Source organism: Cavia porcellus, unplaced genomic scaffold, assembly GCF_034190915.1.
Source record: "Cavia porcellus strain 051 isolate PalLab524CR breed Dunkin Hartley unplaced genomic scaffold, mCavPor4.1 scaffold_15, whole genome shotgun sequence".
Classification (NCBI taxonomy): Eukaryota; Metazoa; Chordata; class Mammalia; order Rodentia; family Caviidae; genus Cavia; species Cavia porcellus.
Window position 1 is genome coordinate 34,596,308 of NW_026947498.1, and position 144,179 is coordinate 34,740,486.

The window sequence follows — 144,179 nt, forward strand, 5'->3', positions numbered from 1 at the left end:
GTCAAGATGTGTCCCTAGTTACACCCATGAGTAAAAGAGGCAGCCAGGCCCCGGATCTGAGCTGCACAAAGACCTCAGTGAAACAGTGGGCCACATTTACCAGTGCCACACTCGGATCCTGTGCAACGCAGGTCAAGCCTGGCCTCTGGCCAGAGGAGCGGGGTGTGTGTTCTTAGCCCCAGCCCCACAGGTGTCTCCAGCCTGCTCTCTGACAACTGTGACTGTGGTCACCCTTCACTCAGTTAGTTTGGGAGCCTTGGGGTAGTGCCAAGTGGCTGCTCTTGGTCTGTGGCTCAAACTTTCAACCCTTCCCCAGAACAGCCTCCCAGCAAGCACTCTCTCCCTGGGAATGGTGCGTGCTGATATTGGGGTCACTCACTAGCTGTTGCCTGAAGGACACACTGAGGGCAGAGCTGTGTTCTCCTTGCAGATCACAGCTGATCTCCATGGGGAGAGCCTTAACTTTCATTTTGTTGCACCAGCCATAGCAAGCCCTTTGCATCCACATAGTCTACAGAGCAAGTTCACATGGTCCCTTCTTTTCTCCATGTGTTCTCATTCTTCTCTGTGTTTTTCTTTTTTCTTTTTTGTCAGATTCTTCTTGGCTAACAGAAAACGACTTATCTCCTTGTTTCTTCAAGTTGTTAGTGTGTGTGTGTGTGTGTGTGTGTGTTTCAAGTCATTTTCCAGAGTCTGGATACCGACCAAATTGGAGAGATTGAGTTGTTATAACTCACCACCCCACCATTATTGCCCTCCTGTTCTATTTTTTAAGTGGAAAAAAAATACTGTAATTTTAATTTAGCAGTTACTGTAGACTTGTTTATTCTTTTAGACATTTGCGTAGCTCATAACACGGATGTGTCATATTTTTTAACTATTGCCCAATTACTGGACATTTTAAGTATTTCAAGAACTTACTATTATATTAATATATAAAATATAATACATGTGTCATTACAAGTTGGACATTTTATTTTTGTAAGTATATTCACCAAACTATTTGGTAGGCTAAAACAAATACTACATTATTATTACATGAACATGGTACAGAGAAAAAAATGAGAGGAAAAAGGGATATAAAAGCAAAGGCTTCCAATACACATTATTTCTTCCATGGCTAAAAAGAAGTTTGGAGCACCTATTATCTATCTGTCTTGGTTCACAAGCTTCATTCTTTCCACAATTCTGGTTGCAAATTGAACTGCCCAAGAACCAAACCAAATTCATTGGTTAGGTTCAGTTTTGGCCTTATGGGGAAATTTGATTTGGTTCTCATTCAGTTTGGACAGGAGATAAATCTTTAATGTGTGATTAGGTATACAAGTGACTATCTTGACATTGAATATTCACTTATATTTTTACTTACTATGAGCAAGTCATTAAAGTGAAAAGCTATTAGCATATAAACTGGCAAATCCAGTCACTTAATAGATGTTAGTATTCTTGCACATGTAACTACTCATTTTCAGAAGACATACTTTTAAAAAAAGTTGGCAAATTTCAACTTTTTATTGCTTTTAGTATATAAACTCTGGAAATCTAGAGCTATTTGGCTAGTGTGTCCATTAATCTTGTCAGCTTGATTGGATTGACAGTTAAGAGGTGACTGGGTCATAGGAGTCACAGCCTCATCAGTAAGATTAACCCACTTACGTTAAAAATTCTACATGCTGCTAAGAGGTGGAGCCCAGTTAAGTGGGTCACTGGCAGGGTGACTTTGGAAACCTTGGGTCTTCCTGGAACTCGCCCAGTGCTCTATTCCCTGGCTGCCATGACGTGAGCAGCTTTGCTCCACTACCTTGCACAGCATTGCTTCTGCCTTAGATTCAGTCTGTCATAGACTGAAACTCCTTGAAACCATTAGCCAAATAAACCTCTTCTTTAAATGGCAAGTATCAGATATTTTGTCCCAGCAACTGGAAGGCTGAACTATACAGCTCATAAATATTCTCATGAGGAATGTTTTACAGTTGTCATCTAGAATATACAAAGGTACATATTACCTCAAAGATTTTTGTGTTCAGGTTTCACTAGAGTGTATGTTGAGGGCAGGGAACTTTCTCTGTGTCCCAGTGGCTACTGTAGTGTTATACATGGATGGCATTTCACAAATACTAGTTGATTACCTATTTAACTGAGAACTTGACATTTTACATTCTAATTCCAAACATTCAGCTAAGAAACATTTACTCTAAATAGCACGCATACAAAACAAATTCAAGTTAACATACTGGAGAAGTAATAAGGTGCAAATCACGCCACACATCACACATATTGCACATCATCTCCTTTCTAGTTTTAGCTTTTTAGCTCCAGTGCTGTTAGCCAGTCTGATCTTTTCATCTTTGTGTGACATGTGCAAGTACATAAGTCAACTTACACATAGGAAAATAAAAGCTTTTATTTTTAAGAGACCCAGACACATACAGTCCATTGATTTACATATAATAAAATTGTGGTTATTTTTCAGGAAAAGTAGACATCTCACGTTTGCTAATACTAAACTGGTAATAGTATTGACTAATTTAGTCTTTTCTGCTTGATTCCAGGAATAACTGATGCATTTATTTTTTTTACCAAATAGAAGTGAGTACTGACAATTAGCCCCACCCCCAAATTATGTAAATTATTAAAAGCAATTTTTTATTTCTGTACATTTTTGGTTCCAAATAGTGAGAATACAGGTTTTTTAAAAACCAAATAAAACTAAGCTCTTTTCCATTATATTTCCTGTAAGTGGACAAGCAAAATGTCTCCAACTCAAAGCACAAATTAAGCTCAATATTACCTGTATTATTTGGGGGAAACAAGTGGCATCTGTAGCTATGATGTAAAACTAGCTTGACAGAATATATGCTTATACTTTGGGCATACGGATATGCTACAAAAAAAGAGCTATAAATGGTAGAACATTAAATCAATTAGTAAAATTCTGATTTTTTGAGGTAGGTCATTAGCAAACAAAATAAAATGTACTTTAAAAACTTCAGAAAAATTTTTTGAAATTTATTTCTGAGATTAAAAACCTTAAAAGCAACACATTTATACTAATGTTACATGCATGAGCAAAAAAATAAAACACAGGAATACAAAAATTAACATAGTAAATTTTTAATTAATACAGTTTTGGATACAAGTAGGATACAACTAGATAACAGCTTTATTTACCTCAGAAATCTATGATAGTGTGGGGTGAGATAAACCAAGATTTATGATAGACATTTCACTATTCACATTTTAATCAGTGCTGACCAGAAGCTAACGCAATTATCTTAGGCAAAGATTTTCAAAAAAATTATAGAAATAATCTTCCAGGTAAATGAATGAAAAATGGATGTCTTCATTTAATGTCAGGTGAGATAAGTCAAATGTAAAGAGGTCTTACAAAGACTAAGCATCAAATGACAAATTGTGGCTTTTGTTTTGGGCCACCTTAAATTAATCTGCTTATGTGTGTTTCTATTAACACTAACATACAAATTCTTTTAGGCAACATAGAGCTTTCAGCTTGGCGATCTCGCCAAGTACACTTACAGTAGTGTTTAACAAATTAATACTTCAGAAAAATTACAAGCTAATACTTAATTGGGCCAACAATAAAATGTAGAACTTTAAATTTTTCTGGTCCCTGAAAATTTGGTAGGGCCAAATACATTAACTGAAAGTAATATTTGTTTAAAAACAAAATTACCAGTCCACATCCCTCAAAAAAAAAAAAAAAAAAAAAAAAACCCATAACCTGATAATGGACCAAAAAAAAAAACCTATGTAAGTTCTCATACAAAATCTACAATTTCACCCTGTAAAAAATGATTACAACATCCTTCAGGCTTGCTATATGCACCCATATAATCAAAAAGAAACCAACAGGAAAGTCAACATTTCAACAAGCTAGGAACTATTAACTGTAAGCATATAGTGAAATTCTGGAAGACACACTACTATACTTTGAGAAACACTACTAACAGGTAAGCATGTGTTGAAAGCAGTTTATAAATGAAACATTACAAATCTTGTTTATGCATACAACTTATAAAGTAGAAAAAAAGCTATTTTTTCAATGATATAGCATCACACTAACACTATATATTTTAAGATTTAAAGTTTCTATACATGTGTCCACTCTACCTCCAAAGCAGTATATGCCTCTTAGGTATTTCCATTGGTTATCTAACATATGCCAATCATGGTTTCAGGGACTTATACCAGTTTGAGCAGGCTAAAACAATCATTGTCTCATTTATGAGACAAAGTTAACCAGTTTCAGGAAACCAATGTTTCATAATCAGTAAAGAAATAGTATTAACCCAACAGGATGGAAAACTCTCCTAAGGACATGATAGAATCCTAACAGAATGGATTATAATACTAGATAATGTAAATATGGAAATAAGAGCCTGGAAAAACGCATCTAAATACATGTAAGACCTAAAGGATCATTAAATCATTAGTAACTACCAGAAATACAAATGTTTGTTTTTACTGGTCTACTAAAAGCTCTCATCACATGTTTACTGGTAGAACACATTACTATCCAAAAATAGGGAGCAGTCTGAATCAAGAATTTCAAACTAGATTGTATACCTAACTTTATTTTTGTATTCTGAAAACCCAGTTATTTTCCTAGCTTCTTTGATCTTCTATCATCTTAGGTAATCAAATCTAAACATGGTTGCCTGCAAATTCTTTCCTAGAGAAAAGCAAAACAGTTTGGTTGTCTTCCTGGTCTCCTGTGTGCTTTACCAATGAGTGTTACTCTGGACATTTACTGTGCTACTATAACATAACCATATATGAAAAATTGGAAGTTCAAATCTTGATGATTTTTTTTTTTTTTGGTAGCAGGCTTTTAAATGTTAAGAAAATCTAAAACCAGGTGATCCCTCTGACTTGAATAGGAACTTAAGTCTATAAGACACTTAAGGAAAGTTGTATGAATTGCATTTTCTTTCTTTTACTTTGGTTTTTAAATAAAGATTTGTGTTAAAATGACCTAAAAATTAACTCTGAGTCACATAGGGTATCATTTATCACCCTCTGTAACAGAAATATAACTATTTTTCTACTCAAATGCTCTCATGTAATTTTTTTTTTTAAATTAAAGATCTTATCCAAGTTTTAGCTGTTAAATTTCTTAAATATAACCTAGGTTTCTTATGGAGAGGACCTAGCTGGGCAAACTACCTTGATAACCTTATGGGACACTGGGTTCAGATAATTTTCTGAACATGGTTGACCTAAACAGAACTTGCTGTTTTCTTAGCCAAATAACTTTAGCCAAATAACTATGCAACACACTGCCAGACCTCCACCATAGGCCTTGCTAGAAACAAAACAGACAAAAGTGAAAGAAGTTTCTATTTATCTATTCTTACAAAATCTTATTAAAAAATTAATGTATAGAAATTTCCTATTTGATCTGTTAGCCAAACAGTAACTAACTCTCTATAAAAAGAGAAAACTCAACCATAAAATGTCTGTTTAATGTGTCAGTCTGGAAGTAACACAAAGACACTTAAAAATTGCATATTCAAGAAAATGTTTAAAATGAAAGCCATATTTCAAAACTTTGTATACATAGTAAGAAACTCAAATCTTGTCACCGCAAAATTCCCTGTGGCTATTGGCACTAACATTAAAAGATTTAGTTGGTCACTTGAAGCTGCTATTAAATAAAACAGAAAAACTTTAAAGAAGAGGAAAAAACAGTGAAGAATTGAAGGATAGGCTAGGTAACTATTTCAAATAAAACATACTTTGAAATAAAGTCATTTCCGCTAGGGATCTCCAGATGTAATAAGTTTCTCACCACCTCTTCCATTTTGAAAAGGATCCTCTAATCAGAATAATTCCTTTAAATTATTCTGAGTGGTGTTGCCTGGCAGCAGCTACAATTTTCTAGACTGGTCTTCAATCCAGATAATTAAGTAATCTCACAAGGAATAATCATACATGGCAACAGGGCTAAAAAAAAGCATGGAATTATTTTCCATGCACGAACATCCCAGGAGAAAACCTATCAATTTTAAATATAACCATCAGGTTTCAAGTATCCTAGCACACTCTATATCTAAAGTTTTACTTAAACCACTGGTGACTAAAATTAACAAGTTCTGCAGTGAAGATTTTTTTTTGCTGCAACTATATACACAATGCAAAACTACTCTGCATTACATGATTTTAAATGAAATAAATATAAAAATGAACCACACAATCAACACATAACTTTAATACTCCACATTATTTATCTTGATCACAACGGTGGTAACCTCCTTGTCAACAATCCTGTGAGTTGAGGAGCTGATTCTCATTCTCATAGCCATCAGGCAGATAAGCTCTCCGCAGTTGGTCTGACTTAGGTATGGAGCCTCCATTCTTCACATGGCGAGTCAGGAAAGCACGTACTGCTGGGTGGTCAGCCTTCTCGAGAGGGATGTTGGCTTCCAGGCACATTTTCACAAAGTCCTGGATAACACTGACTTTTTCTGTTTGCGCAGTACTGTTGCACTGAAGAGATGCAGTTAGGGGCCTCTGCTTCTTTCTCACATTCTGCTCTTCAAATTCTGCCTTTCTTTTGGTATGAGTCTTTGACTTGAGGTGGTCACTAATAGCAGACTTGCGAACGTGATTCAGAACCACATTGCAAGAAGTACAGAAGAGTTTTCCTCCATCTTCATGAAGCTCACCTCCAAACTCAGTGACTCGATCCAGGGGAGTCACATACAAAGCAGTCTTAGAACGGTTTCGAGCAGGCGGTGCTGTTACTACAAATCGTTCCATTCTGATTTTGAGTAAGGTTCTTCCAACACAAGAGAAACAAAAGTAAGTATTATAACAACAATTCATTCTTGAAGCAGTGAACAAAAAGCACAATATAAACATGTTAAGATTAAAGACTTCTAAAACATTTAAATTAGATGATTGTATAATCATTAAATTTAACTTATCTGCTAAGTGTGGAAGAGCATGCTTGTAATCCTAACACTATGGGAGGCTGAGGCAGAGGGTACTAAAGATGAAACCCAGCCTGAACAATTTCCTGTGAAACCTGTGTCAAAAATTAAAAATGGAGGCAGTACTAGTGGTGGTGGTATGATCAAAGCATGTTATATGCATGTATGAACCTGCCTGCTAAAACGAAACCTTAGTCTGTGTAACATAAAAAAGATTAAAAAAGAAATTCAACACTTGAGTACTAATTATATAACTTATCCAATTTAGATACATATTCACATTTTAAAGAGCTTTTTTTAGGGGGCAAGTGAAAGAGCTTCAGTTTTAGGGAAATTGACATCAGGCGCTCAACTATGTAGTTTGTGTTAACATATGGGCCACTAATCTGGCATTAGTTCTATGAACATAAATATAATTTCCAACATTATTCTGAGAAAGACAAGTAAAAGCCAAAAATACAATATGATCAACAGCAACAATGACATTAAAATTTAAAGTTTAATGTACATAGCTCAAAGTAAGTTATTTTTGAATGTATGTATACCCAAATTTTCCACAACACAATAATCAAGATATAATATGAGCCCTTTCTGTAATAGTTTCTTTTTCCCATTACAGATGAATAATTACATTTACTAATATGTTTCACTTATTAATCAGTAAACTAGGAAAAAAATCAAGAATGTAATATAGTGTGCACTACCAGGTGATCAATCAAAACCTGTTGATATGAAAAGTAAATGAAGGGGTAGGTATACAACTCAGAGGTGGAGTACTTGCTGAGTACATAGAAGGCCCTGAGTTCAGTCCCCAGGACCACAAAAAATAAATAAATGAAGCAAACAAATTACAAAGCATCTTTACTATTTGCCCAAATATTTAATTTACAAATTTAGTAAGTTTTTGATTTACCCTATAACAAACTTATAGTTAACAGAGTAAATGTCAAAAATCATTAACACTATACTCACCAAAAATCTGAGATATTAAATATACTTTATATGGTGACAAACGACAAGTAAAACAAGTTTTTCCTAGGGGTCTGTTTTTGAATTAAATTCTTACAATTACTAAGATTTTAAAATGTTAAAATGAATTTGATAGGATTCCAAAGGAATTTCGTTTCTTTACATGTATTTTAAAGGATTCCTAAGTATTGTGAAGAATTACGCTTATGCTTTACAAGTACAATTAGAAACAATGGAGTATTCCATTGCACTAATCAACAGTAAAGAATCAGTAGCTGGGTAACATGAAATTTCTCTCAAAAGAATTTTATAAATTGTGGATGTAGGGTATCTGCAGATCCAAATCAGAGGGCCTAACATTTCACAGAAATTCTTCAAAAGTATCATAAAGTCCAGGTTTTATATCCTGTTGTTTTTTAAAAAAGTGCACAGCTTGCATTTTGTCAGATATATTAATCTATAGGTTTGCAATGGCCTAGAAGTCAGATATTTTTGGCTGGCACTTAGTGAACTATTATTACACGTCTTTCAGTAACGGTATTTTATACTCCTTAAACAAATCAGTCTCCATTATGATTACCAGCTCTATGATAATCATGAAATTGTGCTCAGTAGTGCTTACATTTTACTTACTCTTTTAAATATCTAGATTTCAAACTTTGAAACATAATTCTTTGTGGCATAAAAGGTTCAATCACGTGCTAATGTGAAAAACCAATGCTTTTGAATGTCCTGTAACTTTCAAAAAGTCTCTTAGTGTCACAGTACAGAGGATGTGCCAGATGACATACTCAGAGAACAAAAGTGCTTTCAATAAATGAAGGTATTTTAAACAAGGAAGTTAAAAAGAGTAGTAACTAGCAAACAAGAGAAACAGCATTGATGCACTAGGTAAAAAAAGAAAATAAAACATAATAACTTTTTAAGTCTTAATGATTACCAGATTAGTTTCCAGTTTTTTTCTTGATAATTAGTAGTGAAGGGTCCCCAGAGCAAGGCCAGAGACGCATCAAATCCCCGCACTTTCCGTTGTTCAAACCCGGAAGGCTTTCAAATCAGATTTTCAACAAGTGGTGGTGGGGAAATAGCTTCTGGGCTTGCACCCTATTTTCCCTGCAATGCCGGGAAATCATGCCTCCACTGTAAAATACGAAAAACAAATGAAAAGATGGGGGAGGGGGAAAAACGAAAAGTGGATGAGTAAGAACTTCAACAGCTACCACGCAGGTGTCTCTAAAATCGCTCCATTGGTAATTCCACATCCCAAAACTGACTCCGACGCACACCCGCGCACTTCCCACCCGAGCTCCCGCAGGCCACAGGTTTGGGCGGGGACGGGCGCGGCGGGGCGGATCTCCCGGGCCCGACCCCTCGGCGCCGAGCCCAGCAAGCCGCGCCCCGCCGCCGCGCCGACCCCGCTAGCGGGCTGGGCGGCGTCCCAGCTGCCGGCAGCGGGCCCGGGAGTTGGCAGCGGTCTCGGGGGAGGAGGTGTCGGGCGCCTAGAGGCAGCCGCTGTCAGGCTTCCCGTCTCTTCCTTCTTCCTCTAGCCGACCACTGCGCCCAGCCCCGCCCACGGCTCCCGCTCAGGCCCGGGGCCCACAGCTCGCACAAACGGCCTGGCCCACCCTCGGCCTCCCGAGCTCCTCAGTACCGTAAGACTGTGACCGCTGAGAGGGGAAGTGGACGAGACCCGGCCGGAAAGAGAAAGAGGAGGAAGGAGAGAAGGAGGAAGGTGTTGAAGAAGGAGGAGGACCGGTCGCTGCCGTCGCCGCCGTTGACCGATCGGGAGCCTCAGCGGCCGCCGTGTCCCCCGCCGCGCCCCGTCCTCCTGCGCTGCCTATGGCAGAACCCATGGGCGGTCCCGATCAACCGCCGTGCAGTTTTGACCAACAGATGGCGAGTCTATCAAACAGACAGCCCGTTTAGCCAACAGCAGTGGGAGGGCGGACATAGAAATGACTGGCAGTTAGCTATAGCCAATGCCAACTGGGGGCGTGGGTAGGAGGAGCCGGAAATAGGGCCCAGCCGAGCGGCCCGCCCCCCGTCCAGCCTGGGCGGAGGGAAGGGGGAGGGAACTAGAGGAGGGGGAGGTTAGCCGAGGCAGCTACGGCGGCGGCGGCGCAGGGGCTGGTACGCGCTGGGCTGCAAGAGCCTCATGGCGGAGGAAGAGAGCGACCAAGAGGCCGAGCGCCTCGGGGAAGAGCTCGTGGCCATTGTGGAGTCCCCACCCGGCCCTGTAGGGATCGGAGCTTCGGGCGACAGCGGAGGTGGCGCTGGCGGTGGCAGCAGCGGCGGAGGCGGCGGCGACGGAGTCGGGATCAGTAGTCGGGATTACTGCCGGCGCTTCTGTCAGGTGAGGCACCCATTGGCCACCCGACTTGTCACCCGGGACCTGGGCCCCTGCGTCTGTTGGCCTTCTGGCCCACGGAGCTGGGCTGTGTCCTCGGCTCGCTTCTCCAGCCCAGTGCAGAGGGTGAGGGTGAGCCCCATCCCCCCGCCTGCACCTATCCGGCCTGGGTGGGGGACGGGAGCCGGACCGGTTGACCTGACGGCGTAGGCTTGCTGAGAAAGTGAGAGAGTGTCGCGGTGGAAGGCTGGCGAGAAGGAGGGGCGGGTAACCGGGAACCCTAGTCTTGACATGCCACCCCTGCCCCAGACAGACCCCTTCCTGCCCGAGGGTCCCGCCTTTCTTAGGTTTCCTACCCTGTTCCTCGTCACGTCATTTGGAACCTCTTAGTAAAAAACATTTTCTTCCTTCCGTCTCTGTCCCTTGCACCGCGCGTTCTTGTTTTTTTTGGAGATGGGAGGCATGCCACCTCTCCACCGCCTCCTCTCCTGTCATCTCACCCTTCCCCCTCTGCTGGGGTCTCCCTGTCATCCGCTCTCCAGATCCCGCTGAGCCAGTTTTGTACTAGGCTTTGGCACTGACCCAGGGTGGTTTAGTTACTTTTTCTTTCAGGGGTGGGGCGTTGAGTGTGATGGTCAACTTTCCTTTTTTTTTTTTTTTTTTTAAATCCCTTCTTGACATACGCACTCTTTCCTAATTAACTGCTCCTGGAGACTGTCCTTTTGCTTTAAACTATCGCTCAGGTTACATCATCACTTTTCTCATTCTTTAAATTACAATGCATTTTGCTTAGCCAGTAAATTGCAGTGTCCAAACAGTAACAGTACATTATTTCCCATTAGGATTGGATACAGACTAGACTTTGACTGAAATCAATTATCATACTAAACAACCTACTTGTTTAGGGGTGAAGTTTTGTAATCCGTAATGTCATTATTTATAATTTAAATGTTTGATCTCATTCACAACACTCTTGTTTTGCAAACCACTTTGAAAAAAAATCACCACTTCTGTTTTCATCTTCCTCCCTTTAATTGATTGCCTTGGATGCTGTGTATTAAAGTTCAAATCCTGGCTTCACTACTTCTTAGTTGCTCACCTTAGTAGTTAAATGAGTAAATATGTAGTGCATTTGGATCAGTTAACTATCAGTTTCATTCTGGTAACAAATATGAAATAGTAATAAAGGAAAAAGAGGTTGACAATTTTAATGTTTACATTTAAATTTTGATTTCATTTTTTTCCATGGTGTTGGTTTGAAGGCTGATATCATTTTGGTATTAAAGGGTGGTGCATCAATTACTTTGACATTCCGCTTAGTGATTTTCTTAAAGATGTATTTTTATTTTGATAATTACATTCACTTGATTTAGAAATTCAGTGTTTGTTTTTAAAGCATTTGTTTTCTAATTATACATTTTACACTTAGAAGCCGTGCTATTAGTAACTACAGAAATTTTAAACTTCTGAAAATTTGGATACAATTCATGTTTTTATTGTATGAATGTCTCTGTACTTCCAGCCTGGTTTTGGGTACATTAATTTTATTGCTTGTCAAATAACCTTTAATTGTTGAAGAATTTGAAATTTTATTTGCGTGCCAGAACAGTTTTGGAGAACTTTTAAAGACTTACATTTTGTTTCTTGAAATCAGACCAAATAAATAAATTTAGCTTGTGAAAAAATGTCTAATCATTGACAGTAAAACACTAAAATTTGACAGTAAGATTTAAGAACAGTGAAAATGACTATTTTAAAAAAATTCCACTAGCTCCTGAATATCCAGGGAAATAAAACTAAATGGGAAGAACTGAATGGATCTGTACTGCATATTGTTAAATTCTGAGTGTTATACTGACATACTTTCATGTTATCAACTTTACCTAAAACTTCATTAGTTACTTTCTAATACTGTAGACTATCAATAGATCCTTTCATTGGTTCCTATTTGGGTCCATGTTTCAGGTGAAGTTGTGAAGTTATGTTTTGTATTTAAACTTTTAAATGGCATAAAAGAGTCATCTGTACTAAGTGGGATTTTATCTACTGAGTAATAAAATGCTACTATAACAAGTTCTGTTTCATTTGCCAGTAAGGGAAACAGTGGATTATAAAACCTAATTCTCAAAAGTGATTTCTTTTTAAAGGATTTGATTTCCAGTGTTTATTGAGGATAGTGTTAAATAGCTTGCATTCATTAATGGATGACTTAATCATGAATAATCCTTAAAATGGATAATAGGAACTTGGGTAGGTGACAGTTAACTAAATGTATGAATTATATACACAATGTAGTGGTGTCAAGAAGAAAGGCTCCAGTTTATCTTCCTCCTTTAAGAGGAAAATATGAATCAAAATTCCTTGGCAGAATCTGGTGCCTGATAAAGATGTGCCATGTACAGGATCCTAATAACCAATCAGTGTAAACATTATATGCTATAACATAAGCTAAGACAAGTAATATCAACATGTACATAAAAAGTGATAGGGGAACTGGAAAGAGGGTTGGTTAGGGGGAAAAAAAAGCTGTAATATATACACATAAGCATTCCCAAGATGATTGTAAGCTCCGTGAATTGCAAACATGTACTAATAAAACAAATTTCTTGGCAGGTTTGTGGGCGAAGGAAGAGAGAAAGGAATACTTTTGAAGAGAGGCTCTTGGTCCTTTATTGTAATGAAAAGTAAAAGAGAAGACAGAGTTTGGTGTTGAACTATCTCTATTACATACTCTTTTTGGCACTTTTTGATAGGCTCTCTACAACCCTTAAATAGAATTGGCCCTTAACTAACACTTTATTTGCTTTAATGATGAAAGGGAGTAACTTTTATTGAGAGCCTATTAATTTTTACCTTCACAAAGCAAGTTAACATTGCTGAAGTTGATGACTGAACAATTTTACAGAAATTCTTAGGTTTCAGTTAAGTGGACAAGTTAAGATTTTTTTTTTTGTCTGTGTTGGGGAATTTAACCTAGAGTCTTCACACTGATCTACATCCTCAGTGTTTTTTTTTTATTTTTTATTTTTGAGAGGTCTTCCTAACTTACTGAGTTGCAGACTTTGAACTTCAGATCCTCCTGCCTCATCCTCCCAAAGTTTGACTATAATTTGGAATTTGAACCAGCCTTTAATATCTAATATTTAATATCTAATGAAAGGCTGACATTACAAATACATCTTCAAATAATTTTAAAATGAATTTTCTTTTTTGGGAAGTTGATGCAAAGAAATAAAAAAAAAACTCTTAATTACTGAAGAAATCATGGCTAAAAAGTTAAAAAGTACTCTGCCATAGTGATAAAAAAATATTTCAGGACTCTTTGTTGTTTCTGACTTTTTAGTTGTTATGAAAACTTCCCTAATTTCTGAAAGTCATTAAAATTAAATTTGTTATCAGATATATTGAAAAACAATTATCATAAATTATAAATTAAAGAAGTTGGGATACAACCTTCTTAACCTTGGTGCGACTTTGAATGCAGTGAAGAATAAGTGTTTTGGAAACACTTTGATATGTTCATTAAAGTAGACTTCAAAAATTATTTTTATTAGACTATCTTAATAACCATTCCATGAAGACCTCATAACTTTAAAATGAGAGTGAACATACAGTGCTCAGTACTGTATCTAGTGCAGACAGGATTAAATTCAGAGGCTATTAATATTTCTGTTAGTGAAATCCTCTGAAAGATTAAGAGGGACATTAGTGATAATCCAATTTGTAGGTAGTTTATAGTTTGTATCCTGCCATAAAGATTACAATTTAATGGGAGCTGGGAATTTAGCTCAGCAGCATAAGCACCTGCCTTGCCAGCAGGCGGTCGTGAGTTCGATCCCCGGTACCGATAATAAAGAAAAAGACCAAAAAAAAAAAAAGATTATAATTTAAAATGTTAAAACTTTTAAAATTCTGTTTATAACATTCTGTTTATTACCAAGTGCTCCAGGTGAAGCACAATGATTTACAAAACGACTTACTTTCTCTGGTAGAGTTCTCAGAGATTTTTTTTGCTGAGGCACATTCTGAAATTTCTAAATACTTTGATTGTCATAATTGGCAGTTAGTGAGTAGAGGCCAGAGATACTGCTGCATACTTTTCAATGTACACGATAGCCTCAGTGACAAAGAATTATGTGGTCTAAAATATTAATAGGGCCCTGTTGAGAAACCCTGCTACCCCTTTGCTTTGGGTCTTTAATACTCTTATGTATCAAAAAGTATTTAATGCTTCTTAATTTTTAAGCAACTAGAGCTAGAGACAGTCTTAACAGAAAAATAGAATTTACCTCATTTTTTTTTTATGAAGTACATGCAAACATCTCTAGAGAAATTCAAATTTAATTTTTTTAAAAGATTTTTTATGTATTGGTTCTGGTAGATAATTTGCATGGTATTTCTAGCCCAATGAAGAATTTCATAGAATATATAGTACATTTTTAATGTTTTTTTGCTATTAATTAGAAATATCTTTTAATTTTATCAGTCTGCATAGTTTGAGAAGCTATATACAGCCTAAATATCAGGAATTGCATTTTGCTGCTAAGGCAGAGCTTATTTAAGTGTCTTAAACAAGGTCTGCATTTATTTCTCATGCAAAAAGTTTGACTAGACAGTGCAAGGATGGTATGATATCCTTGTCTTTATAGTATAGTTATTTGTTCTTTCTTATTAGTCATCCTTATTTTCTGTCCAGTTCGTTTCATGATTTCATGTAGTTGATGAAGTTCCAGCCATCACACTTGATTTTCTTGTGACAGGAACAGGGTGTCTCTGTGGGATAATGTAGAGTCAGCTTGCCCTAAATCCTGTGCATGGCTTTTTCAGCTTCTGTCCCAGCTGATCAGAATGTTAGTAATTATTTTTCAAGTTTTTGCATTTTCTTGATCAGTTCATGGTTATGATTCTGTCAATAATGAAGGAACAAAACAAAAATACAAATTACAGGAGAAATTTTGGCACTTTTTCTAAAAAGTAGCAGCATTGGATCCCTTTGCCTCTCTATACTTGCTCCTCAGGGGCAATCACTTGTCACTCTTAAATCTTGTGATATTTACCTCCATGTTTATAGGTAGTTTTTTCCTTTAACTTGTAGTTATGATCAAGTGTTTCAGTTGAGCTAGAAGGTAAGGACTGCCTTACCATCTTGCTCTTTAGCAAATGGACTTTGATTGTAGTCCATTTTCTTCATATTCCTTTTTCTTCAGATTTTCCACTCCTACTGTTTCTGAATCTTTTTCTTATTTTTTGTCCTCTAGAGTATTAGGAACTAGTTTATATTGTTGCCTTAAGAGAAGGGACCTATGAGAGATTTCATTTCAAGTTGACTGACTGCTTTCATTTCAATTTTCAAGTTCCTGAGATTTGGCCAGTGATATCAGTGGCACAGCACCCACTTGGCAAAGGCCAGGTCCTGAGTTCAATTTCTGGTACCAAGAAAAAAAAAAGAAAAAATTCCTGAAGTTTTCCTGGGGTTCTGTGGTCCTTGAAGCACGTATCAGTTTGTTCCTACCCTCCTGGTCTGCTGACTTGAATTCAAGTTTTCGCATGTCTGTTAAGTCATTGGCCATTCATCAGTTTATAATTTCCAGCTGTTCAAATATAACCATATATCCATTCTTTCTGTCCTTGTGGGTTTAGGTTTTTTAAAACAAAATTTTTTACTGTTATTTTAGTGAAGTTTGCAGGTGGAAATATAGTAAATGTGTGTGCAATCTGCCATAACTAATTAGAAGTCTCAAATTTTACTCCATTTTCTAACTTAGTAAAATGTACTCTATGTGGAAGATGAGGAAAAGTCCACTCTGTAGTGAATTTTCAGCACCAGAATTTTCACTGCATTGATTTACGTTGGCAAAACTAAATTTTTATTTCTAAATTGCAAATTAAACGTATCAGCTTTTTTCAAAAATATATTTTTAAAAATATTTTTAAAAGCTTAAGCACATTTGCGGAGATGTTTTTACTTTATAAAAGGTGAATTTCATGGGAAAAATTATTACAACTAGGAAAATACAGAAAACTAAACCTTCATCCATCATGGCTATATTTGGGAAATTATTCAGTCTTTTTTTAAGGTTGATTTTCAGAGTTGAGGTCTACTGATTGTTCATGATGCCATTATTTATAAATCACTGAAAACAACTTCAGAGATAGTAACAGAGCCTTTTCATGGAATCCTGTTTCCCTTAGCAATCATATTTGTGAAGAATACAGTAGTATTTGGTTGAAAAACTTTATTCCTTCCATGATTCTCGTTGCAAACAAATTGAATGAAAAACAAAACAAATTCAATAGTTAGGTCTCATCTAGCTCAGTTTGTGACTAAAATTGTGGAGAGCATTGAGTTCATGAACTGTGGTACCACCTTATTTATTTATATGGAGAAGTGTTTATAGAATTGACTATCTTTTAATGCTTGGGACCAAAAATAAGTGTTATAGATTTTGGAAATTTTTTTTCAGATTTTGGATTATTTGCATATATATAATTAGATTCTTTTGGATTGAACTTAAGTCTAAACATGAAATTAATTTATATTTAATATGTACTTCATATGCATAGGCAGAAGATAATTTTATTTATTAAATATGCTTGTAGTGCATGTCACATTTTGACTTTTTGTTTGTTTCGGTTTGGTTTCATTCTCTTGAGGCAGGGTCTTACTTTGTAGGTCAGGCTGGTGTAGAACTCACAGCAGTCCGTCTGACTCAGTCTCCACAGTGGAGTGCTGGGGTTACAGGCATGCATCAGCATACCCAGACTTGCATTTTGATTCTGACTCACCACCTGAGGTTAGGTGTGGGGTTTTTCACTTGTGGTGTCACATGAATTTTTAGTTTTAGAGCATTGGATTTTGGATTTTTGTGTTGTGTTATGTCAAGCTATACAATAAAAACTATGTAAAAGACAGGATATAGGTGATTTCGCTTTTGTAAATAAAAACACACTTATTTCTAGCAATGTATGACTTCTTAGTGGTATGGCTGACTTACGTTTTTTTCTTTACATCATTTATTTATTTAGATTTTTTTGATTAAACCTATTGTTAATATTCAAAAGAAAAAGTACTAAAAATGTTTTTGCTTCTGCTTCACAGAACAATTAAATGCAAAAATATTTTGAATATGTTGAAATTGTAAATTTTTTTTCTGTGAAACTACTTTTATTTTTTAAAGATACATAATTGATTAGGATAACCTAGTAAAGGTCGTTATAGTTTGACCGAGGAAATCCTAAACTTAAACAACTAATTTATACAGTCTTTTATTACATATATTTCTATTATTCTCTAAATAATTACTCATTACTTACTATTTATTAGCTTATTACTGTACTTAAAAGCTATTAGGCTAAAAGTATAGCTCAGTGATATAATGCTTGCCTAGTGTATGTGAAACCCTGGGTTCAATCTCCAATTTTAATTTTTGTATTTAGAAAGGTAGAAGAAAAATTTTAAGAGTAGTTTATTGCCTTTATAGTTTTTAATGATAGGTATCTGCCAAAAAGAATTGGAGCACCAGTTGTAAATCTTATTGTTAGTACCAAAATTTTTTCCTGCCAAAATGTGCTGAATTATAATTTTTACAAGCAACCAAGAAAAAGAATGTTAAACTATGGTAAACTATGTTTCTGGTTAAGCATTTAAAAAAGTACACAATCTAGTCCATCAAGTGACATTAAAATATTAATATTTAATAGCAAAGATTTCAGGAAATGATACCATTAGCAACCTAAATGTGAAAGGAGACTGATTTACATAGTATGTTATATAAGATTATGTAAGATTCTAAAGCCTATTGCAGCCTGGTGAGATGACACACTTCTGTAATCCCTGCACTCAGTAAACTGAAGCAGGAGGATTTCTGTGAGTTCAGGCTAACCAGAACTGCATAGTGAAACCCTGTCTCAAAAGGACCAAAAAAAAAAAAGCCCAGTGTGTTAATAATTGGTAGTATTAACTCTCCAGCAAATATGAAAATAACTGAAGATTAAGCAGTAGAAAAACCATTGGTGTAAATGTTGAAGCTTGTCACTGATACAAGGCTGTGGGGATGGCAAACAAGTATCCCTATTTTTGTATATACTTATAATAAATGTTGTGAAGAATAGGATTTTTGCAGGCTGTGGCTGTAGCTTAGTGGTTGTGTGCTTGCCTGACTTGCAAGGCCCTGTGTTCGATCCGGTAAAGATAGCTAGATTCCTGGAAATCCCAATTTAGAAGGGAGATCTGGTTGTTGAACCTGTGTGGATGATATGTGAAGCCAGATATGTGAATGAACTCACATAGAGAGACAGTACAGAGTAGGCAAAAAAAGAAAAAAAAGGACCTGAAGCTGGGGGTTGAAGAATTCTGAAGTTAAATGGCCTAGTAGGAAAAGGTGAATCTTCACATAAAGTCTGAGAAGGATTAAAGAAATAGGGGAAACAAAGAAAGGGTGCTGTTAGAGAATGTTTTAGGATCAGGTGAGTGAAAACTGACATTAAAAGCTGCTAAGATCCAATCATTGAATTAAAAGAGTCTTTGTTGACTCAAAGTGCAGTTATTTGACAGCATAGAGTTCACCATAGTGTTGAGGGTGGAAGGTAAAGAAATAAAGGTATACAGTATGTATAGCTAACCCATAAAGGCAAAGGGAAGATGGGAATGCTAACTGGAGGGATTATGGATTGAGAGTGAAAACTTAAAAGTGAATAACTGGAGAGAATTGAGTTTGTTTAGTATCTTTTGGACATAATCCATTTGAAAGGAAGAGGTACATCTTCAAAAGAAACCAGATTCTACAGTATAAAATTCCTGAAGGATAGGAACAAGATTCAAAGCACGAGTGGAGGAACTGCTTTACGTAGCAGCTTCAGCATAGAGGAAAAAGTTCATCTGTTGGGAATGCATGGATTTAATGATTATGAATGTAGTGAACACTAGTTTGTACCATTGGTTATCTGTATTTACCTGCTAGATAAACATGATTCATTCACTCGAGATTGGGTGATAGCTTCATGTATTGATCAGTTGATTAACTTTGAGAAAGGACAGGCTCGTTTTCTGATTCTTTTGTGGTAAAATAGCATAAAGATATGAAAAGAGAAAGGACAAAAGGAAGAAAAGTGGCTGTCTTAGTAGACAATGTCATTCTCATTTTACAGATGAGAAATCTAAGACTGAGAGATTAAAGTGCTTGACTAAGAGCCAGCCTGTGGACTTAGTCACTGTAGTATACATACATATGTGGCAGTGTGCCCTTGCTCTATATTATTGCATCTGTGTATATATTTGATTTATACTTGAGCACCTTAAAACAGCGTTAAGTAGGAGTAGTGGAATGGACATTGATTTAAAAGAAAAAGACCAAAGGCAACAAAAACAAAAGATGTTCATGAATCTGAGAGAGAAAAAAAATAAATATAAGCTGTCAGAAGCTACTTATAAGAAGTGATTCTCAATGTTTTTATTTTTCCTTCTAACCCACTCAAATAGACTCTGCTTATCTCAGAAGCAGCAGCCCACTGTGGCAGTTATTCCTAAAATACAAAAACTATGATTACAAACCTATTGAAGCTATTTATCTTTATTAAAGGATGTTATGGGATATATTTTAAATGTTTATAAATGATTTAAATTTAAAGTTTCAGTCTCTCTATGTTATTTAGATTTAACCTTGAGAAATCTTACCAGATAAAAATAAATTAATATATTTTTGGACCTTATTATCTGTCCTATTACCATCCTTTGAAAATTCTTGCCAAAGATATCCCAGATTATTGTTAATAAAGCCTAATTGTATTGTGACCACGAGCTTATGGTAAATGTATCTTATTTTCAGGTGAGGGAGTAAAAACTTAAAATTTATCAAGAAACTGGAAAAATAATTTCTATATTTTGACTTAGTCATTTTTCTCATAGCATTATTTCTTCAGAATTATAAATTTGGGCAGCTTGACCATAGACCAGTCCATTCCACTCCCATTGTACTCAAGTCTAGTATTTAGAAAGACAAAGTGCTTTTACAAAAAATTCAGTGAGGTATTTCAATAGAAATATGATTTCTTGATAATAATTCATGAGAGCAACTTGTGAACTTCAGGAATTATTTGAACCTTGCACTTTATTGTGAGCAGGTACAGATATTTTCATTTATTTATTTTAGAGATAGGGTCTCATTATATTACCCAGCTGGCCTCAGCCTCCCAAGTAGCACACCAAGTGAAGTGCACCACTGTATCCAGCTCAGATTCTCTTTAGGAATTTCAAAACTTGCCTTATAAACAAACAACCCAAAAAAAATCCAAATGCACTAAAATGTTGTGAGACTTAGATGTAAGTCATTGTGGCAAAAGCAGCATGACTAATATTGCAAGTACTTTACTCGTGTTTGCCCATTCATTTCTGTGTTTTCTCTGTTTACATAGTTTAGTACAGTTGAGTAGTTTCAGTGGAGAATGTATGGCCTGTAAGTTACTTTCTGGCCCTTTAAGAAAAAAAAATGTCAGTCCCTGTCCTAGATTCTCATTTATTCTTTGCAGCGACTTTATAAGCACTATTTTTATCTTCATTTTACAAATAATATGGCTGCAACTCAGAGAGGTTTAAGTACCTACTTGTAGGACACATAGCTAGAAAAGGGAACTGTATCAAGATGTGGTTATAAGTGGGCAATGCGGTAATGGTTGATTTTTTTTTTTTTCTCAAGTGGTATGGTGATTTACTATAATGAGTATATGTGATTTGAAACTGAGAAGAAAAATGTCTAATTAAAACAGAATTGTGAGAATATTACAACTCATTCATCTTTTATTATTTTGATTTCCTATGTGTCATCCTACGTTTATAGATCGATATACATGTTTTGCTCCCATCCTGGTATCTGATCTGAAATATGAGGACTAGGATCTAGTATTCTATTTTTTTCACAAGCCTTCAAGACTCTGGTGCTAATTCTTATGCATACTAAAGTTTGATAACCACTGACTTAGAACATGGATGAAGAAAAATGAATTGGTCCAAGTCTTGGTTTGGTGGTTTCAATTTTAGAACAATATTTAAGTTTTAGGGCACAGTCGTGTCATTTTAAATCTTAAAATACTGTTTTAAGATAGACTAGAGGAAATAAAGAATGAAAGCCTACACAGAAAAGGAAGCTCTCAGAATATTTAAAAAAACAGATGAATGGGTAGAGGCAGTGAAAAAGGAGTGGGAGAAACTGTTTCAAGAAATAAAGTAGTTAGCATCTTGTTGGATACAAGACACAAGATAATTCTGAGAAATTTCATTGTGTTTGTGAGTATCTGGGAATATGATGTTAGTGTCAACAACAGAGATAGAAAGAACAGTTAAAATATCAAAATGAATGGCAGAATTTTGGTTTTACTGGATTTGAAGAGCTAGTGTCTTATTAAAAAAAACTACTATCAATCATTAGCCACAGTGTATATTTATTTTAATCTTGTATACTCATCATCACGTAAAAACAATTAAGTTTAATGATAAAGTTTATTGACAGAAACTATTACTTTTTTCCTTTCAGCAACATCTCAATACGTAAAGAATATAAAGCCATTAAGATAGCTGCTTATGTGTTTTAGTTAACTCCTTGTAGTTTGTTTGCAGGTTTGTTTTGTGGTACTGGGAGTCAAACCTAGGTCCTCTTGCATGCTATAAGCATGCTCTGTCTCTGAGCTACACTGCTGCTCCTTAAGATAGTTTATAAGTTTAAAATTTCCTTCCAGGTTTCATTTTGGGAATGTAAGCCTTTTTGGTAAAAGGGCCAGATGTCTCATATTTAATCAACTGAATAATAGTGTATTGAATTTTATCAATTGAATTGTCTCCCATTTTTAAATTTACAGAGAAATTAAAGTCCAAGAGTCCAAAGACACTCAGATTTCTTGCTTAGAATATTACTTCTTCAGAGTCAAAGAGTTTTTTTGGTGTGACTCCATGGTTTAGAGCTAGGAATTTTTTTGAGCTGCAGCTTGGATTATCTTCTTCTGATTGAAAATCGCTTCTTTTGCCCCTCTATTGAGTAATTATTTAACCCCCAATCTTTTTGTGTCTTACATTTTTAAGAGTTAAGAAAATTAATAGGTGAAACATAAATTACTGAACCCTGTTCAGTATTGTTTAAATTTAAAAACACTAACATTTTCCTGTACTACTTTTACTATCAAGTTCAGATCTACCGGTCGACATATATCTACTTACCTGTTTAATATTACATGGAACATTACTTTTGCCAATAAGATTTAGTGCATTAGAAAATAGGGCACATAGTCAATTTTATTTTCAGCTTTCTTAATCAGTTGAACAAACTTAAAGAATCCATTACTTGTACTTAAATTGTATGGGTCAAACTGATTTGTATGCTACTATATGTTTATCTTACTTTTAGGAGTGTGAGAATTCTTGTTGTTCAAAATTTCTTCTTCCTGAGAGAAGAATCTGAACTTTTCTTTGCAGAGTTTACAAATTGCTGTGGATGCTAGCCTGAGGTACTGGATCTTAATTGATGTTTCTTACTTTAAATTTCCTTCATATTACAGGCTTTTAATTTCTGTGTCTGCTGTGTTGTTCTGGTTTGCCTGTTTGGAAATGTGTGGAATCAGCTTTTACTCATTCTGTCAAGGATGTGTAATTTTATTGTCGTGTGTACGTGTTCATCAGAGCCACTGTCTGGAGTCTCCCTGTGCTCTGTCCTTGTCTCTATTTTTCTATCCTCACACTTGAGCCAAGACATTTTTAGTCCTCTGCTACATGTGCTGTTGCCTCTGAAATTTTAAGGTCTATTAAACTAAATCATAAAACTGCTTTTGTTATGCCCCCATCTGTGTTCTTTATGTGATAGCTTACACCAGTGGCTACCTGAAATAAAGTTGTTTTTAATATATTTATGAAGTTTGTGTTCAGGGCCCAGTGAACATAGCATACTCTGTTATTTTAGACCTTTTTTTAAAGTGCTTTATTTGTTCTGGGTCTTGTATGTTGTTCAACTTTATTGACAGTATAAAAGCTCCTTTTTGTTTCATTTTTTTGGCATGTCATTTTAGATAAATATAGCTGGTTTTAATTTTTGTTTATAGTTTATGCTGTTCTTAGGCTGGCTTTCTCTGTCTTTCCCTTTCTCTATTGTCCTTTAGTTATCTGTTGTAGTATCTTTCATACTGTCAGAGATAAAAGTTCAGGAATTCTGAATTCATCAAAAAAGCATTCATTAATATACAGATTTTGTTTTGCCCACTCTCATCTTCCTGAATAACAGAAATTAATCCAGGACTAAGCTCTTACTTGTTGGGCTTCAGCACTGCTTTTCCAGTTCACTCTCTTCAGGTGGACTTTGAAGCACCATCCCTTACTACATGTCACCATCCCTAATAACTATTCACTTGAAATGCCTGAGGTCATTTAAAATAATTTTTTACTTCTCAAATTGGTATAGATTTTGTGTTACCATTTATTTATTTATTGTCTTTTTGAAACAAGATCTCACCATGCGGTCAGGCTGGCCTTGAGCTTACTTTGTAGCCCAGGCTGCTCTCAAACTTGAAATGATCCTCCTGCCTCAGCCTCCCAAGTGCTGAGATGACAGGCGAGCACCATTATGTTACCTTTTATACTCAGTTTTCAAGGTGGAGATTTTCACTGACTCTTATTATCAGTTTTCCATTTATCTTTAAAAAACCACTTCCTATAGCTAGATCTTCATCTGGTTTACTCTTGAGACTGTATCCTGCAGTTACCTTTTGTTTTTCAATTAGGTACCTTTAAAGCCAGTCATCTTTCTTTTTTTTATCTCTTTTTATTTTTTTAACACCAAGTACGTTTATTAGAAAAAGAAAGTTGGGGCTGGGGATTTAGCTCAGCGGCATAAGCGCCTGCCTTGCAAGCAGACAGTTGTGAGTTTGATCCCTGGTACCAGTAAAAACAAAAAAGACAAAAAAAAAAAAAAAAAAAAAAAAAAGAAAACGAAAGTTATGGAATATCCTCATACTTTAGAAATTAAAAATAGAAGACAGAATAAATCCAAAAACAAATAGAAGAAAAAAATAAAGATCAGAAAACACAATCCCTTATCAAAATAGCAACATCATTTTTCATTAAAAATTAACATTTTGATTCTTACTGTAACTTTTTTTTTTTTTAACCAGGGACCCAACTCACATGCTTGCCAGGCAGGTGCTTAGGCCACTGAGCTAAATCCCCAGTCCAACATTTTGATTCTTACATTTCTGTAAAAATACAAAAGACACAGAATAGTCTAAACAACTTTGATAAAGGGACAAAATTAGAGCTCCAGCCCTCCCCAGTCCCATGACTTATCGCAAAGTTATACCAATCATGACAAAATGGCATTGATATCAAGATACACAAACCACCAAAGTACCAACATGAAGTTCCAAAATAGATACCCACGTAACAGACAATTGATTTCTGGCAAAGATGCAAAAGCAATTAAATGGAGAAAGGACTGTACCTTCAGTAAATATACTGGAACAACTGGATATCCACATGCAAAAAAGCCAAACCTTAGAGCACATCAAAAATTTCTTAAGACATCCAAAAGTCAACTTAGAATGGCTCACCAGTAGGTTAAAGTAAAGGAAGGTGTGGCTTGATTTGTTGTTTTGGCTGAAGTAATTCTCTCTGGGACAGAATACATGTTTTTTCTTTCAACTTATACTAATGAAACTGTACGATATTTATACATGGTAACATTTATTTCACTAATAAATATGTTCTCAAAGTGTATTCTATAAAATGTTCAGTTTATCATTATTATGGTTCAGTAGTATTCCTTTATAAGCAACAAGGAATACCACATCTTTTATATCCATTCCTTAGTTGATGAGCATTTAAGTTTTTTCCAAGATCTGACTATTATAAACTGTGCTGCTATAAAGATGAGTATAAACATATTGCTGTGGTATGATGTTTTTAATTCTTTTGAGCATCTTTTCTTTCTAAGAAAGCCATAGTATAATGTTTCTTTTTTTAAAAAACTCCAGCTTTAAGAACAGTTCTGGTAGATACATTTTTCTCTTTTGCTATCTAGTGTGGCTTTTAAGAGTAAAATCTTATTCTTGTTCAAGTTCTTACAGTGTTTCTTAACTACTTACCAGTTCAATTAATTAAGTATAGTATGACCAAACATTGTATTTTTTTGTTAAATTTTGTGAGATAACAAATACAAAACAGTTTCATCGGCTGGCAGTGGTGGTACACTCCTGTAACTCCAGCACTTAGGAGGAGGCTGAGGCACAAAGATGGTTGCAAGTTCAAGACCAGCCTGGGCTACAAAGTGAGCCCAAGGTTAGCCTGAACTGCATGGCAAGACCCTGTATCAAAAAGACAAAAACAAAACAAACAAAAACAAACCAGTTTTATCAAATTTTTTTAGTAATTTTTCTGTGTGTATATCTTAAAACATTAAAACACAATGCAATAAGCTAGACAATAGTATCTATTCCTTTTTCAAATTCTTTTTGCGTTATTGTCTTTCTTTGAATAACGCACTTCACACTATTTGGTTGGCCTTTCCTTTTGTCCTATGTGGTAAAATTTCAATAAAATGTCAGCCCACTAAATATAATGGTGAAGATGTTGATGGTGGATGTCCTGGTTGCATTTTGCTGTCCTATATTTTTCAATTATTTGGTCTATGGGACCTACCCTAAATTGTAAATGACTTTTTGAACCCTTTGTTCTGAATCAATAACAAAAGAGTTGCATATTGTTTGGTTCAGAAGGTTTGTATTTTATAATATATATTTTCCTCACTTTTTAATTACAGGATAGATGGTTAGATGAACTCTTGTCAATATCACCCATATAATTCTTATAATTACTGACCACTTACTGAAATTTGTTTTAGTTTCATTTCTTCTTTCAAGTTCTACCATTTCTGTATTAATAGCTGACAACAAGAAGATGCCTTTTTTGTCTTTCCATTTTATAACAGATTTTTACTCTCCAATATGCTAACATTTCCCCTTTTCCCAATTTATTCTTATGCAAATCTGTTGTCACTTCCTTCCTGTTCAGTCTCAGTGTCCCAAATATATCTATTTTGTGTTGTAAAAGAGTATCACTTAGTTCTTTAAAGTGTAGAAATGATATGTAATATATTTATGATAAATGTTTTTATAGAGTGCAAAATTACAGGTTTTCACAAAACAAACATCAGTTAGTAAAATAACTTGACCTTATTAGATTTCACTAGAAACAGACATCAAAGATGAATACAAGGTTTTAAAAAAAAAAGTATGCAAAAAATAGTTACTGTAAATGTATCTCATGCAAATAAGAATCAAGTGGTTGAAATGACACCTGTCCAAGTAATGATCAAGATACTAGGTAAACAAATGTGCTGCCCTGGGTTAAGTGATTGGTTAATCAGCACTCCTCCCTTTTACTGTCTCACAGTTACATTAATGTGGCTATACCCACTCTCCCTCCCTTCCTTCTCTCTTCTTTTTCTTCCTTTGTCTTTCTTAAGTAAATTTAGTTCATGTTGAGACTGAGCAAACCTGGTACACAGAGAGTTTGTTCACCTGTCCTTTTACTCTGACCTTCATATATTTTTCCTTTGGGGGTATATTTTGACTTCTCCGTACACCAGTTTTAATGTTTATGAAAGAAGCATTTAATGTGCAGTATTACTCTCCCTTCTGATTTTGGAAACAAGTGAAAATTGACAGAACTGACAGGGAGCAAAATGATTTACTGTTATTTAACAGTCACAAAGTCAGATCTTTAAGAAGGTACCTGGGATGCCTCACATGCAGTGAATGCAGAACATTTGCAAAGAGACCAAACCTGTGTGTTAGCCTTGGAGTGAAGCTGGTAAGTCCTCACTAGTGAAGGGTCAGCTGTTCACTTGGGTTGCAAGAAAAGAAACTTCCCAGGTGGTCAGCCTGTTTATGCTGAGCTGCAAGAAAAGAAACTTCCCAGAAAGAAAGTGTTCCAACTGAAAAAGTCAACCCTGCCCAGGAGGATACCCAATGATGTGACATCATATCACACTCTGCTGCTAGTGCCTGGCTCACCTGCAGAGCCAGCCCCCCACCAACAACCTTTAACCCTTTTCCCAAGCCAAACAGCTGGGGTGGGGGCGGGGCTATTGGTCTGCCCTGTTCAATAAAGCTTGTTTCTTGCGGTAGAGTGTCTGGTCTGGATTTGCTTAATTACCTGTCCAACATTGGTACCAAAACCCAGAAGGGATGCCTAGGTCAACTGACCAGTCCCTCCAGACCTGGGGGCTATCCCTTGGTCCACAGCTGACTGACCCTGCGAGCCTCGGACTGTTGCCTTGCTGATGCCAGCATCCAGACACTTCAAATTTGTGAGTGAGTTCCACTTATGCCTTTCTTCTTTTCCTCCTTGTCAACTCCAGTTCTTCTTTATGCCTTTTCGTCTTCCTCCTCTTCATCAACTATGCCTTTCCCTCCTCCTCCTCATCAATTCCAATCCCTCTTTATGCCTTTCCCTCATCCTCCTCCTCAACTCCAATCCCTCTTTGTGTCTTTTGCTTATATTTCCTCCCAGACTCTCCAGGACTCCCCCTCCACTTTGCCTTGTTTCAACTCCTTTTCTGGAGTGGGTTACTACAGAGCTCTTCAGGGCGCTTTCCAAGACTTCACACCTGACGAACTTCCCCTTTGCGCTTTCGTTTTCTTTCTCTTTTTCTTCCTATGAAGGCAGTAATCTCTACCAAAAGGCTTGTCTGCGCTCCAGGCTACTGCCCCTCACTCGAAAATCGTGTCTACACACTGAGGCGCTTTCCCTGCTATACTTGACTCCTGTCTGACTGGGCGTGTCTACATGGAGAGCCTGTGGTCCTACATCCCTTTTGGGACTTTCTATGGGTGATTCTTGCCTTTGGCCTCCTCTCCATCTCAGTGTCTCGTCTCTGCCTCATACCTACGTCCCTTTTGGAATCTTCTACAGACATTGATTCGTGCCCTCAGTCTTCTCTCAGTCTTGACAGCTCTCCTCTGTCCCGCTTTCCCCTGGACCCACCCTTCTCTCCTCACTTGCCTCAAGTTTGTTTCTCCATTCCCTTGACCTCACAGACTCAAACCCAAATATCTCACCTCCCTCTACCAGTTAGTTTAACTTTTCTATAAGCTAAACAGTAGCTCAATTTGGCTTCTAGAGAAGATTCTTGATTTCAGTATCCTCTAGGACGTAAGACAGTTACTTTGGCTGCAAGGAAATGGTCTGAGGTGCCCTGTGCCCAAGCTTTCCTTGCTTTTTGCAACAGATGCCCTTCTCTCTATGCTGTCCCTCTCAGATCCATCTGGCCCTCTTATGAGGGCCTGCTCCTGTATCTTACTAATGGGCTCTTGGCTCTCACAACCACTCCTGGGCCCCTTGGCAAGCATCTGCATCAATGCTCATGTTCATGCCATATCTCATCTCACCACTTCCCCAACATAGCCTCCCCACTTCACTCCAAGCCAACCTGAAGCAACCAGAGAGACCTCATTGCCCCCATTTCCTAAAAACAAAAGGCTGGGATGAAGGGTCAGCCTATCCCAGCAGCCAGTTCACTTGGTAAGAAAAGAAACTTCTGTGTGTTCCCTAAGGTTCTTGGGATTAAAGACAGTGAGAGGATGAGAAAAATAAAGAAAAGACAAGGCTGGGGTCAAGTGGAGTCCTTATCTCCCTGATGGGAGGAAAGTTACTGGCTCCTCACTGTAGCGGCCTTATTTATACCTTTTAACAACTTAATGTCACATGACACCCTATTGTCCTAGCAACCCACTGTTCAGATTGTCTTGGAGATAGGTGTTCTCTGAGTTGAAGCAGCTTCCTCAGGTGGCTTGCTCTGGGCACTCTGTTCTTGGAACAGTCATGCTCTAGCTTTGCATTTGTGTTCGATTTCCTGCTTGTACAGTTCCCAACATACCCATCTCGTTTTGTTATTGCACAGGATGGGTGGTCTGTTGAAGCTGAAGGAACTGTTAGGAGAACTCTGTAGATCTTTTTCTTTGTTCTTCTGTCAGTGTCAGTTATTCAGATGAGTCATGACCAATGCTTGACCAAGTTGCTTTCTGTGAAAGGTTGGGAGATTTTTGCTCCTGGTGACTCTCCTTAAGCACACTATACACCGATGATTATTTTCCTAGGTGGTCTCACAGTCTTCTTGATCAGAAGACCAGGGATTCACCAAGTATAGGATGATGCAGCAGAGGTTCTCTTCTGTCTTCGGTTCTCATTGACCTTGGAAGGTGATTGGCTAGCTTTTACACCATCTGTCTCTCTAATTCTTGGTCTCTAAATCTCTGTTGTTGAACATCCAGAAGAAAAGATTGATAACAGCACAGTGTAGAGGCAGTAACTTTAACATTACTATTTTCTCTGAATATCAAGCATCTTAGAACATTAAATGGAACCATTGTTTCCTATTAACTAATGGATGTTTTAACATTTGAATACCTGTAGAATATTAACAGTTATATATTTTACATAGAAAATTAGAAATCAAAACCATACCTAATATAGCATGACAATCTGACATTTTGTAACATACTTGAATTTGTATTTTAATGTCAAATATATCTGTTTAGTCAATTATCTCTATCTAATACATAAAAGCCTTTACCTAACTTGTTGACCTTTAGTGGGATGCACATCTCATAAACATTTGTTGATGGCAGAGGTCTGAATCAGAAACAAAATTCTGTCAACATAAATACTCTTTGTTTTACATTTTTGAAGACCTGTACACCTGAAAGCATGAATACACCATGAGGTTAACAATGATCTGTCATAGCCATATGAAACCTTTGAAGCAGGGCATCTTTAAATCAAAAACCTTATTGTATTATTTTTATGATGACCAATGTGAACATATTACAATAATATATTTTATGACTTTAGTTGGAGTATCTCCCATAAGGCTATGGAGATCATGGGGGCTTCTGATCAGTGAGCAAGAACGGGTTAAAGATGTTACCAGGCAGCTGCTTTCTTATTTATCAATTGGAGTCCTGTCCAATAATCCTAACCCCAAGGGATTTTTGTTTAATTATCTTAATATAATTTTTGATGACTTAAGAAAAATCCAATAACACTTAACCCATTAATTTTTAAACAATGAGAGACTCTCAAGTCAGTAAAAAATATATATATATTACATTTGCATAGCCAATTTTTGATCATTTGGACCAGCTGGTAACCCAGGTGCATTTGGACCAGGTGGAAGCATGTTTTGTAATTCTGTAACCCAAATACACCTTGATTAAATGACTCAAAAATGCAAAAAAGAAAAACTGTTGAGCGCAAAATAAAAAGAACAGCTATTCATAAAACAGACAAATGGACAAACATGGACATGATCTGTACAGATTGGGACAGCCATAGAAACAGGCACACAGCTTGTTGGTGTCCATAATAACTTCCTAAGTTCCCAGTGGGCTATTTAAGTACTTGTATCATGCCCCTTTGCTGAACTAGCTCACTTCTTATTCTCTGTGTTCCTGGGTTGGAACACTTGTTCTCCTCCTGCACCTCAGGGTATTTCTCAGGTGCTGCATGCCCACTCAGGTGGGCACTCCTGTAGGAGCACTTGTGCTATTGGCTCCACATGTATGAGTAATCACTAGCTCATTTGACTCCTAGCACATGCTTACAAACAGATTGGGCAAACAGATAACAAATACACAGATAAACAAACATCTTACAAAGTTAGAGTGCACTCAAATATATTTTCAGCCAAATTGAATTACAATAATTTTTTCTACAAATTTAGAATTTATAACTATAATTTGACTAGTCAGAATTGTTGTAGGTCAATTAACAGAGATCTCTTGTAAAAGGAATTTGTAAGGATAAAATCTCCCCAAAAATCAACATGTATTTTATCTTAAGAATACTGGTAAATTTTCGTGTTCCTTTCTTTCATTAAACTTTCAGCTTGATTACCTCTATATACTCTGATTGCCTATTTAGACCTTTGGTTCTTGTTTTTCATTACCATCTCCTGTGTATCCTGCATCAGTTCCATCAGTTGGCCATAGGTCTGGTCTAACTCCATCTTTATCTATCAGTTGTGGCATGGTCTCTGAGGCATCACTGTCATAGGACTCAGTGTCAGCTTCTTGAGAAGTGGAATCAACTCCTCTGGGTTTGGGTCTATGATATAGTCAGACAGCACACAGGTATCCAGATAGGCCATTAAAATACAAGCATATCCTTGACCCTAGATTAGCACTGGACTAGTTGCTTTTATTGACCAGTATAAAGCTCTTTGCCCATTTTAGTCTTTGTTTGGTTGCATTACCTTTCTGTTACAGTATTTCCATCTTTGTTAGAATTTTTAAAACATTTTTAAATAGTATAAACTGCCAAGTGAAATCTATTATGAGGCGAATTCCCCCTTTTGGTTTTTGAAATTTAAATTGTGAGAGCATTTAATCATTTTTAGACCAGAGGATTATAGGGAATTTTTGTAGTAAGATACAGCGAAGATAAAAAACAAAATGAAACAAAATTACACTTTGTGTTTAGGCGCTTTGGCCTCTGCTTTGCCATTTGTAGTTTCCACCTCAGGCTGTGGCTCTTGTCTCCCTGCCTGGAGGTGGTGTGCATGGTTGGTTGGTGTGCAGGCAGGTTGTGGGAAAATCTCAGCGCTGTAGGGGTTCGCACATATAGCCACTTTCATGGCAAGTTATCCCCAGACACTGGACATGCAGGCTCCATTCCTACTCTGGCCCAAGACCCCATTGTCGTTGTTGGGAGTTAGAACGCATGCAGTTCCAGTGCCAGTGCCTGATAAACTTTTGATGCATAAAGTGCACATGCAGGCGATGGGAAAAGATGGAGGTAGCCTGGGCATGGAGAGCCCTGTCCCTCCTTTCTGGCCCTGACTGAGTCCTGCATTGTCACCGGGGAGCTGGCCATTGAAAAGCCTGTTAGGCTTTGGTGGAGTCTGTCTCCTAGCATGTTGTGGGAAAGTTCCCAGGCCAAACCAAACCAAACTAAACTGAACAGAGGACTCTTTGCCCTGAGTGGACATAAGAAGGCAGCATTTATTTATTTTTATTTTTTAAAAATTTTATTTTGAAGGTAGTAAAATACAACAGAACAAGAAAGAACAGAGCCACACAAGACAATGCAGTGAAACTGGTGCAGAACTTCACAGCAGGATACCAGGATAACAATTATAGGTACCAGAGTATATCTTGTTATCTTCACAACAGTTGTCGGTTCAATTAGTTCAGTGAAATCAAACCAAAAACAGAACATTATAAAATAAATTGAAAGAGAATATTGAATAGAGCAAAACAATCTGAACAATGCAAAACAGTGAAAACACCATTTGCCAAGAAGGCATCATTTAATCTTTACACCAGCAGATTGTTGGATCTGGGTGTGAACACCCGTGGACTGTTGCAGGGATCATTCCTCAAAAGTAACAGCACTGAATTTAGGAAAAGTTTAACTGATACCCAGTTGAGAAGTGGGAAGTATAAAGCAAGTGACAAAACATTACATAATGGGTTACATACATGGACTCATATATTTATAAGCAGACTGGTCTTGAAACAATAGAAACATTCCAGGAACAAGGGGAGGAGGCCATTACAGAGTGAACACAGTTAAGGGTATTAGGTATTACATAACAGAGGAACGTTGTGGGGGGGGGGCCCTCCAGTTAACCCAAGGTGCCTTAAGGTATAGGCAGCCTGACTCAATGCTCATCAGAGATATGCAGCTGGGCTATAGACACCATCAAGTTTATCTGAATTTACTATTTTTTTTTGTACCCAGGATCAAACTCTTGACCTTGAGCTTACCAGACAGGCCCTTATGCCACTGAGCTAAATCCTCGGCTCCTAGGGTTAACTGAATTTAGCAGAAACAACAGAACAGTAACTTTGGTCAGATACCTAATTGATCATGAAATATCTTTTGTTTGTTATCTCGTAAGTGTGTTTCTACATTATAATTTGCCTCAGCAAGTGCACATTGGAGGCAGGGCTGCAAACCCCAGCTCCTGAGCTAGCTAGGTAGGACCAGGCTATCCCAGGAACTTTTCAGTGCCTTACACCATTGATTTGCATTTTTAAAGGTAAAATACTCAAATGGTTTATTTGGACCCTGCTGACTAGAAGTCAAATCAGTGGCTATTTTATTTGGTGAAGGAAGTTCCCTTCACACTCTTGTGCCTGTAATTCTAAATGAATTAGTTGTCTGCATATCAAACACAAGTTCACTGCCTGTAGCAACCTCTTCAATTAACAGATCTTTTGTAATGGCTAAATTTTGAACAGAATTGCCAGAGGCCTGATCTGTGCATAGTTCGAAAATATTTTTATCCACAGCAAATAATTTCCTCGACTTCTTAAGTTTTAGCTATTCCTTTCTAATCATTTGGGACCACAATCTGTCTCTTAGAAGTTTTGTAAAACTCAAGGCAAATGAGCTGGGGAGGAATTGAGGAAAACACCTCGGTTGTTCGGTGGAGCTGAGATAGGCCCCGTTAGAGGTTTTTCTGGAACAGGTAGGTTTTCCACATCAGTTTTGAATTTACGTCAGGTGGCCCAAAGATACCATCATCTACAGTTTGGACAGATAGTTGAAGGTTTTGTTGAAGAGACAGTTAGTGGCTGTGTTGCCCCCACCAGTGCATCAGCACAGCTTTTAGGAAAATGCCTCTCTTCCTGCAACAAAAACAAGTAGCTTTTCTTTTCCTCCTTCCTGTGGGCTGTGAACTGATGACCTAAGTGATTATAATTTGTCTCCGACTATTGGGGTTTGAAGTTTAGTAGTAGAGTAGATAGACTGAAAACCCTCTATAGACTTCCACCTATTTGGCTTTTTAGCATCAATTTCATGGGAGATGGAGAAAACAGTTCTACTCCCTGAGACATGGAAGTTTTAACCTGTGATGCAGCAAAATTTCTATGAGCTGCAAGTCGGAGATAACTTCTTGTGACTCAAAAATATTGGGTATATAAAACAAAATTCTCAGCATAGCCCTCCCCTTGTGGGGAAGAGTTATCTCCCTCTCTCCTTATGTAATTGAGCAAGATTACAAAGCTTATTAAACTTTGTCAGAGTTTTGGTTACTCTGCCATCTTTTCCCAGGTTGGGACTTGATTTTAAAATACTGCTCTGAGCCAATTTCCTTGTGGCCATCCACAAGCCCACAATGATCAAGACATTTCCTAATCACAATCCATGAGAGAAAACACTGGAATCAAACATACAATAAAATGTTCCATATATATTTCCAATTCTTTAAAAGTTGTTTGTTTCATAATTATACCATTAATGAAATCAATACATCTTTTTTTCCCCTGGGGAAGGAGTTTCTCTCAGGCCTGCTTATAACTGGCCTTAGAGAATAAGTTTCAAACCCACTCTTTACACCTGATGCAGCCAATATTAAAATACTCCAGTGATGACCATGCACTTTACCCCTAAGTTGTGTGCACATGAGAAGTGTTCCCTCTCCCTCAATCTCTGTGTTTTGGCACTGTATGCCATGACCCATGCAGCTCCTGAGGTTCTTGGGGTTAAGGACAGTGAGAGGATGAAAAAAATGAAGCAGAGACAAAGCTGGCATCAGGTGGAGTCCTTTTCCTCCTGATGGAAAGAAAGGTACTGGCTCTTCAATGTAGAGGCCTGTATTTATACCTGTTAGCAACTTAATGTTACATGACACCCTGTTATCTGAGCAGCTCACCATTCACAGTGTCTTGGGGGTAAGTGTTCTCTGGGCTGAAGTGGCTTCCTCAGGTGGCTTACCCTGGCACTCTGTTCTTGGAATGGTCATGCTGCAGCCTTGCACGTGTGGTCAATTTCCAGTTTCAAGGGTTCTCAACACTGTTAACTTTATCTCTGTAGAGTAAGGGAATTTTAAGGAAGGGTGAAATTTGTCCTTGTTTGCTTGTTTGGTTTTTGTTGTCGGAAGGGCACTGAACCTAGGACCTCACACATGGTAGGCAAATGATCTACCACACAGCCTTACTCTCACACTGCGTGGTCATATCTTTTGAGGGCTGACTTCCTATTTTATAAAGAATGAAGAGAAAAGAGAAAAATTTTACTCTAGACTCCCAGTGTCCAGGATTTAGGAAAAAGACAAATATAGAAGAATCAAAATAGAGAATTCTAAATGAGTTTTTGCTGTTTATCTGTTTCACTCACCAACACAGGCATCTTGCTTTCTAGTTCTTTATCATGGCTTATAGAAAATGTCAGTGCTTCAAAGAAGACGAAATTTTCACTTAATGCCATTTTTCCTCAGGAAATTTGTCAAGAATTCTAGTTGTTGAGAATTTGAGAAAGAACATGGCCTCTGGAATAAAGATTCTTTTTAAAATAAGAAAGAAGAAAGATAAATGAAGGGTATTGTGTACTATTCAACACAGAGTAGAAGAATTCACTTAAACAGAACATTTAAAAAACTGAAGAAACCACAAATTTTAAATAGTCTTTTTTAATAAAAAGTTATTTCCAATATTTTAAATGGCCATCATCTGTAAAAGCAACTTGATTTTTAATGTGGAGATAATTCTATATAGTCTTTATTATAACCTAACTATATTCATTCATGACTCACTATATGCCCTTTATTTTTGTATATATGTTCAATTTTAGGTAACCATTTTAACTATAAAGATAACTTCATAAGATGATTTGTATTTAATGTGATAATGCTCAATCTGGAATCCTTGTTTTAGCAAATATAATTTTCTGTTTCAAACTTTTAATTTTTTTTGCTACTGGGGCTTGAACTCACGAACTCTGTGCTTGCCAGGCAGACACTTGTGCCACTGAGCTAAACCATGGGCCCATCAAACTTTTATGTATATGTGATTGTTTATCTTAAACTAGTTTGGTAGGATTTTGATGTATTTTCTTTTCTCTTGGATCAAATGAATTCCTATAATATGACATTATTTAATTTCATTCTTCTATTAATAAATATAAAACAGGGTTGGTCCTCTGCTTCTATTAAATCAGTGATATAACACAAGATTTTTGGTGGGAAAACAACTATTTTATTTTATTTTTTTAGTGTGAATCATTTTCAATTTAGGAACAAAAGGTAGAGAATGAATGCCCAAAAAAGTAGGGGAAGTTGATAGAGGTTTTTAAATATGTTTAAGTTTCTCACATAAATGACATTGTAGTCCCCATAATGTGGGGACAAGGAACACTTTGTATGGAACCATAGTAATATTTGAAGAAACAGAACTGAAGAGGTGCTGTCAGTCTAGATCTGGGCAAATACCCTGTTTTGGTTGTTGTTTTTAAATGGATTATGTGAACCTAGATTACAAAAAGTAGTATAATGTTGAGTAAAATTGCTGAACAGTTTATTAAATAAATGGTTATCAATAGTTAGCAAAGTTAGTTATCACTATTGATTCATTAAATCAGATCAATGCAAATTTTTCTTTTTTTGTTTTAAAGAAATAGCATCACTGGTAGTAGATACAGAAGGTGATAGATTCAGGTTTGTAAGTGACAAGAGCTAGGAGTAAAAGCTCATATATTAGCAATAAATGAGGAACTGAAGGTTTGGGCTGATGCTGAGGAATGGGAAAACCTACGAGAAGTAGAAGAACTAGCTTAATAGCAATCTGTGTGAAAAAGATACATCATTGTTGCTGACTCAGAATCAGTAAGACCTAAAGTAACTATAGGCTGTACTGACTGTATTAAATATGATTGATTGCCCCATTGATTCTGACTGAAGTTGGCATGGAGTCTTAGGCCCCATTCTTGGAGCTGTATTCAAAAGGAACAGGGATAGCAATTTGAAGTGTGAACAGGCTATACTTATAATTGTGAAATTTTGGATTCTCTTGGAAGATAGTTAAAAGGGTTGAAAGAATGATAGACATTTAATTTACAGATGAGACTAAATAGAATATGTATGCAGCTGTCTTATTTAAAACAATTATTTTGTTTATATAACTTTAGAACTTCAAACTAGAATTGATAGATGTCACAGTATTTGCATCACTGAAAAACTTTTTAATAAATGAAAATCTAAAATTAGGCAAACTGTCTTTTGAAGAGATAAATTATGCATCACTACCAGTATTAATATTGTTCAATCCTCTGGTAGTGATAATATAGTAAGTATTCAAACTGGTTGGTAGGTCAGACTAGATAATGTTCAAGATTTTTTTTTTAAAACAGTGAGATGTATGAAATATTAAGATTTGGAGGAGTCTACTCAATTTTCCAGTTTGAAAATGGTTAGTTTTCTCACATTCATGGAAGTTGTTAAAGACACCTGATGGCACAGTGGTGCACATACATGTACTGTGGGAGACTGAGGCAAGAGAATAACAAATTTTGGCCCAGCTGGCAATAAAGTAAGTCCCTATCTCAGAGTAAAAAAGGTTAGATATATAAGTACTGGATTCAATGTCCAGTACTGCCAGAAAACCCCAAACAAAAACTTCGATGTAGAAATAGCAGCCACAGAGTAGTACATAGTGAGCTGCTATGTACAAAGAGCATGAAGAGCATGTTTTACTAAGCATTGAAAAGTACCAGCTTTTTTGTTTGTTTTGTTGTTTTTTTTTTTGAGATAGGGTCTCGCTCTGTAATTCAGGCTGGTCTTGAACTCACTGATTTCCCAGCTGACCTTGAATTCACACAATAGTGATCCTCTTGTCTCAGCCTTCCCTAGTGCTGGGATTACAGGTGTGTCACCATCAGGTTGAAGTACTTGCTTTTGAGCCCCTTGTTACTATAGCTTATATCTTTTGCAGATTCCAAACAACTTTTAAATTATGAGAATCTTATTTCTTATCCATTTAAAAATGATTTAAATTTTAATTTCCTTTCCTTAAAAAGAAAACACAACAAAAAACAGTAAGCTTAAACCAAGAAGTTTGTAACAGTATTAAAATTGCATAGCTAATAAGTGATTGACTGAGCTAGAATTCAAATTCGGATCTTTTCTATTCCAAAGTGCTACCTACTTACTTCATTTATATATACATTATAGATATACATACATTTTACATATACATGTGTATTTATATATATTTATGTGTGAGTAAATTTTGAGGTAAATTGGATACTGCAGTAGAAAAACTAAATGCACAATTATGTTTATAAGATACCTCTTAAAACAAATGAGAACATTGAAATTTGAGGAAAAAATTTGGAACATAATAGTATTAACTTTTAAAAATGACTTAATTTTTGAAGTTCTTCAGTTTTTCCTTGCCTTTCATGAACTTGACACTTTTAAGAGTACTGATTAGTTGTTTTGTAGAGTACCTATCAGTTTGTATTTGCCTGATAATGTCATGTTATTAGAATGAATTTTTAAATTTTGGACAAAAATACCACTAAAATGGTAATGTGTCTTAGTGTGTCACATTATGAATTACATATATAACTATTATATGTTTTATTACTTCCTGGTTGTATTTACATTGATGGCTTAAGTTTGAGTCACTGGGGTTTCTTCACCCTAAATTAACTCTCTTTGCATTTGTGGTTAAATTAACTCATTTGCATTTGTCTTGGAAAAGATACTTTGAGACTGCAAATCTTGCTTTTCAGGCTTCCTCTCACTAAAGCTCTGGCCCGTGGATCCTTTTTGCAGCATTTATTGTGGTGCTGTTGGCCTGTTGATGGTTCTCTAGTATTTTTCTTTCCTTCTACATTTATTAATTGTGATTCCACTGTGAAGAACAGTTTCATCAACACGTATTTATTTAGTCAATTTATTTGTAATAGAATGGACTTCTGGATATTTTAAAGTCTAATATTATTATTAATTTTGTCACTCAAATTGTGTCACTTTTTATCAACTAAGATACTCTTTCAAGTTGGCTGTTGTGTTCTTATATCTTTGGGCTTTTTGAAAGCATTTCTTTACTTTCTGGAACCACAAGATATTTTAAACTCACCTTGCATTTTCTTTGCGCCTATGGTAGAATCAAGCACTTCTCCCAATTCCTTTTATTACAGAATGGTGTTTAGAGAACAAGATTGGGGACTATAGGGAAAAGACTACCATAAAACCTATTTATTTAAGAAATTAGCAAGTTTCTGACTAAACAGATTATAATGATCTGCTTTCAACAGGTTAATACAGACAAGTATTACAAGCATTTGTTGAAGTTTTTAAAATGTAAGCTAATTGTGATATCTTCTGGTTTGTTAATCGGAGTTAATAAGCAGATGTTTTTACTGTAATCAAGGAATGAAATTATTATTGAACAGCTTGACTGATAACCTGTGAACTATAAAATAGTTAACATAATGAAATTAATGACAGTGGAAAACTTAAAGGATGGGAATGACAGCAATTTGAATAGACAACCAATAGAAATAAAGTTGTTAATGATCTAGTCTATTATTATCTGACTTTAAGTGTCAAGATCATTGTTTACTCACTGACAAACTAATATTTGGTCTTCTGCATTGTTATGTTAGAAAAAAAAAGAGAGCTCAGTTAAACATATAACCATATTTTAATTGAGCATTTTTGATGTTTTTCTAAACTGCTTCATTTGCATTATTTCTGTATTAGGGCAGGCAGGCTCTTTACTTAGGCTACCACACCAAAATGTTAAGGGTGGCTTAAACAATAGAAATTTATTTTCTAATAGTTCTTGAGCGGGAAATCTAAGATTAGGTACTAGTATAGTCAGGTCCTTGTGAGGAATGTCTTTCTTGCTTACAGATTGTCACCTTCTTGCCATGTGTTTACATAGTCTTAACTCATTTGTCTTTAATTATCTCCTAGAAGTTTTACATCCAAATATAGTCATGTGTAGGGTTTGTCATATGAATTTTAGAGCACTTAATGTAGTCCATAAAAGTTTGTATAAGGTTTCTGAACATTTAACTTAAATGTTTACATTAAATCAACATTTTTCGACAGTTCTGATAAAATGAGCCTTGGTTCATGCTCAACTTACTAGAGTGTAATGTTATATAGTACATGGTTGTCATTGAAAGATCTAAAAGATTAGCCATCACTGGACTGTCCATTTTTGCATAAGATGTGTCTCTGTTATGTATGAATGATTACAAGGTGTTTCAGGCTTATTGGGATATTCCTTAGTAGTAGCTTTTCTCTGTAGCAGCTTTGCTCTGTGGCTTGCTTCTTGCCTTTCTTTATCATTATTGATACAGTCTCTGTAATTGTGTTTATTATGCTTTTTAACATGAGAAGAAGCTTTCTACAAGTCCCTAAAGGATTCCTGACTTTGATCCTCTATTTCTGTGATAATTTTCTTTCAGAAATTAGAATGGTAGAAAGACTTAATTTTTTGAAAATCTAGGTAAATATTATTCCTGTTTGTAGCAACTTTAGTATTACTCTGTTCATCATTAAGACTTTATCTGTTAAAATAAGGAAAAGAAAGAAAATGAAAGATTCGTTGGAGTCTGAGCTATGACTTGGTAAAAAATATCCACATTATGATTTCATGGTGTCAGCTATCATTAAACTGAAACCTTATGATAGGAGTCACAGGATAGGAGAAAACTTTCCAAGTAATAGGGCACTGCCATATAATCGCTTTATATGTTAAGGAAATTTTTTCAAGGAGAAATGGTGGTATAATGCATTAGCAACGCCTGACTTGATATTATACAGTGTAAAATACTCATAAATTTCACTTTTTTTTTTTTTTTTTTTTTTTTTGTCATCCCTTCAAGGGTAATACAACCAATGTATTGCCCAGAAAGACTTCCATTATGTTAGGTTTGGACTCAGGTAGACGTGACAAAGTGGTAGCTGACTCCTGGTGAATGAGGGAAACTACTAACAAAACCTAGGGAAATAGAAAGCTTCTCTTCTGAGGAAATAAACCTAATCCGTGAATAAGAAATGAGTAAGATGATAAATAAACATGAATTAGTTGACTAACTATTTGGGACTGGAAATGAAAAATGAAAGGCTGTCAGACAGCTATTTTTTTGTGTGACAACCAGGTTGTGTGGTGCCCTGAAGGAGACAATAAAGCCAGTCACAGACTAGTGAAGGAAAAATTTTAGAACAGGGAACCACTATTAATCTAACTTTCTTATTTTTCTGTTCATGTGTGGTTTGAAAAGAGTTACGATACTTGAGGCCAGCATAGCTTGTATTTCTTTTTACTTTCTAGATACAATTGAAAGCTGGGTATAGGAAGTAAAAGACTTTTGTAACAAAATTTGGGGACAAAAAATGGTGATGCACATGTGTAATCTCAGCACTTGGGAAGCTGAGGCAGGAGGACTGTCAAGAGTTTGAGGCCAGCGTGGACTACGTAATGAGCTTAAGACTAGCCGGAACTACATAGTAAAATCCTATCTCAGAAAATAAAACAAAATTAGGTAAAGGTTCGGTAGGTGAACATTACAGTCATTCATGTACTGTACTTCTTTTCCACATTTTCAAAGATAATTGATTGTATTTTCAGAGATATCATGAAGTAAACAGTATGAGAATTTCCCATTCTTCAGATTCATCTGTTGTTTGTTGCTGAACTAATATTTTAATATAGTTTAATTTACATTTTTAAACTTGAAGAGTTACGAGCACTTTGAGTAATGTACTTTCTGGGTCGCTTCCTTGTCAGGTGGTTGAAGATTACGCTGGAAGATGGCAGGTCCCTTTGCCGCAGCTTCAGGTTCTGCAGACCGCACTTTGCTGCTTTACATCAGCCAGCGCGTCATTCCCCGATGAATGTGAGCACGTACAGTATGTTTTGAGTAGTCTTGCAGTGTAAGTACTCTTTATTTATAAACACTTTCTTTGTCTTGATGTATTTCAGCATTGGTTTTTGATTATTTCTTCTTACAAAGAAACCTTTTCTAAAGACTTCCCTCAAAAAGAAATTTTTACTTCTTCCTTTAAATATTTAAGTTTAATTTTGAATATTTAACCATAATTTTCTTTTTAGTCTTATAGTTAAATGGGATTGTGATACACAGATTCTTGTGTTCACTATGGTACTTGCTTTTAATTCTCCAGAGTGCATTGGAAAGCTCTAATACTAAGTCCCAGAATACAGCAGTTGAAGCTATGAAAATTAGCAGAGAAAAACCTTAAGGCAGACCAAAAAGAGGTTAGGAAATTCCTTTTTAAAATGCTCGTGGAGAAATGTGAAGATTATAAACTAGATATTTGTGTTGTTTGTTTTTGTCCTCCTAGGAGCCTTCTAAAATTATAGTAAAGAAGTAAAATAGAGAATTATACAGTGATAAGCTCATAGAGAAGGACAATGAGTTAATGAAAGAGACCTTTAGTTTTCTGAGCCTGAGGGAGCAGATCGGGGAGTGAAACATACTGCAAGTCCCAACTTCATTTGCTTACGTTCATTTAGCCTCAGTGCACTTATGCCAGTGGTGGATTGTGAAATTATGTATTATACAAAAGTATCAGAGTATCTCTATGAGTAAGTCGTATTTGTGAAACTTACTGTTTATATATTTATGTATGTCCATACTGATAAGTCATAAAATATTTTTTTAAAAAACTGTGTGGTATCTAAAACACGATTGTTCTTTGTCTATATAAGGAAATCTGTCTGCCTTGGTTTCTCATCCCAGAAAATATAGAATGTAAATATGCAAGATAGGAAATACTGAGTAGAGAAGAGAAGTTAGGAGAATGCAGATAAAGGACTTAATTGTATATTTTTCATTCAAACTGATCACCAGGCTTTAGAACCAGGACGGGATGGGTAAAACAGTATTACTACTTTCTTTTCCTCTAAAGAAATTCAGTGATACTGGAGCAGTATCATAAACTTTGTCATTTAAGGATTCTTCATTGAAATCACTGGCTTGTTGCTTAATTATGCTAAAGAAAAACTGATCAGTCAAGTAACACCAGACATGCTCCTAGAGCTCCTAATTACCAGTATATGACCTTATTTTTAAATATTAGTGGATATTCAAGAATTGTCAGATAATTGAAGAATACATTCAACATGAAAAATCCACAATGAAAACAAACTGAAAGTATTCTAGAAAGGTAGTGATAAAGTTAAAAACTAAAAAATTTAAAATGAATATAAAATCTCTAAGTAACATTTTCAGGAATATAACATTAACATATCAGCATCATGCTATATAAAATGAGATACAAAACTGAGGTGTAAATAATAAAAATATGGTTAAAATTTATAGTTTTGGAGGAAGATTAGAAGTTGCAATGTTGAAATTATTCAGGATGTAAAATAAGTTAAAAAAGTTTAAAAGGGTCTGTGTATATTGTGGTTCCTTAAAAATTTGTTTGTATATGTTTAAAATTGTAGAAAGAGAAGTTTAGAATGTAATGTCATGTTTAGATTTATAAAAGCAAGGCAAATTTTTAACTATATTATTTTAAAAAATGTTTTTTGGTGTTCAAGTTGTGATTCCAAAAGGAAGACAGGAATTATTAGGACTTTTTGTTTGTCATTGAAAAATCTTATTCAAGTTAGCTAAGGAAAAAAAAGTGGGGGAGTTTTATTAGATATAAATCATTACACCAGAGAAAAGCAAGGACCAGAACTTGTTTAACGATTTTCTGAAAATACTTTCTGACTGTTCTCTCTTTGCATCTTTTTTCTTTTCCCTTAACTCTTTCTTTCAGAGGGGCCAACAGTTTTAGGTTGAGCTTAGTTTATTAACCAAGGGAGAAGAATCCTACTACCACCATGACCATCACCACTTCATTCCCAAAAACATCTTGGAAAGATCTCTGATCCAACCTGGCTTATGTGTCCAGCATTTGGATTAGTGACTGTTTTGAATAGAATGTGGTAAGGTTTTTGGCTCAGTCGATGACAGTCCTCCATGACTAGAGAAAAGAAGGATACTATATCGGCAGCTCTATCAGAATGATGGTTATATTGGACAGATCCTTAATTCCTCAAGAAATATATGAGGCAATATGAAAGAAAACTGGCTAGGGAAAATAGATGTTCCCTATAAGGAATTTTTTATATTTCAGGCTACTAAACAGTTTTAGCTATTCTCTGCTGATTTTTTAGGAAAATAAAATAAGTATTGAAAGAAATTTATAAGCAATAAGTATTTTAAGCAGAATCAAATATTATATAAGATTGGGGATGGTAAGTTAAAGAAATTAGTTATCTAGATTACTTGTTAAATAGTAATGTTCTTAGAAGGAAAACTGGGGGTTGGAGATTCAGTTCAGTGGCAAATGCAAGGTTGTGAGCTCAATCCTCGGTATGTATATATATTAAAAGGAAAACTGTTTGCATTATTTGAACTTACGTGAACAGAAAAGTGAGCAATATTTTGTATACCAGAAGAAAAAATGAGGAAGTAGCAGTACAGTGCTTCTTTTAAGACTAATAAGTCTATGATCACAATTTACTTAAATAAATAACCGGAAAATTATTCTAACATTCCATAATTATTTGTTCATTTATTTTTTTTTGTGAAACTCTACATTCGGTCTAGGAATAAATAGGAAATAAAATAGATAAGTCATGTTCTCAAAGACCTTCCAGAGCTAAAAGATACTTAAATAAGCATCATGTTACTGTGTAATTGCAATTTACATGACAGTGTATAATTAAAGAGTATGACAGAGAACTTGACCTGGTCTAAAATATTAGGGAAAATTTCTGAGTGAGCTATTTGCTGAGCTATGAAGGAATGTTAGGAATAACACTCATGAAGGAGCAGAAGAACCTTTTAAGGAAAACAAATAGAACAGTCAAGACACTTGGACAGGAAGTCAGAATATAACAATTATATTCAGTATCTGTAGAAATTTTATATGATTTATATCATGTATTTAATATTTTTATATACTTGATATTAAAAAGTAGATAAATGAGTTAAAGAATTTATCACATAATGTTTAACATTTTGTCTAAATAAATGTCTTTGTTACTTTCCTCACGTTGCTGAGACAAAATGCCTGATACCCAAATATAAAGGGGGAAAAGTTTATTTGATCCACAGATTCTACGTAGAGGTTTCATTCCATAGTCAGCTCCAAGCCAGGGTGACATGACAGACAAGCACTGCAAAGCAGAAACATTTCATGGTGGGAAAAATGTACCGAAGCAACAAGGGGTGACCGCAGCTCTTTCTGGCCCTTATATTTTATTCAGGCTATGTAGGGTGGGTAGCACTCACACCCTTAGTCCTTGTGTTGTACCATGAATCAAAGCCTTACCTATGACTGTATGAGGCTTTGGGGGGGGGGCATCTAGACACAAGCCATAAAAAGTATGTAATTACTATACATACATATAAAATACATGTGACATGTACAACATATAGGTTAATATATTTTCTGGCCATGTTCTGGTGTATATATCCACTTTCATGAAAGTTTATACATGCCTTATAAATGTATGTGAAGATCTGTCTTTTATGGACTTAGGGGTTCTAAAAACTATGCTAAAATTATGTTAACATAGTTAAACTATGTTTTCACTATATTAAAAACTATGAAAACATTGATAAGCCATTCATTATATAGACAAAGAAAGGTGACTCTTCATGCTTGTTTTTTCAGATGTTTTGAAAATTAAGTCATGGAGACAACTGTCTTAAATAAGTTAATTATAATATTATCTAACTTAAAGTGGGATGACTGTCTTTGTAAGCTGTATTTTCTAAAGAAATGAAATTTTTCTCTGTATTTAGGTAGGTATTTGAATTAAAAATGAAATTTAATTCATTCTTTAACTGATGATTTGGAAGCGGGGAGATGTTTGCCAATCTAAGTTTTGATTTTTTTTTTTTTTTTTGTTTTTAGATTGTATAAATTCTGATTTCTAAGTTTCACCCTAAAAATAAAGCTAAATACTGTATTTTGAAACTGCGTGGAACCTTTGAGCAGAAAAAACAGAATATACCAATTTTATGTAAAATATAAGCAAATTTCAATGCTGCTGTCCCAGACATTTTTGTCTTAATGAAAGTAAATAGTTATAGATTTCACAATTCTGGGCAGAGGTGTTCGCCTGACAGCTTTAAGTTCAAAGTATCTCTGGAGGAATGAACTAGTTCAGCTAGGAGCATTTGTATATGCAGTAGCAAAGACTAAAAGTTGTTTATCTTAAAATGTCAAGTTGTTTAGAAGATCAAAGACTTCTTTTTCATGGAGCTAAGTAGATATAATTAGTCTCTTATTTAGAGTGGCTAGATACTTTTGGCCTTTGCCAAAATGTGTATGTAATGGTAGATACTAATTGTTTCTGATTATATTGTTTGTACTGTATTACAAACAAAGCATTTGTGCCTAACTTCATTTTCTGCTCTTACAACCAAATTTTATTTGGTTGCATTTATATATCTGGGCTTGAACCAGTGTAGGAAACAGGCTAGAAGTCAAAGGAAGAATGGCTTACGGGTAAACTGAGGGGAGTCCACATCAGTATGTCCTATCTCCACAATACTATATATGGCATTCTTACTGTGGTTTTTTTTTTTTTTTTTTTTTTTTTTGACTCTGTTGACCAGCCCTTAATATCTTTTCTAGTTTCAAATCCATTATCTTTACTAGTCATTCATAGCAGGTGGCCTTAACTCATTTTAGAAAGAAATACAGCCTACTCTTGTATCTTTTTATCTTCTCTCTTTGCAAAGAGAGAGATGTTCTTTTTGGGGGTAATTGTTTGCCGTAATTCCATTGTCTTGCTAAATCTCATCAACACTGTTTTGTTCTTTACCATTATATTAGAATGTTTTGTTTCCATAATTTGTTGTAGCTAATGTCAATATTAGGGCAAGTGTTTTACCACTGAGCTACTTCCCCAGCCCAATAAAGTTAGTATTAGACAAACCTGTCTACTTTTTGTTTATGTTGGTTTTAGTAGGAAATAATTCATGTAGTTAGAAACAATTTCATGTAGTGTAAGTTATGATAGCATCTTTATCTCTGTACTTCTGGTATTTATTGTATCTTGTGTTAATTTGATAAAGTAGTTTTATGGGCAAAAAGAGGAATAGTCCATTGATACTTTTGTTTTGGTGAGGATGGAAAGTGATATAATAATGAGATATACTCAAGTTTTCAGCCACATTAGTATATGTCAGAATTCAGAGGGATATATTTACCTAAAAAATAATATTCATTTTTTTAATATAACTAAAGAAAGTTTGGTAATTTTCTTGGTCAGCATGAATGCACAAAAATTGAATTGAAAAAGTAGTAAACTCTATACTAGAATGATCAACTTATTAGACAAAGTATTGATCATAGTATAAATTCATATTTGAATTTTTCTGATATTTGAATGACTTATTCTGTATTGTCAGCTCACCGAAACTATATATCTGATCCTTTTAATTTCTGCTTCTTTTCCACTAACATTTTTAATTCATAGAAGTAGACCATGACATACTGTCAGTTTCCAGTGTGACATGAAGAAAGAAAAATGAACAAATGAGACACACACACACATACATATGTTTGAAACTTAGTTTGTTGAAGTGTATAGGCCACAGTGTTCTTAAACCTTGACACTGAAAAATTATCCTTTCTAATTTTAGGAATTGGATCCTTCGTGTTCTATAGAAATAACCTTTAATACAGTCACTTTTTTTCTTTTTGATAAGATCTAATTAGGAAAATGTAAGCCATGCTAGATAATTTATTAGAGGGAATTTTATTTTAGGACCACTTTCAAAGATTATTAAAGATTATTAAAAGATTACTAAAGATCTAGAAACAGAGGGTAATGATCCAAGATACAAACAACTATAGCAAGTTATTAGCTCTGGAAAAGGAAGACAAAGCAGGGGAATTATTAGAGCCCAGAGACCGGTGATAGCTGATGAGGGGAAGCAGCACTGATAATGTGAAAGGGAATTTCTGAAGAGATATAACTGTTATAGGGGATCCTTAAACCGAGAGCAAAGGACAGTAACCTGTATTTCTCTCTGCCTCCTGACTTCTAGTTTTTCAGTTTTGCCTCCTTTTAGCCAAACCTAACAAAGCCAACTATAACTTCTCTTTTGATTAAAATTTTATGTAGACTATATATATTAATGGTTTGAAATTTTTAAAGTATGATTAATATATATTGAGATACCCTCACCTTCTATATCTGGCTGCCCCCTAGTTTAATTATTTTCTTGAGTTTCCATCCAGAGATACTTTGTAGACAAATACTAACATTATTCACATTATTTTGTACTTCTTTCTTCTTTTAATTTGGGTATCCTTCATTTAACAATTTCATCAGTCATAAAGTTGGTTCTGAAGTAGTATTATGGGTATATCAAAAATTAATTAGCTCCTGGGATCAGGATTTAGCTCAGAGGAGTAAGCACCTGTCTGGCAAGTGCAAGGTCATATGAATCCAATCCCTGGTACAAAAAAAAAAAAAAAATTAATTAGTTTCTAACTAATGAATAGTTTTTGTTCTGATTATTTACTATTATTAGCGATTATTTAATGAATTACTTTATATGAATAGCTTTTGTAGAAATATATTTATACAGCTTTGATACAGGAAACCTGTTGTATTATAGAATGTGAATGGGATATGTAAGTTATTTGTATAGCCAAGATATATCCTAGGAGAACTGCTAGATCTAAGAATATGAGATTTTTCATTTTTGGTAGATTCTGCCAAATTTCCTTTTTAAACCTTAAACTAGATTACATTCTTGTGAGCAATATAAAATACCTGTTTCCTCACATTCTTACCAACATAGGACTCTAAGGCAAAGCAAAAAATTTACTATGATGATTTTCCAGCACACAGAAGTAGAGGGGACAGTATAAAGAACCATTATTATCTGTCACCTAGCTTTAGCAATTAGTAATATTCTGTCAGTCTCGTTTCATTTATACCTTCTGGCTCCTTTTCAATACAAGTTATCCACTTGCCTCAGCCTCTTAGGTAGCAGGTATTACAGAAATGGATGCTGGTTAGGTACAAGAATATTTTGGCCATGAATTTTCTAAAAAAAAAAAAAAAAAAAAAAACAAGAGAAACCAATCCACAGATCTAGAAACTCAGAACTCCAAGCAGAATGATGTCTCTCTTTCTTTCTTTCTTTCTTTCTGTCTGTCTGTCTGTCTGTCTGTCTCTCTCCGTTTCCCTCCTCCATACTCTTGTTTCCTAGATGTATAATATTTAAGTTGAAAATGAGAAAAATTTGAAGGCAACCAGAGTCTTTTTTCCCCCATTTTTAGACAAGATCTCACTATGCAGTTCAGGCTGGCCTTGAGCCCACTTTGTAGCCCAGGCTGGTCTCGAACTCACAACAATCCTCCTGCGTCAGCCTCCTGAGTGGATTATAGGTGTATACCAGTATGCCAGGCCATAATTTAAAAAAGACATAATTTTAAAAAGAATAATAATAAATATAGTAGACCTCTTTAGAAACTACACAAGTCTGAACACAACAAAATGAAAAGTTTAAAATGATAAAAGGAAAAATAACCCTTTAATTCTTTGTTTAGGAAAACATATTTCTAAAATGAAGGAGAAGTAAAAGATTCTTATGGTTATATCTAGTGTTCCTCCCAGAGCCTCATGTGCTCGTAGGCGGGACTTTTGAAAGGTGAGTGGACCTTTAGTATATGATATTCATCACTAGATTAGCCCACAGATGAGATTATAGCTAGGTATGATGTCGGGAGGGGAAACCTGAAGAGAAGACGGGAGTCAGTGTGGGTATGGCTGGGAAGGCCATATTGCATATATCTCTTCTCTTCCTCCTCCTCCTCCCTGAACACGCCCTGCGTCCTGCTTGCCACGCCATGAGCTCTTTCTCTTCTGCTGTGCCCCTCTGCCCTGCCACCATACCTTGGAGCCAGCTGACTATGGACGGGAGCCTCTACCAGCTATATGCAAAATTAGCCTTTCTTCTTTTAATTTATTGTGTCCTAATGATGAGAAACTAAGACAAAAATCTTCCTAGTTAAGCTATCAAAGAATAGTAAAGGTTCTTGAAGCAGCACTAATACGGGCAGAAATTTGATATACCTGAAGAAATTAACGGAGCTGTGTAAATTACAACTGAAAATGTCAAATTCTATTAAGTATTGCAAACAAAATTGACAGTTTAAAGCAGATGTTGAAAACACATTTTTTAAAATGGCCAGATATTTTGAATTCACAGACCCTATTGTGTGTTTCTGTTGTAACCGCCAAATTGTTTTTGTAGCACAAAAGCAGCCATACACAATACAGAAATGAATGGATATGGCTGTGTTCTATTAAAAGTTGTACTTACTAATAGTCCCTTATTGCTTCTGAATTTCAAATCACATGAAAGATTCTTTAGAACCAGGTTATATTAGAATTTTTCCTATTTGAATTTTTATGTTTTTAATCCAGTTTGAATGTTTTCACATTTGACAGACTAAATCATTCTTGTTTCTTAACTTTAACTATAAACTTACAAAAAACACACCTTATTTGCAAAGACATATATAGACAAAGGACAGAAAGCAAAGAGTAGCCATATTCATATATGACAAAGCAAACTTCAGGACAAAATTAGAGCACCACTATATACTGTAAACTGAACAATCTACCAAGAAGATGTAATAGTTATAAATATATAGGTACCAAACATTGGTCTACTGAATTTTATAAAACATACACTACTCAACATAAAGGGACATGTAGGTTCCAATGTAATCATAGTAAGACTTTTTTACTTCATTTTCACTCTAGTGCTCAAACAAAAAATTAACAAAGAAACATCAGCAATAAACAACATTATAGGTCACATGGATTTTTAGATGTTTATAGAATGTTTATAGAATATTCAGATGTTTATAGAATATTCCATCCAGTAACATTTGAATATCCAATAAATTGAGATGCTAATCCTTCACATGAGTTGAGATGTTGGTTTCATCATAACAAATAGTTTAGGGTAGTATAATCTTGGCTTTTCCATTTGGCTTCATTAACATTTCTTCATGTTTCAGGGCAGTGTTAGTTTAATTAGTATTTTCATACACCACACTGTGTCTCTTAACTCCTGATTGACTTTTTTCTTCTTTCAATATTGCACTCTGGCTTTTTCAAATATTTTAGTGTGGCAGTGTTTTCTTCATGTATAGTTTGTCTGACATTAAGTCTGTACTTTTAAGTTCAGCAATTTTTTTTTTTTTTTGTCTTTTTCATTTTTATCGGTACCGGGTTTTTTTTTTTAATTCTAGAAATCATTCTAGAATTTACCTTCTAGAATTTCTTGATTTTTAATCTGTTCTTACATTCAACACTATTCTTAAACTATATTATAGTCACATTTTGTATTGTTTCTAATTTTAATACAGTAAATCTTTGTTGACTAACAGTTCTTTTGGCTTTTGTTCATAGTGCTTTATTTCTTTGCACTGTATATTTAGTTGTTGTTATTATTTTTGTTGACATGATAAGTTTATATTTTTCTTGGAATGTGTACAGGGATATTGAAAGCATGGATCAAAGGTAGGTTCTGGTAGAACAGATTCACATTTATTTTTCCCAGGTTCTTGGGGATATTACTAGCTCAGGAATTTGAGAATTTTTGGACTACATAAAGTAGTATGAATTCAGTTCAAAACCTCTAGGAATGGATTTAAAAAATTTTTTCTTTTCTGATTTTATTTCAGACAGGCAGTTTTCCTTATAGCCTAGAAATGTGGAAGAACAGAATAATGAGCCTATGTGAATTTTTAGTTATGGCAAAAGCTAACTGTTTTATTCAGAATTTCAGTTGTTTTTAGAGGTACAGTCATTAAAGGGACCTCCTGATCTGTCATATTCTGAAAAATACAATGTGGTTTCTTTATTTTTGTCAGTATATGGATGAACAGAACTATGTGAATCATTTCCTTCCTCAGAAAAGAAGTGTTACTGAAGAAATTATTTTAAGTGTGTTGAAAATTTGAATGTCAAGAGTAAATATTTTTTATTAATGTTAAATAGGCAAGTAGAGATTTCTGCATAATACCAAAGATTTCGAGTTAATACATAGAGAAATCTTAAGAATTGAGTGTTTAATAGTGTAACAGTATTTTATTCTATTTTGACTTATGTCAAGTAGACCTAATTTTTAATTCAAATTGATAAATGGATTTCTTGTATTTGAAGTTAAGTATATGATAGATAAATGTGTAAATGTACAATCTTATAAATCTTGAAAAATCCTGATGTACTACAGAGATTCAGAAAGAAAGAACAATTGTGGTTATATGTAGCACTTTATATGTTTTGGTATTTTACACAAGTCTGGTTCCTTATTTTAATATATGGAAAACTATCATATGAATTATGTATGTCCAAATGATAGAATATAATTTCTTTCATAGATAGCTAATATGAATATACTGATTACTGAAAGACAAATAAACATGGTTATAATTTTTTTTAATTCAAAAGGAATATGGTTTATAATGTATTTGTTTACTACAACTTACTTATAGTCATTTGTTTAGGTAACTTTATGTTGGTCAATTATTCCAATTTAGATAACTGAACTGTAAGTTACTTCTAATTTTGCGTAAGATTATAAATTAATGCACAGATTATTAACATTAAAATTCAAAAGTTAAAGCAAAAACTACTAATTTATTTTATTTAATATATTTATTTATTTAGACAGGGTTTTGCTATGCAGTTAAGGCTGGCTTTCAATTCACTTTGTAGCCCTTGCTGGCCTTGAACTCTCAGTGATCTCCTGTTTCAGCCTCCCCAGTGCTGGGATTACAAGCATTAGCCACCATGCCTGTCCTGCATACACTATTAACATTAAATTTTAAACATACACATATAAAATGTAGAAACACATGCTAAACTTAATGTTAAAAACAATGGTAATAGATTTGAGAGTAATCTTTTGATAAATTTAATCACATAGTTCAGTAACTCATAATTTAAAAACTGTTATTATTTTTTTTTTTTTTAGCTGTAACAGTTTATTTTTTTATTTTATGTTTTTTTTTTTTTTATTTAAGAGGAAAAAGAGAAAAACACAAAACAAACCAAAGCGGCGTAAGGGTACACGCAATACAGAACTACAAAACAAAACAAAACAAAACACCATAACAGTAAGAAATTACCTGCTAGTAGATTACACACTATTTTCTTGAAAATAGTTCCTCAAATCACAGTATCAAAGAACACAAGGTGGACATTCAAACAGGGAGACTGCAAACAGCTGTGTTCAATGTTCCAAAAACATTGATAAAGTCAGCTATTTAACACCCTTAAACACACTTGCTGTTATATCCGTTAGAGCTCTTTTTCTTTTTTTTTTTTCCCTCTCTTTTTTACAACAAAATTTACACATCTTGGATTTTATTACTCCTTAGTGCTTATTACTTTCTTTGGGGGGGGGAGAATACAGTCAAATATGGCAAAACAAAGCTGTCAGTCAATACCAAGGATAGACATAGCACATGGTGTAGAACAGAGTACAAGTTTATCAACAATGGTTATCAACGTTGTCCCTTGTTTCCTTAAAAAGAATTGTCTATCTTATTAGATATTATAAAGTTGGACAAAACAGTAGAGAACAAGACCAATAAAACTTAGGCATTGTAAACATTACAGGACTTCCAAAGAAGACAATAGTCAAACCAGAATGGGTATCTTAGTGAATCTTATTGTCTTCAAAGTAGTTGCCTATGTCTTCAAACTTGATACTATCATATAGAATGGAACAGAGTCTAATCAGTCAAAACAAGATCGTGGGAGTACTACAGGACTTCAAAACAAGTTAATAGGAAGTCGAAAAGAGTTACTATTTATATATCCTAATTTTTTTGAATTTTTTCTTTAATTAAGACAAACATAAGAAATGACTAAATAATTTTTTTTTTGAAACAATAAGGGGGAGATTGAGATAAAACAGGACATAACAATATAACAATAGAGGTCACAGCATGACTGTTTCAATAACCTAGTACTTCACCACCTTATAACCTGACTTAATAGTAGTTACCATAGTGTCTTTTTCCTTGAAATATTTGGGTAAAACTTCATATACTCTAGCTTCAAATATTTTCATATCAAGAAGCCCAGAATAAAGCCTTTCTAATTAATGAGTGAAAACTTTATAAGGCTTCAAGGCCACCTAATGGGGAATCATGATTACCACATATTTTTATATATTTGAATCATTACTTACATTAGGGAAACTATTCGGTATTCACACATGCGAGATTGATTTATTTCACTTATGAGTATGGTCTCAAGCTGTGCCCATTTATTGATAAATATCTCAATGTGATCCTTCTTTATAGCTGAATAATACTCCATTGTATAGAAATACCACAACTTTTTTATCCATTCCTCAGTTGATGGGCACTTGGGTTGTTTCCAAGATCTGGCGATTACAAATTGTGCTGCTATAAACATAGGTGCACATATGTGGTATGATGCTTTCAGTTCTTCTGGGAATATGCCTAGAAGTGGAATAGCTGGAATAAATGGGATTTCCAGTCCCAACTTTTTGAGAAAGCTCCAGACAGATCTCCACAAAGGCTGTACCAGTCTACACTCCCACCAGCAGTGCAGGAGAGTTCCTTTTTCCCCACAGCCTCTCCAGCATTTGTTGTCGGTTTTCTTGATCCTGGCCATTCTTTCAGGAGTGAGATGGTATCTCAGTGTGGTTTTAATTTGCATTTCTCTAATGACCAATGATGATGAGCATTTTTTCATGTATTTATTTGCCATTTGCATTTCTTCATCTGAGAATTGCATATTCATCTCAGATGCCCATTTTTGGATTGGATCTTTGAATTTCGGAGGTCTGAGTTTCTTTAATTCTTTGTATGTTTTAGACAAGAGGCCCTTGTCTGAGAGAGAGTTCACTAAAATCTTTTCCCAGTTTGTGGGTAAAAACTGTTATATTTTCACACTGACACATGCATAGTTGAAAAAAACAAAACTCTGAAGATCTTGTTTTCTTATGGAGTGCTGAAAGAAAGATAATAATGTCAATAGTAATAATAGTTGTGCTATATAGGCATACCTCATTTTGCTGTGCTTTACAGATACTATTTTTTAAAAGTGAACTGAAGTTTTGTGGCATCAAGCAAGTCTATAAGTATCATTTTTCCAAAAGTGTGTACTCTGTCACATTTTGATAATTCTAAGAATATTTTAAGCTTTTTGCAATACTATTACATTTATTATGCTGACCTTTGATCAGTGATCTCTGATGTTACTATAAAAACTGTTTGGGGGCATTAGGAACTATATCCATATTATATAAACTTCAAAAATGTGTGTATTCTGACTTCCCTACAAACTGGCTGTTCCCTCCCTTATCCCTGAGACAATAATATTGAAACTAAGCCAAGTAATAAACTTACAGTGGTCTCTTAAGTATTCAAGTATAAGGAACTGTCCCACCTCTCACTTTAAATCATAAGATAGAAATGCTAAAACTCAGTAGGAAAAAAAAAACCAAGATGAGCTAGTCCTCTTGCTCCAGTTTGTAAAGTTATAAATGCAAAGGAAAAGTTCTTAAAAGAAATTAAAAGTACTTCTCCAGGGAGCACTTGAATGACAAGAAAGTGAGACTTATACAGAGAATGTTTTAATGGCCTGTATAGAAATAAAAGAGCTACAGCTTTCTCCTAAGCCAAAGCCTAATCCAGAGAAAGATGCAACATCTTCAATTCTCTAACAGCTCAGAGAAGTTTGGAAGCTGCAGAAGAAAAGACTGACACTAGTAGAGATTGGTTCATGCGGTTGAAGGAAGGAAGCTTTCTTCATAACATAAAATTTGAAGTGAAGCAAGTGCTTATGTAGAAGCTCCAGCAAGTTACCCAGAAGATCTGAGATAACTGAAGAAAGTAACTGTGTGAGTCTTCTGTTATAGTAACAAAATATCCAAAATAATAATTTTAAAAAGGAAGAATTATTCTGTCTAATAGTTTTGGTTTTAGTCCAGTTGGTCCATTGCTTTTGGGCCCATGGCCAGGCAGTAGTATATAAGGTGCCAACTGCATGACAGAGGAAAATGTGTGCCTCATCCCAAGAGGCAGACAAAAGTGTCATCCCCTTTAAGAACATGCCCCCAGTGTTTTAAGATCTCCTGCTGGCTTCAACTTTTAAGAATTTTGACTACCTCCCAATAGTACTACAGCTAGAACCATCTCTTTCATGAGCCTTTGGGGAAATATTTACGAGGCAAATTATAGTGGTGCCTAAACTAAACAGATTTTCAGTGTAAATAAGTAGGCTTTTAGGAGAAGTTGCTATCTAGGACTGTGATATCTAGAGAAAAGAAGTCATTGACAGACCTCAAAGCTTCAAAGGACAGGCTATGATTATGAAGGGATAATGCCCTTCATGCCTACATTGAAGGTCATATGCGATTCTGAAAACTCTAGGGTCCTTAAGGATTATGCTGAATCTGTGCTGCCTGTGTTCTCACTGAGTGGAATTACATCTTAGTAAGTCCACAATATAAGGACATTTGAGTTGCTAACTTTCATAGGTTTACTGTGTAAGGCTCACTTTGTTGGCTTACAAATCAACTTAGGAACAATTCTCCCAGAACAGAACTTACTCATGAATTGAGCACTTACTATACTTGGATGATAGCAGCTTATCTGTTTATTGCATGACTTGAACATTTTAAGCCTGCTGCTGATTCAAAATGATACTGCTCAATGTCAATGTACCTGACTACAAGAGATTTCTGTATACTGAGATTATGCTTTCATGCCTGCTAACTTAACATCCTTTGTACAGCCCAAGGCTCAAGGAGTAATTTAGATTTTGAAGGCTTATTATTGAATAAATTTATTTTCTAAGGTTGTTCCTGAGCTGCCTTATGTGGTGATCTCACTCATGGATCTGGGCAAAGTAAATTGAAAACCTTGAAAGGGTTCACCATTTTGGATGCCATTCAGAACATTTGCAATTCCAAGAAAGAGTTCAAAATACTGTACCAATAGTAATAGAGAGTAATAGAGATTTGGAGTAAGTTGATTCTCACTGACATGTATGACTTTAAAAGTTTCAAAACATGAATGAAATAAAGTAGATCCAGGGGAAATAGTAAGATAACTGGAAATAAGTAACTAGAACTTGAAGATGTAACCTAAGAAAGTTACTTAACCTTTCAGTACCTCTAGTTTCTTTATTTCTAAAACAAATAATAAAAGTAGATCGTTTCTCAAGGGCACTTGAGAAACAATCCCTGTCACTTAGTTGTACACATGTTCACTGTTAATAATACAGGCGTATCTGGGAGATAATTGTACCTTAGTTCTAGACCACCACAAATATTGCAATAGGGCAAGTCACTTATATCTTTTGTTTTACCTGTGTATGTAAAAGTTCTGGTTATATTATACTAAGTATGCAATAGCATTATATATAAAAATATATACACCCTTATTAAAGTACTTTATAGCTGAAAAGTATCATTGATCATCTTAGCCTTCAGGGAGTCATACTCTTTGCTGCCAGGGTCCTGTCCCCATGACTGCTGACTGGTGGCTGCTGAAGGTGAGGTGGCCATGGCAGTTGCTTAACATGATGTAACAGTGAAGTTTACTGTGTCAGTTGCATTTTAGTTATCAAAATAGCATCCCATGCTACAACATGAACTTTCAAACTTGGAGTTGATCCTCTCAAACTTAGCTTTATCTGCTAAGTTTTTATACTACAGTATTTCTAGTCCTTTGTTTTCAACTCAGCAGGGTTCACAGGCTCTTTACAAGGAAAGATTCTATTTCTTATTCCTAAGGATTTTCCTGTGATGCCCAGGCCATCAACTCCTAGGATTAAGTAATCCTCTGTCAGCAATTCTGAGTGGCTGGAACATAGGCACATACTACCACATAGTAAACACTAAGGAAAGCTGGAGCTGCCATTCAAATTCAAACTTTGTGGCTCTCTAGACCGTAAGTGTAAAGGGACATTATAATAAACGCCTTAGGCTTTCAGCTCTAAAGATCTGTGTTGCCTGTGCTTACTTCTGCCACAGTAATGTGAAAGCAGCATTAGTCAGTAAGTAAATAAATGAGCATGACAGAATTTCAATAATGCCTTAATAATAACCGAATTTTCTGTAATATTGTCTTGTCATGATATAGTCTTTTGATTTTTTCTTTCAAACAATTTAAATATGCCAAAATACCAGTTTAAAAATGGCATTCTTCTCTTATGCACTATGTTAAAATCGATCTTCCTTGGGCTATAGGCAGTATTTTCCAGCTCTGCTATTGTCTGTTGCTTATATTTTAGGGTCATCCTTGTTTTGTTTTGTTCATTTACTGTGTACCCTGCTGAGTTTTCTTTTATGAGGACTTGATAAATTGATTTCTGTAAACATGTAGTTGGCTCTTTATACTAGTTAATAAATAGTACCAAATTTGAAACATTTTGACTTCTACTTTTAGTTTTAGAAATCTTCCTTAAGTGATTTCCAATTTTCTTGTTTCACAAATAGTTGCTGACTTTCTTGATTTTCTTATTTTTTAGTGATTATTTTTCTCATTTTACTATGATATTGAACCTTAGGATTGAAGTAGCTAGTCATGGGTCATGCACAGTTCTCTATGTTGACTTCTCTTTTTTTGTATGTACATAATTTAGACAATAATTCTACATTTTTGCTATGGTTCAGGTACTTGAGTGTCCCCTGATTCTTGATGCATTGAAATTTAATCTCCACTGTGAGAAATTAAGAGGGCAGAAACTGAATCCTACTGTGATATGTAAAGTTGGGACCTTTGAAAAATGACTTGGCTTAAACTGATTAGATCCTGGTTGTTTTATGAGCAGAGGAAAAGAGACTAAAGCTTAGTCACATTTGTTTTTATTCTCTTCAAAAAAGTAATAAGAACCGTGAGAGTAATAAAACCCTAAAAGTCTAATTGTTACTGTAAAAAAGAGAGGAAAGTAAGGTGAACTAAGGGATATAACCGCAGGTATGTTCGAGAGTGTAGGACGGAAAACCATATAACTGAGCTTTTGTTGGATCATTGAACGGAACTGTCTCCAATTCCACTGTATGAATGTTCACTTTATATGCTTTAATTTAGTGATATGGACAACTGTTTCTGGGAAGATAATGTGTAGCCTGTTAACTGGTGATTTCGTACTGTATATATATTTTTCTAGAAATACTGTATTATTTGTACCCTTTTACTGCATTGTTTTTTTTTTTATGTCCTTTTTTTTCCTTCTCTCTTTAAATTAAAAAAAAAATAAGAGAGACTAAAGAAACATGCATGCCCCCCCCCATGTCTTACTATGCAGTGCCTTAAGCTACTTTGGGACTCTGCTATTAAGAAATCCTTCACCAGATGGCTACCCCTTCCCCAAAACCATGCCTTTACATTTCCAGAACCAGGAGCCAAAAATGAAACTCATAGGCTGGCCTCAGATGTTTGATTATAGTAACAAAAACCAAACTAATTCTCTCCGTATTATATTTGACTTTTTGGAAGATCATGTTGATCTACTTAAAAATTAAAAATTTATTGCCATAGCTTATTTTTCTTCCACTAACAATCTTTTTATTCTCTCCTTCAATACAACTAATTATAGCATCAGTCAATATTATCTACTCAACACTGATAAAGTATCATTGTTTTCCACCGAGTGCAAATTCAATGAATATTTTTATATGTTACAATAGAAATACATCCAAAAGAACAGATATACAGAAGAATCAGTTGTAATTTTGTCTAGAGAGAAAGGAGTTTATAGACCAAGTAGCTAGGTGAAATCACACAAGCAGGTCTTGAAAAAATAACAGGTTGGAAGATGTGAAAGGGCATAGGTCTTTTAGGGAATAGGAAATTATGGTAAAAGATTTGTGTGAAAAGGGATTTGAATTAGAGGAAAGTATTCTTAGGTAATAAGAAATTTGGGTTTTTTGATGTAGATCTGTGATGTCAAATATCTAAATAGGATAGGAAGGGAATATATGATAACAAGAGTTAAACAGGCAGTATATTGATAAAAGAAGAAAGGTGGATGGAGACTGTCAAATTGGAAGAGAAGAATTCATAACCTGTTTAAAGGCACTAGCTGCTCAGCATATTTTATCACGTAGAAATACAAGACTTCTGTTTTGGAGTTCCTGTTTTGAAAAAGCACTGAGAAATCTAGAAATTCTGTATTACCATTTTAAAATACTGACAATCAGTTAAATGCTTTTAAAACAACGTTTTAACAATTTTGTTGTATTAGCCATACATAAGTATGTCAGCTAAAGCTCTGTGCCTTAGATGGTATAGTCAAAACAGTTTGTAAAAGTAGAGGAATCACTTTTATGCTTCAGAAAGATAAAAATGACAGCTATGTTGAACTTGGATTTTTACTAACTATGGAATATCAAAAGTGGAAACATCTTTTAATGAAAAGTTTAAAGATTAGATACAAGTGAATTTTTAGTGCTTGTTAATAGGGATGGTGAAAACTCTGGAGGTACATGTGATGGGAGTTTTTTTCCAAACATTGATTAATAGTAAAATGAATACAAAAAAGTTAATAATAAAAAATAATTTTCCCTTTTATCTGTTACCCTTAAATTTTATTTATCCTATGCAGAGGCAACTGATTTTATTTATTTGTGGAATATCCCTCTAGCCAGTCAGACAATGTATAAACTTTGTGTTGGTGTAGATGGGCCTTCTATTTCCTAACTTTCTTTAAACAAAGGTAACAACGTACAGTTGTCTTCCCTTATCCACGAAGGATAACATTCCTCTGTGTAGATGCCTGACATTTCAGTTAATAACAAACTCTACATATGCTAAGTTAGTTTCTACATGTCCTACAGCAGTGTTATATAGTAACAGAGTTAATCTGTCCTTTTTGGTATCTTCTTTACCTTACTATTTTTGTGCTAAAGGGTCATTTTAAGTACAGAAAGATTTGTTCTTCAACACAAGCATTGCAATTCCTTGACAGTCGTTTTGATAACCAAGGCAGCTACTAAGTGAGGAAGGGGCAGGTTGCATATGCAGACAGTGCACAACTTCACCATGTTACTCAAAAGGTGTGCCATTTAAAACTTCTAAATTGTTTATTTGTGGAATTTTGCATTAATATTTTTTGACTGCAGTTGGCTGTAGAAAGTGAAATTGTGGATAAATATATGCCTGTGTCTCTGCTTAGTGATATATCCTGAGATTTTTTTATTTATTCATATAGATGTAACTATTAATATTATTTTTAGTATATTTCATTATTTAGCAGTATTTGCAATTAATTTACTGTAACCTAAGTTAGATACTTAGGTTTCATCTTTTGCTACTAAACTTTATTTGTGATGTACTTATATTTATGTCTTTCAACTTACATGTGTATTTGGAGGATGAAATTCTTATTAATTGGACTGCTAGGCTAGATAGTACATATACATTTTAAATTTTAATGAGTATTAATGCATTTCCATTAAAATAGCTATAATCATTCCCCCAACAAGATATCATAGCCTGTTTCTGTATACCATAGCTATCATGGGATATATTGAGTGTTTGCAAATGTGATAGGAAAAATGGCTTTTCATCTTCACAGCTTTTTCTTATCAAGTTAAAAGGAAGGTACACTGTCTTTTCGTATTTTAAAAATCCATTTGCATTTATTTTCTGTAAAATAGTCTTTTCCACTTTTCTACTACATCTTGATTCTTTAAGGTTACTTGTGGGAGCTCTTTAATCAAGGAAAGATTTTTTTTCCTCTGCATTATTTTGCCTTTAATTTGTGTGTTTTTATATAATATATTAAAAACTATATTCTCAGTTATATCTGCATTTTAGAATTTTAGCCTAAGCCTGGAATAGTGGCACATGCCTGTAACCCCAGCACTTGGGAGGCTGACGCAGGAGAATTGCTGTGAGTTCAGGGCCAGCTTAGGGTACAAAGTGAGTTCAAGGCCAGTCTGAAATACATAGCAATACCCTGTCTTAACACCCCCAACAAATAAATAAGTTATAATACATTAAACAGAATAAAATTTCAGTCTTCATGATTTAATGAACAACAAAATCATTTATAAAAATACAGCCTTAGGTGTTAGTTGAATTTTGGAGGGTTATATTATTTGCATCACTTAAGCATTGCTAAATATTTTTTAAAATAATTTTATGGTTCTCCATGCTTATGATTAGAAGATATTACGTATTCCCTTCTTTTTGAACTCATGAATTATTAAAAGCATTTTAACTCTAGTAATAGTATTTTCCAAGTTATTTAAAAAGCAATAGTTTGAGCAGTTCTATTATGAGAGATCAAGATATTCCAAGAATCTGAGGAAATAATATCACTTATTAGATATACTTGGTGATATGTGCTCAAATACATATATAAGCTGAGCGTTTCATGGTAATTTTTCTCTAGCTTATTGTCTAGATTTATGTTTTTGTTTCAATTTTATCCATCTTTACTAAAAAAACAGATTTCTTAATTTGCTCTGTGGCCTATTGCTCTTGGGTAAAACTGCACTTTATGTCTATTTGAGATCATCCTTCTATGTACAGCCATTATGTTGTATATCATTAAATTTTATTTAGTGCCTTGTGGATATTGATAGGCCTAAGTAATATAATTGTTTTATTGTTTAGTAACATCAGTATTTTTTGTATTATTTCTTGAAGACATTTCTTTTAAAATCTTACAAAATTGAATTTTAAGTGATAGTTTTTTAAAACCAAATATCTTAAAACTATTTGATATTAGATTGCTATTGTCACTCGATAATCTTTTAAATTAGAACAAAAACTCAAAGAAGCAATTAAAGTTATCATTTATTCTTTCTAGGAGTTTCTTTGAGTTGCTGCTGTTCTTTGGAAGAGATGAGTTTTATGAAGAGCCTTTAAAGGATATTCTTGGATCATTCCAGGTAAAATAGTTCACAATTTCAAATTTTATTGAAGACTGTTTTATATTTTCCCTCCTAAAGATAATTTATTAGTTATTTATTGTAAAAGATTTTTATGGTAACTAAGGTAACACTGTTTAAGATCCTGTAACACTGACAGATAAAAAAGATCTTAAAATTGATTTTAACTGTATTCCCAAACAGCTCTTAAATAAGACTCCGATTCTACATTTGTTAGACTAGAATTGCTAACACCTTATTGATTTCTAAGCACATTTTGGGTGTATCTTTTCTTTTTTCCTCTAATGTCTTGACCCTGAATCAAATGCATTTTTCTTGCCTAGACTAGATGTAAGCAGGTTGTCCCTTGCCACTTTTTCCTTTTCTTGATCTTTTCATTTTAGAATAACTTGCACAAGCAATGAGGCAGAATTTTTTTTCATCTGGTATAGATGAGAATAAATCCAGACAGGAGTGCCAAAAGATTTCAGGATCTCTCCTGTAGATCCTAAGAACATTGGAACCAAGCATGATGGCTGGATAGCTGTAATCCCAGCAATTAGGAGGCTGAGGCAGGAGAACAGCCAGTTCAAGACTAGGCGGGGCAAGATCTTGTCTCAAAATAAAATTTAGAAAAGGGCTGGGGAGGTGGCTCAGCCCCTAAATTTTGGTCCACATGCAGGAAGCCCTGTATTCAACTCCTGATACTGATAAATAACAAAAAACAAAACTTATCTTTTCATCATTAACTTGGCAAGCCACACCTAGAATTCAGCCTAGCTTACTCATGTGTCCTTAGCATTATCACGTCAGCACTTCAGTGGAGTGGAATACAGGAAAGCAAATCTTGAGCTCTTCTAGGGTCACAGTCTCTAGCATATTTTGAATTTATTACTATAGTGTTAAAAGGTTATGTTCATTCAGAAGTATTACATTAGGTACATTATATTGAACATTTTACTTTTCTACTTTATCCATTTTTAAATTCAACAAAAGGAATTCTCATGAACTAATGATCTAATTAGACAGTACAGTTAAGCATTTACACCTCTTAATTTTCCATTTCAATTTTCTTTTGACATCTACATTCTTGATTATCCATTCTTAAATTTTTGTTCTGTGGATATTTATGGAATACCTTAAATGTGCCAGCCACTAAGCTCAAGGAAAAACAATAGTAAATAAAATAGAAAATCTCAGCTATTGTGGAGTTTAATTCTCGGTAGATTTAGGAAGAAAATACATCAAACACAGAAATAGAGTGTTTTAGAAAAGAACAAATGCCCTAGGGAAAATTAAGGCAAGATATGGAGACAGAAAGTGTGGGACAGTGGTATTGGGGAAGCCCATGTTCAATTTTAAAGGAAGTAGACAGGCAGTATCTCATGGAGATGTCAGCTGAGCACTGGTAATAGGAACTGCCTAGGAGTGTGCAGTTATTGAGACAGTACTTAATTTCTGTTTTAAAGGGATGAAAACATAACATTTGCAAAGAGATATATACTCTTTATTTCTCTTACCAGCAGAGTATTCCTTCCATTGTCAGAATAATTCCACAAGAGTAGTTCATGATTTTGTATCTTGCTCTAATCCTGTCAATATTTCTATTCCTGATTAAATTCTAAAGCCTAACTCCTTTCAGTCTCTGCTGCTTCTATAATGTTTTTTGCTATACTTCCAACTCTGAATTTTCTTGAGTATTCTAACTACTACCTCCTACTAGAGGTTTTATCTGGTTTCCGTTTTTAGCTTTGCCTGGGGAAGCATCCTTCATTTTCTGGACTGAGTGGTACTGCTGATTCTCCCCTGGCCTGACTCAAGATCTAGCAGAGGTCAACAGATAGTCCATCATCCACACCTCCTTAAAATCTCATGTTTGCTAAGCTTATGAATTTCACAGTCTATGGACTAAACTGTTAAAAATGCAAGAACAGTAAGTGTTTCATCTCTATCCATCTTTTATACAGTCATACCTAGCATAAGATGTTCTCTCTCTTGTACTATAAATAGGACCACAGTGCTGCTTATACTTTAATACTAAGACATTTCTAGGATATCTTGTTAAAATTCAGATTATGATTTCGTAAGGTGTGGTGGGACCTGATTGTCTGCACTACTGACAAGCTCCTGAGTGGTACTAATGGTGTTAATTCCTGTATCTCACTTGGAATAGTAAGGAAGTAACATTCGAGTGAACTTTCTTCTGTTCTCTACCCATATTTCCTGACTTCATTACTTGCTCTGTCAGCTTAGGCAAGCTACTTATTTTTCCTAAGTTTCTCATTTGTAAACTGGGATGGTAAGTGTGTTTGCTGCATAGAGTACATGTGTGGACTAAATTAATGAAGTGCTGGGCATCATTCCTGGCAAAATGATTATGTCACTGTTCTCTAGGTAGACTGTAGAGCCCATCTAGTGAAGGGTGTAGACTACACAAATGTCTGTTTTTGTAAAAAGACCAAAGCTTACCTTTTAAGCTTATTCTAATCTTTCATGAATTTTTGATCTCCTGAAATGAGTTGTACAAATACACATTTTAAACTCTTCTTATTCACTGATGAAAATTTTTTGTCTGCCTTGATCCAAGATGAACATTTATTCTTACCGCTGGATGTTCTTCTTCTTGGCTTTTAAAGGTTTGCTTCTTAGCTCAGACTTCCAATTATTTTTCTTTAACTCAATATAGTAAGATGACACATTTTTTATATGATGTACCTCTCAACATAATCATCAAAAATCTTCTAGATATCCAGAGAAATGATTAAAAATAATGTAAAATAACAGAAAATTGTATTGCAAATGCTGGAATCTATTATAAAGATCTTATGCCAGAAAATTCAGACATGAAACCAGATTGACAGAGAGGCCAATTTGAATTTGATGAGGTAGGGCATACCTGAGAAAAATAAAAAGCTTCCAGTGGTATCTAGGTGCTCCCTCACATCCTGTCTCCTTCCATTTAGCCAGGAGCTAGAAAAATTGGAAGATGGTGGGGATTTATTTGGTGGGTGGCTAGTCTCAAAGGTATACTAAGCATGTAGAAACGGCTCTGTCTGTGTAAGAGCCTTCTTTCTAGTGGGCAGTGCAGTCTGCACCAGTATTCACAGTTAAGAAAATCTTCAGAGACATGTTGTTTTATCTTACACTGATGTGTCTTTTTTTATTCCATTATAAGCTCTTGATCTAATGGACTACAGTACATATAAACTATACCCTTTTCTCTTTATTTGGGTTTGAAGAATTTGAAATGGGACATGTCTGTCCACTAACTAAAAGCACTGTTAAAACATAGATTTAAAAAAAAGCACTATTTTAGATGTTCCAGCTAAGGCTGACCACAATGAATAAATGTTATCCTGAGTAATACAAAATATAAGACCACCATAATTTTAAAAAGGATTTATCACATAGTTATTAAAGTTGAGTGCAAAATATCTTCCATGCAATGAAGTAAAAATTGTAAAGGATTAACCTTGAAAAATCTATAGAGGTGAAGTTTTGTACAGAGATGAAACCACTAAATTAAAAGTGCTGAGAAAGTGACTAACAACAAACTAATTGCAGCAAAAACCAAATTAGTGAAGAATACAGTTCCTAAAAATGATTTTTTAACTCAATATTACATTCAGGCATATCTTGTTAAGAGTTTTCAATTTTCATAATATTGGAAAATAAACCCATTAGAGGTCTTTTATAAAGAAAACAAAAGTATGCCATACAGATAGTACCATAACATAATAGAAAAAATAAGACTGACCTGAGCAAGTCACAATTAATGAACTATTGTTACTGATACAGCTATTATGAAGAGTCTACTAATGTCAGATAATTCTGGAAAAAGGAAATACAAGTTGTAAAAACACATATAATGATTGTGAACTAAAGTTTCAAGTTCTATTGTCATAGTTTACAAGTGAAACAATTTAACATAGAGACACAATTTACAGGGTTCTTTTATAATAATCACCCAAAGAGACAAACACAAAAGAGTGCCGAAAATCTGTTCACACACTAAAGATCCAAAGAATCCAGCTGAGGGCCTGGATCTGATGACAGTATCTTGCAAGGATCCAACTGGAGGTCTAGAGCCCATGATAGCGTCTCATCTATTTCATTGATCTGCACCGAGAATGCCTGAAGATCAGTAATGGAAGCTGGAAAGTCTGCGCCTGCAGGATGAAAGATCTGTGCTGGCAGGCTGAGGGATCTGCACTAGAGCTTAGAAGCAATGCTCGAAGGACCAGAACTCCCCCAAGATGCACCATGGTCATTCTCAATGACAACAAGGTCCCAAGCTCCTCCAGTGATTAGAGCAGCCAAGTTCATATCAGGAAAGCCAGCCTGACAAGCTCCTTCAAAAGAAGCAGCACCACCTTTTCTTCTCCAGTTCTCCTTACGCTGTTTGCAACAATCCTCAGGCCTTCCACACCCACCGCCATTTTGATTCAGTTCAGCTGTGTGTTACAAGTTGAACACCAGTTATCAATCCACCACGATCTACCCCTGGTCAACTTCATAGCCAAATACATTTACAGTGGCAGATTTGTGAAATATTAACATGTCTTGGTCTATTCAGATTTATGTTACTATAACAATTATATATGTGCAACTCTTATTGCGCTCATTCCTGCACCAAAGGCAAAATATTCAACGGATGATCAAAATTTAAGGTTAAAACCATATTACTTTGACTAATTATTAACCTGACTACAAATACACCTAAAAACATTAAAATTAAAAGGAATATTACAATCACAGTCCTTGCTTCCCATTAACTTTTAACAACAGGGTATGGCAAGACTTAAAAAAAAAAAAAAGGAATCTATTACAATTCAAATATGCTTCCCTTCAGATGAAAGAATTTAGTTTATATTTCATTCTTGTTCCTTTGTAACAACCATGGTCTCCTCTGTGTCATCACTGTATTCCACAATTCCACTGGAGCTTCTCTCTGGCCAAATGCTTCAAATCATCTTACTGGCTCTTTGCTCTTATTTTCAAAAATAAATCTGACCAGGAGCCTTCCACAATAACCTTGGCACCATCCCAACAATAGAATGCATTGAGACTGTTCTGCCACCTAGGCAATATCTCTAAACACAAGCAAAATGCAGATGAACTTCCTGGCAAAGCACAACATACACTGCCTGCGATGCAGCAGCCAGGGCAGTCCTCAATGGAAGCCTTCTGAGCTTCATCCAAACTGGCAGCATTTCTATCAGTACTGATTTGCCAGCTGACGTGAGTCTCCCATATAATTTACAGCATATGGGGGATACCTCTAAGGCTAGTCTCTCAAAATCTTTCCAAATTCCCAAGACTGTCACGCCACATGGCCAGGCAGCATCACAGGAATGACCCCACTCTCCTGATACTAATTTTGTTGTAGTCAGGATTTGCAAGTAAAACAATACAGGACAGATAATTTATAGGATTCTTTTATAATAGTCATCCAAAGAGTCAGATGCAGAAGACTGCAGGAGATCTGTTCATACACTGAAGACTCAAAGAATCCTGCTAAAGTAATAGCATAAACTGGTTTTATTTGCTAAGTGGGCAGTGATGACAGGAGAAAGAGAAGGATATAGAAAGATGAAAGTTTATTAGAGATACACTGTTTTACGTAGTTTGAACCATCCAAGTACTAATGCCCTCTAGATGTTTAGATTCATGGCTCTGTATTTGTATTTTCCTAGTTATTTTTTTTTATTTTCATAAGAGAAAAATAAAAAAGATACAGTATTCTAAGTTTTAATGCTCATGCTGCAAAATATTTTAATAAGCCAGCCCTACTTAATACAAACACAGCCCCATCTTTTAGAGTCTATTTTCAAGTCAGATCTTTTCTTCTGACTCCGGGTAGGCCTTGATTAAGGCTTGTTTTTTTGGACCTTTCTATATTTTTATATTCATGTCCTTTGGGTGATTAGGAGGTGATAAAGGATAGCATCTCCCAAGCAGGAAAAAACCCAAGGCTATCTTACACTATTGTTTGAGGAGCAAAAAATACCAAAGGTAAAAGAACTTGTGTTAAAATAATATCTTTTTTAAAGTATAAACCTTCCATTGCTTCATGGGTCAAGTATTGATATTTCCTAAAACTGTAGCCTTACCACTGAAACATTTTAAACAATGCCCCCTTCCTAGAATACCTAGAAAACACTTCCCAGATTTTATTTGGCAAGATCCTAATCTTGGTATTCAAAACACTCTTTTCAATTCTGGATATATATATATATATATATATATATATATATATATATATATCAGCTATAGCAAAGGCATTTTGTAAGGAGCAGTTCTAAATGTATTGTATTTTCTGCTCAGATAGAAGTTCTCTATCTTTGCTCAACTCCATTTTGACTATATATGACTTTCTCCTTGAGTATATTCCCTGTTACCAAAATACTAATGAATACCTTATATTACCTCTCATTACACTAGTAGTGCTGGTGAGCAAAGACTAGCTTTTATCTCTTGCTCTCTTAATGCCTTAGAGTTAATATAAATGTTGGCCAAAACAAAGAATAAATAGAGTCCACAATTTTTTCTGAGGTCTACTAATTCTTTCTTTAAAAAACAAAAAACAATAAAAAAAAAAACCACGTTTTAGAAATTTGTTACCCACACTGAACTTTAGTAAACATAATACTGTTAGCTGCATTATGTGAAACCATTTAATTTGTAAGAAAATGAACAGATCAGTAAATGTATTTGTGGGATGAAAATTACATTACAATAGGTAGAAAAGAGAAACTAAAATATGCTTTTAAGAATGCAAAGAAAAAGAATTCACTTCCCCTAAAAGAAACACATTTGACAAATATATCATACAGTTAGCATTAAGGATGAACTGGATTGATGTTAAAATTTCATATTATTAAATCATTTTATGAAGATTACATATTATTTAGATCTATTTGGTTGAAATAGATAAAACTTTGGTATTTTTCCTCTGGTGTTTTATCTGTTTGAGATAGTTAATTCTGCTTAACACTTGTGTATCACTAACTGTGGAATACAGTAAGCCCCTGACTTACAAACAAGTTCTGTTCTAGGAAAATATTCGTAAGTCAACTTTGTTCCTATGTCTGACAGAGTGAGTCTTGTACACCTTTGATATAACTATATAATGTCTATTGCTTTGTGCTTCTTAGCTGTCCCCTCCATATCACCACTATGTTTCCTCTTGCTTCTGGACATCCTGGGCTCTGACTGAGCACTGTACACTGTACATTATAGCACTGTCATAGTATCAGGCAGACACATGAGCTACTTTTGTGATTTGTTTGCCTCTACAAATGTTCCTAATTCATGGCCTTTTTGTATCTGTGAAAGTTTGAAACTTGAATTCCTATGTTGAGGACTTGCTGTATTTATACTTTTGTGTTTTTAAAAATAAACTAAGACTTGAGAAATATCCACTTCAAGTTTTAAACCTGTATAATAAGAAGTAAGAAGTTATTTAAAACATGTAATTTGGGGCTGGAGATATAGCTCAGTGGCACAACGCCTGCCTGCCAAATGCAAAACACTGAATTTAATTCTTGGTAAGCTCAAGGGGCCAAAAGCAAGCCTCCAAAAGGTAAGAATGTCAGCATCAACAGGTTGTATAGTAGATGACTGCAGTAGCAGTGATATCAAGAGAGGGTATAAGCACTCATAGTTATTCACATCTGTATCCAATCATAAACAAAGGTTTATATTCTGAGTACCACATACATCCAATATCATCAAAAGTAGTCACCTAATCTGAATCCCTTCAAAATCAATGGTGGAAGCAACATTTTGCATCTGTTTCTGAGAATTTGATCTGAGTTACAGTAGATAAGAGCCTGGACTAGAGGGGAAACTATAGAAATGGCAAGAAGCTGCAGATCAGGCAGTGTTAAAACTGATAACGATACTAGGATCAAGAAGGCAAACAGGTTTTATATTTGAACCCAAACTCAAATGTGTAAACAATACCTAACACAAGGAGTCTCCACGGTTCTATAACTGTACTTTACAGTATGTTTTAAAAGCCTTGGGCCAGGATACAGCTCAGTGGCACAGCGCCTGCTGCCTGGCAGGCATGAGTTCCTGAGTTCCATTCCAAGTTCAAAAAAAAAAAAAAAGCCTGAGCACATATTCCCATGTGTATATTATTTATATACAAATATTAATATATACATTATAAAGTATCTTTTAAAATGATAAAAGTAAAAATGTTTTCAATGATGCAAAACTCCAAATGACACCAATATGATGGAATATGTTTTACAATATTTTGAAAAATTTTAATACATTGTTATATAGTAATTCAGTGTGGATAGAGATTGTGTGTGTGTGTGTGTGTGTGTGTGTTTTAATATTTCTTTTGTAAACAGCTGTGTAACCCAACTAGGATTATAGGTGTGCATCGCTATGTCTAGCCAAAGTCTAATACATTCCTTTGATCTTTAATTTTAGCTATTGCCATATGTCAAGAGGATACCTTTGGAAGTAGAAAAATTTTCTTTTCTAAATCATGATCTTTTAAAAATATTTTACCAGTTATGCAAAGAGTTTTGTTGAAATTTTACTAAATTTCTGAAGTCAATCAAATTTTCTTGAATTCTAACTCTTCTCCTCCTCCTCTTCCTTCTCCCCTTCTTCCATGCTAAGCAAGCACATCTCCAACTTAATTGAGCTACATCTCCAACTTAATACAGATATTTTAAACAAATATTAAAAAATGCATTGAAATGTTCTTGGTAAAGACTTTTAAACAGAAAATTCTGTTTTAAGGTAGTAATGCAGGTGACACAATATGTTTTAGTAACAAAGATCATATTTGTCCCAGCTTGCGGGTAAGACCATGGAGACCCTAAAGGGGATTGGGGATGAAAAGGAACAAGAGACACAAAGAGTGGAGACAAGATGAAAAATTCCAATCAAGTCTTGTTTATTCACAGAAGGAATAACACATATGTAGGGTATTGAGGAGGAGGGATTTGGGTTCTGAGACGTCAGCAGGTAACCTAGGAACAGTGGCAGGACTGATGGTTATAGGTCAGTTCAAATTTCCCAGGCGCAGGCTCATAAGGCGGGCTGATTAACATAATTTAAAGGGGTACAGCCCACAAATGTTAAAGTGGTATGGCCCACAGATGTTAAGGTGGTACGGCCTGCAGATATAAGGTGGCAGCCAATTACAGGGCTTCCCACACATATTTTCATTTTAAATTATTTTCTTCTTAAAAACTTTCTTGTGAAAAATGGTTGATGTTTTCATTATTACAACTGTTCCTTTTCTTTTTCAAAAAAATGTGTGTGGTACTTGGGATAGAATCCAGGACCATTGTATCAAGCCAAATTCCATTCCTTTTTATTTTTTCTTTTGAGACAAGGTCTCACTAAGTCTCTGAGTTGCCCAGGATGGACTCGAACTCATATTGCTCCCATATTGCTTTCCTAGAGTGCTGAGATTATAGGCAGGGATGTTCCACTATACCTGGTTTATTCTATTTTATATAGACAAACTTCGAATTTTTATTTTAAAAAAAATTACTGTATTGTAAAGGTTATGCTTTCACAAAATTAACCATATGGAGGACATTTTACAGTTTTGCTTTGATTTGCTGCAGTATATTTATAAAAGAATTTGATATGTGCTATTTTATAATTTTATTCTAGAATATTTCATTCAAAATAAGACATGTTCTTCAGTATTTCCACTTACTATGCAGATTTTCATAAAACTATCTTAATCTAAATGTATCCTCCTTTAAGTGTACCTTTCCTTTTTTGGGTCTATTTGGAAAAGCTTTTAACTATACAAGAAAGTAAGATAACACAATTTAAGATAATAACACAAGGCCCTTCTCGTTTTATGAAATACACCAGAAGAATTCCAGATTTTTAATACTGTAGAAGTGCAATTAAGTTTATTATTAAGGGTAGAAATAACTAGTGGAGGCTTCTCAAGAAAAGTGAAAAGATGTAAAGATGGGATTTAGATAACTTTATGAGGGTTGTAGGAGAAAGAGTCACACACACACACACACACACACACACAAAAAAAAACCACATAGGCAAGAAATATAATTTACGAGATGAATATGGGGGCTGTGCCAGAGGCTACGCTAGAGGAAAGACGTGGTGTATAATAACAGGTGAATGAGCTAAGCATGAGATTGAGGCATTAAAGAGTAACTGGTAAACTGGGTAAAGGGTGTAGACCAACGTGTTGAAGTGCCCAAACAGTCTTCTATAGCTTTACAAGCATTTGTTACTTTCTTTAAAAAATAGCATCTGTTTTGAGGAAGAAAAATCTTCCTTATGGGGGCAAAAGATTAAGCCCATTCAATAGTGGTTTCTCAAAGAAGAGTAAGGCAAAGAGTTATGCTTTTTCTGTATGATTGATAGGCACAAGGTTGAGTGGAAGTGTCCCAAAGGATCATATTTGGCACAGCACAGTGGGGAACAATAATGTAGTAGATAGATGGCTTAGGTCACTATACATGTCAGATGTCTTTAAGTAAACATTTAAAAAATACACAGTTATTCTCTAGGAATGAATAACTTGTAAATTCTAGAGTGAATTTAAGTGCTTCAGTATTCACTCTGAAGATACTAAATTGAATATTATGCAGAAAAGTCCTATTACTTAAGGAAGGTATAAAAAGGTTTCAAATTTGTTCTCTTCCTCCTGGATCTTTGTAAAATAGATCACAATAAAGTCTATATTTCATTTATCTTTCCTATTCAGAGCTATCTGCTATAGGAGTGGTTGCCAAAATATGTATTGACCCAAGAAATACATAAAAACAAGGCTCTTAATTATAATTAATTTTTACCTTACAAAAATGAACATAATTTACTAATTTTAATAGCACTGACAGGAGTAAAAGTACAGTGTTTAATAACACCTGTGGAGTACACAGTCAAAATGTAGGCGATATAGTTAGAAAAGTAACCTACCAGACACAGTGGTTCATACTTGTAGTTGTAACTGCTGGGGAGGAAGGGTGAGGCAGGAGGATGACTTGGGCCCAGCAGTCCAGGGGCAGCCTAGGTGACATGACATGGCCCTGTCTCTTAAAAACAGCAGCAGAACTATCCAAAAGTTAACGGTGGGTGGGAATTGTTAACCACCTAGTATCTACCCCGACTTGTTTGTTTACAGATTGACAATCCCATGTTGCTTAGGCAGGTGTCATTTCAGCCAGTAGATTCTTGTATTGCATAAGCTGAATAAAACTGTTGTTTTTATAGTTTGTTATCATATAAAATTAATGAAAATTTGCAAATTTTGGTCATCTTATATTTAAATAATTGATGGATAAGTGGTTATATATAGATCTTAAGGACTTTCCTCTTGAAATTGATTCAGTGGTGTAAAATTGAGTTCTATCAGTTTAACAAAACCTCCAACTGTTCGTTTATTTTCATCCAGATTTAGTAAACTGGCAGCACACCTTGACATAGGCTTTCATACAGCTCCAAAACCCTCGGTATTAATGGTTTACGATTGGTGCCTCAGCTACTATCAGACAGCCAGAAAGAAAGATGGACTGTCCAAGGATTTAGCAGCAGGAGTACGTTTACCAGTGATTCTTGCTTGTGTCCATCTTACCTTATTTCCTATCCTTGGATTGGGCCCAAACCAGCTTACAGTAGTTCAACTTTAGAGGCAGTAATATACTTGTATATATGTAAAATAATGAGAGTTTGTTTTCCATGTCAGGTTTAAAACTGGTAAGATTGATTTTAACCATGAAGGTGTTGCCGCAGATCATCACTATGTTTCACATGTGCTAAAAAAAGCCTGGCTGATCAGAAACTTTATACCTACTTTATGTTTTCATGAATATAATAATTGATATATGGAAATATAGAAATCTTTTTATTATACTTAAAATGATTAGGTGTCCTAAAGTAAAATATTCAGTGTTAAATACTAAAAGAAATAAAAGCTAATATTTGTTAAGTGCTTACTATGTGTCAGGTACTGTCCCCAGCACTTCTTAGTGCTGTGTATTATCTAATCCTCACAACAATCCTATGAATGGCTGCTTTTTATTAACCATTTTGCAGAGAAATTGACCAGACGGAGCACAGAGAGGTTACGTAACTTGCCCATTATTTATAGGTGTTTTGTTTGTTTGCATGCTTGCTTTAATCTGGAGACATCTTTAAATAACTATTAGGAGATAACTTATTTTCATGTTTGAACTTAATGAATCTTTCACTTACTTGATTGGTGATTCTTTTCTTAAAATTCAACTTCTTCTATATTGGCCTCTAATAAGTAAAATGTCCTTTTTGTGTGTGTGTGTATTTTAACCAGGAAGTCAAGTGGCACATAGAAATCACTTTATAGTCTAATATTAAAATTATGGAAGAATATGACAATCTTAACTAAGGAATTTATAGCCTTTGAATATATAGTGTGGTGATTTATTTGATAAGTAAAATTTTTGAAGATGTATTTATTTTCTATCCTGAGGGTTTGCATTAATACTGATGTAAACTTTTAATATTTAAAGTTTTCTTTGAGCACAGGAAAATACTCTGATTTTTTTTGGTTTTAATTGATATACAGTTATTTTAAATTTTAATTTTGTTTCAATATCTAGTTTTTTCTTTAGGTTTCAAGCTCAAGTTGGTAGTTTTTAAAATAATAGTTTCCTTAGGCCTTCAGTTAATCTTTTTAATACTGTCAAGTTGAGTTTCCCAAAACAGTTTTAAAAATAATACTTAACAAAATACATAATGAATCAAAGGCATAATCAAAATACCGGATACCTGCAACTTTAAAGAAGAGGGTTTTTGGCTTACCGTTTTCAGTGAATTGAGTCCATGCCAGAACAGTGTGGTGGAAAGGCAAAGCAGAGTAATGATGTTCACTTCATGGCAGCTTCAGCAGCAAGAGGAAGAGCTAGAACAAGAAATCACCCTTGTGGGTTATGCCCCCCAAGACCCCCACCTCTGAACAGCAGTCATTTATAAACTTACCATTGGACTAGGCCACGCATGGATGTAACACCCCCACTATGAAATCACTTTGTAAAAGCCTCACCTCTGAACACGAGACTTTTGGGGGCACATTTTAGATCTAAAACAACTATCAAACAACTAGGTAAATTTTATAAATCTAATAAGTCAAATTTATTAGACGTAAACTTAGCAAACTGAGTTCTTCTAAATGTTAAACTTGCTAAAACTTTATGATAATGAAAACAACAGATTCCTTAAAAACACTTTGCATATCCTTTATAAAACCCCCAAAATGCAGACAAATTTCAGTTTTTACTCAGTTCAACAGTCTGTCTTTAACTTTAAACCATTTAATACAAACTTTAAACCATTTAATACAAACCATTCATATTATAGGTTAGATTTATCTCTTCAGCATGTCATTTCTTCCTCCCTAAACCATTCTCAAAAAGGGTGAGTAGAATTTTCCACCTTCCAGCCGTCTACTGCATCTTAGATTATGTATTTGGCATAAATTCAGGGTAGAGCAAGGGACTCATGTCAACCTACTGGCTAGAGTGTGCATGAGGAAGGCCTGCCTTCTTCCCTTTCTTGTAGTTAGGCTCTTGCCTACCATTGTGAACAGGAATTTTATGAGCCCTCAGGTAAATTTAACTGAACATTTAATTTTCAGTTTTTTGCAACCTGGTTCTTTTCCTAGAAAGTATGTATTCTTAAGTTTTTCTTTTAGGTTACACTTCATCCCTTTTTAAATGGGATTGTCTAAATCCAATTATATATGCACTGTGTAACCTTTGGCTTTAAAGCCTATTTGTATATTAATGGGGTTTTGTCACCCTGCTTAGGTTACAGTAGTATCCTTTTCTCTTTTACATAGCTATCTCATTTGGCCATCAGTCATTTTATTGACAATGATGATCAAGTTTAGCTTTTAACCCCTTTAAATTCACAAAGCCAAAATGATTTTTCTCTCCTAGGAATGCCAGAATCACCTCCGCAGATATGGAAATGTGAATCTGGAACTGGTGACTCGAATCATTAGAGATGGTGGCCCATGGGAAGATCCAGTGTTGCAAGCTGTTCTTAAAGCCCAGCCAGCATCTCAGGAGATAGGTACTTCAGGAGATTCAAAATCCAAACCAGCATTTGTGAGAAGTAAAAAGAATTTCTAGAGCAGTAATAGTTACTTTTTATTTTACAATATTGAATAATGAAATGTATTTTCAAGTGAAAAATGTTTGTTTTTCTAACTGGGCCCAAAGTGATTTTTTTTTTTTACATCAAATTAGATACATTTAATTCTAGTATGGGAATTGAGTGTGTTAACATCTGTACTTGATGCCACTTATTTACAGAGAATTTTTATTAACTTCAGTTATAAGTAGGAACATCCTTATTTGACAAGCAAAAAATCCAAAACCAAAACAAAGCAAAAAGCCTGTGCTCTTTATGAAAGCATATAGATATCTCCCTTACATAGAAACTCCTGTGAGGGGTGGAACCATGAGTGAAAGCTTACCTGTTCTGCAGTTATTCCATTGCGTAGTGCAAAGTAGCTATTTAATATAAGTATTCATTGATTGAATGACTGACAATATGATGCATGCATGAGTGACTGAATACATTTTAGTTCCAAGTATTATAGTGTCCCAAACTTCATCTAATGGAAGTTTTGTCTGATCCCTTATTATTTACATCCTTTTATATCACCTCCTATCAGCTATAGATCCTTGTGGGACAAAATTTTTGAGGCAGGAAGCTGTATTAGCTGCTTCTCGTAATCTCTTTAAAAGCATGTTTCCCATATTAAAACATTCTGAACTCCAGAATATTTTTAATAACAAAAACTTAGAATGTAAGTTCAGCCAGTAGTAAGAATAAAAATGTGGATAACATTTGAAAGCATGGAGAGCCCACTGAGATGCAGTTGAAAGAAATCTAAAGAGAAAATATAAGATTCTACAATCATATAACCAGGCAGACTTTGGTAAGAAAAATTCTTTATACCCTAGATTGTGCTAGAATATTTCCATTTGTTACAGGTTAATAAGTAGGGTGGGTTGCAAGTAGAGCTAAGTAGAGAAGAAGCTATGATTCTCAGGCTTAAGAACAAACCTCCCAACAAGTGTGGAGCTATGATAAAGAGAAGATAAAGACAGAAGATTAGGAGGACCAGTGCAGAGTGGTGGGATAGGATGCAGAGGGGATGAGACTGAAAAAGACCAAGGTGTATGTGACAGGTATGGCAAACCCAGAGAATGCAAAGAAGACTGGTGCTTGATGTGTAGGCCTTGGAAAGGAATTAAAAGAAAAAAGAGGGAGACAGAGCTAAGGGAAAACAGATTATGGAGGAAAAGGAGGAGAAACCAAATACAGCAAAGGCAAGAATCATAGACAGGAATGTGCCAGAAGGAATAGAACATAGGGTCAGAGCTCAGAGCTTCAAAAAGAGTTGAAGGGGAAGAAAGTTTGGGCTTTTTTTAAAGTTTTAAGGTGTCTCTGAGTGGGAGCTAGAAGATAACTGTTGCTGGTTAGTCTGGTACTTTAGGCCAAAAATCATTAAAGTAATGAAAATTCCTTTCATAACTACCCAGCGTACTTCACTTTGGGAAAAGCGGCTTTAGACTCTTCATTAATATGGAAGATTCTTTGCATAACTACTTATCAGTGCTTGGTTATTATATATTATAAACAGAATTGCAAGGCAGATGTTTAAGACAAAACATTTCTCATAAGTACTGCAGTAGCTGCTGACTAAACATAGATAATTAAAATGCTTTTAAGATTTAAAAATCACAAAATAGAGATTCCAGTTCTGGTTCTGCCACTTACACATTCTTTGTCCTTGGGCAAGTTATTTGACCTCTCTGACATTCAGTTTTGTGATCTGTGAGACAAATACTATACACCGGTCATAAGGTTGTTGTTAGGTCTAAATTAACTTACATAGTTAAAGGTCTTTATGTTTCAAAAGTGTGAAAGTAAGTGTAAGTTAAATTAGCCTTAGTGATACATGAATATATTAATAAACAGTGTTATTTGGCACTATTTTTGGTTATGTTACTTTTAAAAGTATTATATTATGACTCAAGTTTTTCATTTTTTAAAATACTTTGTCCATAATCTGAATGTGATTATAATCCGACTTTAATGTGATCATTTAGGATTCAGGTTTTTAATCTTACAGTCCTGAAAATACTGGAACATAAGATAACAAATTGTAATGTTAGGCTAGAAAATCACCTTAGAACTTACTAGTTAAAATACAGTTAACATATTACTGAAGAAGAAAATTTCACTTCTCCCTCTTTTTTTCTTTTTAGACTGAAAAATCAACTGATATTTCTTGAGCACTGTTTTGGTATCACTCTTATTTTTATTTTCCCAACCATAAAACTGAATATTGTTTTTACGAAGCTCTACCAAGAAAAGTACCTAATTAAGTAACTCACTAATCTGATATCATGTTAGTGTTTCAAACAATAAAGTTTGAATCTTTTCTTGAAAGTAATAGAATGTGTTTTCTTTTTAATATAGTGAACAAATACTTAAGTTCTGAAAATCCACTGTTCTTTGAGCTACGTGCCAGATACCTAATTGCTTGTGAACGCATACCTGAAGCAATGGCTCTTATTAAATCCTGTATAAATCACCCAGAAATCAGTAAAGACTTGTACTTCCATCAAGCACTTTTCACATGTCTGTTTATGTTACCTGTAGAAGATCAACTGTTTCGACAGGTATTGAGAACTACTGCTTTGCCTATTACCTTTTTAACATTTCCAAAAAAGGGGGAATAACTTGTTATTATAGATTTCCTTTTAACAGTAATACCAGTTATTTAAAAAATCATATTATATAGATGTGTTCTCTTTTGACACTGTTCTTTAAGTTCATTTTGTTAGAATCTGATACTAATAAGGGGTGAAATGAGTAAGATATACTCATTAAGAAGCATTATTCAAATTTTTGTTGTGATAGAAGAGGTCAGATAAACTCTGGGAAGCATTATCATTTTGCCTCTTAAAGTACTGAGCCAGTCATGGTGATAGCATGCCTGTAATTCTAGCACTCAGGAGGCTGAGGCAGGAGTCATGAGTTTGAGGCCAGCCTGTGCTACACTGTCAGTTAAAGGCCAGTTTGAGCTTTCGTACCAAGACCTTATCTCTAGATAAATAAATAAGGAAAGAAGTTAAATACTCATGTACATGTTTTTTCCCCAACATGAAAGAATGAATCCTTTCCTACTATAGACACTATATTTAAGGCTGTGCCATTAATGAAAATACAAGTACTTAGTATAAAATGTAGATGCTATACAATGAAACTAAGAAACCATAGAAATATTCTGCATAATTCATCATATCTTTAGAAGAAAACTAGAAATCCGTGTAGTTTCTTCTGAATGTTTACTTTAAACATTTGTTATAACTAGCTTTTTAGACATTTTTGAATGATGTGAATTAATTTTTCCATTCCTCTTACAGCATTTATTGAAAACTGATTGTAAGAGTGGAATTGATATCATCTGTAACACTGAAAAAGAAGGCAAGACTATATTAGCTTTGCAGCTCTGTGAATCCTTTCTTATTTCCCAGCTCCAGAATGGGGATATGTACTGTATTTGGTAAGTGTCCCTAATACAGAATTGAAGTGGAAAGATAGGAGAAGAAAAGGAGATTTGATTAGCAACAGTTTGGACTTTATATATTTTTAAAAATTGGGTAAAAAAAAGTAAAGCCATTTAAAAAAATTGTATAAAGAACAATAGTACATTATTAAGAACTATAGAATTTTTTTTTAAAAAAATTACCGTATTCCACTAATTGATAGTTTAAATTTTAAGAAGGTGGATTATTAATTTTGGTTTTTTTGAGACAGGGTCTCACTGGGTAGCCCAGTCTGGCTGGCTTCAAACTCAGCCTCCCAAATGCTGGGATTACAGGCATGTGCCACCACACCTAGCTGAAATAGTCATGTTTGAAAGTCATTTGTGAATTTGGGGCATGAGGTTTTTTTTAAACATTTAAAAAACTTAAAGTTGTTAGCAGGATATATGAAGTAGTAAGTTAGCTTGCTATTGTCTATCTAAAATGTGGTATAAGAGTATTTTTAGTAAATATAACCAAGAGTATATTTACAAGATTCTAACAGTTTCTCTGCCTAGTTTCCTCCAAGACACACATTCACACACACACACACACACACACACACACACTTCCTACTGTTCTCCTTCTCCCTGTCCCTCCGACTACCACCACATTACCATTTCGTTAATTCTTAAGGGAAAACTAAGTTCCATTTGCTGAACATAATATCTGAAATGATCATGGACTATATAAACTTTTTTTAAATAAAGGACTTGAATTTTAAATTCCTATATTGAACAATAACCTGAAGGCATACAGTTCCAAATGATACTTAAGTCTTCTTTTATAGATTAAAATCTTCAGATTCAGAGACAGAGTCCTATAGCTAATTAACAGTAGAATTGGGTCTAGAAACAAATACACTTCTCTTCTAGGGAAGTATACTTCTAGGGAAGTATGATTTGTCTTCACAAATATACCATACCAACTGCAGTTTCAGATAGAGAGGAAGTAAGTATAGCTTGGGTATGGAAGCACATGCCTGTGGTCTCAGCACTGGGGAGGCTGAGGCAGGAAGATTGCCATACATTTGAGGCCAGCTGGGCCTACACAGTAGAGCTCAGGGCTCCCTACACACATGCATACATAGGGAGACCCTGCCTCAAAAAACTAAATAAATAAATAAAATAAAATTGTTTTCAGTGTATTATCATTTTTTGATATGTAGTTACTTTGAAATGAACCATCATTATAACTGTTAATGGTAGATCTTTTCCTGTGGACATAAGAATGTTATTGCCCCTTTTCTAAACTATTTGAATAGGGTTTCTTTGATCTTTTTATTCATAAGTAACTAGAATCAAGTGTAAAAACAAAGGAAAGGAAAATATACTTCATTTTCTTTTTCTCTTGGCTAATCAATTTCTGCTCTTTAGTGGGAAACCTTAAAAATGGAACAGTGCCGAACTGCTGGTTCCTGGCCACAGAAGCTGGGTGTCACTCAAATTACCTAGTAAGAAGGGAATCTTTATCCTTTGTTTTGGTTTTTCTTCTCTCATTGTTGAGCCAAAACACCTGACACCCAAAATGAAGGAAGGAAAGTTTATTTAGCTTAATTTGTGGAAGCTTCAGTCGATAATCAGCTGGGTTTAAGGCAGGGTGGCAGAAGACAGCAAAACAGGAAGAGCCTAAAAGGGGCAGAGCAGGCCTCTTTCCTCACTTGCATTGTCAAGCTGTACCTACACAGCAAGCTCCTAACCCCATTCAAGCTACTAACCCCTGCTAATCCCATTACAGTTATGACTGGTAATAGTAACTATAACAACTAATAACATCTGATGAGTGCTTCCTGTATTCTGTACTTTATGCATTATCTCATTTAATCTAGCATTCTTATGGCATATTATATTCAAGCCATTCTGCTAGGAAATAGTGAAGTCATATCCAGACAGCTTGACTGACTTCAGCTATTGAACATTATTTACTATAAATGGGTCAAGTTTAGGAGAAAGAAAATAGATGATACAAAAGGTGAATAGAGACTCTGTTATAGGTTTTTCTTAGGAACTAGATAATTTGATGATTCTGTAATAGTAGAATCCTAAAGCTATCTGAGAAGTATTTCAGACAGTGATTGGATGCTATGTTTTCTAAAATACTGTCTGTCTAAAAGAAATGTAAGTTTCACTAAACCTGCCTTTGAGTGTGAAATCCTCACACTAAAGAATAAGGTATTTATACTTAAAAAGAAAAAATAATTGTGCCCTAAGAGTATCTGTAAGGAGTCTCAAATTTATCTTTTTGGAAAATAAGTAAACATACAAATTTCAAATACATTAAATACGTATTTGTATAGTACTGAATGGAATATCTGTCATGATTTCAAACTATCATTCTTTGTTTGAAAATCCATGCTTTGTCTTTTCTTAGTAAAAATACTATTTAGAATGTTTACCATCATCTTTTATCTCAAACTATGTGTACAATTTCTGTTAATACATTTCCTTAAGAGGCTTCAGCATTTTGGAAAACAGTAATCACCAGGACATCAGGCTGAGGATATAGGTCGGTCATAGAACATTTGCCTACCATATAAGAGGCCCTGGTTTTGATCTCCCAACACCAACACCATAACAGCAACAAAAAATTAAAATTTACTAAGTTACCATTTTACAAATGTTTATTGACTAAATCTCATTGTTTGGTACTATGAAAATTACAAAGATAAAAAGTAGTGATTTGCTAAACATCAGTATATATGCGTTTACACCCAGGTATTTTGTGTATCTTTTAATTCTTTTAATAAAGATACTGAATAAAGTGAACATTAAATTTTCATTTGAAATTTCAATCACTATATCAGTATTAGTAGTTGTTTCTAATCATATTTCTTGATAACTTCTGAAACTAAAGAATTTAATGAAATAAATATATCTTTAAAATCTTTCATTTGCAAACATTAAAATAAGTAATTCAAAAGTAGGAAAAAAAGATGAACAGGAATAATCTCAATTTTTACGTATAAAATAACCACATTAAAGAGAGAAGGCAAGTAATAGCACCAGTATCTAACTCGAATAGGGAAAAGGAAACATTTATTTGAGCACAGTTGGGTGTGACATGAGCCATGAGGACAGGGATACAGTTGATCCTGAAAGATACCTGTTTCCAGGGAAACTGAGACTGCTCCTGTTTTTGAAACATTTGTTTTCTTTGTTGTTTTTCTTCAGGCCCTCCTGCTGCAGTGGGATTGCCAACGGCATACAAGCTTCAGTGTTGAGAATAGCTCACAGATTTTGGGCTAGTGGGTCAGGTTCTCACTCTTTAAATTAGTTTCTTAAGCAAAGAGATGAGGGTCACACCGGAGATATGGCCACTCCTACATATTAGGGTTATTCCCAAAAAAGAGTGGCTTTTTTTTTCCTTTTTGGTACTAGGGTTCAAACTCATGACCTTATGCTTGCCGAAAGTGCTTATGCTGCTGAACTAAATCCCTGGCCCAGAGTGACTCATTCTTAACTTGGTAGTACCATTCTAGTTAGTATAAAGCACTGTTGAAATTTAGTTCTCTGTTATTCCCAATCTCATATTGTTGCCACTACCACAACTATATAATGTGTCTCTGAAGAGATTTACAGTATATTAATAGTTGGGAAAATAGGACCTATAAAATATATTCAGAGAAGCACGTGAAATTAGTAAGAGATGTAAGTTATATTCAGATGTAAGTATCATTTTACTTTGGGACATTCATGAAAACTCATGAAAAAACGTTATAGGCTTTCAAACATAATATCGCCTTCAAAATGAAGAAATACTTTCCAAGTAGAGCAACTAGAATAAGCAGATGTGAGAATATATGAAACCCTTCTACTGACAGTGAGGTGACCAATCTAAGAGAATATCCAAGATTCAAATACTGTTCTTTCTCACTTCAAAACTCTAATATGTTTTAGTTGCTATTAACACTAAATAGCATGTTGAATAAACACTAAATAAAAGTATCAGGAAGTCTGGAAATAGGTAAAGTTAGCAACCACAGTAAAGTACACATGTAAAATTAAAGGACACTGAGAAAGCTGAGAGCGGAAATATTTGAAATATAAAGATACTGGAAACAAGTTAGGAGCTCAGAGGGTAACAGAATGTTTATGTCACTAATTTGATCACTAGAAAGAGATTTATTTAGAAAAGTATGATTTATTTTTAAGTGATAAAAATAAATTGAAATACCTAGGCATGGAAAATAGGGAAAGAAGTTGGAACTATAGATTTGGAAAGAAGACGTTTAACCTGGTAAATGCTCTAAAGGAGTATGTGTAAAAGGGGTGGGGGTGGGGGCTGTGACAACTGAGAGTTAAGGATCACCTATACAACTAGTGTGGAATTCTGGTTTTACTTCTTAAATGTTGGTTCACATCATCATATGTTTCATGTTGTCTGTATTGTCTCAAGTAGGCTATGGACCTTCATCATGGTAATCAGCATGTCTTAATTTTTTTGTGGGGGGGGAGGTAGGAACCTTTTAATCATTTGGGGGTGATTATGCAGGAGGAAGCACAGTGGATATCCTCACAAGTGTTAGACCCACCACTTGTCCAGGGGACCATGACTGGGGTTGTCTTTGACTGAACAGACATCTAGGATTAGTCCCTACTTGGCCACCATGTCTTCAGATTTATCTGTATTAAGCTTTGAGATGTGATCTTTGGTGACCCGAGAACTTGAAAGTGGACCCTGCCTAGGGTATCAATCACATGCTCTTTATTCTGCAGCTGGATGCAGATGGACGTGATAACTTGGCCAATGTGATTCCTGCCAACTGTAGCCTAGCATTTTCTCTAAAAGTACCATGCATACCTGTTTAAGTTCAAAGACATAAAGGTCCATTGAAGTGCCCTGTTGCCAGTGGACTCTTAGAGTAACCCAAACAAACAATATATACGAAGTACACAACCAAGGATGTTGCTATTTTAGCCACTGCATACAGTGCTCCTACAGTCAGCTTAAAAAGCTATAAATGTCCACAGATTTAAAGCCTATGTGCTGGTCTCAAAGTACATACTCAGTAAATCATCTTTTAAAATTTTTTCATCAGTTATTTTAGTACTTCTAGATTATGATGCTTGCATAACTTTTATGACGTTCTAATTTGCTAAAATGATATCTTTAATCTTAGTATATCAGTTATATCTTATGATTTACCTTTGTCTCAAAACCCACCATTCTAGCCTTGTTTACCCAATAACCTTGGCCTTATCTTAGAGAAGAATCTACTTGCAATACTTTAAATAGTAAATAACTTTTTCATGACTTTACAAGATCTGATCAAAAATACAGTGAATACTGCTGACAGCATCCAAAAGAAAGGTACACTAATGAAAACATCCTGATGTGTCCTAGTCTACCTCATTCACAGAATCTGACACTATGCCACCTAGGACTTTTCCCTAAAATCAGAATGACTATGCATGGGTAAAGGGTTGGAACCAATTCAAGAAAGAGATGCAGCCATGACAGTGCAACTAAAAAATAAGGGGACTATGAGAACTGTTTCAATTCAGCAAGAACTATGGGATAAGTATGCTTAAAGAAAGAGGGACTACTTACTTTGAGGGGGAGTAATCAGGCAGTGTGTGCCTTTTACTGTAGTAGATTTTTCTAATCAGAACAGTTCATATTTTTCAGTCATACAAAAGCAAATGATCTAAAACATACAGTTTGAAAATCAATATATATTTACACTTAATTATATTGTTTTGATATATTAATTGATAGACTAAAACACTGGTTTCTAAATTTTCAAGTATGATATTAAAGGCCAAAATTATATCATCAATATTGGTACACTGGAACTAAAACATGTTTTTATCCAATAATAGAGCTGTTGTAAGTGTGCTGGTATATAAGTTTAATTTATTACTTACCATTGCAAAATTGTACATTTTGTCTTTTTTTTCCCAACTTTTCTTAGTTGCATAGCATAATTATGTTGGGGATTAAAATAATACATACTTACTTCCACTTTGTTAATATCCTAGCCAGGGCACTATAAAATCAGGAAAAGATAACTAATGTCTGTATTTTAATAAATTGTAGTTTTGATATTTCTCTTTTTTTTTCATTTACAGGGAGTTGATTTTCATATGGAGTAAACTACAGCTTAAATCTAATCCTTCAAAACAAGTTTTTGTAGATCAATGCTACCAGCTTTTAAGAACAGCAACTAATGTGAGAGTCATATTTCCTTTCATGAAAATCATTAAAGACGAGGTAAATAGGATATATTTATCCCTTAAATTTTAAATTAAATTCAAATGACAGTTCACTGAAATGTCAATCTCTTTTAAAATTTGATTATAAAATTGAAGGTAAGGAGGAGTTTAAGGCCACATTCCCCATGTATTCCCACCTTCTCCCCCAATTTCCAACATAATTCAAAAGATACACATAAAGAAAATATCTGAAATAGAGGGAAAAAGCCAATTTATTGTTAAAATTTAATATGGGAACTATTATTTCCATTAGAAGCTATTATCCATTTTTATAATCAAATAAGCTTGTCATTTTTAACATACTAAGTCCCATTCGCAGAATCACGAACTTTGTATGTAATACATATTTACTATAACAGAAACTTAGCTCATACTGCTAACTGGTGTTTGTGTGAAAAACAAAAATGATTTCTCAGATGTTTTTAAAATTTAAAGACACTTTTTAAGGGGTTTATCTGAAGTAATTACAAAGATTCATTACCTGTTTTTTAAAACAGCCCTCAACCAAATTTTTGGGGGGACCATTTATTTACTTTTCTCATTACTGGCACAAAATACCTGATACAATTTAAAAGAGGGGAAGTTTATTTTTGGCACTCAGTTTACAGAGGTGTTACTCCCTAGCTGACCCCAAGGCAGGGCAGAAAAAAATAAACAAACATGTTTTCAAAAAGCAAGGGTCAAGATAGAAAAGAGGACCCCTTCTAGGTCATGCCCCTGTTGACTCACCTCCAACCAGTCTTTATCTCCCAAATGACATTCAGCTGTCAACTCAACAGTGGACTAATCCATTGATGAGTACTACACACTTATGATCCAGTCAGCTCCCCAAATCCTCACATGTGAGCACAGGAGGCTTAAGGGAAATACATAAACAAAAATGGTCCACCCATGGCCGTAAATGCATTTAGTTCATTTCTAAGAGTTGATAGAGCAGTTTAATTATTGCTAAAAAGTCCTAAGTCCAAAGTCTCCTCTGAGCTTTAAGTAAAGTCTTTACTATGGGCCCCTGTACAAATGAAAAGAAATTTAAACACAACATACAATGGCACAAGATGAACATTCTTAAAATCCAAATGGAGAAATTAGATAGAAATGAGACTAAAGGAGGACCCTAATCCACTAGAGCAAACATTAAATCCCATAGTTATGTATCTGGCATCCATTTGTAAACTCCAAAGGGCTTGCATTTCCCCAACCCTGTGGTCTCTCCCTTGGACCAGCTGTGCTTTCCCCTCCCAGCTTTCCTCAGCAATCCATGTTCCTGGCTTTTTCAACGTCTTATGTCTCCATTGCACTGCCTCCACCCTCACAGCTTCATGCAGTGCCCTTGCAGGGACACACTGCCTGGCCTCCCAGGCCTCTTTCTAAAATCTGAGTGAAAGTCTGTCTGACTGCACATCTCTTACATTCTGCATGCACCTAAAATGAGCCTGATGGAGATGGTGCCAAGGTCTACCTTCAGGGGGAGCAGCAGTTGTGCCCTTTACATCTTCTGGTGATTGCAGAAGCCTCAGTATGCTGAGCATGCTTTTTATTTCCTTGTGTGTGTGTGTGTGTGTGTGTGTGGATACCAGGAATTGAACTCAGAACCTCATGCTTGCCAGGCAGGTACTATGCCACTGAGTTACATCCCTGGGCCTTTGAGCATGCTGAACTGAATTTGGGAAAATTCCTGGTCTCTAGGTTGTTGCTATTCTAAAACATGGTGCTCTAGGGCTGTCTTCTCAAAGCAAAGTCTCACCTTTTCAATTTTGAGCTATCTTTTCTATTGTCCTGTTCCAAAATACTTGTATTTTTAATGCTAATCTTTTCAGCAACCAAGATCTCCTCTGCTTACAAGAGTTTCCTTTCTGGCCAAACTCAAAACTTACTAAATCATTCTGCTAGGCTATTTGGTCTAGATTCTCAAGGTAGATCTGGCCAAAAGCCTTACACAGTGGCTATGCCACTGTCTCAACATAGACTGCCTTGAAATTTCTTCTGTCACATTAATCTGCTGCCCTTAACTTCAGTGTCCCTCAGTGTCACAGGACAAATACAAGATGTAGACAGATCTTCCTCCATGATCCAGTCATCTACCAAATTGTTCCCCATGATCCAGTCACCTCCTCAAAGCCCCACCTTTGAGTGTATGAGGTTTTAAGTGAACATACAGATATAAACCATAACAAGGCTATTGCAAATGAGTATGATCCTACAAATAAATCTTTATATACACTTGAAAGTAATTTTTACAGATTCTTTACCTTTTTTCTCAAATGTTAATATGAATTTAAATACAAAGATAAGAAAGATAAAGTCATCTTATATTTTGTAGTTCCATTTAATTGAATCTTTAAAAGTTACTTTTAACTATATAATGTTACTTTTGAGCTTGTTTGGAGGTGTTAGTAGGGGAGCGCAGCTACTCGAATTCCTTGTCGGAAGAAACGGTACTCTTCCATCACGGGTGGTGGTCTCTCTGACCCAGTGTATAGCTTTGGGAGCGACACACATGTAGCAGTTAGGGAGAGGAGAAAGAGAGACGCCTAAAAATATCAGCTTAGGTTTTTGGGACAAGGATTTAGCTCAGTGGCCTAAGTGCCTGCCTTGCAAGCGCATGGTTGTGAATTTGAGCCCCAGTACCAAAAAAAAAAGTATCTATAGCTATATACATATGATTCTCATTTACAACAAAAATTGAGTGACGTTATCACAGAAAGTTTACATTGTGCTATTATACATGTTGCTTATTTTTACATGTCTAGTCAGTCTAAAGGTATATAAGGAAAATGTCATAAAATACAATTCTTAACATGATCTCAAGATACATCCATTTTCCTACAAATGACTACAATTTTCCTTTTATATGGTGTGTAAATATCACATTTTCTTTATGCATTCATTGTTGATGGACAGATAGGATGCTTCCAAGATTTATCTGTTAGGAATTGTGCTGCAGTAAACATGGGAATATGTGTATCCCTGTAAAATAACTCTTAATTCTTTCAAGAAGATACCTAGAAGGAGAATACCTGAGTCAAATGGAATTCTTAGTTTTAGTTTTGTGAGGAATCTCTATACTGACTTCTGTAGTGCTTGTATTAGTTTTCATGTCTATCAGCAATGTAGAAGGGTTCCTTTTCAGCATTTGTTATTATTTGATTTTTTGATGATGACTAGCTTAAGTATCATTTGGTTTCTCTTAAACCCAATTATAAAGAGCAAAATGAAAGACTAAGTAACAGGGAGTATGGAGATAGATCTCTCGCAAATGAAAATGGAATCAAGAGATGGAGGAAGGGGGGAAAAAGGGAGGGAAAGGGAACGCAAAAAGGAATCAGTATGTGTTATGTATATGTATCTACACAGTGAATGTAAACATGTACTTATAAACATGTACAAAAACATTACAAATATGATGCTTGTAGTTTTCGTTCTACAAGAATTTTTTATCTGATGGAATATCATTCATCTATCTTAGTACTGCTGAACGAGACACAGTTAAATACTGTGTCAATTTAGTTGGAGACATTACATATGGCACACCTGAATAGGCTTCGAGAGGAAGCTGCTTAAAGATAGATTTTGGATGATAGATGAGGACAGCACTAACAGTTGTAGAGAGTTTTATAATTTACAGAGCACTTTGTTATTTCACTATTTGTATTTCACAGCTGCCATTAATAGGGTGGCAGAGAAGCATGGTGAAGTGGATAGGAGATCAGACTAACTGAGGAGATTACGGGGGTAGGGGGCTGTTTTGGAGATCCTAAAGTGAACTGAATACAATGGTGTAAGTTGTAATTTTAGTTCATAAATGTCCTAAGACTGTTAAAGAGCCAGGTAAGGAAGCAGCCTGTTCCCTTTTTGGTGAGGTTAAAATTTTTAAACTTGAACATGTGAGTGCATCCCAATGTTACAAATAAAGGCAGAAGATACAATATAACTTTGGAGCAAGAGAGAAGAAATTTTGTGCCAAACCAGTGGATTTTGAAATTGCTATCCCTAGAAAATCTGGGTAGGAAAATTAATAAGAAAAATTTGAAGTCATAAAGCTAAAATGCTGACTATTCCAGATTACTGTTGCTTAAAAAAACCTAAAATGATGGATTTATAGGGGTAAACCAAATTCACTGGAATAAATCTGATTCCCATTCATTTTGCAAACATTCAGAGATTGCTATGTGCCAACTTAGCACAGGAGAACACAAAAATGACCACGTGCACAGTGCTTTAGGAATTCAAAGTGAAGGTAGGGCCAAACATATATAAAACAATATGTAAGTGCTGCTTAAAGATAATGTTATTCTTATTGGAAGGACTACGGAGTATTAATTGTACCTCAAAAGAGGGGAAGAATGAATGAGAAGAAATTTCAGAGAAACCTGATTCTCAAATAATGAATACGACGAGATCAAGGAACTTACTAGCTAGATAAAGTGGAAATAGTATGTGTAAAGTTAAGGTCTACTTGTGTAGCTTTTATGTAAACATATATATATATATATATATGGCATTACAAATGCTCCCATACTAGTTGTTTAAACTCAATTAATTCTTAACCTGGAAAATTGTTATATCTGCATAAAATTAGAGTCTAGAATTTTAAGAAATATTAACCACCATAAATTTATGAAGCATTTTGTATTATGGTTAGTAGGGCTTGTCAAAGGTGGTAATTCAATAAAGTAGAAGCTAAAATGCTGATTATTCCAGATTACTGTTGCTTAAAAAAAGATATGTATTAAACAAGAGTTAATGCTACCGAATAAAGAAAATTATGCGTTAGAATACTGTGTGTGAAAGCTTTCCTTCCAGTTTTTTTTAAAAAATAAAGCAGTTAATGTAAATTTTTTTTTACAGGTTGAAGAAGAAGGTTTGCAAATTTGTGTTGAAATATGTGGTTGTGCTCTACAACTTGACCTTCATGATGATCCTAAAACTAAATGTCTAATTTATAAAACAATTGCACATTTTTTGCCAAATGATTTGGAAATCCTCAGGATTTGTGCACTCTCAATATTTTTTCTTGAGCGCTCCTTAGAAGCTTATCATACTGTCGAAGAGCTTTATAAACGTCCAGATGAAGAATACAATGAAGGCACAAGTAGTGTTCAAAATCGTGTTCGTTTTGAATTACTTCCAATTTTGAAAAAAGGATTGTTTTTTGATCCTGAATTTTGGAACTTTGTAATGATTAAGAAAAACTGTGTTGCATTACTGAGTGACAAATCAGCAGTTAGATATCTAAATGAAAGTACACTGAAAAATTCTACAGATAATCTAAAAAAGACAGTGGAACAGCAAGGTTTAGCTGAAGAGCTTGACTGTCTTACAGACCAGAACACTGCAGAGTATGATCCTGATGATGTATCTGTAATGCAACCTAAAGGTCATGTTAATACAAAGAAAAACCTCACAGCTCTTAATATTTCCAAAGTAGACCACAATGTTCCAAGGCATCGTTGCATGTTATGTAATAAGGAATTTCTTGGTGGTCACATTGTAAGACATGCCCAAGCTCATCAGAAGAAAGGCAGTTTTTCATGTGTAATATGTGGTAGGAAATTTAGAAACAGAGGACTTATGCACAAACATTTAAAAAATCATGTTAAGAAGATACAAAGACAGCAAATTGCAACTCAACAAGATGATCAGGAAATCATTGCTTTGGAAGAAATAAATTGTTCCAGTTCTTCCATTCAGTTTGAAAATGGGAATTCTAATGATCTGGAAGGAGAGACTCTGACTGCTTCTACTGATACAAGCAAAGAAATCATATCTGAGCACATTACTGAATTCATTGAAATTCCTGTAGGTGTATCAGAAGGTATTGAAAATGACAGTCCTGATACTTCTATAGACAATGTCTCAGAGCCTTTACCTCCTTGTGAGGGTGACTATGAAGAAGAAGATGAAGAATGTGATTACGAAGAAGAGGATTATGACCTGAATCAAGAAACTTCAGTAATTCATAAAATCAATGGAACTGTGTGCCATCCAAAAGACATCTATGCTACAGATCATGAAGGCAACTTTAAGTGTCCTGCTCCTGGCTGTGTCAGGATATTTAAAAGAATTGGATTTCTAAATATGCATGCAAGGACTGTACATCCAACTGATTTAAATGTACGACAAACAGTAATGAAGTGGAGCAGAGGAAAATGCAAATTTTGCCACAGGCAGTTTGAAGATTCTCAACATTTTATTGATCACCTAAATAGACACAGCTATCCAAATGTGTACTTCTGTTTGCATTTTAATTGCAATGAGTCCTTTAAGTTGCCATTCCAGCTTGCCCAGCATACCAAAAGTCACAGGATATTTCAAGCTCAGTGCAGTTTTCCAGAATGCCATGAGCTTTTTGAAGATCTTCCTCTGCTCTATGAACATGAAGCCCAGCACTATTTAAGTAAAACACCAGAATCGTCTGCACAGCCAAGCGAAGCAATTCTTTTGGATGTTTGTACAGACTCAAATCCTAATCATCTGGAAACAGACTCATTTAGTAATGAGAAACAAACTGTTAGTCTGCCAGTTTCTACTAGCAAATCAAGAAAAGATTCTGCAGAACCAAAGACATGTATAGAAAAGATGTGTTTGGAAAAGAAAACAGAAAGTTTAGTTCAGAACGGAAATAAACATTCTGATGACACTGTTGCAAGTATAAGCTTGATAGACCAAAAGTTGCCTGACATAGAACCAAATTCTGAAAATAGTTGTAGTATTAGTGATTCAGTTAATGGACACAGTGAAATAGAACAAACATCTTTAGTTTCATCGGATCCTGTTATGAAAACTGATACAAACAGAAGGACAGAAAATGGTTCTATTTTGCCCAGTGTTGTACCACAAGAAAATAATACCTTGCCAGTATCTCAGGCACCATCCAGACCAAATCTTACAAGTGAACATACTTCATATGGCTTAATTTTAACAAAGCCGTATGTCAGACCATTGCCTCCTAGTTATCTTGATGAACGGTACCTTAGTATGCCAAAACGCAGAAAATTTCTGACAGATAGAGTAGATGCCAGTTCTGATCAAGATAATATTTATAAAAAATCAGTGAAAAGATTAAGATGTGGCAAATGCCTGACCACCTACTGTAATGCAGAAGCACTTGAGGCTCACATTGCACAAAAGAAATGTCAGACACTCTTTGGATTTGATTCAGATGATGAAAGTAAGTCTTCTATGTTCTCAGTAGATAAATCTGTAGAAATACGAAGTGTCATAAATAGCCTTAAAGGGGCTAAAATAATTAACATTTCTGTAGCATTACCCTGGACATCATTTTCTTTAACCCATTATCACTATGCTATTAGTATTCCTGTTTTATAGATAAAACAACTAAAACTCACAAGTAATTAGCCTGTGAATTTGTGGAAACTGGAATTCGGACCCAGTTTCTTCATACATTTATCCTGTTCCTTCACTTCATCAGCAGCTTTTCTTTATTCTAGGTTTCATATAATAAAAGTTCTTAGAACTAGATACTTTTCTTAGAAATTATTTGTTTCTCTGATGCACAACATAAATTTTCTGTTGCAAAAGTGGGAGTTGGGAAAAGAATTTGAAAATAATTAAAAACAAGAGGACCAAAAGAAGAGCTTGTCTTTTTACTAATTTCAGTATCCTTTGAGGGTATACATTAAAAAAAAGCAAACTTAGATTTAGAATTCTAGTTAAATATAAAATTTGAATTAACAGACATGTTCTGTTTTACAGGTGCCTGATAAAAATGTTTCAGAAAACCTGTCGATCAAACAGTAGTGTGAAAAAAAGCACTACAAGAAAATGCATCATCAGTTTGCTATTTCCCTGATGGCCTTAATTTTAGACGGTCTCGGATTACTAAAGATAAAGACAAAGCACATTTTCTAGAATGAACTTGCAGAGGAGATGTGCTGGCTAAGACTCCAAAAGAGTTATTATATAATTCCCAAAGTACCAGTTTTCCAAAAAACCACATTTTTTAGAAGTTTATGATGAGTAATAGCAGCATGTTCAGTTTTGCTCATGTGAAAACATATTTGGACTACTAGTCAGAAGACCAGCCATGACGTTACAGAAAGGAAAAAGTTAATCCATTAAAAAGGAGATGAAAGGGGAGCTGGTACACAATAATAAATAATGTAAAGCATTTTACAAATGAAAGTTGTTTTGTTGTCATGCATAATCTGATTATGTCCTCCCTTTTGGTCACGTGTTTTAAGGAACTCTTGTTGTTTGGTTTGTGATATAATTTAGAAGCTGATACATAGCAATAAAACTTAACTTTTCACCACGATAACTATTAAAGATTATAACATTTCCAGATGATTAATTAGATAGATCAGAACTCAGTGAATGGCATGAAAGCATTGAAAATTAACAGAATAATGCTTTACTAATAAGCTCTTGCTAAAATCTTCCACTTTGTAATACAAATACAAGCATTTGTAACACAAATCAGTTACATTTAAAAGGCAGCAGTGTCAAAGAAAGTGAAAAGTACCACCAGTAACTTTGGCAGGATATGGGAGGAATTTGACACCATTACAGGCTATGTAGTTGAAAGAAAACACTGATTTGCAAATTCTTCAATGTGAACACTGGTTAAAACACTGGGATATTCCTATTTGTATATAGTGTTAGGACACTGCTTGGTGATTCATAGTAAAGTCCTTTAGACATTAGTGTGAGTTATCTAAGTACAGTCCTATGAAAATAACTGCTTAAAAATATCACCTAAAAATGAAGTCAATAATTCATTCATTTTATTCAATTAGAGTTAATTCCAAATTAAGCCATACTACTCATACTTTTTATTCATTAGGGATGAATTTCACCTGAATAAACATTTTTATATTAAAAAGTAAGTATTTACACAGAAATGTGCACAGCAGGAACATGATGAGATATATTAATAAATTATTTTCGTTGGTGACCAGTTATTTCCCTAAGAAAGATTTTAACGTAATAATTTAAACAATACATACTTCACAGATTTTTTTAAAAAATCCTCTTGAAAGTTTTCCATCTGCATTATTGAAAGGAAGATAAAGACCTCCTTTTACCTATAGTATATTAATTATGTTAAGCTAAAAGGTAACAAAAATGCAAAGAGAAATTCTTTGAAAACAGACCTATTAATATACTAATGTCAACTAAATATTTCAGTTATGGAAACGGATAAAATTTTGTTTAAAGCAGAGAATCACATCAGACTCTATTATAATTTGTAGGAATATTAGAGCTGCTTCAGTGAGGTTACTTTAGAGTAGCATCCAAAGTTTATTAAATTATAACTTTCAGGTCATGATATATCAGATGATCAAAAATCCTTAATTTTATTAGTTTATCATGAACATTCACTACTATGCAATGATTTTCATAAATTCATTCCAATAAAATTTAAGTTTTTGTTTTGTTATGTAGCCTATATTAGGCTGGAATTTACATACAGAGAACAGTAAGTATATACAACGCAACCAAGTTTTTAAATATTTTTAGGTCAATTCAAAGAAAATGTTTTCCATATTTCCTGATACTAAAAATGTAATGTGAATTTTATTTCAGTTCATCCTAAAAATACATCTTATAATAAAAAGTCTGTTTGGAACCTGGTTCATTTGTACAATGAAGTTTTTTTTGAAATATAATTTCTACTTTGTACATATTTCAGAACTGTTTTCCAGAATTCTAAAATACCATTTTACCACATTTTAACTTATTTCTTTACAAATTGTAACTACTGACATAAATCTGTTCTCACAATTAATTCTGAAGTTCATGGTAAGATGTTTTAAACATATTCTACCTATTAAGTCCTTCAGTTTGACGTTTTATTTCTACTTTTGTGTTGCTAGGAGAAAATTTTCTGAAAGATCAAACTGGTTTATATACAAATAAGTCAAGGAATATCAGAAAATTCTATTTGATTACATTGTTCTAACCTCTGTACTTGCTGAAAATAATATTGAAAGAATGTGTATTTCGTTATGTGTCTTCTAAAACATAAGCCTATATTCTGCTATTATGAAGTACAAGAACTTAACAACAGTTCTTATCTGGGATTCAGAAGAAAAGGAAGCCTTTTATGATCAGCTTCTTTTCTACTTTAAGGGTATGTTTGTCAATTTGGAAAAAGTTTCACATTTTTGTTTTTAAATAAAAATTTCCTTCAAAGAATTAAATGCTAACCTTTTGCTATGTGTAAGGTTATGAAAAGAGCAAATCTGAATTTTTGCTGCTCAGTCATAGAGGATATGAAAAAGAGGAATCTCTGTGGACAAGGACACTGGTACTTTGGGCTTTAGCCATATTCATTATTTTTAAAAATTACCAATTATATAATGCATACATAATTTATATCATTGAAGTTGTGATTCTTTTCAAATCACACTGAAGGTTCAGACATACTCCTTTCATGTTTGATCTAATGTATGAATGAAAAACTTAAAAGGGATGATAGTGTTTATTTTTTAATTTATTTGGTACTGTAAAACACCTTTTCAGAATGAGTAAATGCTGCATATGCATTTTGAAATTGTTAATATGTGAAAGATATTAAGATTCAGCAAGAAAGAAAATTTGTGCTTCCTTGTTGAATATTAAATTATTTTACTTTGCATTTTATAAGAGTACAAATTAAAACTGAGCCATTGAACTGCAATAAATCAACAAGTGTCTCATTTCAAGAGATTTTTGTACTGTACATAGATTTGTTCAATAAAACATTGTCCTTGTTGATAATGCAAGTGTTCAGTTTTATGTAGTACACTGATTGTAAAAGAAATTAGGCTTATTTAAGGTATAAATTAAATGAGAACTTTCAGTTGTGTCTCAAAAGAATGGGGTATTTCAGTAAGTACTATATCCAAATTATTGAATGATTTTTAAACAATATACAACATAGAGAAATCTAACATTTATGTAAAATAGACATTTTTACATCACTTTAATTAGTGTTTGTATGCAGGAATAACAATTGATAGAATTCTGGTTACTAAATTTATTCTGGGTATGTGTCAGTGGCATATATGACTGTACAAACCTGATAGGGATTAGAAAACAGAAATACCAGAATTCTCCAAAAGCAAGATAGTGTATAGATTTTCTGGCGGAACTTAAAAAATTCAGTAAGAAAAAAACAAAAGACTTGAAGTGACCTTAATATTTTAGGATATACATGTCATGATCCACACACCTGTACACCCATTTACTCTAGAAGCTGAGGCATGAGGATAGCTTGATCCCAGTTCGGGGCTAACCTGGGTAACAGAGGAAGCCTTCCTGTCTTAAAAAGGACCCAGACTGCTGTTTAATAGTATTATGTTCTTAACATGTATGAAACACTGGTTCAAATCCCTAGGACCAAGAAAAAATAATCAATCATGATGAAAATTATTTCCTGCAGAGTATCTCAGTGGGGAAATGATTTAATGTTCTTGGGCATGAGGGGTCTGTGGATCACTAACAATAGAAAACACTACACACTCTTTGCTAAAACTTACACTTGAAAAAACAGGTTTTTAGGAAGAAACATCTTTGTAGTGCAGTGAAATAGCACCTGAAGTGAAAGAATAAATAATGGTTTAAGATGATTTGCACATAGCACAAACATGTGGCTTTGAAATAGAAAGTTACGAAGCATTCCAGTGCTGAGATCTAAAATTCTCAGTCTGATTTATGTCCGTATAATCTTAAGAGTAAAATGTACCCATTTTCAGAATGATGACTGCCTTAAGTATATAGGCAAGTTGTTGGGATTTGGATAACTTTCCATTTTCCTTGAGGGAAACATGAAGAATTCTGGGAAGAAATATTACTGAGTACATATCCAAGGTAACCAAATTAAGTCAGTATGTTTTGTCCTTCTAAAACAACACATTACGTTAAATAATGTGCTAAAAAAAATTCATTTGGCTTACAATTTTAGTGGTCAGAAAGTCCAAACATCTCTGCACCACACTGGGTACATCACAGTATACTGAAAAAGTAGGAAGGGACTACTGTGCAGAATAGGCCTATGTGATGACCAGGGAGATGAATAGGTTCATCCTTTAAACAAACTAGCTCTGGAAACAACCCACTCTCTCAAAAGCTATAATCCGGCAGCCTTGACCATCACGTACATATATGACTTCCATTTGGCAGAATGGGACAGTCCCCCCTGTGGTATACAAGCCACCTAATGGGACAGTCATGTATGTATGGCCCCGATGTGGGCATGTTGATCTCTTCCAAAGGTTATGCCCTATTATCTGATCATTCCTTAACATTTCCATTGCTTTAACATATTGAGGACTAAAGTTTCTAGCACAAGAACGTTTAGCGGACACATTCAAACCCATATCCACAAGTGCTTGCCTGGCAAGTGCAAGGTTGTGAGTTCGATCCCTGGTACCAAAAACCAAACAAAAAACCATAGCAAACCCATATCCACACCAAAGCACATAGCATAATATAAAATCTATACTGATTTCAAGAACCAATGGATTACAGGACAGAAGTTTGAGCTATATGTCTCAATTGTAAGTGGAATCAATACAATATTAAATAGAATAAAAGTTTTATCCCTTAATGATAGGTATAACTATTGGGAAGAAATGGCTTCTGTTTTACTAAGTTATTCAGTGTAACCACTGCTTTTCAGACAGCAAGACTTAGAATGATTTGTCACACAGCTCATAAACTGAAAGGTAGGAAATAAAAATCTGATGTGTCCTAAAACCATGATGTTTCCATCTGCTATTCACTTTTCCCTACAAATGTAAAACATAGATGCATCTGATATATCCAAAAAGAGAACACCATACCTGCCTGAAAATCAGTAATTTCAGAGACAAGATGAAGTCTAGTACAGATCTGAGTGATATTTTATGTTGCATTAGCAGTGATTCTTAAGTATGGTCTTTGAGTAGCAGAACTGGTGTTTAAGAAATCTTCCAAGTGATTCTTATACAACTAAGGTTTGAAAATTTAAAGCAATACATGTTTCCTAGGAAGTTAACTGTTTACATTTAAATTTATATTGCTTCCTAGAAACAATCTAGGAAGTTTGCTATGAGTAGAGCTGAAAAACTATAGCCGGGTAAACAGATTTTCAGTCCAAAATCTCCAACCTAACCTTATTTAAAAAGTATTCAGTGTTGAGTTTATTGGAAACAGCCCAAAACATGTGGAAATGTATATAATGTGCTCATACTCTAGTGTGGTAGATTTAAAACTGAGGGAGACATCAAAAATTACAAATATCCCAACTTCCTCATTTTAAAATAAGGTAATCTCATCTGCTCAGGAAGTTGAGGCAGGCCTGAGTTCTAGGCTAGCCTAGGCAACATACAAGACCTTGTTTTAATTAATATCAAAGTAAGAAGCTATATTTGCAAGGTTATAAGAATTAAGTTTGGTGTGGAACAGTTTCTGTTATGATTTGGCTAAATTTCTCTTCATGTTAGTCACTGTCCTGTCCATTTTCAGTCATACTGAAAACCACCCTCCTGATGCTACTTAATTCTGTGCACTACTGCTGATCCTTTACAGATAACTCTTTCTCTTCCTGTCCCCTCTCACTCTTAGATTTAATCTTTTGTAAGCATCACACCTTCTTCAAAAAGCTCTCTTAACTGCTACTATGTCTGTATTACAGTCCACTTCGCTCAGTATTTCTTTGGTCAGTAAATGACAACTGTAGGAACTCACCCCAAACCTTCTAGTAATTACTATAATATCCTTCAGTGGAACTCAAGGAACCATCTTCTCTGATAGGACTATTGTATAGTTTCCTAATTAGGCTCCCTTTCTTTTATCCTTGTTTTTCTTAAATCTACTTTTCACAGCAGCTGCCTGCTGTTCTTGCTTGAAACAAATCAGATCATTCTTTAATTTAGTGGGTTCACAACCTACATTACAGGCTTTATGATGGCAATGAAAAAACAAAAATAAAAATCATTGCCTTACAAAGCTACTGGAGGGTGGGAAGGAGGCAAAAACAATACAGTATAAGTGGTATGGAGAAAAAGTGGGTAAGAAAAAAATCAGTAAAAGTTTGGTCATGACTCTAAAAAGAATGATGCAGCAAGGACTTTTCATAAAGTGATTCTTTTTTTAAGTATTGAAGTTTGAAACAAGGGCCTTAAAATTGCACTATATCCTTTTTTATTTTTTATTTTAAAATAGTCTTGATAAGTAGCTCATGCTTTGCTTAAATTTGTGATCTTCCTGCCTCACCCACCCATAGTGATGGGATTACCACATTCATCTTGATAAAGTAACTTTAAACCAGGGACTTGAATACTGTAAGGGACTATCTGAAGGGAACTCTTCAGGTATCTGACATAGGCTGTCAGGCCAAACAGCAAGAGCAATGGCATTGTGACAGACTGGCATGAAGGTGCAGACAACAGGAAGACACTGATCTGGAATGAGACAGAGAAATAGGAAATAAAGTCAAACAAAAGCCAAAATCCATAGGGTGGACTAAAATCTCTAGATCTGCACCAAAACAGTAGCCATTAGCAACATATGGCTATGAACATTTAGTTGAAATTCAAATAAAATTTGAAATTTAGTTTCTCAATTGCATTGGTCACATTATGAGATCTCAATAACCTCATGTTGCTGGTGGTAGTAATTGCACTGACACAGAACATTTTCATCACCTCATTTGACAGGTTGCTGTATGACAACCTCAACAAACATTTAACAATACCTGGAGTTATTTTGCATTCTGAAACTGAAAGAAAATGGTGTTATCTAGTGGATAAAGCCAGGAATGCAGGCAAGCATATTACAATGCACATTAATCCCCGTAACGAAGAATTATCTTGCCTAAATGTCAGTGGCCCTGTATTTAGAAAAAAGAAAACCTGACTCAAACTCAGTTTATCCAACTATACTTACAATACAGTTCATCAATTAATAGGTAAGGTTTTTCCCCAGGCACTAAGCAAGAATCCTGTTTGACAAAGATTAGCTGGATGTGCTTCAATTCAATTCAGTTCAGTTCAATTCAGTTCAGTCCAATTCAATTCAACTCAGCTCAACTCAACTCCAGTTCAGTTCAGTTCAATTCAATTCAATTCAATTCAATTCAATTCAATTCAATTCAAATACAATTTACTTGGAGTTAACATCAGATCCCAAAGGCTGAGACTCAGTCCCAAGACTCTGTGTTCCCTAGACAGTTTTTTTCCCACTGTGGTTCTGAACAGCTATAACTGGAGGTCCTCAAAACTTTCTCCTTGGGTTCATTTAATCTGAGTCACAGAACTTGTAAAGCTTAACATATTGATTTATCGAAAGAACATTACAGAATACAAAGGAACAACTGGATTTATCTAGCTTTGGAAGAAGTGTGGAACTTTTGTGTTCCTTCTGTATTACCCATCAGTCATGGGTTCTTTAGCTCAAAGTGGGTAGGAAATTGGCATGTCACTGGATAGTTAAGGAGGTTGTACAAATAAGAAATAGTGGCTCCAACTTGCCTCCCTTTTGGAGTAGGTTTTTTGACTCTTGTTAATGCTTTATATTTAGATATCCCCCTAAAGTCGTATGTGGTCACAGTGGGGCTTTATCAGAAGTGGCTAGATCTACAGTATATATTGCTGGGGGGGGATTAAGGGTAGGTGATTACTAGACCAGTCCACTGATTGTTTTGGTACCACCCTCATCTTGGTAGCCTAGAGTATAAATGGGGCAGAAAGAAGCTGCTAAGGCCCCTTGTTTGCTTTCCTACACTTTGCTCAAGGTGAACTGTTTTTCCTCTGCAATGCTTGTCTGCCATGCTACCCTGCCGTGGAGCCAGCCAATGATGGACCGAAACTTGTACAAACTGAAGTCAAATAAATCTTTCTTCTGTTAACTTTGAGCATCAGGTGTTTTGTCTCAGCAACAAGAAAAGTAACTAAGACATTTGTTATAGAAAAAGCATTTCATGACTTAACAGTCAAGAGACACCTGGCATTTAGAAAGTATGGAAAAATTAGAGGAGTCTTAGCTTAAAGATATAAAGGAGGCACACACTGATGACAAGAATCAGATAGGTCCATTATCAAAACAAGGAACTAGCTTTTATGGCTTTGCTGGATAGGCTGATAGCTGGATATTTCCACTGAGTCTTAACTATAGCATTTTTTTTTTGGCTCCATATTTGAGGGGATTTCTTCTCTGTATAATATAGAATAGAGGCAATTCTCACCCTTAGCTACATCCTGACATTCTCCCTGATGTTACTAAATTGAACCTGGTCTTTGCAGTAAAAGGAGATCAGCAGAGGCAGTATTCCACATATTGTACGAAAAAGGATAGAGAAAAATAGATATACCCATCTCTAATGATTAAAGCCTAAGTCTTTTGTTTCATGATGGTATGTGTACTATTTTATATAGCTGTGCCAAACTCCATGAACTTTCACATGTTCAGCTATCCAAAAGTTCTCTAGACCTTGTCTGAGTTTTTATGGAGACTTCATTGCATAGGCACGATTGAAGAATGGACATCCAGACTGAAATGTGATTGAACCAAATGGGTATGATCTAATAACAGAGTGAATGGAGAAATTCAGCAGGCCTGTTTGCTTAGACATTGACTCCCTGTGCAGCATTCTTCCATGAAGGTTATTAGGACCCTTCTGGTATGAGGAGGCTCCTAAGACCTACTATCAAACATAGGTAGATCAGAAAATTCCTTTATGCCTGGCTCTTAGAAATGCAGGCATTGGGGGTCTGGGGATTTAGCTCAGCGGCATAAGCGCTTGCCTTGCAAGCAGGCAGTAGTGAGTTCGATCGCGGGTACTGATAAGAAGGAAAAAAGGCAAAAAATAAAAAAAAAATAAAAAAAAGAAGAAATGCAGGCAATGAATATACAGTTTTAATGGGAGGTTATATATGAGTGCCTTATTTGAGAAATGCCCTAGAATACTCTTCTGTGATTCACTCCCTCACTTTTTCAATGTCACTTTGAGGAGCCTTTTCTTACAACCTGTGTAAAACAGAACACCCTCTCAATCCTTCTCTTTTCTCTTTCTTAATAGCATCTCCTAGCAGAGAATAGTTTTCTATGTTTCTTATCTGTTTTCGTTTACTGGAATACAAGCCTCAAAGGAACTACATTTATTTCTAATGCAGAAAACAATGCCCAACAAGTAGTTAAGTGCTCAATAATGATAATTTTTAAATGAGTGAACCAATGAAAGAGAGACAAAATCGGGCATGCCTTCCATGTGGTCTCATAACAGTACATATAAGCATTTATATTCTCTTTATTGGCAAAAAGCCTTAAAAATCCTTAATGGAATGTATTATTTCTCAGAATCTTTAATACCTACCATAAAAGGTACTCATCAAAGCTTAATGCAAAATAAAAGTTATTGTTTATGTCTAAATGGTACCTCCAAATAATATTCTTTGACAAGTCAATTTACCTGTGCTTTCAATGCCTTGTTTTGCAGACCATATTTACAGTATATTTTATAATGTATACCATATTTACTCATACTTAGCTCTGATATTAAGAAAGTGTTAAAATTTCTTCACTTGGATATGTAGATTCGTACATTTTAGCTACTAAATGCCAATACTCTAAATGTTAACTCATATAAAACATGGCTTAAAATGGGAGGAGATAGAAACAATGTGTTTAAGCGTGATTCCTGGTCTAGCAGAGCATGACTGTTTCTCTGTATGTGAATTACTGTCATGCTAATAATTATATCCAAAATACATATTCTGCACCTACTGTTCTTGCCCTGCACCCACGAATCCTAGATCCATTTTGAGACAGAAACTTGGCAGACCAAAAATCTAAGGAGCTCGAGAGTCATATTAGTCAGTGGCGTAGTAAACCCCCATAATTGAGAATGCTCCACCTCAAACTGCTCATGACACAGTTTCAACGAGGGCAGTTGGCGACAAGGGGACCGGACTGAGTTTGAGGATTAGGTGGAAGGCGGGCAGGCGTGGAATAAGTGTTTTTTTCTTCCTCTTTTTTTTTCACTTTTCGTGGTATAATGTTAAACCAAAATTTATTTCAATTCGTGTGATTTAAGAATATTAAAACGTCGGCTCACCCAACTCAGAAATCGCACTGACACTCAAGCGCTCCCGGGGCAGCCCACGGGCGGGGTGGTGCGCCCGCCATTGGCTTGCCTCTTAGCATCACGGGAGTTCGCCTGCGCCGGGGCCGCCTCCCGCTTTCCACGCACCTGCGACTGCGCACCCCTCTGGGACGAAGTTTGGAGGAGGAGGGACTCCTGGCGAGTTCACAAATTCGTTTTGTAACTGGCTTTCCGCGGAAGGTCGACATTCTCCGTGGAAACGCGGCTTCTCCCTTAAAGTGAAGTTCGCGGAACTTTGCTCCAAAACAGCCCGGAACCACATAGCCGTAGCACAGCCTTCCCTCATTGATCCGGGCGACCACTTCCGCGTAGGGGTCTGGAATACTTGGGACCCCTCTGCTGCGAACCTCGGGGAAGGCACTTCCGGTGTCTGTTGCCTAGGCAGCGGCCCTGTGGGCCGTAGCAATTTTATTGGCGCGGTCCTCTCCCCCTTTTCCCGGGGGTAGAGATGTCTGGGCTTAGTCAATCTGAGATGGAAGGCTGCCATAACCTGCTCGGCCTACTGGACAACGACGAGATCATGTCCTTGTGCGACACCGTCACCAACCGCCTGGTGCAGCCTAAGGACCGCCAAGGTACCGGGTTGCGGGCGCTTTGGAGTGGAGGGAGTTCGGGGCCCAGCTTGATGAGGCTCCCTCACTCTGGGGCAGAGCCACTATCACCCACTTTGGTGCTGGTGGGCCCGGAAGCGGCACGCAGACGTCGGCTGGTGGTGAGGCCGACAATGGCGCGGCTTCCTCCAGGTTTTATCCTTTTAGTGTTACGGGCAGGTGCTGTTGACACGAGTTGTTCGTCTGACTTCTGGGAGCGGAGTGTTTAGTTTGGTTGCCAGCTTTCCATCGGCCGCGGAGTCAGCTGCTTCAGGCTTGTCAAATTTGGGAAGAGGAGAATTTCATGCACCCTTCGTATCAGGCGCTTAGATAAAAACACCTACTGTGATTAAAGACAGAGGGTTTCAGTTGCGGTCTCTTTAAAGCCCACATTTTTCCGTTACGATTTTCTATATAGAGATACTCTAGGAATCAGATACAGATAAGATAGTCGATTTCAAGGGTCACTAAGTCGGATGTAACTTTTGGGCATTTAAGAAAATCAGTCATTTGTATCTTTGGAAAGTGAGCATTAAAAAGAAAAAAAACTCCTAAAAATTTAGACTTAAAAAGGTTTAGACTTAGATTCTGCAGCATTTATAAATGTTTAATCGCCTCACAGTTACGGTGAATGAATTAAAAAGATTAAAATTTTGGAAATAATTGGCGATGAATCTAAAAGCAAATAAAAAACTGGTCAGTACAAAATTAAAAGATTTGAAGGGACAGTTCAGGAAAAAAAATAAGCAATAAGCACATGAAAAGATACTCAGCCTTTTTAGAAAGCAAAAATCCAAATTGACAAAGCATTTAAAGAAAAAAAAAAGTTCATCTGTTGGCGATTAGGTGAAGCAATTCTGACAACTAATTGAGGAGTATAAATTACAACTACCCCACTGGAAAACAAATTTGACATTGTCTCCTAAAATGAAAGATTAGACACTAACTCTAGACCATTGATGATGAACAAACAGATGGAATGCATGTTACTGTATTTTTCTTTTAAAACAAAAGATGTTAATGTATGACGCGTTTTTGTTTTTGTTTTCCTAAACAAAAGCCCCAGCATTCGGGTTTAAGTTGGGCACTTGTCTCTAAAGGGTTCACCATCACTGCTCCACACTTTGGCTTATCAGGCTTTGAATCCCAGTCCAGTAGTTTGAATGGGCCCAAAGTTGTGCATTTCTAACGCATACCAGGTGATTTGCTCATGGTGCTCACCCTTCTGTGCACTGGCAGACCTGTAAGAGAATATTCAAAGAAACAGAGTGATAGGACAGGCACAACAAAAGACTAAACAAGACCTGCAGTTTCACAACTGTGAACAGGAGTTAACTAGAGCTAAATAGACTTAATACCAAAAACAACACTAAATGAAAAGCTGATTCTGGAAGACTACACGTATAAATGGATTACATTTATAGAACATTTTAAAATGCCATACTAAATATATTGTTTAGAAATAATTATGCTATGCAATTACAAAGAAAAGCAGAAAATACTAAATAATACAGAAGAGAGTAGTTACTCTAAGAGGAATGAGAAGAGAAAGTAATAGTTGTTCTAAGGAATGAGAAGAAAAAGTGAGAGCACTAGGGAGAAGGAAGTAGGGTCTTAAAGATACTACTACAGTGATTTGCTGTCTTATAATCTTTAGGAGATATAGAGGAGTACATTTTATTGCCCTTCTGTATACCTCACACATATAAAAAATCGTTCGTTTGAGTTATGTATTTTTTTTTGAGACAGGGTCTTACTGTGTAGTTTAGGGTGGTCTCAAATGTACTGTGTAGCCCAGGCTGGCTTCAAACTTGTGATCCCTCTGCTTCAGCCTGCCAAGTGCTAGGATTACAGGCATGTATCACTTTGCCTGACTTTATGAATAAAATTTTTAATTAAGAAGAAACAAGTTCTGGTTCTTCACTTTCTAGAGATATGAGTGTTGGTTTCTTGTTTATCTTCAACTTGGAGTATCTATAGATGAGAAAATTGATCCAAAATTCCTTGCTGTCTAAACTACTGTAATTTTACTGGTTTTAAAGAGGTTTTATGTGAATTCAATTCTTGTGGTCTTATTAGAAAAACATTTCTTCTGGCTGGATATCTACTTAAAACACTTATTTTAAAAATTGTGCCAGAATTTTACTATCATGGGAAGTGAAAGAAAGGGGGGGTCTTTTTAGATAAGGATATTTAAGCCATGCAACTAAAAAGCCTACAACCCACTTCCTGTTTTTGTTTTTTTTTTTTTAAATAACCATCCCATTTGCAACAACAGATACCATGATGAGAGTTTACTTTGTGGTAGAATTTCTGCTGACATCGTACCAACTTGTAAATGCCTCATGATTTTTATTAATCATTGTAATGTTCTTCTAGGTGCTATTCGCACAATAATAATGTACAGTCAAAGTGTAGAAGAACTTCTGAGGCGTAGAAAAGTCCATCGAGAAGTCATATTTAAGTACTTGGCAACACAAGGAGTTGTTATACCTCCCTCTACCGAAAAACACAATCTTATCCAACATGCAAAAGAATACTGGGAAAAGTTAGCAAAGCTCAAACTGAAGGAAACATCACAGCCTCTTAGAAAGAAAGAGGACATCCGACTTTTTGAACAGGTAAACAGATCTTATTGTTATATTCTGATTCCTTATTTTGTCTGAAGGTTCGTAGATAATCCTAGATCTGCGGGAGATAATTAATAATATTTGTATCTTATGATTAATTTGTATCTTCACTCCATAACCTTTGCTTCCTTAAAAGAGGAAAGACTTTAAAGCAACTGAGAATAAAACAGTGTTTTCAACATTTAATGATGTATTGATTTATGAGAAAATTTTTTTCTTCCTTTATTATCAAATGAGAACTGTTGGATTTTTGAAAGCAAACTAAACATTACTTTCATTTTAGTTTAGGTTCTAGTTCTCTTATTTTTTTTCCACTTCAAATGACAGTTTGGGGGTAAGAAAAGGGATCTAGGGATGTAGAGAGATAGAAAGTAGGAGAGAAAAGAGAGACATGAAAAGGAACAAGATGCAATTAAATGCGTATGTATGTATATGTACGAATTTCCTGTGATGAGTGTAGTTCTTATTTATTCTTATCATGTACTAATAAAAAGGGAGAAATGAAAGGAGAGCTATTGTAAATGCTTTCACAATTTTAAGATTTCATTACTACCAATAGAAAAATTACATGAGAGAAGGCTGAAATATTTAGCTAGAAAAAATTCCGTGGCAATTTTTTCCAGCCAGCATTGACCGTTGCTATTTTTTTGTGCATTTTTGAATGAGAATTTAAATGTTAACTCATTGAAGATAATTGTTTTGCCTTGACATTAGGAAAGGAGCTAAGTACTTTTTTTCTTAAAGTACAGAAAAGAGAGTGGGCTTTGGACTAATACAGATATTATTTTAAATTAAGGTCAGTGATACAGAAAATATGTGAGATTAGGCAAATAATTTGATCATTCTAAACTTTGTTTTCTTCATTTGTAAAATAATCATAACAGATCTAAGGGTGTAGTTCAGTGGTAGTACAAAGCCCAACACCAAAAAAAAAAAAAAAATTCATAATATCTATGTCATACTGTTAATTGTGAAAAGTTCAAAGTGTGTTTAAAGATGGTAAAAATGTTTATCATAATCTTACCAGAATATAATTTAAAAGCACCAGATTACATCCATTTGAAGCATACAGTTTGAAGGCTGTGACAAATCCTGCGGAAATCAAGAGAAAATGCTTATGTAGTTCACTGTCATTGTTCATGTTGATATTTTAATGGGCCTGGTTAGTTTAAAGCAAATTTGTGCATTTCATCAAAGACTTCACATTTATGGGTATTATATGTATAGTTCCTTCATTACTCTTCTACTTTTCTATTTATTTATTTTTTGTAGAGGCGGGTTCTTTTCATTGCCTGGGTTAGATTTGAACTCAGAGTCAAGCAGTCCTGCCTCATGCCCCCTGATTGCTATAAGTAGTGTGTGTTACTGCACCTAGCTGGGGCCTTATTAACTTTGCTTAGCTAAGATTTAAGATGTTTGACCTGGAAAATTCTAAAATGATTTTTCTCCTTTTGGGAAACAGATTGTCAATATACATGATGTATTCAGTGAGATCACATTTCATTTCTCTTAGCTGTAATCAGTACATTAAAACTTAGTTCCAAAATAAGTTAGATTTAAAAAAAAAAGTAAATGTGAGAGTTATACCTTAGGTTTTTTTTTTTTTTTTTTTTTTTTTTTAATCAGCAGGAAAAAGAAGATAAAAAAGCTGAAAAAGTCGATTTTTGTCACCTAGGAAAAGAATTTTGTCACTGGTTCTTTAAACTTCTCAATTCTCAGAATCCTTTAATGGGACCACCTCAAGACGAATGGGGGCCTCAACACTTCTGGAATGATGTCAAGCTTAGGTTTTATTACCGCACATCAGAGCAAAATGTGATAGACTACCATGGAGCAGATATTGTGAGCCTTCGCTTGCTGTCACTAGTGAAAGAAGAATTTCTTTATCTCAGCCCCAACTTAGATTCCCATGGACTAAAATGGTGCTCTTCTCCCCATGGATTGGTTATGATTGGAGTTGCAGGAACTGTCCACAGAGGAAACACGTGTTTGGGCATTTTTGAACAAATCTTTGGACTTATCCGTTGTCCTTTTGTGGAAAATACTTGGAAAATCAAATTTATCAACCTACGAATCATTGGAGAAAGTTCCCTTGCTCCTGGAACAGTACCAAAACCTGCTGTTACATTTGAACAGAGTGATCTAGAGGCCTTTTATAATGTGACTGCATCATGTGGTAACACTGAAGTAAGCCCTAATATAACGCAGACATTGGACAGTGGGATTGAAGACCAGACCTTACGTAGTGGAAATGAGGCATGAACAAAGAGAACCCAGTTTATCTAACCTGAACCATTGACACTGTATCATCCTAAAAAAATCTTTCTACAGAAGCTCTTCCAAATACATAGTAATTTTTAAGTGATTTCAGATGTGAGAATTGATGTATTTTATTTGAAATACCTTTCTCTACTATACGCGTACATATTATGTGATTATTTGCCTGTTTCTTCCTGAGTTGTAGTAAATGTTTTGAGAACTTACTGCAGTTCATCAAATAAATCCCACTTTAGATGCTGTAGTTAACTGTGTACCTTAGAAAACAAGTGATATTTTCACTATAGTATCATACCACTATCTATACTTCCCATGTGGGAAAGGATTAAGAGTGCTCAAGGCTTCCTTAAATTACTCTTTGGCTTTTATCTAAATCCAGATAATGGATATTTTACAAATGCATCTCCTTTATTCTTTTTTAAAATTTTAAATGTTGTAGAGATATTTAATGTAAACTCAGAGTTTCCATGTTAGAAAACGCAAATGACACTCATGCAACAATCCAATAATTTAGCGGGGGAAGAAAAACTTACTCCTCTTTAAATATTTATGGAAGATTTCTCAAAGTTACTGCCCTTGTCCAAGCTAAATTCTCTGATAATCAACATGTTTTGTATTATTTTGGGCAATGATGACTGTTAATCTTAAAACAGACCTTATTTAGCCTTAAGTTAATAGCAGTATTGAGCTTTTATTTTAACAACATAAAGGAAATACGCTGTTCAAATTTTAATGAGATCCCTATTTCTAACTTTTAAGTGAATTATTATTGTTATTCATGATCGATCTTGACACACATGACTGCCCCTTCCAGGAAAAACCCATGAACTTATAATGTGGGTATACATACATGCATTCCACATTTTAATCTCATTAAGAATTATCTCTAACTTGTGTTACTACGTCTGAGTTACAAGGTTGGATTGATGGTTTACTAAAACAAATACTTCAAAATTTAAATTACTAATAACCCAGCAACTATATGTTCATCCTCGATTTAGTTAAGAAATTTTAATTTATAAAAGTACATTTAGGAATAAAATTCCACCAGAAAGTACAATGATATATACATTAAGTTTTAACGTATGTCATGATCCTTTAGGGAGACTGATACCAATATTGGAAGCAGGAGAAAAACACTCATGTGTTTTGTGTGTTTAATGAGATTCCTCTTATGAGGGATGTAAATTGGTATGTCCAAAAATCAGAAGTTAATAAAGGAAGGAAACCTTTTTTGTCTGTGGAAGAGTAATATATTGTTTAAATTTAATTTGCAATTGTCTTTTGCTTAGTTTTAGACATTTGACAAAAACAGCAAATTTTACTGCTTCTAGTTATAAAGAAAATAACAGTTTGCAAAATAGTTATCCATTGTAATTTTATAATATAGGTAGATCAAAAGTCTTCATCCTATATCTTTGCTTAGTGTGAAATCTGAGATTTATCTTATTTTTAGATTTGAAGTAGGACTGAAAAATAGACATCTTGAGTAAAGGATAAAATTACAAAACATCTCTTTTGTGTTACTGATGTCAAGTGCTGCAGAAATATTACAGATTCTCAGACTGGGTAGGGATTTCCCCTAGTTCTCTTCTATATTGAATTTGTATAAAACTTGGGTTTTATACAAATTCAGTTTCTGCACATAGTTTTAATCAGTTTCTGAAATTTGGAATCTTAAAAAAAATTGATATCTTGATAGATTTAAGACAGTAATGGCAAACCTTTCAGTGCCCAAAGTACAACCCAGAGCCCATTGTTTACAAAGTAACAGCACTGCAATTAAACCTGAATACTGAAGTTTTAATTTAGAAAAAACAACTTCAAACATTAATATCTTTTGTCTTAAAAACAACATGTATCATATGTTCACCCCCACTAAACTATAAGGTTAGCGCTGTTTTATTTTGGGTGACTTCCTGTATCTCGGCACATAGAACCTCATGTTGGAATGGAAGGAAAAAGAAGATTGCATATTGAAAAAAAGCTTTTTTGTTTGATTATTTTCAGTACTGTTTTGTTTTGTTATTTGGTCACATAGTCTACATTTTGAATGTGGATACACAGAAACTTTAAGGCCCTCAAATAATTCGAATTTGGGAGTACTGTACTGGGGATAGTTTTAAGAGCCCTAAGGTTACCCAAAAAAACAGAGGAGATGCTTGAGGAAACAATATTCAGGAAGTAGAACCTGGTTGTGCAGCTTTGAGCTTAACTTAGCCCATGATAATGGAAAAGCAAAATGCAAGCACTGAACTGCTTTATTCACACCCATTAGTTGTTATATTAAGGACATACAGAAACCTAGCTTTAGATCTCTTTTGCTTTGTGTCATTCAACTGACACTTGGAAAATCTGAAATGAAAGAATACAACATTCTACACATAATGTGTAATAATTAGGTGGTCAAACCCTGAAATCACCTGTATTTTTATTTGCCCTAGGCTAATTTGCCATAATTTTAAAAAGGCCTAAATGGTTAAATACATTTTTTAAAAGTTTGCTGATTTAAAAAAGAATTGGAAACTATGTTTTAAACGTGTTTGTTATAGCTAGATAGGTCAGAAAAATGAATGAACACTACTGTAATATTTTTCTTAGATTCTGTCATTTTAGAATTAGATGTTCTTTCCTTCAGTTCCCCCTTTTTTTTCTTTTGTGCTGAGTGGTGAACCAAGGACCTTGTACAAGCTAAGCATGTACTGTACCACTCAGCTACACCCCTGTTTTTTTTAAATTTGGGTTGTGGGGAATAGTCATCAATCTTTTGAAAGACAATTATTGTGTTTTTTCTTATCAGAAGAAATATAACATAGTTTTTTAATATTTTAGTGAGTTCATGGTTTTCCCCAGGGCACATCAGAGTCCTTTATGTCCCATGTTCAAAAAAATTGCTGTAAAATTTCATTTTAGCGGACACTCTTAAAACATATATTTTTCAGTAGAGTACTAAATTGAGAACAACAAATCGTTCACTAGCAAATCTTTTACAATAATTACAGTGTGACATTTGTTTTTCAAACTATGGTAAATGTGAAGACAAAACCTACCAAAATATTTAGAATTTTGACAAGATAAATTTAATGACAAATAATATGCTTTGAAGAAACTTAAGGTTATAAAAAGTATTCAAGAACTTTACAAAAATTTTAAGATTCTTAATTTTACAGTGGTTTTGTATTGGTTATTCTGATGAAGGGTTTTACTTTTTTTTTTTTTTTCTTCAGTGCCAAGAATTGAGCTTAGGACCTTACACTTGATAGGTGATCGCTGTAGCGCTAAGCTCCCTGCCTTGAAGAATTTTAAGAATCCAAACATGTCTTTGGTCTGTATATATGATCTTACCATAAATCACTCCTTCCCATGTCTCCCTACTTCTTGTAACCATTTTTATAGCCTTAATGTTTACCCAGTTTAGACACAGTTGCAGTACTGAGAGATAAGATATTCTGATTGTGGGTTCTCTTCAAGTTTATTGGCCATATATTTACTGTGTACTGTTGTAAGTCACAAAATTAGGACAGTAATGCAAAAATTTAATCCACTTTATAGTTTGAGTTTAGGTTGATTAAGGGAAGGAACTTTTTCTAAGCCCTTTGTGAAAGGATTCATAGAGGACCTTTTATATGACCAGGAAGAAGAAAATTTTATTGGAATTTTAAATAGCAATGAAGCTCTAGCTATATCGTATAAATTTTACCAGTATAAAATACAAGGCATTTGACAGATCACTTTAGTTTTGGCAGGAAATGTTTCCAAACTGTCAGCATGTACTAGGTGCATTTAACTTTCTTTTTCTATTATAATTTTTAGCAGTGGTCTCAGTAAAATGTAGAATGTGACATTTACTCTGAGTTTAATGTGATGTGTGAAACTAGTCAGGACTTTTTTGTATTAGTCTTGAAATAACTGACCTGGAGTTTGATAAATTCTGGAGTTGTAACCTGGAGTTGTAAATTCTATTTCCAGTATTACTTTAAAAATCACTTAGTGAAATTTTTTAGTTTAGTAACTCTTTTTTTTAAAATTTTTTATTTAAAGAGAAAAAAAATAGTAAAAGGGTACAAGTAATAACAGAATTTCAAGAAAAAAATACAGTGAGAAATCACTAGTTAATAGATTACATATTGTCGTCTTAGAAACAGTTGTCCAAATTACAAAATTAAAGCATACAAAGTGGACATTCATACAGTGAGATTGCAGACAGTTCTGTTCAAAGATCCAACAAAAACTCGGTAGTTAGTAACTCTTTATCTCCAGTTTGTAGATACTTTAAATCTCACATACAAAATTAATTTACTTTGGAATTATTAAATGTAAGAATTGAAGGAAATCACCTATTGCCAACTCTATTATTTGTACAAAAAATGGCTGCTGAAGAAAGCCTTATTATTGAAACATTTGGTTTATAGAATTATTGAGGTCTTACTAGGTTTTTGTGAAAATGAAGAAACTAAAGATCCAAAGGTAGGTGGCTAGTGTGCTAACTTCACAGAGTTTTGTTGTAAGGATCACCTCTGACTTGTGGGGTTTTTAATCTTACTTTTAAAATTATAAAGCTGGTGTTATTTCTGGTACTTTCTTTCCAATCTGGTGGCTAGTACTTTATTTTACAATAAACTACAGCTCGGTTTCTTCATGTGTAAAAATCTCTTTCTGAGAGCTATGATTTTTCCTGGTGTTGGAATTGCATACCTTCTTAGAAATTCAATTTTACTTTAAAAGCAATTTTACTTTTAAAGGATCTTACTGAGAAAGTTATTTTCATTATTTTGCTTCCTTGTAAGCAGAGGTCATTGAAAAACATACTTTGTACTCAAAATGTACATGAATACATTTTAAGAATGTGTGAGTAGGATGTGTGTTTCTACCCATGATATGAATGTACTCTACATCATATCTATAATGAAAATGTGAACTTTAAAACATTTTTAATTATTAGAAATTCTAAAACTGTAAACTGATTTTGTTAAACACTTTTTGACTTCTATAGGTGCACAATATATTTTCCAAGTTTTAGTCAAGAAAAATACAAACTGGCTTGACAACCAAATTAAATATTTATCAGTGTAGATGTTGCCCAATTTATGATGAATTAATTTTTAAGCTTTGTAATTCTTTGAAAGCAATACACAATCAGCAGTAACTACCTCAAATTTTTAATTTGGACTCCTCCAGGCTACCAATATAGAGCAACCATTCTGTTACTCACTTTATGTACAGTATTTATTTAATAAATTTCATAAGGTGTTCGACAATATTAGAAAAAAGCTTTGCATTAGATTACTTTGCCCAATTGTAGGCTAGTGTTAGTGTTCTGAGCATGATGGTTTTGAAATACTATTAAGAGTTTATGGTATATTAACTTAATACTATTAAGAGATTATGGTATATTAAATATATTTTGGAGTGAAGATATTTCTGTAAAGTTGAAAAAAGATTAGTAAAATAATCAAATATGGGTATTTGCTTCAAAAAAATAAAGACCAGAAGTTGAAAAATATTTCAGACAGACATTGGATGGCTAAAGATGTAGTTGAGCGGTAGTATGTTTGTCTAGCAACCATGAAGTCATGGTTTCCAACCCCAGAACAAAGAAAAAACAAAAAGACTTTATGGACTAATGGCAGGTTTAGTATAGATTTACTCTGTAGGAAGCATGGACATAGATGATTACTGCTCCTAAACTCATTGGAAATTATTCTAGGAAGTTTAATGAGAACATTTGTCTAGAAAAAGGGAAATTTTGCTGTAGTTGATTAAAATAGATCAGATTTTGGATTATAGAAGCAAGATAACAGAAAATCCCGAGCATTTAAGGACCTTGACCTTGGAACTGTCGGTAGAACAATCATAAAGTTACTGGACATTATTCAGAGAATTAAGAGAAATTCTGTGAATTAAGAGAAATTACAGAATAGGCTATCGTAGTTTTAAGAGCAACTGTATGCTAGAGCAAGATTAAGAAAAACATTGATTTTATATGATGCATCAATGTTTTCTCCTAAACATTCTTTCAACTTGGGAAATACTTGTTGAGCATTTAATATATACCAGGCTTTTGTTGACAGAAAGTACTTGTATTTTCAAATACAAGTTTCTTCTAGTTTCTGATGATACTCTCACTTTGATTTATGTAATTTTTTACTGTTTAATAAAAAGTCTATTTTATTCCAAGTGCTTCTTTGTGATTTCTTATTGATGCTTTTTTTTCTATTTTAACTATTTTCATCTTTTGATGTTTATGTAAAAATGGAGGTTAAATCCTAGCCCTGGACAATATTTCTAAAAGAATGATGATTCTTGGTAGTCTATTAAAGTATTTTGGCAGTATCAAAGGGAATGAAAATGTACAGAAACTTTTTTCTCACATAATTTACATCTATTTTCCAAATATTACACATTTAATTCACAGTTTTCAAATTTTGAAAATAAGGTATTTTTCATAAACATTCCATTAAGTTTAACAATGTTATTCTGTTTTATACACACAGGATGAGGATGGTGCAGCTCAGTTTCACATGAAGCTCATGGTGGTCACCATCACTAAAATTCTTTCCTGTAATGCTCATTGAGTTTTCATTCTATGGTTGATCCTTTTCTAATTCACAGTATTGGCTTCTTATTAAACTAGTACCATATTTCATAAAAATGTAAATAGTGATGCCATAATGTAAATAGTTGAATTTATACAAATAATTGTGTTTAAGAGATTCTTTGAATGTGATGTTATCTAACATCACCAAAAAGAAAAAGAAGGGCGACAATGACTATCTAAAATTATTTTTGTTCTGTAATCCATAGCATATTGTGTGTCAAGTATTTTTATGTTGCCATTAATATTTTTACATTATTTTTAAAGCATGCTGATTTCTCTGAAAAATGAATTTAGTTAGGTAATTATTATTTTTCTCAGTGTTAAGTAATGCATCCTGGTTTAAAATTTGTTATGTGAGATACCTGAATCCAAAATTATGAAAGCATTATCCAAAGTTGTCTTCTTTAAAACCAATATGGAACAGAATGATGGTACACTTTTGTAATCCTGAATGTCCAAGAGGCAAAGCAGGAGGATTTTGCCATAAGTTAAAGGTCAGCCTGTGTATGTAAATTAGTGAGATCCCCATTTCAAAAAATAAGTAAATAAAAAGGGCTCAGGATATAACATAGTAGCAAAGCATTTGTCTACCACTCACAAGGTTCTGTGTTCAATCTCTAGTACCACATTGTTAACAACAAACAAGTATAAGACTCTGAAAATTTTGAAAGCTTAGTTTCAATATTAAATATAATGACAAGTTATTGGAAAAGTTTTGTCTGCAAGAAAATAGCAGCTAGGCTGTGGTGACACATGGCTATAACCCTAAGTACTCAGTACGCTGAGGCAGAAAGATGGCAAATTTGAGTCCAACCTAGATAAGTTAGTGAGATCTTGTCTTAGAGTTAAATAAGAGCCAGGGATATAGCTCAGTACTTGAGCACTTATCTGGCATGTACAAAGTCTTGGGTTCGATCCCTGGCACTAGGGAAAGGAAGAAAAAAAGCATTATTCAGTGGCAATGTAGAAGATCAGTTCCTATCATGTACTCACTGACAGCATATTTCATTTTTCAGGAAAAACCCACTGATGTGAAGTATGTGAATCATTATTTGGCATGTTGGATATATAAATGAGAAGTCTTCAATAACTTCTCAGTTAAACCTGAATACTCACAAGGAAAAACAGTCTTTGTGTATGTAAGAAAAAACATATATATATACTAATAAGTGGATATACTTTTTACTTTTTTTTTGCCATGGGACATGTGTTATTTACTCAAAACATACAGATGTGAACGAATAATAGGGACAGTTGTTAGTGAAGAATTACCATTACTCAAAAGAAGTTTGACCTCTGACCTTGTCTACTAGGATGGTATCTCCATGCTCTGGTAATGTTTTGCTGGACAAGAGTGGTATATCTAGGTTCCATGACAAAATCAATCTAACAATGTGATTTACTATGGGGGCTTTGGACTCTGCCATATCAATTCTAACTCCTGAGAAACTGGAGATCAAAGATACTAGCCTAATTTCTGGGAGGAGCTCTAAGTTAAAGATAGGCAACACAACCAAAGGTGCTCAAGACTAATAAAAATGCTGACCACCAAAAGCTGGGATATTTTCACTGTGAAAAGGGAAGAGATAATGCTATTCATGACACCATGAGACAGTGACTGGAGGAACCACATCTGTAAATCCTAGCTAGACTCGGCCCTATCCATTTTCAACTTTAGGTATCAGTTTGGCTTCATTAAGGAATATCCAGATAGCTGTCAAAACATTTTTCTGGGTAAGGCTATGAAGATATTTCTAGAAGAAATCGGCATTTCTATAAGTGGCCTAAGTAAGGAAAACTTATACTCACCTGGTGCCATGCAGTTAGCTAATGGCCGGAATAGAACAAAAAGGGAGAGAGAAAGTGAATTGGTTTGTTCTCTTCTAAAACTGGTGCACCCACCTATCTTCAACTGCATTTGGACATCAAAATATAGCTTCTTTGCCCTTCACATCCAAAACTTACAGCTGCAGCCTTCCTCAGTTCTCAGGTCTTTAACCTCAGACTAAGACTATACAATTGACTTCCCTGGTTCTCAGGTTTTGCACCTGTGCTAAACCACTGTTACCTCCCTTGATTCATCAGGTGGTGGACAACATTTTGCTGGACTTCAAGCTGACATGCACCAAGAACAGCAACAAATTCTTTCAACTTTTCTTATGCTTGAAAATGTGTATAATAAAATGTTGAAAGAAAAGCAAAAACAAATTTTTTCATGTTTCAAGTAAAATAATTTTACTGAAAAAATTTGCCAGAGTATTATTTTAGTTCGGCATTAATTTATCTCTTTATGCTAGAATTACAATAATTAATTAAAATTCTCTTGAGATATAATGATGTGATTTGAAACATTTGTGAAGTAATTCTCTGAACAATGAAGTACAGTCAGTATATATAACTTGTTCTCTAAAATTTGAGTAAGATTGCATGTTAAAAATCTAGACCTTTGAATCAAGGATGATAGCACATGCCTATAATCCCTACATTCCAGCGACTGAAGCTGAGAGTTCAAGGCCAGCCAGGGCTACATAATGAGTTCAAGCCCAGTCTGAGTTACACATTGAGACGCTGTTTCACAAAACAAACAAACAAAATCTAGACCTTTAAGAAATGCCAGTTCTTTCATCCCATATTAATCTGAATAAATTATCTGTAATGAATGCAAGCATGTCAATAAACAATTCTTCCAGATACATTCATTACATAAGGAATATGATAAGTTTCAAATGGCTAAGCAATAGTCAAGTTTTTCAAAACTAAGTGAATTTGAATAATAAAAATGTTTAGGGGCAACCAGTAGAGCTTTGTTTTTGACAGTCTCATACTATAGTACAGAGTAGTCTTAAACTGAGGATATAGCCCAGGCTGTTCTTAAACTTGGTGTCTCCATGCCTTAAGTCCCTGTCTACCAGGATTTTACCACCGTCTAGCAAGCTATACTGAACACACAGAAACATTTCACTGTCTAAGATAAACTTGTTCTAACTAACACAATTATTCAGACTAACAAAAGCTATATATAATATTTTTTGAAAATTTTAATTTTAAAAATTTATTTTATAACAATATTTTCCACTGGGGGTACATATTTCAAATTATCATATTTTAATTCTGCATGAACACATTTAGTGGATTGCATTGCACAGGATATAAGTTTGTAAAGATCCATGTTGCATGGGATGATGATGATACAAAAGAACTTTGCCTTTTTTTATTCCTGTTTTTCTCAGTCACACGTTTTTCCTTTAAAGATTAATGAATATTAAAATCTTTGTTATGACTTGTGTCTAGAAGTCTTCCCCAAAACCTCATGCACTCATAGATTGGGCTTTTTCAGAGGTGGCTGGATCTAGAGTGTGTGATGCTGGAATTGATTCATGGTACAATGCAATGATCGGGGTTACAAGGATTAAGGTTGTGAGTGCTACCCACTCTGAATAGCCTCGATAAGATTTAATGGATAGAAATAGATGTGATTGATTTTCCCTGGTTGCTTTGCTACCTCGGCCTATTATGAACTGTTTCTCTTCTGTGATGCCTGTCTGCCATGACACCTTGTTTTGGAGCCAGCCAATTATGGACTGAAACTTCTACAAACTGTAAGCTAAGTAAACCTTTCCTCTTTTAACTTTGGGTGTCAGGTATTTTGTTTCAGCAATGAGAAAGTAACAAGACAACTCTCTGTCCTCCCCTTGTTCAGTAATCCTGCTGATTATCCTGAATGAATTATAATAGCACCTTACAGTAGAATGTGGAAATTTAGTGACATCTGGTGGCCAAGACTTTTATCTGTGCCTTCTGACTGACAGGACTGGATTTATGATCATGGATTTTGAACTGTAAAACATGCTGTGAGTGTACCTAAAGACTTTTTGGAAGGTTAAGCTCATCTAAGGGGTTTTAATGTAACCAGTCCCTTTTGCACTCTTGGTAGACTGTGCTTGATATCTAGGAATTTTATCATTTCTTTTAAAGCCTTGTATAATAGTACTCACCAACTTTACAAAAGAAAGAACTGCCTCACTTGTGAGTCTTACTATGTAGTGCATTGCTGTGCAATGAAAAAACAAAAAGAGAATTTTCAAGTATTGGTGTCTATATTAGTCATCTTTGAATCACAATAATGGAATACCTGACACAGTCTATTTATATAGTAAAGAGAAGTTTATTTTGGTTCATGGTTTTGGTGGGTCATGTCCAACAATAGGTATCCCCATCAGTTTAGATCTGTGGGAAAAGAAACATAGAAGTGTCTATAGATGTGAGTGCTTAAATATTGAACAAAGGTAGGGAGAAAGAAAGAAAGAGAGAGAGAGAGAGAGAGAGAGAGACCCTTTCCAGGACACATCCAGTAACAGAACAACTTCCAACTTGGTCCTGGATACCAAGCTTTTAACACATTGATCTTTGGTAGATACTACCATATTCAAGCCATGGCAGTATTTATGTATGGTGATTATACTGCAAAAAAGTTTTAAAAGTAGGGTGGTTGCCAAACTTCATTCAAAATTGTTTGATTTCTATAAAGTTAAAGAAAAGTAGGATTTAGTTTTTGTCTGATAAACAATTAAAAATAGTTTTAGGAAAATGTCAGGGAAGGTGGTGGAATACTAAGCAGCAGAGTAAATAGCCTTTTCCGAGAGAAACAGCCCAGATGCTGTAATATAGCATTCTGGAGAAGACAAGAAGGAAAGAAGTGGGTCCCCTCAACCCAGGAAGAAACTAAAGTGAGAATTGATACCCACTGAGAGAATTAAAAAAAAAAAAAGGAAAAAAAGAAAAACTTCAGCAGAAGAAGGAGATAGCTGGTGGAGTTTTCACTGGAACTGGAATCACTGTGCCAGAAGCACTGTTGGAACTGTAGATGCATGGGCACAGTGAAGCTGCTGGCTAGCAAACCCAAAGGCCTTGGTGGGGAGATGCATTGGTGGAGGGTAGGAGCAGACCAGAGAACTGCATTGGTTGGGGGTGAGTGTGTAGGACTCAGTTCTCCTGCAATAGTGGGAGATTGGCTGGGCACCATTTTGGAGTTGGGCAGGATAAGCCTGGAGACAGAACTGCAGCTGGCTCGGAGCAGACTGGTGGAAATTGCTTGGGATGAGTCCCGCTCCTCTGCACTGTCCAATAGCTGCTGCTGAAGTTTCCCAAAAGCTGTCCCTAACCAACTCCACCCACCCAGCACATACTAACATGGTAAAGACTCCCTGTGGTTAACCAGCTAAGAAAGGAGGGGCCAGTCTGCCATGTGCCTGCTTAACTACAGTAGCTATCAGCAGACTGGGGAAAGCTGAAAACAGCAGACATAACCAGCCAACACACTTCAGAGTAATTATAACCAATACAGGAAGTGCCAGGGACCTTGATACCTACTGGTCTGGAAGAAACCAGAAACATGACAAGAGGAAGAAGCAAAAGACAGTCTCTGGCCTCCAACCCAAGCAGTACTGGTCCATGAGATGTAAACACAGAAGAGATTGGGAGTTGCACACCTGCAGTTTTTGAAGCAACAGAAACTGAAATAAAGAACTCCATGAAGCTATAAAAGAACTTAAAACAGAAATATTATTACAGGTAAAAGAAGATATGAGAAACATAATAAAAGAATTGCTAAGCACCTCTAAAAAGACACAGATTAAAGAATAGAGGAACATAGAAAAACAAGGGAAACCTTCAATGAAGAATATAAAAAAATTTAGAATACATGAAACAGATTCAAAGAGATTACCAAATTAAAAACTCCATTGAAAGCTGGCAAAACTGCTTGAAAGAAACTAAAGATAAACTATAAAACCTTGAAGACAGATTTGCAGGTTGTGATTGCAAAAGGAAAGATCTCTTAAAAATAACAAGGAGCCAGGAAGTGACAATGCAAGACTAGAAGATGGCAAGAGGATCTTAAGAATAAAAACTTGAGTGAAGAAGCAAGGGTTAACACAAATGAAATACAAAGGCTATTTACAGAAATATAGGAAAAGGAAATGATATTCAGATATATGATGCATAAAGAACTCCAGCCAGCTATAATCAAAATAGATCTACACCCAAACATATAATAATCATAATACCAGAAATTCAACACAAGAACAGAATATTAAAAGCTGTCAGAGAAAAGAAACAGATCACCTATAAAGGAAAACCCATCAAAATCATGACAGACTTCTTGAAACAAACCATCAAATCAAGAAGAGCTTGGAGTGAAGTTTTTCCAAGTCCTAAAAGAAAACAACTTCCAACCCAGGTTGATGTACCCTGCAAAACTATCTCTCAAAATTAATGAACAAACAAGATACCTCCATGACAAAGAGGAACTGGGGGAGTGCATGGTCACCAAACCAACCCTACAAAAAATACTGAAGGACATTCTGGAGAGAGAGAAAAAAGACCGTTGTTTCAGGAACAGTGGCAGAGGGGGCTCACTGAATGGGGCAGACAGTGGACAACCAATGGCAGAAAAATAACATGGCAGAGATGAGGCAGAGAAGGCTAGCTATAATCACTAATATAGATGGCCTCGATTCACCAATAAAAAGAAACACAGGCAGAGTGGATCAAGAGATAGGGTCTATAAATATGCTCTGTATAAGAAATACAATTACCCCAAAAGAGGATTCATAGACTGAAAGTCAAAGAGGAGAAAAGAGTGCTCTGTGTGACAGGGAACCAGATAAAAGTGGGGATAGCTTGCCCATCAGCTGCAGATTGGCTATAGAGCCATGACATTTTTATATGATGGAAAGCTACTTAGCTATAAAGAAAGAAAACCTCGAGGCTCTTGTAGGTAAATGGATACAACGTGAGATCATGCTCAGGGGGAAAAAGATTCAGAATCACTTAGGTGGATAGCGGGCTGCCTCCCTAATCTACAAACTAAAGGAGTTAGTGGGATGCAAAATGTACAATGCACCCTGTGAAAGTGAAAGGGGAAGAATTGTCTAAAAAGGGAAGGCAGTGGCTATTGTTAATGTTTTATCATGATTTGAAACCCATATTGTTTTCATTGTTCTGTTTTGTTCGGTTTTATTCTGTTCCAGTTTGTCTTCTTGTATTAGATTTGATAGCATGGACAGCTATTCCAAAGATAGCAGGATATATTATGGTAACCATTTTTTACTTCTTATTTAGTTGAATTGAAGCATTGTATTGCTTTCACTGTATTGTTTTGACTGATTTTATTCTGTTTTGTTTGATAGTATCAAGTCTGAGGGTATAGGCAACTACTTTGAAAACAATAATATTCCTTATGATACCCATTCTGGTTTGACTATTATTTTCTTTTGAAGTCCTATAACATCTCCAATGTTTCATTTTTATTGATTTTCTTCTATACTGGTTTGTTCATTTTATTATACCTGATGACATGGGCAATTGTTTTGAAGATAGCAAGAGGCATTATGGTAACCATTGTTGATCACCTTGTATTTAGGTTTTACATCAATGTACTATGTCCATCCTTTTGTTTTGACTATTTTGTTTTGTCATATTTAGTTTTATTCTCTTCAAAAAAAAGTAACAAGAACTGTAGGAGTAATAAAACCCAAAATATGTAATTGTTATTGTAAAAAAAAAAAGAAGAAAAGAAAGTGCTCTAAAGGATATAACTCCATGTATGTTTAAGTGAGTAAGATAGATGACCATATTACTAAGTTTTTGTTGGATCATTGAACAGAATTGTTTGCAGTCTCACTGTTTGAATGTTCACTTTGTATGCTTTAATTTTGTAACTTGAACAACTATATGTAATCTATCAACTAGTGATTCCTTACCTTTTCTTTTGAAATTCTGTATTACTTTTATCTTTTTTTCTGTTTTGCTATTTTTTCCTCTTTAAATAAAATTTAAAATAAATAAATACTTTTAGGAATAAGTTACTATTTTGCATAAATTAAAATACCCAAGATTTATTCCAGTATATAATTGAAATATATAAGATAATAAAATTCCATACCTCTCTACTTGTTACTGTATGGCTTCCCACTTCACAATATCTATTGTTAATTTTAGACCTTGTGTATTGTTTCAATTTCTCACACCAGGAAGACAATAAGATGCTTACACATATGAGTGCCTTCCCTTTGATTCCCCAGAATTGCTATTGCTATTCTAGGTCTTATCTTGTTCCAAATAAATTTTAGGAATGTTTTCTCTAGTCCTGTGATGTATGTTAATGTTATTTTAATTGAGATTGCATTAAGTCTGCATAACAATTTTGGGAGCATGGCCTTTTCACTATGTTGGTTTTTCCTATACATGAGCAACAAATATATTTCCATTTTCTGATAGAATCTTCAATTTTTTTTTTCAGAAAACTGTCATTTTCAATGTATAGATCTTTTCCTTCCTTTGTGAGGTTGATTCCTATGTATTTCATTTTTTTTTTGGATGTTATTGTGAAGTTGTGGTTTTCCTATTTTCTCTCTCAGTGAGTTTGCTATTTGTGTATAGGAATGCAATTGATTTTTCAATGTTGACTTTGTATCCAGCTACACTACCAAATTTGATTATTAAATCTAGAAGTATTTTGGAGGAGTTTTTGGGGTCTATGTAGAGTGTCATGTCACCTGTGAATAATAATAATTTAAGTTCTTCCTTTCCTATCTTTATTCTTTTAATTTCTTTCTCTTGTCTAAAACTCTGTGTAATGCTTCCAAACTTTGTTGAATAAGAGTGGTGATGGTGGACATCCTTGTCTTCTACCTGATTTTAGAGTAAAACCTTTCAGTTTTTGTCCATTTAGTATGATGTTTGCTCTTGGTTCGTCATAGATGGCTTTTATCAGATGGAGGTAAAAACGATCTATTTCAATTTTCTGTAGAATTTTTATCATGAATGAATGTTAGACTTTATCAAAAAATTTTCTGCGTCTATTGAGATGATCATATGATTTTTGCTTTTAGCTCTGTTGATATGATATTTTGTGTTTATTGATTTGTGTATGCTCAACCATCCCTGCATTCCTGGGATGAATCTCGCTTGATTATGGTATATAGTCTTCTTGAAGATTTGCTGCATTCTCTTTTCTAGTATTTTATTGAGGATTTTTGAGTCTATGTTCATGAGGGAGATTGACTTGCAGGTCTCTTTTTTGATTATGTCTTTTAGTATCAAGATAATATCTGCCTCTAAGAATGAGTCAGGGAATTTCATTAAAGAATTTGAGGAGTATTGACATTAAATATTCTCTCAATGGTTTGTAGAATCTAGCAGTGAATCCATTAGGACCTGAGCTTTTCTTTATTGATAAATTTTAAATTACATTTTCAAATTCATTAACTGATAGTAGGTTATTCAGCATTGTTATGTCTTCAATGATTGAGCTTTTGTAATTCATATGTATCTAAGAATCTGTCCATTTCCTCTGTGTTTTCCATTCTATGAGAATAAAGATTTTTGAAGTAGGTATTGATGATCTACTGAATTTCCATAGGATTGTTTTGATTGCACTATTTTCATTCCTCAATTCATGAGTTTGAGTCTTTTCTTTCCTTTTTTTTTTTTTTTTTTTGGTAAGGTTAGCTAGGAATTTGTCAATTTTTTTAGTCTTTCAAAGAACCAACTTTTCAATGCATCAGTTCTGTGTATTTTTTTTAGTCTCTATTGTATTAATTTTTGCATTGATCTTTATAATTTCTTTGCTTGTATGAGTCTTGGAGTTTACTTTCTTTTCTTTTCTAGAACATTGGGAAACAATATTAGGTTGCTTCCTTCTGCTTTTTCTGTTTTCCTGATGTGAGAATTCACTGATACTAATTTTCTTCCTAGGCCTTCTTTCATTGTATATCATAAGTTCAAGTATGCTTTATCTACATTTTCATTTAATTGTAGATATCGTTTAATATCTTCTTTAATATCATCTGTGAGCCATTGTTTGTTCAAGAGGGTGTTATGTAATTTCCATTCCTTTTGCTATTAATTTCCAATTTCAGTGTACTGTGGTTGGATAATATGTATGGGATAATTTCAGTTCCTCTGCACTTACTTACTTATATTATATGGGCTAGTAGATGGTTTAATTTAGAGAATGTCCCATATGCAGCTGAGAAGAATTTGCATTCTGATATTATTGGGTAGGAACACTGTAAACATCTATTAAGTGCATTCATTCACAAGTTTGGTTAAGATCTGATATTTCTTTGCTGATATTTTATCTAGTTAACTGTCTGTTTGTGACATGGGGTGTTTAATGTCCCCCACTAAAATTGTGTTATTGCTTATGTGATTTTCGTATCTATTAACATTCATCTTATAGTTGGGTGCTTCCGCATTTGGTGCATATATATTTATGATTATTGCTTCTTCTTCAAGTTTTCCCTTAACAAGTATGTGGTGACCTTCTTTATCTCTTTTGATCTTTCTTGGTTTGAAGTTCACACTGTTGGCAAACAAAATAGCTACCCTTGCTTTATTCTGGATTCCCGTTGAATGGAATATTGTTTTCTAGCTTTTCACTTTCAGTCTATGAATTTTGTTTTGAGTTAAATATGTTTCTTATATACAGCACATTGTTGGATTTGGTTTCTGGATGTATTCTACCAATATGTTTCTTTTAATTGGTGAATTGAGACAATTTACAATGATGGTTATAACTGATACATTTTGGCTTATCTTCGTCATGTTATTTTTCTGCTGTTGTTTCCTTGCTTTTAACCTCTGTTTAATTGCTTGCCTTTTCTAGTGTTTTCATTCTGTTGTTGTTCTTGGAATTGTGGTCATTTTTATCTCTGTCTGGAATATCATTCAGTAACCTCTGCATTGTTGGCTTGGTGGTCACAAATTTATTCAGTTGTTCTCTGTGCTGCAAGTATATTATTTCTCCATTAATTTTGAAAGATAGTTTTTCAGGGTACATCACTGAGTTGGAAGTTGTTTTCTTTCAGAACTTGAAATACTTTACTATTACCTCTTCTTGATTTGAGGGCATGTGTTGAGAAGTCTGCCATGTTTCTGAAGGGCTTTCCTTTATAGGTGATCCATTTCTTTTCTCTAATAGCTTGCAATATTCTAAATTTGTGCTGAATGTCTGGAATCTTGATTATTATATGTGTGAATGTAGATTTATTTTGGTCATGACTAATTGGAGTTTTGTATATCTCACTTATCTGTATGTCGGATTTTCTACCCATGTTTGAGAAATTTTCTGTCATTACTTCTGCAAATAGTCTTTTTGTGTCGTTTGTGTTGACTCCTGCTTTTTCACTGACATCTATCAGTCTTACTTTATTTTTCTTTGCATCATCTTGCAGTTGTTGAATTTTCATTTCTTGATCCCTTATTATTTTTAAGAGATCTTTCTTTTGTGGTCACTAGCTGTGATTTTGCCTTCAAGGTCTGAAAGTTTACCTTCATTTTTATTCAAGCAGTTTTGCCAGCTTTCAATGGAATTTTGAATTTCCTGGATGTCTGTTTGAATTTGTTTCATGTGTTCTATTTCTTTCCTGTATTGAACCTTTACAATTTCCTTCATTTTCCTATTATCCTTTTTTGGTCTATCTGTACTCTAGATTCACTGAGCATTTCTTTCATGATTATTTTCATTTTTTTAACCTGAGAGATTATTTCTGATTTGATTTTCTCTATATCCCCATAGGTTTGTTTCTTTACTTTGTTTCCTATCATTTCAGAAATTTTAGGTGTGAGCCTTCCAATTTCCTCCATCTCATTGTTTCCTAGACTTGTTCTGAGTGGGCTGGGGGTATCATGTTGCATTTTGCTTATGTCTTGTCATTTTCCATTTCAAAAATTTTTACTTTGTTTCCTGTGTTGATCCTTGTAAATTTTTGTAGTAGTTAGCTATATCATTAGTATCAAATCCTCTGTAGGAAAAGTTTGTTCTTCAGTGATGTCTTCTGTGAGTGAGAGGTTCTTGGTTTGTGTCTGTCCCAAGAGCCTACCTTCCCAGGTAAATAAGAGTAAAAAAAAAATTTTTTTTGGCTTAGACTCTAGTTCTTTGATGTTGGGCTGTGATAAGGTTATTATTCCAGAGAGTCTCAGTATTGTTACAGAAGGGAGAACAGGTGTTTACAACAGCTATTACATCCTACCTAAATTAGTATAATTAACAATATCAATAGCATAAAGTACAATTTAGAAACTGACAAACTGTGGTAACTATGAGTTTTGTACCTTAAACCATAGAAGCAAAATCTACAGTTATCTAATAGAACTAATCATAAGTTGGGAGCTGGTATGCCAGGGCTTACCCTTGGTAGAGTGGTTTTACCCTATGGTGGGAAAATTTAAGAAAGATAGACATAAAATAAAGATAACTGAAAAGAAAGTAGAAGCAAGGTAGAAGACAAAGGATGATCATATAAGGTTCAGTATACTAGGGAAGAGGGCAAAAGAGAAAGAATGAAAGAGTAAGCAAGGGATCATCTGAACTTGTCTCTGGTGGATTTGGGCATGGGATAGATTTTCCTTCTGGTCTCTGAGTCTTCCTGCATGATTCACCTGGATCTCAATGGCAGCAATGGGAAGGTCCATCCTCTGCTCAATTCACCTGGGCCTCTGCCCATGGTGATAGGAACTTAGTCATTTTTAAAATCATTTATTGCGTAAGAATCGAGAATGTGCTTACAATTTTGTAAGCACCAGGATTAGTTATGAATGAAAGAAATATGAATGAAAATTACAGTAAAGACCTTCATTTGAGCTTATGTTCCAATGAGAAAAGAAAGTCAATAAAAATGTGTTATAAATAGATTAGATGGTGATGAGTGCAAAGAAAAGGAAACAGATCAGAGAGATAATTTGTGAAGGTGGTTATTTGTTACATGTAGTAATAAGGAAAATATTTTCTGAAAAGCAACATTTATTTATTTATTTATTTATTTATTTATTGGCGCTGGGGGTCAAACTCATGACTTCATGCTTGCTCAAAGTAATTTTTAAACAGGCTTGAAAATGATAGTGACTCATGCTGAGAAAATGGCAAATGCAGCATCAAAGATGCCATGTTGCCATCATGAAAAATGAGTGTTATAGTTTGTGGCTAGATGTTCCCCCAAAGAATGATGCAATCCTAGTTTTTTTCTTTTTTCAGAGGTGGCTGAATCTACAGTCTCTGATAGATGTGTAGTGCAATTCTGGGATTAAGGGTCCTGGGATTAAGGGTGGGTGATTTCTGGATCAGTCCCTGATTGATTTGTTAACACCCTACAAGGCTTCTCTTGCTATTGCATTGCTTATGCTGTCTTCCACCACCATTAACCATTGCTTGTCTGCCATGTGCCACCCTGCTTTTGAGCCAGAGGATTATGGTCTGAAATCTCTACAAACTGTGAGTTAAATAATCCTTTAAACCCACCTGCTTTTATTGGTGTGTCTTTGTCTCCAAGCACAACACTGGTTCACCTAAATTAACACTTATTGTCTTATATTATTATTATTATTATTATTATTATTAAAATGTCATGTATTTTGCTTCAGCAATGAGCAAAGTAACTAAGACAGAACAAAGGGAAAAGCACTGGAAAACTAGAATTAGCAAAAAGATGTGATATCAGGGCCTTAGATGTCTGCATAAAAACTTGAATTTATGCTCTAAATACAATAGGAAGCCAGTGCAGGATTTAAAGGAGAAAAGTGACAAGTTCTTATATTTTAAAAGAATTTTTATAATGAGAACAAATATGGGCAATGGTAGATGAAAACAGTAAGACTATTTAGGAAACTATTTGCAGTAAATTGGATAAGTGAGGATGGTAGATCAGACCAGCACGTGGCAACAGAGGCTGTAAGAACAAATCAGATTTTAAATAATGTTTGAGAGGAGAGTTGATAGAATTTTCTGATGGTGAGTTATTGAGAAGAAGCAAATGTTACTCCCAAGTTCTGGCCTAAGTATCTAGAACACTGGGAACTAAGATGAGGAAACTGGAGAAGCAGAATGGGAGTACAAGTAATGTTGGATAATATCAAAGTTAGGTTAATTTGTGGTGTTTACAGCTACCCAAGTAGAAATATTTAGCTTGCAGTTGATGGCAAAATATTGTAGCTCTTATTTTTTTTTCCAGTGGTGTCCAAAAATTGCTAAGAATTTCCAAGGTGTGACTTGGAGAACAAAGTGGAACAAGATGTATCAGTTTACAAATCATTAACATAATAATGTTTCTGAGAGCTATGAGATATGTTTGCAATTTATTTCTCCTTGTTCATAACTTTAGGCTTAGTGAAATGTTCATCTCTTTAGGCCTAAAGTTGAATTAAATTCGAGTTTGATTTTAGCAGATTAATACAGTGAAGAAAAAGGTAAGAGAGGTGAGGGGCATGCAAGAGAGATTATAATGATAGACAGTGGTCCCTGGTCCCTGGATTAGTGCAAAGAAAGAATTAAGGGCCTCAAAGCCATATGGAATGGTTAAAGGATTGCAGAGTCAATGGTGTGTAGTTTAAGAATGTTTGGAATGAAACATTCCAAAGTGAATTAAAGGGAATGAACAGAAAATATGAGAAAGTGTTAGAAAATAAGATATTTGAAACTGACATTCAAAGGAAGTTTCTACTAGTCACATTTTTCTTGCCAGTACAAGATACATAGCACCAACAATTTAAAGAAGGAAAGATATATTTTGGCTGATTTTTATAGAGGTTTGGGACTACGGCTAACTGGATCTAAGGTGAAAACATGGAAGAAAAACATGGTGAAGGAAAGCCGCTCACCTCAGCGCCTCTAGGAAACACGAGTTGAGAGACACAGTGCCCCAGAGCTCAAAAACATCATTCAAAGGCATGATCCCAGTTATCTATTTCTTCCAATACAGGCTTCACTTCCAAATAGCACACTCTGCTGTGGATCAATCCTTTGAAGAGGTTAGTGGCTCCATATATTAGATAACTTCCAAAAGCCTCACTTCTAAACACATGAGCCTTTGGGAGATATTTTTGATCCAAACCATAACAGAGCTTTTTGTGGGCATGGTAATTTTCCTGTAGTCCCAGTTATTTGGGAAGCTGTAATGAGATGATTGTAATGGTTGTAAACACACAAGTTTGAGACCAACCTGCACAGCAGAGTGAGACCGTATCTCAAAAAATTGGGTGAAGTGTTGTTGTTATAGTAAATAATGTGCACAGTAGCCTGATGGGAAGAAATGGAGTGTTTTAGTTATCTTGGGCTGTCAAAATAAAATGCCATATGCTGATCAGCTTAAAGTTTCTCTTTCTCACATTTCTGGAGACTGGAAGTTCAAGATCAATGTGCCAAAAGGCTCGGAATCTAGTAAAGTATTCTTCAGATCGCAAATGGCTATAGCACCTTCCTTCTCCTTCTCATACTTTTTCCTCTTTTTACCTCCTCCTCTTTCTCTACCTCCTCTTTCTTTTTGTAGTACTGGGGATTGAATCCAAGACCTTGCACATGCGAACAAAGTGCTCTAGCACTAAGTTACATCTTTGGTCCTTTTTGAAATTTTATTTTGAGATAGGATCTCATAAAGTTGCCCAGATGGGCCTCAGATTTGTCATCCTCCAGCCTCAGCCTATCAAGTGGTGGTGATAGATGTACAATTACATCAATCAGATGCCTTCTTCCTGTGTCCCCATATGGCCTTTTCCTTGGACATGTTGGCAGAGAGAGATGGGAAAGAAACTCTTTAGTACCGCTTCTTACACAAGAACTAATCTCATTATTTGGGCCACACCTTCATGACCATATCTAAACCTCATTGCTTCTCAAAGCCCACATTCTCAAATAACAATACATCAAGAGATAGAGGTTCTATATACAAATGTTGCAGCAACCCAATTTCAATCTATGGCATATGAGAAATTATAGTGGGATGCAGATCCTTGGAACGGAAGAGGACAAGGAATTTCGTTATTATTGTTTATTGCAATGATCATCTTTGAAGTCACAGGAACGGTGCTATCGAAGCATTGAAATATTTTTGAAGATGGGTATGATAAAGTAGCTGTAAATGATAATAGAAAAGAAGGTGCTGTTTGACAAAGACTGATGGCATGAGATTCAGAGCATATGATATTCAGGAAAGTGTGACGAAATATGGTCACTTTCATGTAAACAGTAAGAGGATTACAGGAGACAGCATAGCTTTTATTTGAGACAATTAAAGAGGAAGTATTGTTTAACCCTTAGCAAGATCATTAGAGAAAGCAGACATGAGGTATACTTGGATATTTTCAAAAAAAGATATTCCACCTAACTACAAAACTTTTAATAGTTGCGCTGGAGTTCTCTAAAGGAACAGAACCGGTGGACAACTCATGTGTAATCATATAAGGGACTTTAGGTGCCCTTACAGAATCAGAGGCAAGAGAATCCACAATAGCTGTCTGTATGCTTGACAGCCAGATAGCATTTCCTGCTCATCCTAAGTAGATGGAAGGCACAGAGCTAAAAGGATAAAGGACGCAACCCCAGTCCAAAGTCAAAGACCTGGAAGCTCACTGTAGAGTTTCCTGAGTAAGTATGTACTGGAAGATTGAAGAAACTAGACACTGATGTCTGAAGGCAATGGCAAAGACCAGAGCTGTTCCACAAGAGAATACTTCCTTTTCATTTTATCCTGTCTAGGCTACCAGTGTGTTGGTTGATGCCATCCATAACTTCACCCTTCCATTTTCTGGCCTAGATGTCAGTCATCCACAGTCATACCAGAACTATGCTCCACTGATATTCCAGTTGTTTCTTAATCTATTCAATTTGATGTATGATGTTGAATAGTTACATTGACCTTGAGGAATCTATTCACTATTAACTTGAACAGTATTGGCCTTGCTTTCATGACTATTTCTGGATTGCCTTATTGTCATATTTTTTATCAATGCTTCTGGGAATTTGTATAATTAAAATTAGTGTAAACAAGATGTTAAGTACTGTAGGTTAGTCCATTATTTAAAGAAGCACAATAGCAGACCTTTCTGAGAAGTGCCATGCCTTTCACAATCTTTTCCGCTGTTCCCATGTTTTCTTATGGTTAACAAGACTATGATTAGGCATGGCTACAGTTGTTAAGAGGATTCTTCTATGACAGAGCAGGCTGGGTGTGGGAGATATAGAGGGGGTATGCGGAGGCAGATCCTAAAGGTGGCTGTTATAGGTATATTAATTGTTTCAGGAAGAGAAATTCTAATCTCTACTCGGTATCTGTAAAGGTGCCGAGACAGACAGACAAAGGGACACTAAATCAATATTTAAACACACATACACATGCACACATACACTATTGTTTTCCGTATCATTTTAGTTTCTTCTTTCCAAATAAATATTCTCTGGGTGGGCCTCACATCTCTCTTCATTAGTATTATAGTAGTGGTGGATGATGACTATCACTTGAAATGAAGTTCTGCAGCGTTTCTTTGTGTTTTGAAAATCCAGGAAAAAAATTGTTTTGCCAACCAAAAATAACACTTACTTTTTGCTACACTGGAGGTATTCTTCAGAAGCTACTGACAAGTTAAATATGAACAATTTTATAACTAGAGCAGGAGGTGGAGGTAGAGGGAAAAGTTGAGCGAATGTGTGTCAACAGTAGGATTGGAAAATACTTGATTTCAAAACTCTTTTTCCTTCCTTTATTTCCAACTCATAGTAGACATTAATAATCAATTTCTTTTTCTTAAAATCAATGAAAGTCACACATTCTTGAGTAGATTTTTCTATATATCACCATTATTAATCAACTGGTATCAGAAACAGAAATAAAATCCAACCACCATCTTTGATCTGTCTTTAGTGCTTTATAAGAAGTTCGATCTCCTTGTTATATTTGTCAAAAGAGATCACGTCCTTAAACCACAAAGTTGCTATTTGTTAAAGTAGTCAATTATTCAGTATTGTTAATTTTATATTCCAACTATGCATTTTATTTTGCTTTTTGGATATGGGATGTGTATTTCAGTAGTCTGCAATAGACTTCATGTGCTTAGTATTGGGAAATGAACAACAGTATGGCAAATCCTCCACAGTGAGTATAGCAGTTAAATAGAAAATTTGGCTTAATAATTTCAACTTTATATTTATAATATCATAATTAGAATATATAAATAGACTTGTTAAGTTAGTGAAATTATTTATGTTTACCATTTACATATGAACAGATATGTGTTTATATTCTACCTGTGCTTTTAGTGAGAAATTTATCTTGGTAATTTAAATATTTTAAACTTAAATATCCATTTAATATAAATAATAGGCGAGGCTCAAGAACATGGCGGACAGACAACAGCAGCTACTGAACGCTCTCTAAAGGCTCGGCTCAGAGGCCAGGAATGATGCGGACTAAGGAGATACGAACCAGTAGAGATATGCTCTGCTGACTCAGGAACGAACTGGGCTGAGAGAATCCAACTTGGAATACAGTCCTGGCGCTAAAATAGGAACAGAAAAATCTCGGTGTGGAGGCTCGACTCCGCGCCATTGGAAACCGCGGCTTGGATTTCCCGCCGCGCGGCGGCCGGCCACCTCCACAGCGGCTCAGCAAGGAGAGACGCGACCCCCGAGCTCTGGGAACGGGCGTCTGGGAACGGTCTCGGAAACGCGACGGGCAGGAAGGAAGGCTGACTGGTGGCGAGGTGAGCGAGGAACTGACTCCCTACCGCAGTCTGACTCCAGCGGAGGATTTTCTGGGCGCGGGCAGTCCTGTAAGAGCAGGGCGCGGTGGCAACTGCAGCCGCGCATTTCCCTCTCGGACGGGATTGGTGAAAGGTGCCTGGCCGGAGGGACGCTGCTCGCGGACTCCCTAGGCTGGCCTAGCCCAGATCCCAGAGCCTGACGGTGGCCCGGAGGAGCGACCGACTTCCGCGTAGGCTGCCTCCTCCGCAACTCCCTGGGGCGCAGCGGTGAGCTGGAACAACTAGCCAGCGCAATTCGATCAAGCTGTAGCTGACAGGCAGGGAAGCCGGGCCTCCTGTGTAAGATTACATTTTATAAGGAACAGAAAATATGGGGAAGGGAAGCAACAAAAAAGGCTCCTCGACCCCCAATCCTGAGAATCAGGCAATAGTGGACACTGTACCAATATACATTAAGCGCCATTTAGAGAGCCTCATAGACCAATTCAGGAATGAAGTTATCAATGACCTGAAGCTAGAAGTATGCAGAATAGTTAGAGAAATGCTAAGCACCACCCAGGAAAAAGCAGATGGTGGAGTGGAAGAACAGAAAAAGAGGGGAGAATTGCTTGATGGAGAAAACAGAGAAAGCATTGAGTATGTGAAGCAGGTGCAAAGGGACTATCAAGAAATCAAGAAGTATACCCAAGACTGGCATAACAGCTTGAAAGAAACTAAGGACAGACTATCTGAATTGGAGGGCAGACTTGAAACATGGGAGAATGAAATGAAAAACTTCTTAAAAATAACAAAGAAACACACAGCAATAATACAAAGACAAGAAGATGATAAGAGGAGCCATAACTTAAGGATTAAGAACATAAAAGAAGAAGTAGGGACACAAACAAGTGAACTACAAAAGCTACTCACAGAAATAATCCAGGAGAATTTTCCTAATTTAGCAAAAGGTAAAGATACTCAAATGTATGAGGCATACAGGACCCCAGCTACCTACAACCCTAACAGAGAAACACCCAGGCATATAATAATAAAAATTCCAGAAATTCAATACAAGAACAGAATATTAAAAGCTGTAAGAGACAAGAAACAGATCACTTACAAGGGAAGACCCATCAAAATTACAGCAGATTTCTCTTCACAAACCATCAAATCACGAAGAGCATGGGGAGAAATAATTCAAGCTTTGAAAGATAATAATCTACAGCCAAGATTGAGATATCCTGCACAACTGTCCCTGGAAATTGATGGAAAAACGAGGTGCTTCCAAGATAAAAGAGGAACTGGGGGAATTTGCAACCACCAATCCAACCCTACAGAAAGTATTGCAGGATATTCTAAAAAAAGAAAAATACAAAGAACCCAGAAATAGGGGCGGGGAGGCCACAACGAATAGAGCAGAGACCAAAACGAAGAAGACAAACTGACAGCTACTGACAGAAAAAGAGCTCAACAGAAATGAGACAGAGAAGATTGGATGATAGGAACAGCTTTTTTTGGAGAAAATGACATCTTAATAGGTAATGCTGATTTAGTACCATCTTGTTTTGAAGTCTCATCTAGCTTTTGTTCTTCTGTCTCCAATGGTCTAAACAGGTTGTATCTTATTGGATTTTACTATGTACGATAGTATAAGAAAAAACCTTTTAAAGACAAGGAGATTATACAGAGACCATTGTTCATTTTCTGTTAGTCGATTCTAAATACTCTATAATGCTGTTATTCTCTTAAATGGATTTACATTGTTTTGATATACTTAATGCTACAGTATATGAAGTTGTACTCAAGGACTTCAGGGAGGGAGTCAATATGGTAACTATCTTTGGGTCAGGATTAGCTGGTGGTGAAACACTATTCTGCTTAAATGGTTATGTTTTGATCTGCCCTGTTTCGCTGTTATGCCCTCTTTTTTCTCAATCTCCACTCCATTATTTACTTTTTTATTTTTACCCATTTAATTACAGGGAAAAATATAGCAGGATATAATATAGTAACCCACTTTGACTTTCTATTATCTCGATTTGAAGCCCTGTATTACTCTCACCATCTTGTTTTTGACTGAGGTTCCTATATTCTGTTTTGCTGGATAGTATCAGGTTCGAAAGTTTAGGCATCAGCTGAGAAGATAATGAGATTCATTATAACGCCCATTCTCGTTGACTTTTATCTACTTTTGAAGACCTACAATGTCTCCAATGTTTTGGTTTTGTCGGTTTTATTCTTTACGGTTTTGTTCAATTGTATTACAACTAATGATATAGGCAATTCTATTAGAAATAGCGGGAGGCATTAGGGTAACCATTGTTGATCACCTTGTATTATGTTTTTATATTATCTATTATGTCCACCCTTTTGACTTGACCGATTCTGTTCTGTTATGTCACATTTGGTTTTACTCTCTTCCAAAAAAGCAACAAGAACCGTGGGAGCAATGAAACCCAAAATGTGTAATAGTCACTGTACAAAAGAGAGGAAAAGAAAGTGCTCTAAACTATATAACTGCATGTATATTTAAAAGTATAAGATAGAAAATGATATCACAGAGTTTTATTGGATCATTGAACAGAACTGTTTGCAGTATCATTGGTGGAATGTCCACTCTACAAGCTTTAATTTTGTGACTTGAACAATTATTTCTAAGATGGCAATATGTAATCCATTAACTAGTGATTTCCTACTGCGCATTTTTTTATTCTGTAAATCTGTATAACTTGTACCCCTTCACTGTTTTTTTTCTTTCTTTTCTTTACTCCTTAAATAAAAATTAAAAAAATATATATATAAATAATATATTTCATTAGATAATTTTATAGTTTAGAGTTTGGAGAGATTTTAATGATTATTTTTCTCTAGAATTAAATGAAAATATTCCTTGTACAATATTTTTTTATAGAAGTCACCATATTATTCCAGGTAATAAAATCACAAAATTAGCCATTACAGTCATATAAATTTCTTAAAACACATAGAGTAAATTGAAGTCATTATTTTCCTTAAATGCTCGTTTAATTTGGGATCAACTATAAAATTATTGAATGATTTTTCTTTTTAAAGCAAATCCAAGATATGTTATTTCATCCTTAAATACTTCAAGAAGTATTTCTTTAATGGAGGAGAGACCTGCTAGCAAAACAATTATGCCATTGTCATAATCAAACAACATTTAAAAGGGGGAAGACAAAATAATTTTTAAAACCTGGTAAATGTGGGATATTGCTATATACCTTGAATTTATTTGAGAATTTTCCAAATAAATCATTTACTAGAAGAAAGGAAGTGAAAATATGTGTTTCACACCAAAAATAACTTATGCTGAGTACAAATTCACCACTTAGTAATTCAAATCCATTTTAATCACTATGTAAGTTGTTGGCTCTCAAACTTTAGTGTGAATTAAAATCACTTTAAAGTCCTACCATTGATTACTAGTTATCCTCCATATCCAGATGCATTTCTTAGTTCTTTGGTGATGCTGATGCTGTCTTGGGACTTACTATGAAAACAACTGACTCAAGTAATCTCTATATGAATCAGGATTGTGGCCCCAGTATTCCAAGACATAATTACTGAGTACCATATAGGGTAGACACTGTTAGGAATGAGGTGGCTACATTTTTAAAATATGGGCAGTAATTCTGCTTCTGTCCCATGTGCATACCCAAGCCTTCAAATTTACAAGTGGGAGCTTTGTACAAGAACACCAGAACGAACTTTTGATTGGAAAGCTCAGTATATAAGCTCTTGTATAAATATGTTTCTACTTATGTGAGTTTCAGACACTTACTGTGGTAGTTAAGTGTTTGAAATCTATTGTTGGTATAGCAAAACCCACAACTATTCTGGTGTCTGAGTTTAGAATGTAGAAATAATTGTGGTGGAGCTATAAACTCCTGGATTGATGATGGTGGCACTCCTCTGGGCCCTGTAGTCATGGTTGCGCCTGTAGTAAGTGTTACATGGCTTTTATTCCTGGAAACTGATTTCCTCAGCCTGAAAAACATGCATGAATGAAACTATAATTTAAAAATGATATGTAAAATTTTCACATTCCTATTACTCAAAAATTTGAATAGAGTTTTGTCTTTATAGGAAAAGAAGCAAACTTCACTATAATTGGCAAGGCGTTTACAGCAGAGCTTAGCACTAATTAGGACAGTGACATCTGAGGAAACTGATTTCCTTATCAGATATGTACTGAGCAGTGTTTAGGTATAAGACATAGTTGGTTATGGAGTACATAAAGAACAAGAGGCCACGAGTCTTCTTTTCACGGTACCGGTAGGTAAGAAATAATATGTGTATAAGTAACTTCAAATTATCTTCCATGTTCAAAGAGTTCCACAGAAATGCTGAGTACAGAACTCAAATGTACTCAACTTTTGAAAACAAAACTATTAAGTATTCTTAATTCTACCTCCTTATTTTTCCGTCTGGTCAGTTCTAAGCTGGAAGGTGTATGTGTATTTGTTTGCTTTTCTTTTTTATTTCCGACTTTCCTCTCACTCTATTGTAATTTGACCTCTGTCCAATTACATTGAAAATCCCTTTTCACGGGTTATCAATAATTATTTTAACTACAAATTAAAAAAGTTTAGAGAGATTTTATCTTGTTAAGTTTTTTTTCTTCTCTGTGTTAACAGGGTTGGCAATTTTTTTGGTACTGGGAATTAAACTCACAACCTCATGCTTGCCAGGCAGGTGCTTATGTCACTGAGCTAAATGCTTGGTGCTACTTGGCAAAATTTCTCAGCACCTTTTTCTCTCTGAATTAATGATGTCATTCTGTTCTACTTCTTTTACTCCGAAGTAACTCTGGTAAGAAATAACAATATCCCATTTTTTCCTCATTTTTCAAAGACAGATAACAATAAAAACAATGATATAGACTTTCAAAATAAGATAATAGGAAGTTAATAGTGGTTAATATGTTGCATATTGTTATCTTGGAAATAGCTGCTCAGATTATAAGATAGAGGAATGAAAAATTGACCAAGCAGTTAAGCACAAACTGTCCTTTCCAATAAACTAATAGAAATTGGTAGTAGAATTATCTTAGTTATCTTGTGTATATTTATATATTTTTTTTCTTTTTCCTTTGTTCTTTTCTCCTTCCCCCCAACCCAGTTGTTCTTCCCATTTGAGCAGTTTTCTTCCCATTTCACAATATCTATTGTATATTTCATATTTTATTTACCCTTTCAGTTTCTTACATTAGGGAGACAATACGATGTTTATACATGTGAATCTGATTTGTTTAACTTATAAGTATGATCTTAAGTTGCATTTATTTTCCTATAAAAGCCTTGAGTTTATTCTTTATAGTTATGCAGTACTCTGTTGTAAAAATAATCACATCTTTTTAATACATTTTTTGTTGATGGGGCAATGAATAAAACTAGACTCATATCTATCACGATGCATAGAGTAAGATGGATCAAATATCTAAATATTAAAACAGAAATGCTAAGTGTACTGGAAGAGAAAGTAGGTAGAATCTGGAAGACGTAGATATAGGCAGAGAATTCATGAAAAAATCCCAACCTATACAGGAAGTACTTAAAAGAATCAACAGCTGAGATCTCCTTATTAAACAGTTTTTCATGTCAAAAAATCCCCAATATAGTGAAATGACAACCCACAAAGTGAGATAAAGTTTTAGCCAAGTGTCCCTTAGATGAAGGACTTCTATCTAGAACACATAAAGAATTGAAGGAAATTAGAACCTCTAAACTCAAAGACCCAGTCCAAAAATGGGCATCTGAAATGAACATACATTTCTCAGATGAAGAAATACAAATGGCAAATAAACATATGAAAAAATGTTCAACAACATTGATCATTTGAGAAATGCAAATTAAAACAACACTGAGACTCCATCTCATCCCAGAAAAAATGGCTGGAATAAGAAATCAACCAATAACAAAGGCTGGTGAGACTGTGGGAAAAAGAAATACCCTCCTATTATTGGTGGGAGTATAGACTGGTCCAACCACTGTGGAAATCACTGTGGATATTCCTCAAAAATCTGGAATTAGTGGTTCCATTTGACCCAACTATTCCCCTTCTGAATATTCTCTCAGAGGACTCATCATACCACAGCAATGTATATGCACCCATGTTTACAGTAGCACAATTGGAAAAAGCTAAATCTTGGAACCAAATGCCCATCAACATAGGAATGGATATAAAAGTTGTGTATGTGTTTTATAATGGAGAACTACTCAGCTATAAAGAAGGATAAACTCAAGGTTTTTATAGGTAAATAGATGTAACTTGAAATCATACTCATAAGTGAAGTAAATCAGGCTCACTTGTATAAACATTGTATGGTCTCCCTAGTATAAGAAACTGAAAGAGTAGATATGATACAAAACACACAATAGATATTGTGAAATAGGAAGAAATCGCTCAAAAGGAAAGAACAACTGGGATGGGGGAAGGGAGAAAAGGAAGAAGAAGAAGATATATATATATACATATATATATATATATATATATATATATATGTTAATGTAATTATAATAGTTCTTTCAATTTATTGAAAAGAACAGTTGGTGCTTATATTGTTTGATCAATTTTTCATGTCTATATCTTGTAATATGAGCAACTAATTTGAAGAAAGCAGTATGTGTTACTTTAATCATTATTAATTTCCTATTATCTTGTAATGAAATTCTGTATCATTGTTTTTTTTCCCTCTTTAAAATAAAATTAAATTAGAAAAAAGATTTAGGGATGAGTAAGGAAATCAGCTTCGGCTGGTAAGGGAAAGGAAGGTAATGATACATTTGGCTAAGGAAGCACAGGAGTGAAGGCAGACAAGAGTGCAGAGCACCATCCACAGCAAAATTCCAGGAGCATCTACACTGAAACTGGGGCAAACAGAGAACATGAAGACGGCCTGGCTCCACCTGGGCATGCAGACAGACAGACAATGAGGATTTAGGATGCTCCACGAAAAGCTTTGACCCTTAGCCTTTTTTCTGCTCCCCCCCATATAATGGAAATACATTTAGGATTTTTAATGCAGAAAATGATACTGTTTGGTCTTTGATTTAGAAATCCTAAAATGCCACACAGTAAGTTAAACCTTAAAAATTAAAGATAATGACTTTGGTATGCAAGACAGATTTAGGGTACTATTTCAGTATTTCATGCAAGAGATGATGGAGCAGTACTGTAGCTAGGATGATGACACTGGGCGTGGAAGAGAAATGATGGGGTCACAAACACCATCTTTGAGGTAAGAATAAAAGAATCAGTTTGACTAAACATGGTGTATGGGAAAGACATATAAGATTTATAGATAACTCCAAGGTTAGATGGTAAAATAGTTATGGCATTAATAGAAACTAATATCAGTATGAAATGGTTTTGAAAAGACAATGAGTTCAGTTTCAAGTATAATGAAGTTCTTATATTGGAAAGGCAGCTGGCAACCATGCATTTTCTCAGTGGTAATAATAGAAGTCATGGTGTTTGATTCCATTTAAAGAAAACAAGTAAATATCGGTATGTGTAGAATCTTCTAGAATAACTGTAATTAGGATGTCAGAAGAGAACCAGAAAGAATTGCAGAACCTGTTCTAAGAAGAGGACTAATAGAGTGGTCGTAGCATTATGCTGAAGTAATGTGGATGAACTAAAACTGATTTAATGATTCAAAGATCACAGGTGCCTATTTAAAGACTCTTTTTTTGTTGTTCTGGCAATTGAACCCAAAGTCTTCACACTGAACTACATCCTTAACTCATTTTTTATTTTTCCTTCTGAGACAGGATTATGCTAAATTGTTAAATTGCCCAAGTTGAGCTTATATTTATGCCTCTCAGAATGCTGGGATTGCAGGAATACCATCATGCTCTGCAAGACTTGTTTTAATATAATGTCTAAAAATGAAATTCACTGATAAAAACTGTTATGAATTTATAACAGTTTTTAAACACATAAAATTTCAAAAACATTTTAATTAATTGCAGCAATTAATTCCAAATTGTTGATTATTTCTTATTTCCCTTCTTACTCATTAGTATAGGGACTTTCTCACCTCTTAGACACTAACTAAATTATGGTTTCCAGAGACAGTTACAGGACAACTGAAATGTAGTCACACAGGCTAGTTTTAGTTCTTTCTCCACTGACAGAGGCAGTCTCCAAACCCCCAAAGTTTTATAAATGACTTATTTCAGTGATTTTAGAGATAATGACTATTGTTTACCTATTTTAGCTACATACTTTGAGATAATGGGATTAATCTTTTTAACTGAGTAATCAATATGTGAAGTATATGACAAAGCCTGTCCTTCGGATATGGCCGCATTATTTCAGTATTCCATGTGTAAATTTTTTTTTTTACTTAGAACATTTGAATAGTCTAATGCATGTCTTACAGACTTGAACTTGTGTATTTATTAAAGCATTTCTTGAGAAAATTGTAAGCTCTAAATTTTAACATTTGTTTTATAAGTTTATAATTGTTTAATTATTATTTTTATATGGAGAATCATCATATAAACTCAATTCTGGGAGAGACTTTAGAGAAAATTCTCCAGCATCATTTGACATATGAAAACCAAGAATCCCAGAAAAATTAGCAGGTAAAAGCCACATGGCATGTTAAACATCACAAATAACTCAGTA

General features: G+C 34.9%; 3 protein-coding genes, 1 long non-coding RNA gene and 1 pseudogene across 10 annotated transcripts; 2 read left to right on the forward strand and 3 right to left on the reverse strand.

Moving 5' to 3' along the window:
- Positions 1 to 2,988: 2,988 nt before the first annotated feature.
- On the reverse strand, positions 2,989 to 9,780 carry Cggbp1 (CGG triplet repeat binding protein 1). The gene is made up of 3 exons (XM_003469333.5): positions 9,577 to 9,780; positions 8,866 to 9,065; positions 2,989 to 6,802 (listed from the first exon to the last, which is right to left on the reverse strand). Exon 3 carries the CDS (start codon positions 6,781 to 6,783, stop codon positions 6,280 to 6,282), a length of 504 nt encoding a protein of 167 aa, XP_003469381.1. The 5' UTR covers positions 6,784 to 6,802; positions 8,866 to 9,065; positions 9,577 to 9,780; the 3' UTR covers positions 2,989 to 6,279.
- A 209-nt stretch (positions 9,781 to 9,989) lies between these two features.
- Znf654 (zinc finger protein 654) lies at positions 9,990 to 96,422 on the forward strand. 5 transcript variants are annotated; one of them, XM_063224771.1, is made up of 9 exons: positions 9,990 to 10,278; positions 41,839 to 41,984; positions 62,938 to 63,019; positions 76,939 to 77,116; positions 79,499 to 79,701; positions 80,449 to 80,588; positions 86,682 to 86,823; positions 91,674 to 93,996; positions 94,542 to 96,422. In XM_063224771.1, exons 1-9 carry the CDS (start codon positions 10,081 to 10,083, stop codon positions 94,547 to 94,549), a joined length of 3,420 nt encoding a protein of 1,139 aa, XP_063080841.1. In that variant the 5' UTR covers positions 9,990 to 10,080; the 3' UTR covers positions 94,550 to 96,422. The 5 variants fall into 5 exon arrangements, with proteins under 5 accessions (XP_063080841.1, XP_013007321.3, XP_063080843.1 ...); XM_013151867.3 differs by having other exon boundaries at positions 76,939 to 77,074; XM_063224774.1 differs by lacking the exons at positions 9,990 to 10,278; positions 41,839 to 41,984; positions 76,939 to 77,116.
- LOC134470466 (uncharacterized) lies at positions 45,755 to 76,941 on the reverse strand. Its single transcript, XR_010039382.1, has 3 exons — positions 75,803 to 76,941; positions 54,326 to 55,116; positions 45,755 to 48,550 (listed from the first exon to the last, which is right to left on the reverse strand). It is a non-coding gene; the product is annotated as an uncharacterized LOC134470466 (long non-coding RNA).
- On the reverse strand, positions 85,448 to 85,570 carry LOC111756688 (small nucleolar RNA SNORA70; annotated as a pseudogene).
- Positions 96,423 to 105,303: 8,881 nt separating the features above from the next.
- On the forward strand, positions 105,304 to 116,590 carry CUNH3orf38 (chromosome unknown C3orf38 homolog). Of its 3 annotated transcripts, none has more exons than XM_013151869.3 (3): positions 105,304 to 105,491; positions 107,886 to 108,127; positions 109,763 to 116,590. In XM_013151869.3, the coding sequence occupies exons 1-3, from the start codon at positions 105,365 to 105,367 to the stop codon at positions 110,396 to 110,398; spliced, it is 1,005 nt and encodes a 334-aa protein (XP_013007323.1). In that variant the 5' UTR covers positions 105,304 to 105,364; the 3' UTR covers positions 110,399 to 116,590. The 3 variants fall into 3 exon arrangements, with proteins under 3 accessions (XP_013007323.1, XP_013007324.1, XP_003469382.2); XM_013151870.3 differs by having other exon boundaries at positions 109,766 to 116,590; XM_003469334.5 differs by having other exon boundaries at positions 109,856 to 116,590.
- Positions 116,591 to 144,179: the final 27,589 nt, after the last annotated feature.

Excerpts from the sequence above, each read along its gene's own strand:
- Znf654 (XM_063224771.1), top strand. The coding sequence starts at position 10,081 with ATGGCGGAGGAAGAGAGCGACCAAGAGGCCGAGCGCCTCGGGGAAGAG. Across the intron at positions 10,279-41,838 it reads ACTGCCGGCGCTTCTGTCAG|GTGGTTGAAGATTACGCTGG; the intron begins GTGAGGCACCCA and ends CTTCCTTGTCAG. Across the intron at positions 63,020-76,938 it reads ATATTCTTGGATCATTCCAG|GAATGCCAGAATCACCTCCG; the intron begins GTAAAATAGTTC and ends TTTCTCTCCTAG.
- CUNH3orf38 (XM_013151869.3), top strand. The coding sequence starts at position 105,365 with ATGTCTGGGCTTAGTCAATCTGAGATGGAAGGCTGCCATAACCTGCTC. Across the intron at positions 105,492-107,885 it reads GCAGCCTAAGGACCGCCAAG|GTGCTATTCGCACAATAATA; the intron begins GTACCGGGTTGC and ends ATGTTCTTCTAG. Across the intron at positions 108,128-109,762 it reads ACATCCGACTTTTTGAACAG|CAGGAAAAAGAAGATAAAAA; the intron begins GTAAACAGATCT and ends TTTTTTAATCAG.
- Cggbp1 (XM_003469333.5), bottom strand. The coding sequence starts at position 6,783 with ATGGAACGATTTGTAGTAACAGCACCGCCTGCTCGAAACCGTTCTAAG.